The 144,179-nt window shown below is 44.1% G+C and overlaps 2 protein-coding genes and 1 long non-coding RNA gene across 3 annotated transcripts in view; 1 reads left to right on the top strand and 2 right to left on the bottom strand.

The window, feature by feature from the left end:
- Window positions 1-47,639, top strand: part of ZNRF3 (zinc and ring finger 3) — a 73,978-nt gene extending 26,339 nt beyond the window's left edge. Inside the window, exons 3-9 of the mRNA XM_044989499.1 lie at window positions 29,842-29,916; window positions 34,849-34,980; window positions 36,351-36,461; window positions 40,792-40,959; window positions 43,790-43,892; window positions 44,663-46,405; window positions 47,110-47,639. Coding sequence (XP_044845434.1) covers window positions 29,842-29,916; window positions 34,849-34,980; window positions 36,351-36,461; window positions 40,792-40,959; window positions 43,790-43,892; window positions 44,663-46,405; window positions 47,110-47,153 — 2,376 coding nt within the window. The 3' untranslated portion in view covers window positions 47,154-47,639. The remainder of the gene's footprint in view (window positions 1-29,841; window positions 29,917-34,848; window positions 34,981-36,350; window positions 36,462-40,791; window positions 40,960-43,789; window positions 43,893-44,662; window positions 46,406-47,109) is intronic.
- A 27,859-nt stretch (window positions 47,640-75,498) lies between these two features.
- Window positions 75,499-122,487, bottom strand: KREMEN1 (kringle containing transmembrane protein 1). The gene is made up of 9 exons (XM_044990186.1): window positions 122,333-122,487; window positions 104,160-104,322; window positions 100,270-100,361; window positions 97,202-97,323; window positions 96,563-96,716; window positions 86,010-86,342; window positions 83,473-83,631; window positions 82,330-82,414; window positions 75,499-75,983 (listed from the first exon to the last, which is right to left on the bottom strand). Exons 1-9 carry the CDS (start codon window positions 122,409-122,411, stop codon window positions 75,821-75,823), a joined length of 1,350 nt encoding a protein of 449 aa, XP_044846121.1. The 5' UTR covers window positions 122,412-122,487; the 3' UTR covers window positions 75,499-75,820.
- Window positions 122,488-131,661: 9,174 nt separating this feature from the next.
- Window positions 131,662-141,865, bottom strand: LOC123350804. Its single transcript, XR_006573836.1, has 3 exons — window positions 141,814-141,865; window positions 132,381-133,839; window positions 131,662-131,740 (listed from the first exon to the last, which is right to left on the bottom strand). It is a non-coding gene; the product is annotated as an uncharacterized LOC123350804 (long non-coding RNA).
- Window positions 141,866-144,179: the final 2,314 nt, after the last annotated feature.

Here is a 144,179-nt window from a genome sequence, read left to right as displayed (position 1 = left end):
AGCATATGTGATTTATATTTTAAAATTTATATATATATGGGGACAAATGCTTCATTTAACTAAGGCTATACACAGATAACTCAGGAAGAACAGAGGCTCTGCAATGCCTTAATGGGAGCCAAGGGAACAGATAGCTTTATTCTGTTAAATCATTTGTAAAACATACAGTTGAAAGGGGCTGCCACTTCAAGACTAGTTGCTGAAAATGTAGGGTACCCAAAAAAAAAAAAGCGAGAACCAGTTCAACAGTAAAGAGCATGAAGATGCAAGGAAAAGAGTCTTAAGTGTTCGGAGGAGAGAAGAACTCTAATGTGTAGAATAAACTAGCAGGAGAGCATTAGATACAAATCTGTCCACTGTGGGTCCTATGGCAGGAGGAGCTTCCTTAAGACTCATGTCTTAGAAGGGATCTTGGTAATTGTGCTGGTATTTTCACATTGTATTTTTACGTCCATCTATCTCAGGCACCCATATTCGTATTTACTTAGTGCCAATAGTATACAGCTTGGTGTGGTACAAAGCCCCAAAATAAGACAATCACTATCCTGAGATGTCAAGTATCAGAGGGGTAGCCGTGTTAGTCTGGATCTGTAAAAGCAGCAAAGAATCCTGTGGCACCTTATAGACTAACAGACGTTTTGCAGCATGAGCTTTCGTGGGTGAATACGACGAAGTGGGTATTCACCCACGAAAGCTCATGCTGCAAAACGTCTGTTAGTCTATAAGGTGCCACAGGATTCTTTGCTGCTTTTACAGATGTAAGAGGTGAGAGGAGAACAGCAGGGACTACAGAATAACAGCCAGTGTCAAAAGTCAGAGATATTAGGCTTTCACTATTACATTGACAGCCTCAGACTTTTACTGTGTATTTTTATAACATGGAAAGAGTGGCAGCAGCATGCAAATAAAGACACATCTTATGCTTTTCCCTTTGGCCTCTCCACAGATTTGCTAACAGTGGTCCAGCCCTGCATAAATGTTCCTTTTAGGACTGAGTCCTCCACAATCCCCACCAAACAAACGTGGAGCTAAAGAAACCACTGTTATTTTCTGACACTAGTTACTGGTGTCTTTACTCAGGCAGAACTCCCACTGAAGTCACTGGAAGTTCTGGCTGAGTTAGGACTGAAGATGACTTCAGGACTTGGCCTGTTTCTCAGTTGGGTAAGATTTTAGAACTCCATAATTGTACATGGTTTGTGTCTCATTTACAAGTCCATGATAGGGATTTCATGCCACAAGGAGCTTATAGACCAAATCAATACATGTGATAACTGAAACAGCTACAGTTGGAAGGCTACATGAAAGGATGAATTTGGAGGCAACAAGAAGTGGTTGGCTAAGAAATGAGGTTGCATGAAGCACAGGGATTGTAACAAAAGAAAGTTGGCAAGCAGAGTGAGATAAAGGAGCAGTAAGATGAAGAGAGCAGGGAGCAGACCTGGAGGCAGGGAATGGGATTGTTCAGGGCTTTGCAGAGGAGAGTGAAGAGCCTGAATTCAGTGCACTAAAAATGAGAATGGGGTGATATAATCAGAAGTGCAGTGGAGTTTTGGATAGATTGGCAGGGAGATTAGAGGGGGAGGGGTTCCAGTATTCACAGTAAGAGACAGACAAGTTTTAGCAGATTATGATTTTTAGAGATATTGCAAAGAAAGAAGTTAGGAGCATTTTGCAAGAAACTTCAGGGACATAGGGCTTGGTGGAAGAGGAGTTTAATACAACTCAAAACTTATGAGGTTGAACCTCCCTTTCCACTCCCAGAAAGATGACTTTCTAGAAGCTATTGCTCCCCTCTGAACTTGATCTCTGAATGTCTTCACAATGGCTACACGGATATACTTAAGGGTATCTGCATCTGTAGCATGTGACACTTTTGTGTTTTGTGTAGTTCAAAGGTCTAATTCCAAGTGGGATTGGTATCCATTTCACAAATGAAGAAAAATTAGCACTAAGATATCCCCTTTGTCAGCAGAGAGCATGGACTAAACTTCCCTTATTATCCTATAGGATGGTCCCGTTAGCTCAGGGCTGAGGCGCATTTGTGAGCGGTGAGCTGTGCTAAGTTACCAGCATGAGATTCACCCTGAGACATTTAATGAAAGTAAAAAGAATGTGTGTGCATGTTCTGGTGCATCAGCCAGCATCTGGACATGGGCACGCAGGTTTTCTGATGAATAGGTCTGTATCAGGAAGTTTGATTCCCAACAAATCTTTAAAAGTACCCCAGAGATTTTCTAGCTGCCCGGCCCTGGATGCTTGAGGAGAGAACTGACCTTAGTCTCCAGGCATCTGAACAGGGACACATGGGCTTGGCTGGTGGGACAGAGTTTTATATTTATATTTATTTATATATATATATATAAATTTTTTTTGGTTACTGTTTTTGGGGAAGACAAGTTGGTTCCTCAGAGCTCCAAAGACAGACTTTTAAGCCCATGAACAGTGTTGAAACAACCAAAAGCTCCTTTGGGCTGACTTGAAGGGACTAATGAGCCAGCCTGGCTGTTTATGGGCTGTGGTTAACCTCTTGCAAGTTAGGATTTCCTGTCACCAGCAACGGACGATGACCGCCAGCACCACAGTGTTAATGATGAGGTAGGGGCTGATTGAATGGCTGGGCTCCAGACAGCAGTCTTCACTGGCAGAGAGTCAAGTGGCTAAGGGGGAAAACACTGATGTCTACAAGAGAAATAACACAAACTCCAAACCTATAATTCAAGTTTAAAAAAAGAAAGGGAGAAAGAAAGTGGGGAGAATTTCAACCCAAACCAAGCTTTTATCTCTGCATTCTGAACAGAAAACTGTTCCTCAGCAAAACCGGCTGCAAAAGCCAGGCCAGTTAAAACAGTATATAGGCAGCTTGCCTCCAAGTAACCAGAAATTGTTGGCTCAAAGCAGCCTGCTCTGAGGAGCCAACCTGCTGGGAGACGTTATCCAAGCAACGGCCTGAATGTAATTCCTCCCGCTGTGGAATGGCTCTTTGGCAAATGAAGACCCTAATTAGAGAAGGACGGGTTTCTATTTTGTTTTTCTTTAATCCTTACCCTGAGGCCTTTGCAATACAGCCATGTCTCTGCTTGTGTGGAAAGAAGCTTCCAGTTTCCCTTTGTAAGAAGAACCTTTTTTCTGGGGAAAAAAGCAACAAACTAACAACATGGGCCCACCATAGTTTGGGTCCCTGAAACTAACCTAATCCAAAACCAAGCACCATTTTGTTTTGAAAAGGTGATCATGTCATCTTTCATTAGCCACTAATGCAAAGTTGCTGGCCAAATCAGAGTACTTCCTGGACCCAGTTTGGCAGTGCATCTTTATCCTTAGTACACCCACAGAACTTATCACCTGAACAGGTGCTGCCTGGTAGATAGTTTGCCAAATTCAAAAGAAAAATGGTAGAGAACAAAGCATACGTTATGAGCAAACTGAGTCTGAATTCTGGCATTGCTAGTGTAGTCCATGGAAATTATCCGTCTCTTTTTTTTCCTATGAAGAAGCGTTCTCAGAAAAGAGGAAGCCAGTTTTCGGAAAGGACTTGGAAGCACAGATGAAATCTTCACTCTACGAAACATAATAGAACAATGCTTAGAATGGCAACGGCACATCTCCATAAACTTAATAGATTTTGAGAAGGTTTTTGATAGCATTCACAGGACCAGCCTACAGCACATTCTGCGGGCACATGGAATCTCTCTCCATGTAATCAACATAATCAAAAGCTTCTATTCCAACTTTACATGGCTTGTTGATCTTAGTGAGCTCAGTTTTGAAGTCAAAACAGGAATACGTCAGGGATGTGTCATGTCTGTAGTCCTCTTCAATATTGCCATCGACTGGGTAATGCAGCATACAACAGAAGATATGCCAGGAGGCATTAAATGGACACTCTCTTCTTATCCCTTGAAGACCTGGACTTCACAGATGATCTCGCTCTCCTATCATATACCCAACACCATATACAAGAAAAAAACAACTCGACTCAACACATTCAGCCAGCAAATTGGACTGAAAATCAACCACAATAAGATCGATATGACATTTAATATTGCCTCACCAGTACGGATAGAGGATTATGTTGGGGGAGGGATAGCTTGGTGGTTTGAGCAATGGCCTGCTAAACCCAGGGTTGTGAGTTCAATCATTGAGGGGGCCATTTAGGGAACTGGGGTAAAAATCTGGGGATTGGTCCTGCTTTGAGCAGGGGGTTGGACTAGGTGACCTCCTGAGGTCCCTTCCAACCCTGATATTCTATGACATGTATGCTCATCCTTCTGGCTCGCTCTGCTGCATTTAGTACTGTCGACCATGAGATACTGCTGTCCCACCTGAGAAAGGTGGCAGAGTGCCCAGAGAATGCACTAAAATAGATAAGGCCAAAGATTAATCTTGGAGAAATTACACTTCTACATTCAGCCATTAGAACTGGTGAAATGACATGGGCTCAAGTGCCAGCAATATTCAGACAACGCACAGTTATGTCTATCCTTCACCTGATATGACCATACCAATACCACAAAGATGACCCAGTGTTTGAACAAGATCAGCTCATGAATGAAAATCAGCTGATTGAACCTAAACCCAAGTAAGATGGAAGCTGTGGTGGTAGTCATAAAAAAGCACTCTGAGGAGTTTGCAGTGATGGATGAGCCTCCTTGTGTTGAAGGTACACGTCTAAAATTGGTTAAGCTCCTCGCTGATGCTAAGCTCTGCCATACTCATGGCTGCTGCTTGTGCTTCCTCCCCACAGACCCCTTAGACTAAGATTCCATCCCATCCTGTGAGGTGTTGACCTGGCCTCAGTTGAACATGATTGGTTAACTTCCAGCTTGACTACAGTAATGCTGGTCATGAACCCATCAGCCCTTGGGAAACTTCAGCTAGTACAGAATGCAGCAGCATGCCTTGTCAGCAACCTGGTTTGCCATGAACATATCAGACCTGTCCTCTGCTGTCTGCACTGGTTTCCCATAGAATATTGAGTCCAGTTTAAGCTCTCTCTCTCTCTCTTATATTTAAGTCCTCTGGGCCCATTATATCTAAAGGATCACCTAAAACTCTGGGATGGGGACCCATGGTTCACAACTGTGCTTCTTGGGTACTATGGAACTCTCTGTCACGAGGGTAAAGCTCACCTATGCAGGAGACAGTTTTTTCTAAGGGGGCTGGTCTCAGTCTGTGGAATGAACATTGTGTCTCAGGAATTAAGGACCGTAATGAACCTCACCAGCTTCCAGTCCCAGTGGAAAGCATACTTCCTTTTTGTCTAATATAAACACAGATCAGCTTGTATATATGAAACAAAAAACCCTACAAAACACTGCACTGCACATACCATTTTCCCCCGTGTGCAAGAATGAGCCACATATGACAGATGTTAATCACATAGCTGAAGGTACTTGTACTTCAAAACTGGACCGCAATACTGCTGCTAACTCTGTCTCTATATAGAGTGGTAACACGCATTCACCATAGAATCATAGAAATGTAGAGCTGGAAGGGACCTCAAGAGGTCATCTAATATAGCTGCCTCTGCTGAGGCAGAACCAAGAATACCTAGATCATCTCTGATAGGTGTTTATCTAATTTGTTCTTAAAAACCGTCAATGCCAGGAATTCTACAACCTTCCCATCCCAGATAAAGGTGATGCAATTGATATAGTGTACTTGAACTTTCAGAAAGCCTTTGACAAGGTCCATCACCAAAAGCTCTTAAGGAAGCTATGTGATAAGAGGGAAGCGCCACTCTTGGATCAGTAAAGGAAACAACGGGTAGGAATAAAGGGTCCGTTTTCATAATGGAGAGAGGTAAACAAGAGTCTGGAGCACATATGCACTAGTATCTTGTTTTGGTAGGGTTTTTTGAAATATGCATATTTCTATGTATTTGTTAGAGAACGCTAGCTCAAAGAAATGCATCTTTCGCTTGCTCAGAAGGTGGTGAGGTTTATGATGATCCTTAGTTCCTTGGGGAATTCATACCATTGTCTCCAACTGACCCCCTCAGAAATTTTTCCTACACAGGTGAACTTTACCCTTACTGTAGAGAGGAGTTCTGTGCCAGATGAGTAGTTTTTATCCCGGACTTTATCCTGACTCTTTAGGGGGTCTTTTAGGTATCCCAGGACTGGGCCATGGAGACCATGAAGATATCAGGCTAGACCGTACACTTAACTTCAAATACAGTGCAGGGAAAAGAGGATTTGTTTGCTCGCAATAGCCTGTGTTGTTGAGGAGGTGCACTGCAGCAATCTGTACTAGTTGAAGTTCCTAAGGGCTGACTGCTTTAGGCCAACTGAGAAGTGATGATGGCATGAATAACTGAGGTTAGGTCATTCTCTGCCAGGATAGGACAAGGTCTTCTAGCTGGCCAGAGATGACAGGAAGCATTATGCCTGGATTCTTCTACATGGGAGACTGCCATCATCAAGGAATCCATGAGTACTCCTAAACTACAGGCTGAATTGACTAATTGTGGTTGTGACCCTTCCACCAAAGGAGATGTCACTGTCACAGCAACCTCTTCAAAATGCTTTCTTGTGCCCAACTGTATCACCTCTGTGTTGCTCAGGTTCAGCTTCAACCACCTATTCTTCATCCATGAGCCGATCTCATCCAAGCACTGGGCTGTCCTGTTGGTAGTGGTGTGGTTGTGTGTGGTAAAGGGTAGGTAGAGCTGTGCTTCCCTGCATATTGCTGATACTTAAGTTCATGTTGTTTGACCAGTTTATACCATAGTAAACATGCTTATGTATCTAGACAGAACGACTACGTATGTCTTAAATGACTGTTTCAAGATTGGTTTTGGAGATTGTGAATCTGATAAATGGTCCATAACTTCATATTTTTATGGAAAACTGTTGTACACTGTGCATTTACCCAGTACTGGCTATCACCACCACATATGCAATATCTATAGCGTATGTCTAGAAGATGAATGTTTAGTGCTCAGAGTAGCAGAGCTGAGTGTTCAGGTCAGCAGGTTAGCCATTAGCGGTTTAGATATCATCCCTTTCCATTCCCCACTTTCAGATGAAAAACTGACCTGTGGTCTGGCCTTCAAATCCTGCCAGAGAATTGTGGGACAGAGAGATCTCAGTGATACTGAAACTGATTTCAACACAGGATTAGTACGTGTGACTATATTTGTCCAAATATCCCACACATCTCACTCTTGGTAGCTTTGAGGGACCAAGAAAAGCTTCGGGGCTTATCCCTTAATGATGTATATGTGACATAACATTGTGGGTTTCATGCATGATTCACAGTGAAACGGTATGCAGCAGGTTACTATACTGGAATGTCTTAGCCTGTGGCTGACACACCACCCTTTTTGCAGATTTAACTGTAAATCTGTTGGAATTGGGAATGGGATTTCTTCTGTTTATTAAACAAATCTTTGTGCAGTTTTTTCCCTAATAGTAGCAGCTCCTAACTGTATTTATTATGGATAGTGAAAGGGATATAGAGACAATAAATTCTTGCCTACTTAAACAGTTAGCTCGTAGGGTGTATTTTAAAGATTTTTGCCTTGCTTTAAACCAAAAGCAGTATCAAACAATCAAGTGATGCCTTTTTAAACAAATAAACAGATTTTGCTGGGCTACTTCTGTTTTTTCCCAAATAGAAGGTGCCTAATACATGTACCAACCATCAAGTTAATGGAAAGGTGCTGGTAACTGTCTCAGAGAAGAGCATCTTTTTCTTTTTTTCCCCAGGTGTAGATACAGCACATTAGAGATTGCTGGTGCAAAGCTGTAGAATAAAAACAAAAGACTAACTTTTGGAAAACGGTTTAAAGTCATCATGTGCACACTGGGTCCTAAAAGGAACATATTGCTTGGAAATAAGAGTTACTCCTATTCCAAGCCAGAAGCATGAATCTGTCTTTTTCTTCTTCTGTTCTGGTGCATTCTCACTTGTGGGATATGGTAACTCTTGGTGTTAGTCATGGAATCTCTGCCAAACCAAATCTCTATCGTTGGGGATGCACAGGTGCCCCATACGATGTTTATGGCCAACATACCAAAGTAATGGGTTTGCTTCCCCTGCTCACCTCCGTTTCTCTTCTTTCACAGTGAAAAGTTTAAGGACTCTCACTACCACTCTACTTAGCTGATCTTAGTCCTGTACTTAGTTTAATGTAGTGTTGTTTTCCTTTAGGGAACTCCCTTCTTCTGAAGACCGAAGAGAACTCTTTCCCATTCACAGTCTCAGGGTGCTGAGGCTACACAGCCAATCTAAGAAGGGCTGTAAGTGATGTGGGATCTGCTCTTCCATCTTTGCAGAACTGGAGACTTGTGTGGTGGTTCGTGTTTGGACAAGGCCCAAATCTATCTGTCTGGACTTTCATGCCAAATCCTGCCAGCATTTGCCACTTAAACTGCACTTTGCCAGGGAGGCAGTAAAATCTCCAGCCTCAGCATCAGTCAACCAAGCTGATAACATAGGCTCTTGCAATAATGTGCATTAGACCTTGCCTGTCATTTAGATGCCAGTTTTGGGTAAGCAGGTCTTCGGTTCTTAATTAAAGAACTTCTTTACTCACCATTCTATGTTGGTGGTACTTGCTACTCTCTCACCAGAGGGAAGGCACGAAGAAGAAAGAGTCTGCATGGATCCCACTCTAGGCATACATGAATATGAGATTGAATTATTTTGGTCAGTGTCCTTTGGAGCAGAACATGTACTCCCTGCATATTCTCACACCCTTCACTCAATTGTGTAGAGGGTGGAGCAGCCACATTGATCACTCATTTCCTTCTTACCACCTGTGACACCAAGACAGAATTTCCTCGGCTACCTTATAGCTATAGCTTTTTTAATTCTCTCTGTTAGTGTTAGTTCCTATAGTAGTTTAGTACCCTGGCTTTAAAAGAAAAGAAACATTTTTGTTCCCTTAGTAGGTTTACCTCAGTAACATGGCACTGTCCCTATGGTGCAAGCTAAGCACCTCTATGATTTAAAACCTGTCCAGCCTGTGAGATAGCTATGTCCTTAAATGGTGGGTACATTAAATTTTTCTTTGCCTTGGAGAGCAGTATGTGCTTGAAAAATGCTTAATTTGTAGATATTTTTCAAAGAGTGCCCAGAAGGCTAGAGGTGCTCATTTGAAATTATTTTTACGAGAAGAAAGGAGGATGGCATCCTATACTGGACTTCAGATGGCTAAACGGGTTCATTCATGAGTTTTGGTTTGGAAGAGTCACCCTTGCTTCTGTAATTCCCTCCCTAGATCCTGTAAATTAGTTTGTGACTCTCGACTTGCAAGATGTGAACTTTCCTGTGAGATGCGAGGGTGGAAATGTGAAATACCTGCATTTCATAGTGAAGGACATTCATTACAAATTCAGAGAGCTGTTTTTTAGCCTTTTGATAGGCATTTAGTGAACACCTTTCTTGCTATCAGTTGTTGTGGCTCATCTGTGGAGACAAAGCTTGCACAATGTATCCTTACCTGTGGTGACTTCCCTCATTCTAGCAAACCAGGTCATGGAGGTAGTTCAGTAGAGTCTCCAAATTTCTCAGTAGGATTCAAGATAAAGTGAGACAAATCAGTCCTCAATCAATAGTCTATTGGGACATTTCTCATTTTGAACCTAGCAAGGGCTTATCTCCCTCAAGACAGGTTCAGCACCACAAGTTATCTTATATCAGATTTTCAGACTCAACCAAGGGCAGAGAGAGCCTCTGTCTTCTGGATCATATGGCCTCTTGCACTTCTGTGATGCCACGTCAGCTTGCATCTCATCCACTTCAGGGATGGCTGTAGTCAGTCTCTATCAGCCAAACAGACCCAACAAAATTGGGAAATAGTTCCCAAGAAATGCCCTGTCAATCCTACTCTGGTTGGCCAAGTGTCTGCCAGGATGTGATGTCCATGTTTCCAATTCCAACAAACATTCTTGTGACAGACTCCTCCAAACAGGATTGGGGGCACATCTGACTCATCTGCTGATAGTCTGAAGTCCTTCCAGCGGGATTTCTGCTAGAATGCAGAGCCATTCTTCTAGCTTGCAGGTCCTCTCGACCACTAATTCATGGCACAGCCATCCATATTTTAACAGAAAATACTATAGTGATGCTCCTCTTGGTCTCTTTACATAGCACAAGATCATCCCATCTGGGTCAAGAGGCCATTCTCCTATGGGAATGGTATGTACAGCATTGCATCATTCTGGTAGCTCTGCAGTTGACTGAGATTGAAAATAACTTAGCAGATCCACTCATCAAAAAAATGCTCTTCTCTACATGAAAGGTCTCTCACTGGTTCAGTTCTTTAGAAATTTTTCAGAAGTGGGATGCTCCCACCATGGACCTATTCACAACCATTCTCAACGACAAAAGTCATACTTTGTTCCAGGAGAGGAATGAGCTCAGGCTCCCTCTGAGGCATTTCTCATTCAGTGGAACACTAATGTGCTCTGTGCATTTCTGCTGATCCCTCTAATCACCAGAGTTCCATGAAAGATAAAACTGAACATGTCCCAGGTCAGCTTAATAGCTCTGGCATGAGTATGCCAATTTTGGTACATGGAACTGAAGTGCCTATCAATTCAGCCCCCATTCCAGACATATCACAGAACCAAGATCTGATTCTATATCCAGACCTATTGTCTCTGTACCTGATGGCGTTGATGTTAGCTGGCTGAGTTTGTGCTGTGGGCAGTGTCCTCAAGGGAATAGAGCATCACACTCCTCTTAATTGTCTTCTGAACCAGAAATGCTGCAATAGCATCAAAGACAAATGCCTTAAACTGCTATTCCATCTATCTCCATGTTGGCAGACCCTCTGGCTCACCAGAGCTTTTAGTAATTGATTGTCAGAGTTGTCTGGGACCCAACAAATGCAAAGAGAACAGTATGTTGAGGTAGACTGAAGAATGGCGGATGAGTTGTTTTTTTCTTCAGTTAATCTGTGTCAGGTTCCAGGAGACACAGTCCATTTTTTTTAAAATGCAGTCATATTGCATCATGTACAAACTCCCATACTTCAGTCCTCTTTCCCTGGCTACATCGCTCTGTAACCAAATAGCCACTTCTAATAACGAAGTCTTCCTATTGCCCTCTTATTAATTTGAAATTTGTTGCTATTTCTATAGGAATGTAAAACTCGACATACAGAGCTATTAACTATCTGCCTTGCTTGCCCCACCTCCTGTTCCCAGGGCTCAATCCCTCTCTCAATTTGTAACATGCTTATTTCCCTACAGCTCTCCAGATCGGGGTGTCCTGGGCTCTGATATAAATATGACTGCATAATGTGAGGGAGCTTTGACTCTCAAAGTTTGTCTGACTGGGGACTTAAATCAAATGAATGAAGGTTAGTGAGGTTGGTATAATTTCTAATGGAGACTCCATTAGGCAACTTTTCTTCTTAACTTGGTTTCACCAGTGTTTCATAATTAAAGACATACTTGGCAGGGTGAAGCTGTGCCGGAAGGTGGAGGATATTGCCTCTAATTTAACTATTTATGTCCTGCAAGCTTTTGGGGCCCTCGTATGGAGTGCTGTGCTGATGTTGGTCAATCCCAGGCTTTTTGTTGCTTTCTTATGGCCTATTGCACCGTGCCCCCTAACCCCCCCTCCTTCCCCAAGTCTAGCAACTTAGGACTGGTCTACACTACCGGTTAAGCTGGAGTAACTTGCATCACTCAGGGGTGTGAAAAAGACACACACCCTCCTGAGCGAGATAAGTTACATTGATTTAAGTGCTGTCCACACTGGTCTTATGTCGGTGGGAGACGCTCACCCACTGACATAGTTTCTGCCTCTCGCGGAGGCAGAAACTATTATGCTTACAGGAGAGCAGTCTCCCAATGGCATAACTCGTCTTCATCAGACACGCTACAGCGGCACAGCTGCATCACTGTGTGGAGCACTTTCCCTGTTTTCCTTTACATCCCAAAAATATTCCTGGAAGTTTCCCAAGCATTGGAGATTTGGGGAGGAGATTCAGTAACGTTGAAGATCTAATTTCTGGGACCCGCCCCATGCTTCTGTCTTGTGGTGTGGGTTTTTTTGTTGTTTTTTGGTTTTGGGTTTTTTTCCTCCCCCTCAACTTCTTCTTTTCCTCTAGATTAAGCTGTCTGGTAAATGCTTCTCTGCCTTAACCTGACATGATTTCCTTTGTATCCTTCTGAAGTCTGGTCTACACTAGGCGTTTAAACCGGTTTTAGGAGCGTAAAACCGATTTAACGCCACACCCGTCCACACTGAGAGGCCCTTTATATCGATATAAAGGGCTCTTTAAACCGGTTTCTGTACTCCTCCCTAACGAGAGTAGCGCTAGTATCGGTATTACCATATCGGATTAGGTTTAGTGTGGCCGCAAATCGACAGTATTGGCCTCCGGGCGGTATCCCACAGTGCACCACTGACCGCTCTGGACAGCAATCTGAACTCAGATGCAGTGGCCAGGTAGACAGGAAAAGCCCCGCGAACTTTTGAATATTTCCTGTTTGCCCAGCGTGGAGCTCCGATCAGCACGGGTGGCGATGCAGTCCGAAATCAAAATAAAAAAAGAGCTCCAGCATGGACCATGCGGATGTGATCGCAGTAAGGACAGGCAAATCTGTTCTATCAGCGCTCTGTTACAGAAGATGAAATTCAAAATCATTTTTAAAAAATTTCCAGACAGACGCCATAGCAGGGACTCAGCGCACTTCTGCATGACAAGCGTAACGGAAAGCCAAAGAATCAAATGGACGCTCATGGACTGGAGGACTCAAGCTATCCCACAGTTCCTGCAGTATCCGAAAAGCATTTGCATTCTTGGCTGAGCTCCAAATGCTTCTAGGGTCAAAAACAGTGTCCGCGGTGGGTCAGGGCATAGCTCGGCAATTTACGCATCCCCCCACCCACCCCCAGAAGTGAAAGGAAAAACAATCCTCTCTTGACTCTTTTACATGTCACCCTATCTTTACTGAATGCTGCAGATAGACGCGATGCTGCAGCACTCAACACCAACATCCTTGCTCCCCCCCCCCCGCCATGGGTGGCTGATGGTGCAGTAAGACTGATATCCATCGTCATCATCAGCCTATTGGCACATGGGGCAGTGCAAAAGGACTGGTAACCATGCTGACTAGCATCCGTTAGGTCTATCAAGGGCGCCTGGCCCTAATTTTTCCTAGTAGATGGTGCAGTATGGCTGGTAACTGTCCTCATCATAGCAAAAGGGGGCTGAGCTCCATCAGCCCCCACCCTTCATGTGTAAAGAAAAGATTCAATTGCCTCTGGACTAGCAGCGCGATGCTGGGCTCCTCTCCTCCACACTTCTTAATGTCCTGTCTGGACTATCATAGCAGCTGGAGGCTGCCTTCCACTCATTTCTCACTAACAAGTCACTGTGTCTTATTCCTGCATTCTTTATTACTTCATCACACAAGTGGGGGGACAATGCTACGGTAGCCCAGGAAGGCTGGGGGAAGAATGGAATCAACAGGTGGGGTTGTTGCAGGAGCACCCCCTGTGAATAGCATACAGCTCATAATTTCTGCTGGATCTGACACAGAGCAGCTGTGCTCTCTGGTTCTATGATACAGTGGTTCTCTAGTACACTTGCCCATATTCTAGACAGGACTGATTCTATTTTTAGATACCAAAAAGGAGGGATTGACTCAGGGAGTCATTCCCAATTTTGGCTTTTGCGCCCCTGGCTAAGAGCAGCCAGGGGCACTTATGACAGCAACAGATGGTGCAGTGCAAAAGGACTGGTAACCATGATCATCTTTTTACCAATTTATGGATTGGTAGATGGTACAGTATGGCTGGTAACCATCTCTGCTGTCATGCAAAAGCAAAAGCATGCTGCTGTGTAGCGCTGCTGAATCGCCTCTGTGAGCGGCATCTAGTACACATACGGTGACAGTCACAAAAGGCAAAACATGATTGCCATGCTATGGCATCTGCCAAGGCAATCCAGGGAAAAAAGCCGTGAAATGCTTGTCTGCCGTTGCTTTCCCAGAGGAAGGAGTGACTGACGACATTTACCCAGAAACACCCGCGACAATGATTTTTGCCCCATCAGGCACTGGGATCTCAACCCGGAAATTCCAAGGGGCGGGTGAGGCTGCGGGAACTATGGGATAGGTACGGAATAGCTACCCACAGTGCAACGCTCCAGAAGTCGATGCTAGCCTCGGACCGTGGACACACACCACCAATTTAATGTGTTTAGTGTGGCCACGCACACTCGATTTTATACAATCTGTTTTACAAAACCGGTTTATGCAAATTCGGAATAGTCCCGTAGTGTAGACATACCCTGAGTGATGATCACCAATGGAGTAAATAGGCCTCTCTGACCCAGAACTCTAAATTGCCTTCATTATTTCAGTCCCCTCCGGGTACTATGGTGTGAGATCCTCCATGGGAATGAAAATGTTCTAAAACCTTAACTGGGCCAGGATGATTTTCATTTGCAGCTAAGGTTTAAGACCACTGTAAAGGTTTATGCAACACATGCACTGCACGTTCTGCATACATTCGTGTCTGAATCTGGGACTGCCAATTAAATGTTTATCTTAAAAGATTCTAATTCCTCTTTTTGTTTTATTGGCCCTTGGCATCTTTCTCTTATTTCTGTTCCCTCTAAAAATAGTTACTGATATTTAGCTCTAACAAAACTAATGTCATACTGCCTTGGGCAGCTGTTACATTTACCAACTTCTTTAAGGATCAGCTTAAAATCTTTCTAGCACATTGTGCTGAACTGATTATCAGGTCTTTTTAGTCTGGTCTTTACACTACCAGCAATTCTGTTCACCAGGACCTGGACTGAGACCCATTAACTCTCTTTACATGGCACACTGAACCACCATCAGATGGTAATAACTTTCACTCGTTACCAAACTGGGCTGGATTTAAACCAGACATCTAGAGGTGAACCATTCTGTATCAATATCTTGAAACAACGTGTGGCTTGTTCCCCCTGTCGTCCTTCTGGGATCAACAAAATCACCAGTCCAAACAAAACAGTCTCCCTTTGTGCTCTCTGGTCCCTCAGTACTGGTTGGACTCAGACTGTTGGCCATCACTAGGTGCTCAGACACAATATCCCTTTCTCCATCTACTGGGGGCATCTGCTTGTCCCTCTTGATGGTGCTGCTCCAACTTAGGGGATTCTGGCCTGTCACTCATCTCTGGGTTCTAGGTGTGAATGGTGGAGCAACACGTCCCCTTCACTCCAAACCACTTTTATTTCTTTTCTGGTCTGCTTCCTGTGGGGTCAGTCTGTCCTAGACCAGGGCTGTATGACTGGAGAGCTTTCCAGCCCCTCCCAGTCCTTGCAGATTTCTCTCAGCTATTCCTCCGGTTCTTCTCAGCTGGTTCGCCTGCCAGTTCCTCCTTATTATTGAGTATGCCTGGAAACTGAATTACCTACAATTCCCTTTCCTTAAAGGACAGAGTGACTCAGCAGCAGTAAGTCTCCTTAAAGGAGCTGACATGTTCAGTTACGATGGAAAACAGGAATAGAAAATTATACATCTATGTAAAGTGGCTTAGTTAATGTTGTTAGTAATTTGTTTACATGCTGACAATGTGTTCTTCCCAACACAAAGGAATAAAGAGGTTTGTCCCAGGGATCTTACAGTTTTAAGGGATGGAGTCCGTTCAGATACACTCGTGTAAATCCACAGTAGTTCCATTGAAATCAAAGGAGTTACTCTGGATTTACACCAATGTAGTTGAAAACAGAATTTTTCCCTAAATATACAGCAATAATCAGGAAGAATGTACTAAATGACCTAGAGCAGTGATACTCAGACTGCAGCTTGCGAGCCGCAAGTGGCTTTTTAATGTGTTTCCTGTGTCTCTTTGCAGCACGTAATATTAAAACATGGTGTGATTTAATTATTAACCAATCGGGATGCTGTTAATTAAGTTATCTTGCACTAAGTTATTAACTTATTTGACGGGGAATTAAAATATATAAAAGTACTATAATAAATGAAATAATTAATTCACACTACTGTGGCTCTTCTGGGTAATGGAGATGGCTAATTTGACTCCTGAACCACTGGGGTCTGAGGATCATTGATCTAGAGGATGGTTTTATTTTGGAGAATATTTTGGCTTTGTTAAGTTAATTGATACGTGGCCACACTTTTACTGGTCTGGGTTTCATATGAGATGAGTTCTAATGGGTTGCAGTAGAACTTTTAGCTTTTATGACTTGACATTTGAGTGCTTGATTTCTCACCCTTAACTTTCCAGCATTGCCAGCTATTATTGTGTTTTATATAGTACCATTAATGAACAAGACAGTGGATTTTTACATTTAATTTTCTTTTGTGCTTTTTCAGGAGAAAAGTACCGCTAAATTGCAGCGTACAGTTGCCAGGCTCATGGTAAATTGGAGTGGCATTCATTATCTGAGGCATCTTTAACCATTGACCTGTTGATGGCCTTCAAGAAAGGCAAAAAAACAAGTAGAAGAATCTACTGTACAGATGTGGAAATGCCACTTTAAATTATCCTAATATTGAAAGTACTAAACTAGTTAATTTTACTTTTTTTTATTCTTGAGGAATACAAATATTTTCTCAGAAAAGCAGGAAGTATGCGGGTAGGGGAAGAGGGGCTTACACACTGTCAGTGCAGAATAGCTGCATTGATTTTGCTCATACTTTCAGAAAAACTCGTGGTGGTTGGAACCAAGAATAGAGAAAATTTCAGTCCAAATGGAATTTGTTGAATCTGTTTATAAGCAGCTGAAAAAAGAAGGGTTAAGAAGGATGTTGGAATGCAACCTATATCACTAGCTGCTGGCAGAAGCTTCATGGCATTGCTACAAAATCATCATTAAACTTTTGTGAACAATGTCATCTGCATTTCCCTTGCCATTATTGCTAATTAACAAGATGATGGTGGTTTTTGTTTTTTTTTGTTTTTCTTCCTTAGCAGGCTGTTCACCCTGCCTGAATCACTCTATAATATTACAGTGCTGTGAATGGCCACAAACCTGCACTCTATCTTCTCAAAAGGCTCCCAAAGACCATGTTTTTCCCAGTCAGATTGTGAAAAGTGTAGGCCACAGGTAGTCAATTATTTTTTGTCAAGGTCCAAATTTCTTGCTCAAGAAAATAATAATAAACAACAATAATAACTAAATAAAAAGATTTAGGGGTCCATTCAACAGCATCTGGCAATATGAATTTGGGCCATGGTCTGCCTATTGACTACCCCTGGTATAAGCTATTTCTGTATGGCAGATTGATGTCACCTGTGACTATCAGAGATGCTCTCTGCTACCTCCACCCTATTCATTGTGTGAACTTGTGATCAATAAACAGTTATAAATGGGATTCTGCTGAAACAAACTGGCCAGAGAGTGGCCATAAATACTTGGCATCTCTGAAAATCAGACCTAATGGCTTTTCCTCTGTACCTGGGTTCTGACTTCCTCTTCCTCACTGGGGCTGCGTTCGTACAATTAATTAAGGTGTCAATGTGGGGTGGGTGGGAATTAGAGACCAGTGAATTCAGTATGGTCAACTTAATTTATACAGGTATAGGACAAGCACCGGAACAGCTGTGTAAATGGTCCCTAAGCTTCTGGACCCCGTCCTGAGGCATGACTGTGCCCTACTCAACTAAGATGGTGCATAGAAATGCACCTGCTGTATATGAATGTAGCAAGAAAACTATCACATGCCATATTACACCCCTCTTAATCCATGTGCAGGACTTCAGCTCCTTTTGCAGTGGCATTCCAGCCCAGACCTTACAGAGGGCTCCCTCCTCAATGTGGACTGGGCTCAGTGCTGGGAAGAGGTAGAGATAAGGTTGACAGGGTTGGAGAACAGGCACGTTACCCCATTCAAGCTCTGTGGAAGTTCATAGGGAAAAGTCATACCAGCTTGCAGGCTGTATCAACTGATCTGCAGACCCTCCCCCTTTTTGGGGACCCAAGTCAGCCACCATCAGGGAGTTGAGTCTGACTAGTGGCCAGAGCCAGTGGCAGGAGTACAGGGCCTCTGTACGGATGGCCCTGCCCTTCCACAGATCCCAGGGTTTGCCAACTTCGATCCAAGGGCCTACAGAGATTGTCTGGAGATACATTCTTTGGCAGAGAGTTAAGGTAGAAACTGTGGTAAAGAGGAGACTTCTGCCCCACTTTCTCACCCTCCCTATCCCAGATCTTTGCTCGGTTAGGCCTCCCCTCTTGTCAACTTCCTTGGGTTTGCTGGAAATGGCTCCTGTCCAATGGGCCTTTGGTGGGTTTTTTTAATGATGCTAAGACAATTTCCACATCCAGAACAAAGTTTTATGGTGGAGTTAGGGTTGCAAGCCCAAACCAGTTGTGTGAATGTGTATTATCTTATGAGAATATTGGAGTTTAAAAAAAAAAAAAAAAAAAAAAAACCCCAGACCTAAATAACGTCCCCTTCCCCTCCTCTCCCCCTCCAAAAAAAAAAAAAAAAAAAGTTTGAATCTCAGGAAATGGTGTCTTGCTTGACAAACTGAACCTTAAATTCACCAAGTGACCTGACTTTTCCAGGTAGATCATGCCTAAACCTTATTCATATGATGACTGTGATGTTTATGGTTTTTTATTTATTATAGTGAGAAGTAGAAGAACTTTAGATTCCTGATTAGACACACAGCATGCTGAAGGCAATTATTCCCCAGTCTTCATTAAAGGCCCATTCCTACCAGGAGCAGAGAGTAGTCAGCATATCAGGTGCTTTGGGCTTAAGCCTGAAAGGAGCTATGATTCCATGTGGCAGCCAAGTACCCAAATGTTGTTATACATATACACAGAGCTAGCATAATGCATAAATTAGAGCACTTTTTTTAAAATGGCAAAAGATAGAATGGTGCCAGATATCACACTTCCGTTGGCAGACATGTATAATAACCAGATCTTAGTCCAGTTTCTGTGGTGTATACATTTTTCATACACCACATGCAGATAGAGGAACATGGGAGGATTGCCCACTGTACAAAGTACAGTTAAGGTTTGGTACCTTGTTTGACAACTACAACAGTAATTCTGTTTCTGAGGGTTCTAACTTTTGGGAGAAGGAAAGGGGGGCTATTTCTTGTTTTTAACTCTAATGCTCTTGATAAGTAGCATAGGTTCAAACATGGATATGCATCTGCAATGTAGCTTCACTTTGCCAAAGTCATTTGTGTGGGAATTGAGACTTAAGGAAATGTGTTGCTGTTTGACTCTGCATATTATAATCCAGGGTAGGCAACCTATGGCACGTGTGCCGAAGGCGGCACACAAGCTGATTTTCAGTGGCACACTCACAACCTGGGTCCTGGCCACCGATCTGGGGGCTCTGCATTTTAATTTAATTTTAATTGAAGCTTCTTAAACACTTTAAAAACCTTATTTACTTTACATACAATAGTTTAGTTATATATTATAGACTTATAGAAAGAGACCTAAAAATGTTAAAATGTATGACTGGCACGCGAAACCTTAAATTAGAGCGAATAAATGAAGACTCGGGACACCACTTCTGAAAAGTTGCTAACCCCTGTTATAACCTCTGTGCAGTAGCCTCCCAACCTCCTACCTTTTGAGCTTGTACCTTTCTTCGTGGTTTACATTTTGGCTGCTACATTTTTTTTTTAAGAGTAGCAAGTAGTCTTTAAACATTAACTGATACTTTTATTTATTTTTAATGCAGAAAGGCACTTTATGAAGAAGTATCTTCTTAAGTTAGGCTTAAATTGCATCTTCAGTAAGCAGGAGGGCTTTGAGTAAGCAGCAGATTGGAAACTTTCAAAGGTTTAATGACTTTTAATTATCCAAAAAGATGTTTTTGAGGAGGGGGGAGAGAGGCCTTTGTGGAAGCAAGGAGGCTTTGCACCACAACTTTAAAGAGTTCTCTTTATTATTGTTGGGTGGAAGACATGCAGCTGCCTGTTCCTCCCTCTCCTACAGTGCAGGTGCGAAGGTTTCTCTTGCTGAGTTACTTTCAGAGAGCTAAGGGAAAGAGCTGAAAATCAGATGAAGAAAATGCCTGTGTTCAGGCCCCAGCCTGCTCACACTCGCTTGCTTCTCAACAAAGTGCTGTGATTTTAAAATCTGGGGGGAAGGGACCAGAAGGGGAGAGGCTGTGGGGGAGGGAGGGAGAGAGAGAGAGAGACTGCTTTCTGTGGTGTGTTTGTGGCTTCTGCTCTTTGATCTCTTGCCAGGGAAACCTGGAAGGTCAGGCCAAGCTGCAACTAAATTATGGAAAGTGGAGCTGAGCGAAATGCTGGAATGGGATCCATAGCGTATGCATGTGTATTGTATGTGTAAAGCACTCTGCCCCCACCCAAGTCCGCTCTAACACCCGCTTATATTTCCACATCTGAAGCTTTCATATCTCATTGTCGAACTGAATTACACTTCCTTTATATTTAGAAAGGGGGTTCTCCTCACAGTAATCTGCTTCATTAAGTTGGTAACTTGGTCAGAGACTTGATTTTAGTGTCTGTGGAGATGTAATGAGTCAGACTCTGTAATAGCTTAGTTCACACATTTGGTCTGTTTTCACCCTTCTGATCAGAATCTTAAACCAAGGCAAAGAAAACAATGCCCAGTCTTTGAAGTGACTGCTGTGCTGCCCCTCACCTTTTCAGCCTTTTGTGTGTGGGGGGTGTGGGTGGGTGTTAGAGGTAATTTCCTTTGGAATGAAAAGTTTCAGTTTGAAAACAGGGCACTTTTTGAGACAGGGCTTCAAATCCTTAGTCTGTAGACTGATGAAGGGTTACTTGTGTCATACTTTTGACTCATGCTTCAGGGAACAGTAGCTGACCAGCATGCTTGTTAGCCTTGTGCTTGGGTGGCCACCTTTATGGAAATAGGAATAACAAGGGCGGAGAAAGGGAAAAAGTGACAAGTGAGAATTAAAAGTAAAGTTGAGTTTTCTGCCTTTACTTGGGGCCTAGCAAAATCCTGCCTTGCCTGGTTATAATTGGCTAAAGTGAAACTAGCCAAGCAGGTTTGCTGCAGAAATGGGTAGTGGCATTTATTTAATCCCAGTTTCCATGATTGGCTTGTCTACAACCAGATCTCTCTCGTATAATAGCCTACATTTTGTATTTTACTGGGACCAGTGGGCCTGCTCTCTCCTGCTGTAGTTGCAACATAATGTTGTATAAGAAGCAAAGAATCCGGTGGCACCTTATAGACTAACAGACGTTTTGGAGCATGAGCTTTCGTGGGTGAATACCCACTTCGTCGGATGCAAGTGGGTATTCACCCACGAAAGCTCATGCTCCAAAACGTCTGTTAGGGCTTGGCTACACTTACAAGTTGCAGCGCTGGGAGTTACAGCGCTGGTCATGCAGCTGTGTAGGGCCAGCGCTGGAGTGTGGCCACACTGACAGCTACCAGCGCTGCAGTGTGGCCACACTTGCAGCACTTTCCAGCGCTGTATTGAGAGGTGCATTGTGGGCAGCTATCCCACAGAGCACCTCGTCCCATTTTGGTGCTGAGTATTGTGGGAAGGGGAAGGAAGTGTGCGGGTCATTCCGCTTCCTGTTTGCCAGCGCCCCGTGGTGCATCGCTTCACATCCCAGCATTCAGTCTTTCCGGCAGCGTTTGGCGCCATTGTGAGTGTCTTTCTGTTTTACTCTCTGTGTGTGAATCGCGATTTCTGTGGCAAATGGAGCCCCAGCTGCTGAGGACTGTGCTGATGAGTGTCGCCAGCACAACACGTTTGGCAGTCGAGCTATTCCTTCAGCTCCAAAGTGACAGTGAGGAGTCTGACGATGATATCGATATCGATTCTCCTGCTGCGTGTGACACTAAAGTGCTTGTGGCATTCACGGAAATGCTCAGCACCGTTGAACGCCGCTTTTGGGCTCGGGAAACAAGCACTGACTGGTGGGATCACATCGTCATGGAAGTCTGGGATGACGAGCAGTGGCTGCAGAACTTTCGTATGAGAAAAGCCACTTTCATGGGACTGTGTGCTGAGCTCGCCCCCACTCTGCGGCGCAAGGACACAAGATTGAGAGCTGCCCTGACGGTGGAAAAGCGGGTGGCTATTGCAATCTGGAAGCTGGCAACTCCAGACAGCTACCGGTCGGTCGGGAACCAGTTTGGTGTGGGAAAGTCGACCGTGGGAATCGTTTTGATACAAGTTTGCAAGGCAATTAATCGCATCCTGCTAAGAAAGACCGTGACTCTGGGGAGCGTGCAGGACATTGTGGATGGCTTTGCACAAATGGGTTTCCCTAACTGTGGAGGGGCGATAGATGGGACGCATATTCCTATTCTGGCCCCCCCCACCTGGCATCAGAGTACGTTAATCGTAAGGGGTATTTCTCTATGGTTCTCCAGGCGCTTGTGGATCACCGCGGGCGTTTCATTGACATTTACACAGGCTGGCCTGGAAAGGTGCATGATGCACGCATCTTTCGGAACAGTGGCCTGTTCAGGAAGATGCAGGCAGGGACTTTTTTCCCAGACAGGAAGATCACAGTAGGGGATGTCGAAATGCCCACTGTGATCCTTGGAGACCCCGCGTACCCGTTACTGCCTTGGCTCATGAAACCCTATACAGGGAAGCTTGACAGGAGCAAGGACCGGTTCAACTACAGGCTGAGCCGGTGCAGAATGACTGTGGAGTGTGCTTTTGGGCGTTTAAAAGCCTGCTGGAGATGTCTGTATGGGAAGCTAGACTTGGGGGAAAGCAGCATCCCCGCGGTTATATGCGCTTGCTGTACCCTCCATAATATTTGTGAAGGGAAGGGTGAAACATTCAGTCAGGCATGGACCGCCGAGGTTCAAGTCCTGGAGGCTGAATATGCACAGCCAGAGAGCAGGGCTAATAGAGAGGCCCAGCACAGGGCTACAAGGATTAGGGATGCCTTGAGGGAAGAATTTGAGGCTGAAAGCCAACAGTAATGTTTGCTGCCTTGCATGGGAGTGAATTGCACTGCTTACACTGTTATTCTATTAACCCTAATAATAATATGATTTGCAGTGCCTCTTTCTTTACTGGGCTAAGTTATCTTTAACTATCTGCTATAATAAAGACTGTTTTCAAAGCCAAGAATTGTTTTATTGAAAAGAAAAAAACTTCCTTGACAGACAGACAGACACACAACATTTCATGAACACAAGAGGGCAGGGGTGTGGGTTGGTGAACTGTACAGTCACAAGTTTGCATATGTCCTGTCTGGAGTGATGTTTAATGAATCCTGCACTTCAGGGTGCATATACTGCATGGTGATGGGGGTTGAGTGCAGAGGGTAAGGGTGGTGGTAAGTATCAGGGCTGGTTGGTGAATGTACAGGTGTTGGAGGCAGCTGGTGGTGGTAAGAACCTGAATGCTGGGGAAAGGCGGTTTGAGCTGACATTGGGGCACAAGGCAAAAAGCTTTGGGACGGGGGTGGGGGTGGGGGAGTAGCACGGTAGTGCTCTGCTTGCATGGCAACGAGTGACTCTATAGAGTCCGCTTGGCGCGACAGGATGCTTAGCAGCCGCTCCGTGCTTTTCCTCTTGGCCACTGCATTTCTCTTGCGGATCCTGCTCTCCTTCTCTCTCCACTCCTTCAATTCTTTACTCTCTCGAGCAGAGTGATGAAGAACAGTTTTCAGCATGTCCTCTTTGCTCTTTCGGGGATTTTTTCTCAAATTTTGAAGCCTCTGTGATGTTGAACATCTGGGCAGTCCAGTAGTCAAGGTCACTGTAGAAACACAGAAATGACAACATTTAACACGGGCAGCATTGTATTCACTATCTCCAGACATGAATTGTTACACTGAGGGAGTTCTCACTTTAGCGTTCTTTTCCCAAACGCATAACACAACAGAAGCCACGAAATGGTGAGTGAGGGGTGCTTATAGAGGGAGAAGTGGGGCTTGAGTGATAGAGGGGAGCTGGTTGCTTCGGGTAATCTGGAGTGCTAGAGGGGTTGAGTGAAGATGCAGCTGCAGGGGTGATCTTATCTCCCTATCTCTTCACTAAAGAGTCTCCCAACATTTTTCACAGGAGTTAATCCTGGAAGATGTCTCCTTGCTGCGAGTCACTAGGGAACAGCGGGGGGCTCTTTTAGAGCAATGTGGATTCCGCCCGGGACCCTACGCGGCTTGCCTGTGTTCAGAAATGGTCCCCCCACCACTGGCAGCACAGTGGCACGGACGCGTCACCGTCACTGGGACAAGGGACACAGTGGCTCTGCCTATAAACCTGCGCAGGCATATTGCCCACGCTCTGGATGAAACTTTTGCTGAGATAACTGAAGCAGATTACCGTGACGTGATAGACCACATCAACGGGCTATTCCACATCTAGAGGCTGGCATGCATGCAGCCATAACCCCCCTTCCTCTCCAGAAACATTTCCACCCAGAAAATAAAAGCCGCTTACCGTTAACCCGCTCCTCTGCTTGTCCTTCTGCAACTGCTGGCTGCTGCGATTGGGTACTTTCCTCCTGGCTTGAGAAGAGCTCCTGGCTGCATGCCCACTCTGGGGTGTCTTCCCCCATCCCAGTAGCTTCACTCGCGGTTTCCTCCCCCCCCCACCGCCGCCGCCGCCGCCTCCGCCTCTGCCTCTGCCTCCGCCTCCTCCTCCTGTCCCCCAGCCTGCTCAGAAGTGTCCATCGTTATCCTGGGATTGGCAGTGGGGTCACCCCCAAGTATCTCGTCCATCTCCCTGTAAAAACGGCAGGTCGTGGGGGCAGCTCCGGATCGGCGATTCCCCTCGCGGGCTTTGTAATAGGCACTCCGCAGCTCTTTAACTTTCACCCTGCATTGTAGTGCATCCCGATCATGGCCCCTATCCAGCATGGCCCTTGATATCTGCTCAAAGATATCGTAATTCCTACGGCCGGAGCGCAACTGTGCCTGCACAGGTTCCTCCCCCCAAACACTGATGAGGTCCATCAGCTCGCCATTGCTCCATGCTGGGGCTCGTTTGCCACGTGGAGGCATGGTCACCTGGAAAGATTAACTGATTGCACTCCACACACACCTGGCTGCAGCAAACAGGAAGGAGATTTTTAAAATTCCCGGGGCATTTAAAGGGCGGGTCACCTGAGGCAAGAGCAGTAGAGTGCAAACTGATGAGCAGAGTGGCTGAACAGGAATTCTGGGATAACTCCTTATTCCCTGGAGGACACTTAAAGCGCTGGTGAGTGTCCACACCTGCTGAGCAGCGCTGGATCACCAGCGCTGCACTCCTTATACCCCTGCCGGGATGGGTTTTCAGCCAGCGCTGCAGCCAGGGAGTTGCAGCGCTGGTTGTGCCCTGCAAGTGTGGACGGGGTGTAATTGCAGCGCTGGAAAGCCTCCACCAGCGCTGCAACTTGTAAGTGTAGCCAAGCTCACAGTCTATAAGGTGCCACAGGATTCTTAGTCTGGATCTGTAAAAGCAGCAAACACGGCTACTCCTCTGATACTTGACATAATGTTGTATGTTATCTATCAAGTCGGTGTAATGCTTAGGGCATGTAAAATGCATTAATATCTCCTGAACAGGGGCTGCTGTCTTATGCTACTTATGCTTCTGATACCACTATTAAGGTTAGGAATTAAAGCTGCTATTGTAATATGTTTCTGGGACCCGCCTTCTTTAATGAGCTGAGTGCATTCAAGTTTATGCAGAGAAGTTGGAGCTGGGGTGGGGGCACTCAAGTCAGGATGTCAGCTGTTCTGTTCTTCTTGGCAAAGTGGTAGGACTTATGGTACCATTGCTCAGCAGCTCTGTCAGTAGGTGCTGCTTTGTGGACTAATGCAGCAGAATTTCTCAGCTTCCTCTGCTATATGACAGTTACTGTTCATGTAGCTGTAACATCCCTTGATTCACCCAAGCCTCATGCCAGCCAGCCTAGAAAATACGAGTTGGGTGCTGTGCTGAGCCTCTAATTTGTCTATGGAAGAGGAGCTTGCAATTGCTGTGGTGCGCTAATGCTGCAACACGCAGTGGATATTGTAACATGCTCTCTGGAAATATGCTGCAAGGTTGTGTGGTGCCCCACAGGTACCCAGATGCTAGTAGCTGGAGGCATTGTGGTTCTTCGTCATCTTCAGCTTACAGAAAATACAGGTGTAAGAGTTTGACATTCAAGAGCTGCTGGGCCTTTTTGTTCTTTAATGTGTATTGGGGGAGAACAAGTCAAGATGAGGCAACCCAAAATTATACCTAATGAGTCTCAGGATCAAATAATTATAAATTTCTCAAGTCTGCGGAGTACTCCTATTAACTAAATTGCTATAGAGAAAAACCTATGAATAAGAGCTTGTCTACACAGGGACCTCAGGAAATGTAATTCAGATTAGCTAAAGCAGTGAATTTAAAATGGATTAATTAAACTGCATTGAACCTCTGTGTGGATGCTCTTTCAGAGTCAAAGTGGCCTCTAACTTCTATGAATCTGTGCTACAAGATAGTAATGAGTGACCAGACTTGGTTTTGGTAATTTTGGGGTTATCTACTGTAAACCTGCTTGTTCACCATTCTGTGCAAAATGAACCAAACCCAGACATGCTTCAAAAGTATAAATCTCCAGAGATCAAAAGCTCTTCACATCTGCCCACTGAGAAAGAACTGCTCTCTAACAGGCTCTAAAATCTACATGCCTGCAACACTTGAGCTAGTGCAGGGCATCTGTGAGAGAACCCTTCTGAGCAATACCGGGTGAGTTGCCACTTCACTGGCACATCTCCATGGTAGAGAAGAAGAGCTTTACTAGATCAGATTCTTTTTAGCTCTTCATTCCCAACAGCTATTAGCGATTAGCCAGGTGTTCTGACTTCAAAGGAGATAAATATTTACAGGGCTGAGGCAGAGACCCTGTCTGGGAGCTGCTTTCCCTCAGGTGCTGTCTGATGTGCTTTATTAGGTTTTAAATGAAAACAATAGAGAGAATGGAGCAGAGAAAATGACCAGTTAGTCCTTCACACTTGCAGCCAATTTTGTTTCTTGTAGTAAAACATCAGTATTACTCCATAACAGGCATGTTTGTACCACTATTTATTTCCTATTGGATTTAAACACATGCTCCATTGTTCTCTCTACAAAGGGTCAGGGCCCTGTGATTTCTCTTTGTTACAGTGATTGTTTTCTGGAGGAAGCATGGGGAAAACCTAGTCCTTCATGGATGCGTCCCGTAATGCCCCTACTCTACTTGCGCTACACTGACGACATCTTCATCATCTGGACCCAGGGAAAAGAAGCCTTTGAGGAAGTCCACCATGATTTCAACGATTTCCATCCCACCATCAACCTCAGCCTGAACCAGTCCACACAAGAAATCTACTTCCTGGACACTACAGTGCTAATAAGCGATGGTCACATAAACACCCCCCTATACTGGAAACCTACTGACCGCTATACTTACCTACATGCCTCCAGCTTTCATCCAGACCACATCACACGATCCATTGTCTACGGCCAAGCTCTAAGGTACGACTGCATTTGCTCCAATCCCTCAGACAGAGAGAAACACCTACAATATCTCTATCAAGCATTCTTAAAACTACAATACCCACCTGCTGAAGTGAAGAAACAGATTGACAGAGCCAGAAGCCTACCCAGAAGTCACCCAACAAAGAAAGTAACAGAATGCCACTAGCCGTTCCCTTCAGCCCCCAACAAAAACCTCTCCAGCACATCATCAGAGATCTACAACCTATCCTGAAGGACGATCCCTCACTCTCAGACCCTGGGAGACAGGCCAGTCCTTGCTTACAGACAGCCCCCCCAACCTGAAGCAAATACTCACCAGCAACTACACACCACACAACAAAAACACTAACCCAGGAACCTATCCTTGCAACAAAGCCAGTTGCCAGCTCTGTCCACATCTATTCAAGGGACACCATCCTAGGACCTAATCACATCAGCCACACCATCAGGGGCTCGTTCACCTGCACATCTACCAATGTGATATATGCCATCATGTGCCAGCAATGCCCCTCTGCCATGTACATTGGCCAAACCGGACAGTCTCTACGCAAAAGAATAAATGGACACAAATCAGACGTCAAGAATTATAACATTCAAAAAACAGTTGAACACTTCAACCTTCCTGGTCACTCGATTACAGACCTAAAAGTCGCGGTTCTCCAATAAAAACACTTCAGAAACAGACTCCAACAAGAAACTGTAGAACTGGAATTAATTTGCAAACTGTCCACCATTAAATTAGGCTTGAATAAAGACGGGGAGTGAATGGGTCATTACACAAAGTAAATACTATTTCCCCATGCTAATTTTTCCCCTGCTGTTACTCACACCTTCTTGTCAACTGTTTGAAATGGGCCGTCCTGATTATCACTACAAAAGTTTTTTTTTTTCTCCTGCTGATAATAGCCCTCCTTAATTGATTAGTCTAGTTAGAGTTGGTATGGCAACACCCATTTTTTTCTGTGTGTGTGTGTGTGTGTGTGTGTGTAATCTTCCTACTGTATTTTCCATTGCATGCATCCGATGAAGTGGGTTTTAGCCCACAAAAGCGTGTGTCCAAATACATTTTTAGTCTCTAAGGTGCTTCAAGGACTCCTGTGGTGTTTTTTTTGTTGTTTTGTTTTTTGTTTTTTAATTGGAGGTGTAACGCTAGTTGTGATGATTCAGTGACAATTGTTTGTGGTAGGAAGTTACAGGACAGCATTTCAGTAGAGGTTGCAGAGACACTTACAGACGCAGCAGTGAAAGGTGCCTGCAGCCCCCATTTCACTATCCCAGAGGATTTTAATACATACCAGTGTCCTCGGCTGGCTTTTGGTCACTCCAGTTCTGAATTATGGTCCCTTGGTATAAACCTGGGGTAGGCAACCTATGGCACGGGTGCCGAAGGCAGCATGCAAGCTGGTTTTCAGTGGCACTCGCATTGCCCAGGTCCTGGACCCCAGTCCGGGGGGCTCTATATTTTAATGAATTTTAAATGAAGCTTCTTAAACATTTTAAAAACCTTATTTACTTTACATACAACAATTGTTTAGTTACATATTATAGACTTATAGAAGGAGACCTTCTAAAAACATTAAAGAGTATTACTGGCACGCGAAACCTTAATTTAGAGTGAATAAGTGAAGACTCGGCACAGCACTTCTGAAAGGTTGCCGACCCCTTTAAACCCTTCACAAATCAAATAGAATTGATCTTCTCTGAGTGGAGATGCTGCATGCAGTAAGACTGACCTCTAGTGGACAGACATAGCAATGTCTTTTCAAAACATCTGGGGAACACACAGTCTGAGTCTCACTGGACAGAATTGGTCATGACTGCAGAGAGAATGGATTTAGGAGACTTTAAAGATGGCATGTGTAATGGCCCTGAGTCTCCTTATACACCTGCCAAAGGTGAACCCTTTTCCCTCTTCCTCACTGCAGAAAAGGTTTTCTAATGGAGCCCCACAGCACTTCCTCCCTCCTATGTGGTCTGTGGAGGGGACTTTTCTCTCTAGGTTACTTAATTCTTTCAGTTCTAAGAAATGTTTAAAAAAGTGGTAAAAGTTTAACTCTCATCTGAGACTGAGCGGGGCTGGGAAGGGCACCATGGATGCCCTGGAGCGGTTGGCTACTCCCTGCACTAGAGATTCCGTTATCCCTGCATTTGCAGTTGCCTTCTGAATTGATTATATGGAAATAAAAACCATTTTAATCATGTTTACTTCCTGCCCGGCATGTGAAAGTGGAAGAGAGCAGGCTGCTGCTGGCAGAGGCAGTGCAAGCCCCTTCAGGGCCCAAAGCAGGAACACACAGACACGTGCGCATGTGCAAATAGAGGGCCTCCTGAGCTGCTCAGGGCCCTAAGCGTGCTTAGTCTGCTTATGCCTAGAAGTGTCACTGGTTGCTGGGATGGGAAGAGGTAGGGAGCAGGGGGGACATTTCCCTTTTGGGAGGTGTTAAAGGGGCATTATCTTTTTCTCATTGCAGGCAAAGCGGGCAGTGCAGCGAGGAGCCACAGCTGTCATCTTTGATGTTTCTGAAAACCCAGATGCCATTGACCAGGTACAAAGCAGGGAGCCCAGGCTTATCCCAGTCTCTGTGAGCTTTACCCTCACTGTTAGGGCTGCTGTACACCAAACTCTGTGAATCGTGAGCTGTGTTCTTTGCTCTCATAATAGAGCTGTCCTAGAATAGACACACCTGCTCTTCTCTGGGGATGTGGTGTTTGGGTTTTTCCCTCCCCCTCTTCAAGCAAGTACCCTGACAGAGGGTGATGGAGAATGGGAAAGCCAGAGAAGTCTGTCTTGTTTCCTACTTTTTAATCTGCTGCATTTTAGTCTTTTTCCGGTGGAAGAGGTAATGTCCTAGGAAAGGGGAGATGTGAGTACTCCCCTTTGCACAGCACACACAGGCACTGATTACCACCTCAGCCTTTTCACTACTTTTTTTTTTTTTAAGACACTGTTGTAATCTATCTCTGTGTTTGTCCAGGATGCTCCCTTCACCCCCCTCATCTCAAAGGGAGAGTATTTGGTGTACAGGGTGGAGGGGATGCTTCAGTGTCGTGCCCACTAGCAGCAGCCACTGCAGTTCAGGTTGCAAAATGTTTTCTGTTTTACACCCCTGTTTTCTCACTTTTTGGACTGACATTTTCCAGGCTTTGCCTCTTGCTAGTGGAGTTGGTTGTGTGTGTCACTTCTATTCACTTTGGGAGGGCAAGGTTGTGTTTTTTGTGGGAAGTTTGAGCAAAATCCATTCAGCCAGTTCTGAGTTATGGGAGCAGGAAAATACTTGTACAAGTGTGGAAAAGAATTCTAACTATGCTTTTTTGAACAGGGCTACGACAAAAATAGCTCCAGTATGAAAGTTTTAAATTGGGCCTGTGTATAGTCCTCATGGATGAAAGCCTGTGTGATTAGGTTTGAAAGAACTGGTTTCAATTCTGGAAGAAACATGTTTGAAAATTGAGTACAGAGCATGTATATTAGAGACTATCTGCAAGTGGAGGTGTAAAATCTTACATGCAAGAGATCTGTTTTAACTTAGGCCCTGATTCTGCAACATTTACTTGCATGAGTAATTCTTGATTTTTCACACATGGAAGGAATCCTCTAGTGTGGAAACTGACTGGCTACAGGAGCAAGTGAAACTCTCAGAATGTTAGTGCCTAAACCGCTCTTCCTAAATAAACCTTCCAACTGCCTCCTCATAGGCCCAGTCTGCTGCTTTTGTGCAACAGCACACAGCTTCTAACTAGCTCCACTCTGATCTTGAGGATTTAGCCCCCCACCCTTGGGTTCTGTTGACAGCCCTCCTTTCTCTACTCTCCCGATCTTCTCATTTTTCCCCATCGTTAGTCTGTTCCTGGGCCAGCAGGGGTAGTGGTGTGACCTGGATGCAGACATGGTAGCACAAAAGAGTGAGCAACGGCCCTGTGGGAGGTCACTGATGACCAGGAAGAGTCCTGCAGCGGTGGATGACTGACTGAAGTCAGTGCTTCACTTCAGGCAAGGGAGCAGTCAGGTTCCAGGAGAAAGTGGCACAATATCCAGTACAGACGTGGACAGAACTAGGGCCTGTGGGACGTGTGCTCAGAATCTGCTCAAAGGGAATCTGCCCTATACTTGCAAGATGGCTGGGCCGTCAAATCCACTGCCCCAAATGCCCATCACCAAATTCAGCACTACTACCCTTGACAACTGTGACCCCCAGTGCCTTGGAATCGTTCCTTTCAGGGTTATTACTCCACCTGAAGACACTGGTTTCCTTAATGTGGTGCTTCATGTGTGGTCACGTTACAGCCCCTGGTCAGTGCTTTAAAGATATAAGGTGAGTCTGCACTGCCTCTTCTTTGTTGAGCCATCCACTTTCCCATCAAACCACTCTGGTGATCCCTGGGGATAGCTCCTGAGCATGGATCTAAGTGACCCCCTCAAATTCTTCCCTGTCCTCCTTGACCTACTCTCCTAGGGAAAAGGTGACTTCCAATACATCCTGATAAATTTTCTAGGAAAGCTTCTGAGAGCCTCCAGATAAGTAGTCGTCTTTGTAGAAAAATGAATCCCCTTCTTCCTCTGACTTCTCTCCTGCAGACTTGGGCTCATACTCTGGAGCGCTTGGTATAAGGGATATTAATTAACTTGTCCTGAAAGTATATAAGGTGTTGGCAGTATATAAGCGAGAACTCAGTGCCCTGACTTCTCTGCTAGTATTTCTCTCTCAAGAAAAAGGAAAGCAAGGACGAGGTAGTGAGTGCAGAATGCCTGGTAGAAACATACCAGCATATATGCTACACTATTTGGTTTGGTTTTTTTAATCAATGAAAAGTGGGATAAATTTGACTCTCCCCATACAGTGTTCTCAGAGATCCTTAGTGAAAGAATGTATTTACAGCAGTTACTTAAAAGGAACTTTGACTTCCTGTGCATCCTGTGCCTTCACATCTAAAGCCTCATTGTCCTGACTAAAAGCCATGACCCAGGTTTGCAGCAGTAATCTAAGGAAGAGAACTCCCTCTTCCATCCCCCCCATCCTGAGAGAAAAGAAAAAGGAGAGCTTGCTGCAGAGGTCTTTTTTACTATCCTAAGGCTTCCTTTGATCATATCCTGCAAGGCTAGATTTAATGGATAAGCTCTCAATGTCAGAGCCTGCAAACTCTAAACAAAGAATCCTTCTGTGCAGACAAACACCTGCTAAGTTGATCAGTCATTTTATTCTGTCTCAGCCTGCACATTATGTATAGAAGAGAACGGCCACATTTTTTTTCTGTCCCGTTATTTGTTGCAAGCTTACCTCCTGCTCCCAGCCGTCACTTAAAGGGAACTACGATTTGGCCTGTGTAGCTCCGCATGTAGCCATTCCTGTGTCACCTCCTGACACAGGTTAATGAGCAAAAGTCACAAGTTCTGAGACCAAATTGCTTGTCATCCCTCAAGGCTAAGCAAGTGTTCTCCTTGACCTGTGATTTGTCACATGAGTGCTTCTTCCTGGCACTAGGCTGCGTGACCGTGGAATAGGCTGGGAACACCTGACCTATCTGGACTGTGAACCCTTGTTACAACAGAAAAAAGTTTTGGGACCCTCTCCCATCCAGTCATTTAAAAAAAATGGAGGATGGCTATAACCTCTTGACCTGTTTGAGGCTCTCTGAGGGTCGTGACCCTCAGGCTGAGAATCAATGTTAGATTTTTGTTCCCTCATCTTTAAATTTCAACAGAATACTTGAATTCCTAGGGGATAATTTCCAGGGTGAGTCAGGCCCAGAACATTTCCTTTGAAGGGAAAATAAGTGTGTAAGGGTGTAGCAGTTACAAGGATAGCTGCATCTCTGTCCCCTTCTGGTCATGCCTTGTGGCTTTATCTATCCCATGGTTCTTCTGTGTCAGATTAGACCTTTTGAATTTACTGCATATATGTCATCTTGTAACAGAGGAATCCTCTAGTCTAGACTTTTCCCCACTCTGATACATAATATATGCTTAGAGGTTGCTAAGGTTTAATACTTTGAAAGGATCTCAAGTAGGTCTGTGCAGTGGTCCCAGGACACTTATAGGGGAAGCAGTTTGTGTGCCAAAATTCTGAGTTTCAGCGATGCTTGTGGCTGTGGTTGACGCTTCAAGTTAGTCTCTAGATTAGAGAGGATTCCTCCATTACATGAAGACATTTTTGGTAAATTCAAACTGTCAAATTGACTACACACGTGAATAATTTTTTGCAGATTAAGACCCAAGTGTGTACCTGTTGGTTCAAGTAAGCATTAGAAGCCAAATAACTATCAGTGAGTTTACAAGCTCTGCTGTTGAAGACAGAAGAACTTATTAGCTCATAAGTCAAAGGGCTCACAAGCTAGGAGCTTGAATTTTGCTGATGAAATGTGTGTTGCGTAGATATTCTACAACAGGGGTGGGCAAACTGTTTGGCCTGAGGGCCACATCTGGGTGGGGGAAATTGCATGCAGGGCCATGACTGTAGGGCAGAAGGTTGGGGTGCAGGAGGTGGTGCAGGATGCAGGAAGGTGCTCAGGGCAAGGGGTTGGGGTGCAGGAGGGATGTGAGGTGCAGGCAGGGGCTCAGGGCAGGGGGTTAGGGTGCAGGCTCCAGCCCCACGCCGCTTAGCTGGAGCGGCAGCAGCACCCCACGCTAAGGCAGGGTCCTTGCCTGCCCTGGCCCTGCACTGCTCCCGGAAACGGCCAACACCATGTCCTTGCAGCCCCGGGGGGCAGGGGGGGGTGTCAGAGGGCTGTGTGCACTGCCCTTGCCTGCTGCTACCTCCCCCAAAGCTCCCATTGGCCCATGCAAACACCTGTTCTCACTTTCAGGTGACATTGTAAACAAGAAGCGGACAGCATTATCTCCTGTAAATGTAAACCAACTTGTTTGTCTGAGCGATTGGCTGAACAAGTAGTAGGACTGAATGGACTTGTAGGCTCTAAAGTTTTATGTTTTGTTTTTGAGTGCAGTTATGTAACCAAAAAAAAATCTACATTTGTAAGTTACACTTTCACAATAAAGAGATTGCACTACAGTACTTGTATGAGGTGAATTAAAAAATATTATTTCTTTCGTTTATCATTTTTACAGTGCAAATATTTGTAATAAATAATATAAAGTGAGCACTGTGGACTTTGTATTCTGTGTTGTAATTGAAATCAGTATATTTGAAAATGTAGAAAAACATCCACAAATACTTAATACATTTCAATTGTTATTCTATTGTTGAACAACACAATTAAAACTGCAATTAATCACGATTAATTTTTTAAATTGTGATTAATTTTTTAGTTAATCACATGAGTTAACTGCGATTAATGGACAGGCCTAATTTTAACTCAAGTTTTTAACTTAATTTTATGTTAGTAAAGTGTTTGATGCACTACAAAATGACAAGTGGTGTATCTAGTGCTATCTTCATTCACTCATGGTCTCCTCTCCTTCTCTTGAAAAGAGAGATCTGAAATAAATCTATTTAATGGAATTGTACTGTGTTCTCATCTAGCTGAACCAGGGCTCAGAAGACCCTTTGAAGAGGCCAGTGGTGTATGTGAAGGGGGCTGATGCTGTCAAACTGATGAACATAGTTAACAAGCAGAAAGTGGCACGAGCAAGGATTCAGCACCGGCCCCCACGGGTGAGACTTAGTGGGCAGTGGGGATTGTGTTGCTGTTGCTTCATGCAGCACCTGTTAATAGCATTGATTTGATAACATGTAGTGTGATGCTTTCCATGAGTGCTGACTGGAGAACAGTTAGTTACTCACTCAGAAAGTATCTTTGACTTCCATGGGATTTCCTAAGTGAGTAACATCTCACCAGTGTTAAGGAGGAGGTTCACAGTCTGGGCCCTATATTTATTACACAGGGATTTTTATGTGTGTTTGTTTTTTAATAAAGAAAACAAAACATTTAAATTTTAAAAAAGTGGCTAATAATTGTATTCTACCCCCAGGAAAGCAGTCTGTCTGATGTTAGTGAACATTTCTTGACTGCATTTTTCACACATGGATTAACAAAGAAATCTGAGACTTTATTCTCTTTCCAATCTAGAATGGATGTTCCCAAGGCATCTTGAACACTTCCTACATGTAGTTTATATGAGAAAAGGGAACATAAAAATCAGTGCCAAGTATCAGAGGGATAGCATGTTAGTCTGTATCCACAAAAACTAGGAGTCCAGTGGCACCTTAAAAACTAACAGATTTATTTGGGCATAAGCTTTTATGGGTAAAAAACAAAATGCATCTGACAGCCTGATGCATCTGAAGAAGAGGGTTTTTAACTCATGAAAGCTTATGCCCAAATACATCTGTTTAGTCTTTAAGGTACCACCGGACTCCTTGTTTTTATAAAAATCTGTGTAGACCAGGTTTCTAGTTCATTTTTACTATATTCCTAAAGTACCAGCTGTATTAGAAAGCATGACTCATTTGAGCAATTGGTACTTTGCTGAGGACTCAGATATGTTGATTTTACTTGCTTCAAAAATAGAATTATACCAAAAACCCACTGGAGCTGTTGGTAACTGTGATTCACTCTGGTGAAACCTGTTGTTTGTAGAACCAGCATTGAGTTCAGAGCTGCTGTAAACCTTATACTCTAAGGCTGGTCATAACTGTTTCCCATCGCATACTTACGTTCCTGCGATAAATGTGACTTCCTCCCGTTTTTTTTATTTCAGATTGTTTGCCATATCCCTGCATGTAAAGGACACCCTTGACTATTCACTATTAAGTACATGGAATTTTATAAAATAATATTAATTGACCTCACTCAGTGATATTGACTTAAGATCCTGGCTCATGCATCAGGGCTCTCAGGTCAAGAGAGAGGCTAACATATGCAGTGGATTTTTCCACCAATGTGGTTCTTGCCCACAGGGCATTCATGGAAATCATAATTATCAAGAAATTAGAGAAGGGGGAAATGGATATGAAGGGCATAGCAATGGATTTGAATGTGATCTGCCTGGGGAGGTAAGTTAAATTTCTTCTGTCATCTTCAGCAACCCACAGAGTACTTTGACATGGGGATTTTCCTCGCCTTTTTTGTGGTGGTCTCTCTCGTTTGCCTCATTCTTCTCGTCAAGATCAAACTGAAGCAGCGACGTAGTCAGGTAAGAGCTGCCTGAGCTGGGGATCAATAATGATACTTTTTTTGCACTCTGACTGCTGCCTCTACCTTCTTCTAGAGAGTTGGGTCAGTGCTGTTGAAGAGAGAGAAGGGTTCGCTGTCTGGAAAAACAATCTTTGGGAAAAGAGTATTATCCAAAGATGCATGGCACTTTGAAAAGGTGTGGAACTTTACTAAGAGACCTGCTATACTCTGCTGTGCTCGATCAGTTGATCCTTGGGTTGGGAGTGCTACAGAAACTGTTATTCCCAAGTGGAGAAGGGAAAGAAGCTGATTGGAGTGGTGTTGATGGATTCTAACAAAAGATAGTGGCTTCAAAGCAGGTTCCAAGCTTGTTGGGTGTATAGTATGTGGACCCTCAAGATTTCCATCTGGAATTAAAGGAGGAGAGGCAGCTTTCTTTTAATGAAAATTTCCCTTGATTCCTAGAGGAAAAAGATTTCAAGGAAAGAAGCCTGGTTAGGAATCATCCTGGGAACAGAGATTCAGAGAATCTAAGCTATCTGACGGGAAGGCTGAGTAGGAGAACAGTGTAACAATCAGATGCTAAAGTTCCCTGCAGTTTGTATTTGTCATCTGTCCTGTAATTCCCCTGCATGTATATCGGGGCTTTCATCTGGAAGGAGGCCAAACAATTGTGTAATCATAGAACTCCTTTAACCCTCACCTCTGTGATGGAACTCACCAGGCATTCTGGACTTACAACACTGAAAAGCAGGGATACTAGAAAGGAAAATGATAAATTCAAATAAACCTACAATTTGAATTGTAGGGAAGCAGTATGTAATTATCCGAGTTGGCGTTGTCCAGCATTGCAAACCTCATAAAGAGTGCCAAAGGATATTTAATCATCACATTCATTTTACATCTTATGCTAGAGGCAGTCTTTCAGATCACAGGGCCTAGAGCAGTGGCTCGCCTCTCAACCTTTCCAGATTACGGTACCCTTTTCAGGAGTCTGACTTGTCTTGCGTACCCCCAAGTTTCACCTCACTTAAAAACTACTTGCTAACAAAGTCAGACATAAACATACAGAAGTGTCACAGCACACTATTATTGAAAAATTGCTTACTTGCTGCTTTTTACCATATAATTATAACATATATTGATTGGAGTATAAATATTGTACTTACATTTCACTGCATAGTATATAGAGTGGTATAAATAAGTCCTTGTATGAAATTTTAGTTTGTACTGACTTTGCTAGTGCTTTTCATGTAGCCTGGGTAAAACTGGGCAAATATCTAGATGAGTTGATGTACTCCCTGGAAGACCTCTGCATACCCCCAGGGGTATGCATACCCCTGGTTGAGAACCATTGACCTATAGCACCCTGATGGAGCATTAAAGTCAGTACTGACACACATTGGAAAGTTCTCTCTGCTGAGTCATCTTGTTAGCACTATGTTGGGGCATTGGGGTCTGCACTAATGTTTCCTGTAATTATTTTACATTAATGTGCGGAATGAATTTTGTTATGTGCACCAATATGAAGGTGATGTGTGGTGGGGATGGGGCCAAGGGCTGGGGCAGAGGGTTGGAGTGCGGGGGGGGGGCAGGGCTCTGGCAGGGGTTCAGGCTCTGGAGTGGGGCTGGGAATGAGGGGTTTGGGGTGCTGGAGGGGGCTCAGGGCTGGGGCAGAGGGGTGGGGTGGGGGCAGGGCTCTGGCAGGGGTTCAGGCTCTGTAGTGGGGCCAGGGATGAGCAGTTTGGGATGCAGGCTGCCCCATGGCTGCAACATGGAGAGATGGCTTCCCCCAGCCTTCTCTCGCCACAGCAGCTCTGGGGCTGGGGGAAGGGTGCCACTCCCGCCTGCCTGCGTGGCCCTTGATAGCCTGCTGTGCAGCTTAGAGGGAACTTAGGTCTGCATTGACCTATAAAAGAGTATATCCCATATTGGGTCACAGATTCAGAGATTTAAAAGCCATAAGGAACCATGTGATCATCTAGTACAACTTTCTGCACAACACAGGCCATAGAATTTTACCCATTAATTCCTGTATCATGGCCATATCATCTGGCTGAGCTAAAGCAGGTCTTTTAGAAAGACATTCAATCTTGATTTAAATATTTCACATGATGGAGAATCCACCAAATCCCTTAACATGTTGTTGTAATGGTAATTACCCTCGCAGTTAAATTCAGACTGGAAATAAGGTACACATTTGTTTTCTAGCTTCAACTTCCAGCCATTGGATCCTGTTATGCCTTTGTTTGTGAGATTGAAAAGCCCTGTACTATCTAAAATTTTCTCCCCACATAAGTGCTTATAAACTTCAATCATGTCAGCTCTTATCTTCCCTTGGGTCAACCAGACAGACTGATCTTCTTACCTTCTCACTGTCTAAGGCAGATTTTCCAGACCTCAGATCATTCTTGAAACTCTTGTCTGACCGCTTTCCAGTTTTTCAACATCCTTTTTGAAAGGTGGATCTGGATCCAGACACCATTTTCAGTAATGGTTTCACCAGTTCCATATACTCAGGTGGTACCATCTTTCTGCTCCTAGTCATAATTGCTCTGCTTTTATACATACATCTTGGCTCTCTTAGCCACTACATCACAGAGGGACACAGTTCAGTTGGTTGTCCATTTTGACCCCTAAATTCTTCTGAGTCCGTGCTTTCCAGAATACATTCTTCCAGCCTGTGTGTGTAACCTACATTATTTCTTCCTAGATGTATGAAGTTGTATTTGCTGAATTACAGCACATGTACTTTGGAATAAGGCTACGTTTTAGTCACAGGTATTTTTAGTAAAAGTCATGGACAGGTCATGGGCAGTAAGCAAAAATTCATGGCCCATGACCTGTCCATGACTTGTACTATATACCCCTAACTAAAACTTGGGCTGGGGGGTAGGGAGTGTGGCCTGGAACCCCCGCTGGTGTTGGGATGGGAGGGTTGGCACGGCTAGCAGGCTCCCTACCTGGCTCCACATGGCTCCCCAGATGTGGCATGTCCCTGCAGCTCCTAAAGGGAGAGAAGGCTAAGGGGGCTCTGCGTGCTGCCCCTGTCATGAGCGACGGCTCCACAGCACTCATTTACCCGGGAACTGCAACCAGTGGGAGCTGCGGAGAAGAGGTGCCTGCAGGCAGGGGCAGCACACAGAGCCCCTCCGCCTAGGAACTGCAGACACATGCCAGTTGCTTCTGGGGAGCCCTCCCGAGGTAAGTGCTGCCATGCACCCCAGCCCCAGTCCTGTGCCCCCTCCCACACCCAAACTACTGCTGCTGCAGGGGGTGGGTGTGTTGGTAGCCTGAGACTGCCCCAGCCCCGGAGCCAGCCGCACTGGCTGGTGCAGAGGTCACAGAAACTCACGGAATTCATGACCTCTGTGACAGACAGACATGCAGCCTTAACTTTGAATTGAGCCCAGCTTACCAAGGAATTGAGACCACTGGGTCTAAATGACCTCTGTCTGTCTGTCTTTTAATAGATGCTGTATAACATCTTACCTAGTTACTCTAGAAATAGAAAGTATTTTGTCGTTGGTCTTTTTCTCCAAATAGAGAACAAAAGTTCGTCTTGAATACATGCCTTTTCTGATTGATTGATTGTTGACAATTTTACCACTTCTCGTAACAGACTTATTACTGGGTGGTTGTTTTTTTTTTCTGTTTCATTATTCCTTTTTATTGTCCTTTTCCCTACTATCCAAAGACTTTTCCTTGGCACTTTTGACTTCCTTTATCCATTTCTATTTTATAGTTATTGCTATCAATTTCCTCATTTGCTAAATATATATATTTTTATTTTGTAGTGTGCTTTCATTCCTCTTTTTAGTCAGAGTGGCTTTTTATTTGAAGAAAGTCGTCTTTTGTGATTGTAGAGCTGTAAGTGTTTTGGGGATCTAGCAAAATAAAATATTCTTAAACAATTCCCAATTATCACTCACATTTTTCTGTTTAAATTTTCCCTCTCAATCAGTTCTGCTCATTTTTTTTTTCAGGTTTGGAAAACTACTTCTCTCCAAGTGCCATGTGTGTGCGTGCTCACACACGCATAGGTTTTGGTTGGTTGGTTTTATGTTTTTGTTTTTTAATTGGTTAGGACTGTGTTCTGTTTGCACAGAGAATGTTTAACTCAGTGATAAGTTGATCGATCACACTCCTCCCTGTAGCATGTGTCATTTCCAGAGTGTCTCCCACAGAGAGAGAAGCCTAATCAGGATCTGCTTAGCTTATGAGACTTGACACCCATCTCAGCCTGAGAAGATATGGTTACAGATGTTAATTGTTAGGAACAGCATTATTTTTCTGCTATTCCAATTGCCTCAATCCCTCAAGCAGCAACGTTGTGTTTTATATTGTAGAATTCCATGAACAGGCTTGCAGTGCAGGCACTGGAAAAGATGGAAACCAGGAAGTTCAAGTCCAAAAATAAGGGTCACCGTGAAGGAAGCTGTGGAGCTCTGGACACACTAAGCAGCAGTTCAACCTCTGACTGTGCCATCTGCCTGGAGAAATACATCGATGGGGAGGTAAAAGAAAGCAGTTTCTCTAACCTGGTTGGCTGATGCTGCTGGGCCAGTTTTGACACGGTTGTCACCTAATGGGTATTTGGTGGCACATGAACCAAGAGTGGGGATCAGTGGGTAGGAGGTGTGGCAGTGTTGATTGCATCCAGCTGAAAATGTAGGGAAGTCTCCTTCTCCAAAACCGGATCTCATAGACCCGGTGTAGTTAATAGATGCACCATGGGCCAAATGTGGACTTCCAGATGCTTTTGAGTGGACCCCGAAATCTCTTTATTTACTTATCATTGTTGTTTTTTATTATTATTTTCTCTGGAGTCTGGACCTTGGTCACCCTGATTTCAAGGACTATGTCAGCAATTACATTTTGTATGAATGGGTCATCTCATAGCTCCATAGACTCATTCAGGAAGAACAACAACGACTGCACTCACCACAGAGCCATTTGTCTAGTTGTGTTGATTGAGCTGCATGTTTTCATACATGACACTGTGCTCCAGGCTGTGCAAAGCAGTTCTTATCAAAGTCATAGACATCCACCCTGACAGCCTGGCACCATGTAATGCTCAAAGATCGAGTCACAAATATTTCTTGGGTGCAGATTTTGTTTGAGCATCTTTAGAAGTGTTTCATCTGCACTCCATGCCTGTCGTTGCTAGATCTTAATTCATATGCAGAATTTGTTTTGATAAATGGGTCTCGGGTATACAAATTACATAATCAGTCCATCTCAGTTGATGATAAATCAAAATCTAATGACCCTCAATACCAGCCAAACCAGCTTGCACTAAGACTTCTGTGTGGGACACCTGGTCCTGCCGTTTGGTGCCCAGTAGTCATTGTAGGTGTCACAAGTGGAAACTTCCAAGCTTTTTAATGTGCCGTTGATAACAGGTCCATGTTTCACACCTGTAGAGAATATCATGAGGACAACAGCATTATAGATTTAGATTTGCATCTGTAAACAGATTCCATGTTGCTTCCAGATTTAGTGATAAAGGCAACCATATGATGCACTGACTTTCTTAATTCACATATCCACTCTGTGATTGATTTGCACTTCATTGTTTAACATGCTGCCAAGATAAGTAAACTGTTTGGCAGCTTGGAGTGTGGTATCTTCCAAGCTTATTGATGGTTCTCGAGAAATTTGCTGAGGAGCTGGCTGGTACATAGCTTCAGTTTTTGTTCGGCTGAAGGTAAGACCAAAGTATAAGCAGCCTTAGCAAAGCAGTTTGTAAGATCTTGTTGTGCTGCTTCAGAGTGTGCCATCAAAGGCGAAGTCATTCCCAGAGAGCAGTAAAGTGTTGCTTTAGGAACTGCACTCTTGATGCGTGGGCTGCTTTTAAAGAGTGAGATATGAAATAAGATCAGGATGTAAGGATGTTTTCAGATCCATAGGTTACTTTACAAATCTAGCAAAGCAGAAAACCACTGCTTGCTGTTGCAGGCAAAAACACTGCTAATTCCAGAGTTCCCATCCAAGGGACAGGGTTATTTCAGAATATGTACAAAGTGCCACACCCCAGTAATCAGTTGAAGATGGCCAGCCAATGAACTGACTGAGTATATACAGACAAGGCTGTACACAAACAAAAGCAAAGACTTAAGTCTGAGTACATTCTTTTAGACCCAAGACCTTGTATCAAACACCCCTCTCCTCTGATCTGATGTTTTATGACCAAATACAAGATTCTGCCTTACATCGTAAATTGTATAACATACCTATTTATTAACAGTAACAAAACTATCAATCTTAATGTTTGACAGAGACATTGGGGACTTCCTGTGTTTACCCTGATTATATTTGGCTGGGTCATCGTAATATTGCATTCTTTCTTCATCCTTGGAACCTCATACCCAAATCAGAGGCATTCTAAGGAGTGAAATAACAAGATACTTAATAAGCCAAAAACCTTGTTTTGCACTTCTTCCCAAAAAAGGATAATTCAAAGATCTGATGAACCAAACTAAACTAGGCCTACATTTATATTGAGTATGCATTTGCTTCTATATATTACTAGCTCGTATATGATACATGTGTATGTATGATCCATTAAATACACTTAGGCCCTAACCATTTTATATGAGAGGTTCACCCAATCATTGTCTCACATCCTTACAGAGGAAATACCTTGGAAGAAGCTCAAAGGTACAGAAAATGACTTCTAACCTCTCGGCCTCCATCCGTGTTAGTGCCATAGTGAAAGGTGCCCGGCTGCCGTCTCCCCTATGACAACACTCAGAGGAACTAAGGAGGAGAATGAATCAAAGAGCATGGCCCAAAGGGAAGGGACAATTTAAAATCTCAGCATGAAGTTAGACACTGGATTAAAAAAAAAGAGACACTGCCTTTTTAAAAATGTTGTTCTCCTCAAATAAAAAATACACCCTTTGTTAGACGTGAAAAAATAAAATAACTGCTGCAGTAACTCAATGCAGCACGTGCACAGCAGTCAAGGATGCACTGAATGTGGCCCTTGGGAACACTGTCAGACAAAGCTCAAAATTAGCTAGAACTGTTCGGTGCTGCTGGAGGTAGGCTAGAGGCTTCAGAGGGAAGAGTAGCTTGAGAGGAGGACAGGCTGCAACAGGAAAATGAGCTCAACAGGGTTGCTGAGCATGGAGATGCTCACCATATGAATCAACAAAAAATCTCTCCAGCCACTATGCTCTTAGTTATTGTTAACAGAGGTTGGTGGCTTTTCCTCCCCTCTTCCAGCCAGGGGCTGGAAATTGACCTGATATGTAGCTAAGCCAGAAGAACTATGTGTGGGTTGCGAGTATTCATGCTTTTTTAGGAAGAGTCCTCTAATTTTCTTCTTTCCCCCAACAGGAGTTGCGGGTGATTCCCTGCACTCACAGATTCCACAAAAAATGTGTGGATCCCTGGCTGCTGCAGCATCATACTTGCCCCCACTGCCGACATAACATTATAGGTAAGTGTTGCCCCTCAAATGCACACGGAAATAGGGCCATTTCTGGACTTCTCAGCTCTCTGGATGGAGGGGAAATTGTGTATTTCTGTACACTCTTAGGAAAATCTCTTCTGTGATTGGTCTGTATTGTAATACAATCCTGGTACTTCCTTCAATTATGCCAGCTGGAAATAGAAGTCAATTAAGTATGTTTCTTTGAGAGTGACCCCATGTCCTAAAACAGCCAGAACACTTTCCTACCATATTCCTGGGCACATGCCCACCAGAGGGCAGCATCTGTCAGCCTGTAGAAAAGAAGCACAAATAAAATTCACCCAAGTTCACTGTATTTATACGGGGAAATACAAAGAAAAGCAAATTAATTAAAAGCAGCTGGTATATGGGAGGGAGTTGTAAAATTCCTGGATTCCTCTGTGCAGTGACATAGAATGTGGTTCTTTCATTGACTTGAAAACATTTTCCATTTAAATAATTTGTAAGAAGAATGAAAAAAGTTGGGCAGAGGTGAGTGTTACTAACTCAGAGGGCTGGGAATGCTGAGTAGGCAGCATCTGCTTATGCAGAGGAAGAAGCTGAAGTCACTTCTCTTTCTCCTGTGGCCAATAGACCCAGGTGTTTCAAAGAACTTCTGGGCACGTGTGCTTGTGTTGATTGTGTTACTTCTCCAGAGCAGGCTGGCACTTTTACTCACTGTTGCAGTCTGCCAGGTAACAAACCCTTAGCAGAGTGGCTGCATTTCCAGGACACAGTTTGTTTTTCTCCCCATCCAGAACAAAAGAAGGGAAACCCAGGCCCGGTATGTTTGGAATCCACCAACCCAGTGCGCAGCCGGCAGCAGAGGGTGATTCTTCCAGTTCATTATCCTGGCCGAGTGCACAGGACCAGCCAGATAACTGCATATCCCACCCGGACTAGCATGGACCCCCATGGAAATCCCATTACGGTACTTACAGTGGACCGGCATGGTGAGCAGAGCCTGTATCCAGCACAGTCCCCTGCTTACATCCAAAGTTACCAGCCTGTTCACTTGGATCATGCCTTGAACACACATCGCTGTGGCCTGGAGCACAGAGCTTATTCTCCAGCTCATACTTTCCGAAGGGCCAAGTTCAATGGACGTAACTTCTCCAAAGCAGCTTGTTTTTCCCAGTATGAGACCATGTACCAGCACTACTATTTCCAAGGCCTTAGCTACCCTGAGCAAGATGGACAGTCTCCAGCTGGCATTGCCTCAAAGGGTCCCTCCCGTGCCTTCCAGCCTGGTGGCAGCATGCTGTTCCCTCCTGTGGTACATGTAATGCCCTCCTCCCACTTGGAGAGTGGCAGCACCTCCAGTTTCAGCTGCTATCATGGTCACCGCTCAGTGTGCAGTGGTTACCTGGCTGACTGCCCAGGCAGTGACAGCAGCAGCAGTAGTTCTGGTCAGTGCCACTGCTCCTCCAGTGATTCCATGGTTGACTGTACAGAGGTCAGCAACCAGGGGGTCTATGGAAGCTGTTCCACCTTCCGTAGTTCTCTGAGCAGTGACTACGACCCTTATATTTACCGCAGCAAGAGCCCCTGCCGAGTGGGGGATGCTGGTGGTACAAACCGTGGGACAATAGTTCTCCTGGAGAGCCCCCATCAGGACGAGCTTCTGGCACATGGGCACGCTCTGATGGGTGCTGACTGTCGGCCTGTGCCAGCTTCTTCCTCAGGGGACCAACTTTCTAACTGCAGCATGGAGATGAACTACAGCAGTAATTCCTCACTAGAGCACAGGGATTCAAATGGCACTACCTCAGAGGGAGGCCTCGAGGCTACTCCCAGTGCTGCCTTGGATGTTAAAAGGAACTGGAAAGGTCCAGAAGTAGCAGGACCTCTGATGGAGCAAGCATGTGCTTGCTGCTTTGAGCTCCAGCACTCTGCCCTGGAGCCCAGCAGTGGGACAACAGACTGCGGTGCACTCTTCTTGGGCTCCCCACTTTGGGGAGGGTGTGGCCCGGGGCTGGAGCAGCAGCCAGGTAGTTCCCCAGGCTTGTACAGTATTAACTCAGACCACTTGCATAGGACAGATGGGGTGAAATATGAGGGCTTGCCCTGCTGCTTCTATGAAGAGAAGCAGGTTGCCTGTGGTGGCACCAGTAGCAGTGGAGGTGGTGGCTGTTACACAGAAGACTATGCAGTGAGTGTACAGTACACACTTCCTGATGAGGCCTTGCCAAGCTGCTATAGGGGGGTGCGTGACATAGGTCAACGCATTCCTATCATTCCTGAGGACAGAGACAGTGAGCTAATCCTGCCAATAGAGTGCCGAGGGACCCACGGAGGCTGTACTTCCTGGGATGGGACGCCTGAAATGGACGTTCATCTACACCGCCAAGGTCTAGGAGAGCTACAGGAGGAGAGGGAGGTGTGCTACCGGGCAATGTCCTTCCTGCAGCAGAACTGCTCTCGGGACGAAGAAACGACGATGCTCTTTCACAACCCCACTCTGAGCTCCCAGGAGGCAGCAGCAACCACAAAAACTGCAGGTAAGAGTCAGACATGGTTTTTCTCCAGCACCTTCCAGTCTCAGAGTGTGGTGAAGAGAGTGTCATGTCGGCTGCACTGGTGTTCACAGAGATGGTCCACACATAATGAAAGTTACAGCTCATGGTCTGGAGAAGTGGAACTGCAGATGGTTCCAGTCTATAATCTACATTTTTACAAAAACTGCCTATATTAGCCTCTTCTCCTCAGAAAACATCCTCCATTGCTCCCCTGCTGCAGTTTCATTGGTGGGAGTGCTAATATGCCATCTAGCCATGCTCGTAGCAGCTCTAGACACCAATGGTGAAAACACAAGTGGCTGCTGGCACCTAATCTAAACTAGGGCTCTCACCATTGCCACAGCCAGTGGCGCTGAACCAGTGTTAGAAGCAGGGAAACTCAGGGAAAATGGCCAGTGCAGAAAAGGCCAAAGTGCCATGCATGGGATAGGTGAGGAGACTGGTGACCCTGAGGAGGATGAAAAGGGGTGGTGGAAAGTCTGGGATGGCCTCAGAGGAGAGTGCATGGAAAGGGAGGGAGGTGCAGGCCCCCTGATGCTTCAGAAGCATGTGTGGGAGCGAGTCTGGACTGGTGACAAAGTAATTAGTGGCAGAGGAAGAATCACCACTTAGGCTGCTCCTTCTCCTTCCCCGACCTCTTTCTTGGATGTGCCTGCGTTGTTTAATAATTTCTTTTATCCCTTCAGGCTCTGGATCTCACCCCCTGGAAAGAAGCCAAATGGGTGACTAGGCCTGGCCAGACTGCTACAGATAGACAAGGAGAACTTTTTATGGAGACTCCAAATTATGCTGGACTTTCTTTCAAACTTTTTTAGCTTTGACAAACACACAAAAGTGGTAATGTAGAGAAGCCCCCCCTCTCCCAAGCTGGACTGAGCCTTCCCTCCATTCCTTGCCAGCTTTGTGCCTCCTTCAGTCCTGGGTTTATGTAAGTGAACAAAACCCATGCAGAGCAGCTCTGAGCTCTAGTGCTATTTTTATACTAGTGACAAAAAGTGTTCTTTAACTATATATTTTTTTAAAAACCATTGTGCCAGCTCTTGCTGGCAAGTGACACTGCTGCATTAAACAAAGCACAGTATGTATAGATACTAGGGCTGTCAGTTAATCACAGTTAACTCCCATGATTAACTCAAATATTAATCGCGATTTAAAAAAAAATCGTGATTAATTGCAGCTTTAATCACACTGTTAAACAATAGAATACCAGTTGAAATGTATTAAATATTTTGGATGTTTTTCTACATTTTCAAATATATTGATTTCAGTTACAACACAGAATATGAAGCGTACAGTCCTCACTTTATATTTATTTTCATTACAAATATTTTCACTATAAAAACGCAAGAAATAGTATTTTTCAATTCACCTCATACAAATAGTGTAGTGCAATCTCTTTATTGTGAAAGTGCAACTTACAAATGTAGATTGATTTTTTTGTTTATATAACTGCACTCAAAAACAAAACAATGCAAAATTTTAGAGCCTACAAGTCCACTCAGTCCTACTTCTTGTTCAGCCAGTCGTTAAGACAAACAAGTATGTTTACATTTACAGGAGATAATACTGCCCACTTCTTATTTACAATGTCACCAGAAAGTGAGAAAAGGCATTCGCATGGGACTTTTGTAGCTGGCACTGCAAGCTATTTATGTGCCAGATATGCTAAACGTTTGTATGCCCCTTCATGCCTCGGCCACCATTCCAGAGGACGTGCTTCCATGCTGATGATGCTCATTTAAAAAAAAAAAAGGTTAATTAAATTTGTGACTGAACTCTTTGGGGGAGAATTGTACTTCTCCAGCTTTGTTTTACTCACATTTTGCCATATATTTCATGTTATAGTAGTCTCAGATGATGACTCAGCACATGTTTATTTTAAGAACACTTTCACTGCAGATTTGACAGAACACAAAGAAGGTACCAGTGTGCGATTTCTAAAGATAGCTACAGCACTCAACCCAAGGTTTAAGAATCTGAAGTTCCTTCCAAAAGCTCAGAGGAATGAGATGTGGAGCATGCTTTCAGAAAGCTTAAAAGAGCAACACTCCAATGCGGAAACTACAGAAACGGAACCACCAAAAGAGAAAATCAACCTTTTGCTGGTGGTATCTGACTCAGATGATGAAAATGAACGTGCATTAGTCCACACTGCTTTGTGTCGTTATCAAGCAGAACCCATCATCAGCATGGACGCATGTCCTCTAGAATGGTGGTTGAAGCATGAAGAGACGTATGAATCTTTACCGCATCTGGCATGTAAATACCTTGTGACACCAGCTACAACAGTGCCATGTGAACGCTTGTTCTCACTTTCTGGTGACACTGTAAACAAGAAGTGTTAGACCCGCAATAGAGGTCTCCCTATGGGATGGCGAGCAGACAGATACTAGACACAGTGTTGATATATAATACTCTAAATGCTCACAAACCTTACTCACTCGACATTCACATCCCAAACATACTATACCAGAGTCCAAAGGTCAGAATGGTCCCGCTAGCCAATCGAGATTCCTTCCATCCACATGATCATAAACTGCGGGGAGCTGGTGAAAACCACATCTATATCCACACGGGGCAACTTTTTTTGCAGAAATCATAGGCAACCATTTCTAGTCCATTCCATTGCGTCACCGGTTCTTTGCCTTTGTTTAGTAGGCCTTCCACCCACACAGTTCCAAAGAGACAATTCTGGGTGGGCTGCCATGATCTCAGGCATGCCATTTTCTCCAATTCTTACACAATTTTATATCAGTCCAGCTGGTGGTATTTCCTTTTCTGCTGATTCTCCGTATTTTTCTTGGAACATAACAAGATTGTTTTTGCACAAATAGTTGTAATAGTTCTTGACCTTAAGTTCTTGCTTTGGTTGCCAGCTTGCAATGCACGTATTCATGTCAAGCACATGCCATTCGTACCAAGCCTCGATAACATATTACATGGATATATGAATAATAATGTATATAGATAACAGAATAGAAGCGGGCAGTATTATCTCCTGAAAGTGTAAATAAACTTGTTTATCTGAGTGATTGGCTGAGTAATAAATAGGACTGTGTGGACTTGTAGGCTCTAAAGTTTTACATTGTTTTATTTTTCAGTGCAGGTTTTTTGTACATAATTCTACATTTGTAAGTTCAACTTTCATGATAGATTGCACTACAGTACTTGTATTAGGTGAATTGAAAAATACTATTTCCTGTTTATTACAAATATTTTCACTGTAAATAAATAAAGTGAGGACTCTACACTTTGTATTCTGTGTTGTAATTGAAACCAATATATTTGAAAATGGAGCAAACATCCAAAAATATTTAAATTATATTGTATTCTATTGTTTAACAGTGCAATTAATTGTGATTAATTTTTTCAATCGTTTGACAGCCCTAATAGATACTAATCTCTCCCTAAACAAGTGCAGGCCTTTGATGAGCTCAGGGCTATACCTACCTTAGAAAACAAGTCAGCACCTTGAGTCAAAACTAGTCCAGGTGGATACAAATGATTAAACAATTCTTGGATGCTGCCCTGTCCTCCTTGTGGCAAATCTCAGTGGCAAGCAAGTTTTAGAATCTTTAAGGGGTGGATGGAAGATTGGCATATTGAAGTATTTTTGGCCCCATCTCTTACTCAAACAGCTTGGCTGCTAGGGGTCTGCATACAAGGTCAGCTTTCCTGAAGGAGTGCAGATGTGAGCTCATGTGGAATGCTTCCACTGTCACCTGCTGATAAAGAAGTTAGGACCTTTTATGCCTTCAGGCCTGTGGAGCAATAGGGAGCAAGTGACTTGCTACCACATCGAATGGCTGCGGGGATAACAGCTTCCCACAGAGAACCCCAGCATTCCTACTGCAGTTCTTCAGGAGAAACTGTCGCAAGAGAAACTAGCACATGTAATGATGTATTGCTTGTATGATATTTGTGGCTTGTTTTGGGTCAGTTGAGGAAACACTTGGATGGGGGTTACTGTCTTGTTTCCTTGGAGACTGCAAATGGATAATAATAGAATTAGTGCTTTCTGTCAACTAGCACATCTTGCATGTATGCACATTCATGGGGTTTTAGTTCCCAGAGTAAAGACTGGGTAAACTTGCTTTAGCCATTGTCTTTCTTTGCTGGAAGAGATGCAGTTGATGTGGCTTCCATAGATCAGTCTATCTTACAGGATTCGTTGGCCCATCCAGCCTTGCCTGTGTTCATGCCTTTGCTTACAGAGAGCACTGCATACCCCTTAAGTTTGGGCACATAGATCTGTTCATGTTTTTCTTATAGTGGGGAAGTTTTGTTACCATGAAATAATGCACATCATCCCTTCCAATAGCAATCGTTTCCTGTGGAAACTGTGGCTTCTGGATAAGAGGCCATGGCTGTCGTGCTGTGTGACTGAGAACACAGTTTGCACTTTTCTGTCTGTCTGGTGTACTCACACAGCAGGGATTTTCTTAAAGGGACCCTAACTAGTTTGTGCCCACAATGTAGGTCTTGTAAAATATGATTGGAAATGTTTTCATTACATTAAAAAAAATAAAAAATTTGTGAAGTTTATTTTAACTAAAACATTACCCTTTGTGGGACAGCATTGGGCTAGTCATGGGAACCAGGAAAAGGATTCTAATCAGTCTTGATGGATGTCCTGGATGAATTGGAAAAAAAGAAACAGAGCTTAAATAATACAAAATATTTTGGATTTTTACATTTCTTTTCACTTCTAATACTCTACAGTGTTCCCAAAAAAACCACTAGGAAGGATAAATATATTTAAAGGAACCCCTGTCTCTCTCTAAATGAGTAACCATGAGTGTAGCTTTTCAGAGACTTGGTATGTCTTGCAACAAGATACAGGAGCTGTGCTATAAAATTAAAACCCATTACAGTAAACATATTTCCTATGTATAAAGAGGCAGAAACCAAGCAATATCTTCTCTGAGTACCAGTGACATGGTGTGTTTGTGGGAATGAAGCTGTGGGATTTTATCACATTTTCCACTTTGAATACACTCACCTTCCTCCCCCCCACCCCCAAATAAATGCACTATAGAGGAGGTATGTATTTACACATCTTGTATTTACACATCTTGGGTGTGCTGAGAACCACCAAGTCTTTGGCCACTCAAGATACTTGGCATACTGTAACTAGCATAGATTGAGGTACGGTAAAACATGGTGTAAAATGTCTATCTGAATGTTTTGGTTCATGTGTTCCCATCCACATGGGTATGGTCTTACTCAGAAGACCTGGAAATGCCAACCAATCATGCCACTCCCTCCCTGCAAACCATTTTGTAGAAATACATTCTCTTTAGTTCCCATTTCTGATCTTGTTACCTTCTGCATTTGCTCATTTTCACTGCGGAAAGCCCATTGGGACTAATGTGTCTGCAATGTCACATAGGCTGATTAGCCACAATTGATACTATTTTAAAACAAAAATGCCTTTCTGTTACTTAAATAAACTGTTGCCGTTGTGTTGGGCTCAGGAGGCACTATTTAAAATGTTTAATTAAAATTTATTCTGTAGCACTTAAAAATGGTTTTGTATAAACTTTGGTGTAAAGATTTGTAATAATATAGTCAAAGGGCTCTTTCTCCATTACCATTTTTTTTACTGTTTTAAAGGCTAGGAAACAACTTGTGTATATTCTGTATATGTATAGCAGCACATTTCATTTATGGAAATATGTTCTCAGAATATTTATTTACTAATATATTTATCTTAAGCCATGTCTTATGTTGAGAGTGTGTGACATTATTGGAATAATCATTGAAAATCACTAACATGAGGCCCTGTAAATACATGATAATTGCACACAAAGATTTTACAATATTTGCTGACCAAAAAATGATTTAAAGCAAGTCGTAGTTCTCTACAGTTTTGTAACAAAGTGTACAAATGTCTGTTTAAAAAAAAACAAAACAAAATACAGTTTTATCAAGTATATTTTGAAAATTGTCGTGTTTTGTGGGGAAAAGCTGATTCAGTGTTGTGCCTCTAAAGAAAATCCTGGGGGGCTGCATGTGAAATACTTTAAAATAAACTAAGCTTTCACAGGAGGCCTGTGAAAGTTCTACTGTGAAGACTGGTTTAGTAGTACAACACTTAGAAGCATGTATCTCAGTAGAAGTGTGTGTAAATGCCTCTTTCCAAGCTGTCCATCCACCATTAAACTCTCCTAACCGAATTCCTTTCTTAGACTCACTTTTCATGATGTCCATAAGAAGTGACCTGATCATAACTACTATGAACTATTGTAAGTGAATAAAAACTATTTTCATTTGCCCACCAGGATGTAGATATGACTAGAGTAAAAGTGATCTTTTCAACCTTCCTCCCTCTAACCCTTCGTCTTACTGTTTGGTGCCCCTATTCATGGGCCTTATCTGGTGTTAGATTTATAAGCCCTTTGAGGCGAGAACTGTCAGTCTACCTTACTGTAAAGTGCCTAGCATATTTCTGCATACTCTAAAATAGTAGTTAATGTTTAACCCTGGCACACGCTTACCTACAGTATAAAGCCAACTTACAATATGACAATACACTGCAGTACACTGAAAATAGAGCAGTTATTTGAAGATTAAACTAAAAACAATAACTAAAATGTTTTCAGTGTATCTGTCCTGGAAACATTCACTGACTGCTGATCTTTTCTAGCTCTTTTTTGTTGATTTTTCCTCCTTGTCTCACTGTAGTCTAACTACATAAAAATTAGGTTAAAACAGTCTTAAATTAGCTATACTGGACCATGATCAAAGGGCAATGATAATCTTGGGTGGAGATGAAGGGAGAGAGACATGTTAGGCCTGATCTTTGCCAAACTTGAACTGTTTAGGCTGAAGTTTTCAATGCAAAGTATTTGCCTCAACCTGAATTTATTTTGGAAAACTTCAGTCAGAACAGTTCCAATATTTTCAAGAATAAGGCCAGTGAAACATACCTTTTGCCTAGGTTAAAAAAATTATTAAGATTCCCCAAACAACTGAAGGAAAGGGTGAGGTGTATGCCTTTGTAGGTAACCTCCTCATGCCATCCTCTCCAAAAACAAGCTCAGTCTTGAAACAAGTTAAGATATTTTGCCTTCAAAACTCCCTTTGGAAGGCTGTTCCAGAATCTTCATCTAATTTCAAGACTCAGCTTGCTGATGGCCAATTTATATCCATTTGTTCTGGTGCCAAGGAGACTTTGGAGAAATGGGCCCATGCTCATAGTCAATACTCTCCCCCCAGAGTCTGGGTTTCTGCCTTAACCAACAAGCAGCCCAGTCTGTTAATTTCTGTACAAATGCAGAGGGCTATTATCCCCCAGTCCATCTTCCTGCTCTAAATGTCTATGTACAGGCCCATCCCATCCAAAATGGCTGCCTTAATCACATCATAGTCTCTTGCTGGTACATTATTGAGAGCCATATATGCTCCCTGTGCTTCCCCAGTTAAGCAGGGTGCCAGCCCAAGGGCCCACATTGTTCTGTCCTAACCAGCTCCTGCTGTCACCCTTTTGAAAGTACTAAAAACATATCAGGGTTGTCCACAGGCTCCATTCTGCAGAGACCTGCCCCTTGTGCCCAGTTTCTGTTTCCAATTGCAGGACTCTCAAAGCTTTGCTGGAGGAGTTGCTGAACCTGGGCTTGCTCCTTTATAAATTCCTGCAGGCTGTTTTGCTGCTTTGCCTGCCAGGCAAGCAAAGACTGTTTCTCTACGTGGTGGGATTGTTGGAAGGCTACAGGGTCTTCTACAGCTCTTTGCTGCTCCACCAGCCATTGCAGCATTCCCTCCAGCATCCAGACTGCCAAACCTCTCTGACAGGTTCTCCATTCGCAAAGATATAGGCAACTTCCAGACAAGCCCCTGAGTTGTGACAGAGTGGCATGCTCCATGCATGGCTCTTCCACAAACACAGACCTTGCTGACACCTTGCTTGTCAAATACCCCTCTGTAATTTATGTACAGTGTTTTAATCCTCCTCCACCAATGCATAGCAATGTCTCTACACCTTTACGCTGTATCTCAGGTTTCCAACCCATTCCCCAAAAGGGAGGTGGGGGGGGGAGAGACAAGTTGGTTCTACTCAGAGGACTCTTCTAGCCTTTCCCCCCCCAAACACTTCTTCCTGTGCCCTTTTATACAGATTCACTGTTAATGGGCTTAATTGATGCACCAGCCCCAATCTGGCTTGTAATCAGGTACACATCTGTCCAGTTAGACCTTCTCTAGGGAGAACCTAATTAATACTAAAAGTGACTAGAGTGCTGGCCCTTTAGTCACAAATGGTAATAAATCTCTCTCTACTGGAAATACCTTGCCTAATACATCCTAGGATTGCATTAGCCTTTTTCCTGGTTGTATCACATTGGTCACTCATAGTCATCCTGTGTTTTGACCAGTACCCCCAGGTTTTTCTCCTACTCTGCTTCCAATTGGTAAGCTCCCAGTTTATAACAAAAATTCTTGGTCGTAGTCCCTAAGTGCATGAACTTGCATTTTGCACTATTAAATTTCATCCTATTTCTATTACCCCAGTTTTCAAGGTTGGCCAAATGTAGGATATTCCAGTCCTCCTCTGATTGGCAATACCTCCCACATTGTGTCATCACAAATTTTATTAGCACACTCCCACTTTTTGTGCTAAGGTCGGTAATTAAAATGTTAAGTAAGACTGGTCCCAAAACCAGTCCCTGAGGAACTCTACTTGTAACTTCCCACAAGCCTGACAGTTTGCCTTTCAGTATGACTGGCAGTAGTCTCTCTGTTAATCAGTATGTTAACAACCTTTTGATTCCCATCTACTTTAATTTCCCATGTGGAACTGTATCAAATGCTTTACTGAAATCCAGACAGATTAGGTCTACTGCATTTTCTTTGTCTAGAAAATTAGTAATCTCAAAGAAAGAGATCAAGTTGGGCAGGCACAATCTACCTTTTGTAAAAGCATTTTGTATTTTATCTCAGTTACCGTTTATCTCTCTTTCAAAATTTGTTCTAAGACCTGGCATACAGCTGAGGTTAAACTAACGGGTCTGTAGTTTCCCAGATCTCCCCCTGCCCCCCCTCCCCCTTTTTTCAATTCTGCAATCATAAGGCATGATCTCAAGTTAATGGATTCATTAAAAATCCAGCCTATTGGGCTAGCAATTTAATGTGCCAGTTCCTTTAATATGCTTGGCTGGTGATTAAGTTGCCTGAGTTTGCCACATCTGAGTGTAACCCAATTTCTGTTGCTATAGCTTTGTTTCCATTAGCCATGCAGCCACTGCCCCCCAGCTCCTCATTAAAAATGGAGGCAAAGTGTGTGTTTAAGTGTTGACCATTCCCAGATTATCTTTAATCTCCGCCATGTCCTCCGCAATGTTCCTGCTAATTTTTCCATCCATGTGCAGAATACATTTTATTTTGCACTGAGGTATGTGTGGATATGCACTACCAGTAGAAACAAAAAAACCTAGATATATATATCTTTTAAAAGTTACCATAGGCATAATTATTCCAGCTGGGACAAGTTGGTCATTTTTAGAACTCACTACTCAAATAATTATATTTGTGTAAGAGAAATAAAAATTATGAAATGCATAGACCAGTCAAAATACTAAAATAACACACTTTGAAATAATAATTACAGAAAATATATGTATCAGAGGGGTAGCCGTGTTAGTCTGGATCTGTAAAAGCAGCAAAGTATCCTGTGGCACCTTATAGACTAACAGACATATTGGAGCATGAGCTTTCATGGATGAATACCCACTTCGCATTGCAGGAAGTATCAAGTAGTAACAACACAAATATGTGTTGGAAGGTGGGTGGGTGGGTGTGAGAGAGAGAGAGAGAGACTGTGTGCTCTGACTGCTGGGGAAGTTTCTTTAAGGCACTCACTAAAAGCTCTCCTGTGTCCTGACCCCTGTCTCCCCTCCCCTGCTCTGTGTAGATGGGGTACATGGGCAGGAGGGAGGGGAGAGAGAGAGAGATGGTGTGAGCAAGGCACTCACTTCACTGCCCGGAGGCTCCTTCAGACCGCAGCAGCTCTCCTGCTTGAGTCCTGAGCCAGTCTGTCCCCTCTCCCCTGCTCTGCAGACATGGGTACAGGGGTGGGGGAGGGGGACACCCTGACATCAGCGCACACACACACCCACTCTGCGCAGCCAGCAGGAGGGTACTGGGAGCAGCTGCAGGAGCAATGTGGCTGCAAAGCAGTGGGAGGGGCACCTGAACACACGCGGCCAGATGTGCGTGGCTCTGCTAAGCAAGTGGGCGGCATTTGAATCTATCCTGGGCAACCATCCAACTGCGCAGCTTACAGGGAAGATAGGTCCTCAGTGGGCTCACTTCTTGTTTCCTTGTTTTCTTTTTATTATAGGGCTAGAGAACCTTATACTGTTGGTTTTACTTTCCTTTGCAATGTCCAGCTCTGTCTGGCTTTTGGAAGTTCTCACTTTATCCCTGTACTTTCTGACCTGCAAGAGGTAGGTAGCTTTCCTTGCAGAGCCATTCCTTCCATGCCTTGTGGGCTGTCTGATTTTTCTTTACAACCTGTTTGAGATGCTTGTTTAGCTGGTTTGGGCGGTAACGCTTCTGAGTCCCGTTCTCGTCTCCTCTCCTCCCCCCCCCCCCCCCCAGTATGGAACTTTGACTTAAAGTAATTCCAAGCCTCTTCCACATTCAGAGCCTTGTTCTTCATACCAGTCAACTTCCCTAACTAATGCCTGTAATTTTTTTTAAGTTTGCCCTTTTGAAATCAAGGATCCTAGTTGCAGACCTATTTTTGTTTAGCCTTCCATTTAGTTTAACTGAATTAGCTCCATTTAAATTAATTCAGGTTAATCGATCATTACATGAACCCAGGTTGTCCTTTACAACAAGGTCATCTATTAGGGCAGGGGTCTGTAACCTTGCACAAGTGCTGTGCTGAGTCTTCATTTATTCACTCGGATTTAAGATTTCACGTGCCAGTCATACATTTTAATGTTTTTAAAAGTTCTCTTTCTATAATATATATATATAAAATGATAATATAACTAAACTATTGTTGTATGTAAAGTAAATAAGGTTTTTAAAATTTTTAAGAAGCTTCATTTAAAATTAAATAAAAATGCAGAGCCCCCCAGACCGGTGACCAGGACCTGGGCAGTGTGAGTGCCACTGAAAATCAGCTTCAGTGCCACAGGTTGCCTACCCCTTATTATGTCCTAGGGGCAGCCGGTGTAGGAAGCAATCACTTGAGGCCAGAGAGCAGACAGCTAATCAAAACCTCCATTTTATTTACAGATCCAGAGAGCTCACTCAGCCAGTTGAAACCGGCTGAGCTAACCCTTAATAGTCTAACTCAGTTGCCATAGTAACAAAACCCATGACAACCAAATACACAACATATTCCTCCCCCCCTAATAAGAACATCCCCTAAATAAAACACACACTAAACTAGAGAAGGAGGGTAGACTGCCTCCATTCCCAGCTAAACCCTGGGGATTATTTTGCCCCATAACCGTGGGTTCGCCCTAACTAAAGATCCAGCCGATGAGGAGGCCTTCTGTCTCTAGGTGGATTACGGCGAACTTCTGGTGTTGTTGTACCCGAAAGTACTAGGGGCTCAGGGTCCGCAGCACGAATAGGTGAGGAGGTGGTATCAGCTCGTGCTGGGCAAAGGGGTATCTCAGCTGCCGGCGGTAATGGAGGAGAACAGTCAGGAACAGGTGACTCATGATTCGGTGTCTCACCAGGAGGGGTGAAGTCAGACCCCTCAACTGCAGATGGGTCCTGAAGACTGGCATGACCTGGCAACAGCTGATCTACATGTCGCCGCCAGGTAAGATTCTCTGCAGTCCGGACTGTATAGGAAACCGGTCCTGTTTGAGTGATGACTGTGGCTGGGACCCATTTAGCTCTGGAAGTATAATTCCGAGCCAAAACTGGCTGCCCCGGGCTAAAGGTTCGGTCTTTTGCTCTGGGTGCCCGTCTGATTACTTGATATTGCTGCTGATGTTGCACAGTTTGTCTGGGTTCAGAAGGTTTCAGCAGATCAAAGCAAGTGTGCAGCTGTCGTCCCATCATTAGAAAGGCTGGGGAAGCCTGGGTCGTAGCATGAGGTGTGTTTCTATAGGAAAGTAAGAAGGTATCCAGACGCTTTTGAATGGAGTGTTGTCCCTTTGCTGATTTCAAAGCGTTTTTCATTGTCTGCACAAATCTTTCAGCTAATCCGTTGGTGGACGGATGATATGGTGCTGACGTGATGTGGTGTATCCCATTTGCCTTCATAAAATTTTGAAACTCCTGAGAGACGAACTGCGGTCCGTTGTCGCTCACAAGTTGTTCTGGCAGACCAAAACGACTAAAGAGTCCTCGTAGTTTTTGGATAGTACTCTCTGCAGTAGTGGACTGCATTATAGAGACTTCTGGCCATTTAGAATGGGCATCTACTGCCACCAAGAACATGCTTCCTTCAAGGGGGCCAGCAAAGTCAACGTGAATACGTTGCCACGGGTTTTCAGGCCAGTCCCATGGGTGTAGGGGTGCCCACTGAGGTGCATTTCTTACACTCTGACATGACATACAAGCTTTTGCCTTCTCTTCAATAGCACTGTCCAATCTAGGCCACCAAAAATAGCTTCGTGCAATTTCCTTCATGCACACTATTCCACAGTGACCGGAATGTAGCTGTTCTAACATCTGTGATCTCAGGGGTGGTGGAATAATGACACGCTCCCCCCACAACAAACAACCAGATTGGACCGATAACTCCGTCCGCCTGGACATGTAGGGAACAAGGTCGGGTGAGACCGGAGAGGTTTGTCGAGATTTTCCATGCATCACCAGGTCCATAACTTGGGATAATACTGGGTCAACGTGGGTTGCCTTCTTTATCTGAGTAGCAGTGATGGGTGTATTCTCTACCTGTTCAAAGTAGAAGATTTCCTTTTGGGCACTATCTTGATGTTTGACCGGTAAAGGCAACCTTGAGAGGCCATCTGCATTGCCGTGCAGAGTGGATTTCCGATATTTGATTTCATGTGTGTGTGCAGAAAGTATCAATGCCCAACGTTGCATATGACTAGCAGCTAATGGGGGAATGCCTGTGTAGGGTCCAAAAATTGATGTCAGAGGTCGATGGTCTGTAAGAAGAGTAAACTTTCGCCCAAACAGGTACTGATGAAACTTCCTAATTCCAAAAACAATTCCTAATGCCTCACGTTCGATTTGGGCATAGTTAGTTTCTGCTTTGCTTAGAGTGCGTGAAGCAAAAGCAATAGGTCTTTCTTCTCCCGAAGGCATAATGTGTGACACGACCGCTCCCACTCCATAAGGGGAAGCATCGCAGGCCAATTGCAGGGGTAAGGATGGATCAAAGTGCGTTAGAACTTCAGAATTTAACAATGCATCCTTAACTTTGTTAAATGCAACATCACAGGCTTCAGTCCACTTCCAGGCCTTGTTCTGCCCAAGGAGCTCATGAAGTGGTTTTAGCAGTGTGGCTAACTGTGAGATGAACTTTCCATAATAGTTCAGTAGTCCTAGAAATGAGCGTAGCTGGCTTACATTTCGAGGTGGGGGAGCCTCCACAATAGCTTTAACTTTTGCAGGGGCCTTATGAAGACCTGCAGAATCGATGATGTGTCCCAAATATTCAACAGAGGGCTTGAAGAATTCACACTTGTCTTTGCGAACTCGTAGGCCATACTCTTCCAGTCTTTGTAGGGTAGCCTCTAAATTCTTTAAGTGATCCTCTTCATTTCTTCCAGTGACCAGGATATCATCCAGATAGCACTGAACTCCTGACAAGCCACACAAGATCTGGTCCATAGCCCTCTGGAACAGGGCGGGAGCCGATGTGATTCCGAAGGGTAGGCGACAGTATCGATAAAGCCCCTTATGAGTCACAATAGTCAACAGCTCTTGGGACTTTTCATCGACATGCATCTGTAAATATGCTTGACTCAGATCAATCTTACTGAACTTTTGTCCCCCAGCCAGGCCTGCGAAGAGGTCATCGATGCGGGGAAGCGGGTATTGCTCTGCACACAACACTGGGTTGACAGTGACTTTAAAATCACCGCAAATCCGGAGAGAGCCATCTTTCTTCACTATTGGAACGATAGGAGTGGCCCATGAGCTATGGGTAACTGGTATTAGGACTCCATTGGTGACCAGGCGCTCCAGGTCTGCTTCAACTTTTGGCCTGATGGCATATGGCACAGTTCGGGCTTTCAGATATTTTGGTGGACTGCCAGGTTTAATGTTCAATGTCACAGTGATTCCCTTCATACTTCCCAAATCATCTCCAAAACCAGCAGCATGTTTCCTTAGTATAGGGGTTAGACTGGTTTCTTCTTTAGTCATCCGGTGCACTTCTGCCCAGTTCAGCTGAATCTTCCCAAGCCAAGACCTACCCATTAAGGCTGGGTAGTCACCTCTCACCACAAACAGTGGCAATTTAGCCGCCCGTCCATTGAGCTCCACCTTAACATCAATAGTGCCCAACATGGGCACAGCTTCACCTGTATACGTCTTCAGAACAGTTTTTGTTGCCTTAAGCGGAAGATGCTGTAGCTTTTCCTTATACACAGTCTCAGGAACCAGCGAGACAGCTGCACTGGTGTCTAGTTCCATGCGTATAGGTTTGCCCTCCAATAAGGGGGTTACCTAGTATTCATGTGAGCCCGCTGCCAAAGACAAAACATGCAGTGGCACTTCCTCTTGTGAGGAGGTGTCACCTTGATCATCCTGGGTCTGCTCTAGGGTATGCAAGGTTCCTCTTTTTGTCGGCCAGACCACAGGCCTCTTTTTCTTTTGTTTACAGGCATACTCAATGTGTCCCTTTTTGCCACAGTGTCGACACACCAGGTCCTTACACCAGCATTCTGATGCCTGGTGACCCAGCTTACCACAGCGGTAACATTCTTGACTCTGCACCGTTTTGTGGGTCAGTTCTTGTGACACTTTTTGCACCCTAGGGGATGCACCGATGTATTGTGCCTCCCTTGTAGCCAGTTCCATGGAGACAGCAATATCAACAGCCTTCTGTAATGTAAGCTGAGCCTCTGTCAGTAGGCGCTTCCGTATAGCTTCACTGCAGAGGCCACACACTAACCTGTCACGCAGGGCATCATTTAACATCTCTTTAAATTCACAGTGTTCTGCTAGCTTTTTTAAAATGGCTACAAATTGTACAACTGTTTCATCTTCCTTTTGGTCTCTTTTGTGGAACCTATATCTTTCAACAATTACCAGTGGTTTTGGGGAGAAATGAGACCCCAGGATTTCCACAATGTCACTGTAAGATTTAGTCTCAGGCTTAACAGGGTGTAGTAAGCTGCGTAGCAGAGAGTAGGTTTTAGCCCCTACAACACTTAAGAATATTGGCACCTTCTTCACTTCTGTAATGTCATTTGCAATACCAAAAAGCTCAAAACGCTCAGTATACACATGCCACTGCTCTGTATTCTCATCAAAAGGCTCCAGGGGCCTGGTCAGAGTAGCCATGATTTTTAGTTTCACTTTCACAGTCAGTGCAAACAAGAAGCTTTTTTTCTTTGTTTGGTCTTTACCTTGACTTCTACTTCCTTCTGTTACTGGAGCAGCACCAGGATCCCACCCTCGTCACCAGTATTATGTCCTAGGGGCAGCCGGTGTAGGAAGCAATCACTTGAGGCCAGAGAGCAGACAGCTAATCAAAACCTCCATTTTATTTACAGATCCAGAGAGCTCACTCAACCGGTTGAAACCGGCTGAGCTATCCCTTAATAGTCTAACTCAGTTGCCATAGTAACAAAACCCATGACAACCAAATACACAACACCCCTGTATTACGTTCTTACTACTTACTAATAACAAATCTAAAATGGCATCAGTACTTGTTGGTTCATTGACTATTTGGTGAGGATATCTGTCAGCTATCACATCCAGGATGTTGGTCCACCATTATTATTAGCACTTGTGCTCCAATCTATAGATGGGAAATTAGTCTCCCATAATCACACAATTCCCAGTGGCATTAATTTTATTATAAATATTACTGAGACTTTGTGCCATATCCAAATTGGATCCTGGAGATCTATTGTAAACCCCAGGCACTTTTCCAGGGAAGTCTCTGGGTCAAAATCACTTTGGGGAAGAAAGCTAACAAACATTACATTTAATCCTTTCCATCGCTTCTAATTTCTTTACAGGCTTACCTCATAATTTATATGCAATGCTTACTCCTGGGAGAATTCTGTGCCACGGTGCATGTGCAGAATTCATGCCCCCCGCAGATTTCTTTGCTTCCCTACAAAAAAAATGACTTCCTGATGGGGAAGCAAAAGGAAGCCTCAAGAGCAGTCACATGCCCCACCCCTGTAGTGTGGGCGTGGCATTTCAGGTGCCCAGAGCATCTGGTGGAGCAGTGTAGTGAGGCAGCCTGGCTCCCGGCTGCACCTGAGAGGGCCGAGCCAAAACAGCCACCGCCGCAGTCGGCAGAGCCACCGCCGCAGTCGGCAGAGCCACTGCCGCCTGTCCCCGCCCCCTGGAAGTCAAGGGGCGGGACAGGAAGTATAAAGGCCCGGCCCCAGCGCTCAGTTGCTGCCCAGCCGCTGCTGCCCGAGCTCCTGCTGGACCGAGCCTTCCCCGAGCCCGGTACCCTGAGGCGGACTGGCCGAGCCTTCCCCGAGCCCGGTACCCTGAGGAGCCGCCCGAGCGTCCCCCTGACCCGAGTCCTGAGGAGCAGCCCAACCTAGCCAGCCCTCCGCACGCCGAGGAGCCCATGGTGTGGGACCCCGTTGAGGACACCAGAGATGAGCAGGTACCCATGGAGGGGGAGATGGGAAGTAGCCCGGGGGTAGCTGACCCCAGTCTGGCTACCGCAGATTTTGAGCTGATGTCGGTGTGTTGCGGTCAGGACCCCACCGACACAGCTGCAGACTAACTGCCGCTGTTAGGGGCCCGGGCTGGGACACAGTGGAGTGGGTGGGCCTGTGTCCCCCCTGCCACCCCGCCCACGGGTGGCAGTCTCCCCCTCACATTAGCGCTCAGGCATAGAAGTCTGGACTTACCTGTTGGGTGTCTGCTCAGCCCCTGCCTGAGGGTCTGAGCCCTTGAACTACTCCTTGTTGCCCCGCCCTGACCTAGGGCTTGGGCTTAAATTATTGTTTGTTTTGCTCAGCCCTGCCTGAGGGTCTGAGCCCAGAACTGTTATCTGTTGCCCCGCCCTGACTGAGGGCTTGGCTTAAGGTACTGTTTATATTACTCAGCCCTGCCTGAGGGTCTGAGCCTTGAGCTACTGCTTATTGCCCCGCCCTGACCCAGGGCCTGGGCTGCATTGTTTGTTTACTCAGCCCTGCCTGAGGGCCTGAGCCAGTGAACCGCTGTTTGCTGCCCGCCCTGACCTAGGGCTTGGACTTTAGAGACTGAGCTGTGTACTTAGCCCCGCATAGTGAGGCGGCCTGGCTCCCGGCCGCACCTGAGAGGGCCGAGCCCCACACCGGACCGTCTACAAGCAGTAAATCAGTGGGGAGTGGGGGGAGCTGGGAGGGTTGGGGATGTGCCTATCCTGTGCTGGAATCAGCTGCCAGTCCCTGGGCTGGGAGTGAGGGAGGATGGGACTTTCTCTTCCTGGGGTCAGGGCTGGGTGTCACCCATCTCCAGAAACTTTCCCTGGCTTCAGGAAGCTCCACACTCCTTTCCCCCATCACTCCTCAGCCACAGGGGAAGGGGGTCACTGTATGGGTGACTGCTCCCCTATCTGCCCAACCCTCATGCATCTGGACACTCCATACCCTGACCCCCCGCTCACTAAGCCCCATCCCCCTGCACACAGAACTCCCTCCACTGAGCCCCTTGCACCCAAACCCTACCCTGCTGAGCCTCACTGCCTGCATCCCTACCCCCACCAAACCCCTCCCCCTACAACCAGACGAAACCCCCTCCCAGTTTCATCCCCTGCAGGTGGATCCTCACCCTGCCGAGCCCCCCTCCACTCAAACCCCCATCCCAATGAATCCCAACTAGCTGCACCCAGACCCCCCAACTGAGTCCCATTCTCCCATACCCAGACCCCCCGCTGAGCCCCAACCACCTTCACCTGGACTCCCCTGCAGCCTCCTATTGCCCCTGCACCTAGAACCCCCCCCAACAAACCCCTATGTATCCAGATTCCCCCCCGCATATGGCCACCCCCACTGAGCCTCCCACCCCTGGCTTGCCATACACAGAACCCTGTCACCCCACACTGAGCTCCTCCACACTTGGAGTCTGCCAGGCTGAGCTTGCCCACCCACACCTGGTGTGCCTGGCAGGGCAAGGCCTGGGGGTTTGTCTCCCCCTTGTGCTGTGTCAGGGGCGGGTGCAGCCTCATTGCAGGAAGGGGCAAGTTGCAGGGTGCTCTCCCATCTCTGTGTAGTCAGTGACATCTGCTCCCCACTGCCATGCTGGAGCCGCCACATTTATTTATTGACAAATAATTTGCAGAAATTTAAAATGTGTGCAGAATGTTTATTTTTTGGTGCCTCCACCAGCACTGCAACTTGCAAGTGTAGCCAAGCCCAGAGAGTAGAATGCCCAGGGGATGGGAGGGAGGAGGAATATCTGTTATTTGGGACACAAAAGTTTTATAGGTCTCAGAATTGCAAAAATGTTGCAGTCAATTGAAAAGGGGGCCACAAATGATTTACATTTTCCCAATAATTTATATGGGTAAAGCCTCAAGTTGATTGTGACAGAATACACTGGTACAGTCTGCTGTGCCAGATACAATAATTTGACTGCTGTCCAAGCTGACAGGACCCTCAGCCAATAAGCTAAATAGTTCACAAACTAAGAATTATCTCTCTGCCCCATCACCACAATGCCCTCTTCAGAAATGTTCCCCTACCCCAGCCATAGTCGTCCTCCATCTGATCTCCCAAAATGCCCCGTTCCCTCTGAAGCGCCTCTGGTGATCCAGCTGGCAATAAGCAGGTTAAACTGCAAAAGCCTCTGCCTCCCCTGCTTCAGTAACACCCCTGTTCTAGTAGTTGAGCGTCTCCTGCAATTATTTATTTTACTTTTATTTAATTCATTTGCTAGCTGCAGAGGACTACATTTAGACACAATTAACTTCTCAGTGACCAATTCTGTTTTAAAGTATAGTTTGGGTTTTGTTTTACTTTCACTGTTATCCTGCTCTTATATTTTAAGAGGCTAAAGGGATGCACTTTAAATTTACTCCAGCAATTAATCTTTGGTCTGAAATAAAGATGAGTCAATTTTGTCCCAAACAGTAATTGTTTAGAAAAGTCATCAGTAAACATGAGTTATAATGAGAATACCTCTTCTACCAAAAAATATGGTTGTCGTCCCTAACCATTTTATTATTTTTTAACCCTCTGGGGAGAAGTTGTATGAAGAGTAGTAATCAAGATACCACAGTGATAGGCTTATTTAAAAATACCTAATTAAAGATTTAGGTGCGTATCCTTAGCACAAGGTCTGGTGTATCATATCAATGCCTGCTCAACTAACTAATCTGTATAGAACCCATTATGGTGTCTGAGACCCCAATTCAGCAAAGCTCTTAAGCATGTGCTTAAGTTTCATTGACTTCAGTAGGACTTGAGCATGTTCAGGAGCTTTGCTGAAATAGGACCTGAGTGCCTTAGCAAGGATAAAAGGCTGAGGACCCCTCTGGTGCCAGAGGATGGGACTTATAAAGGCCTGTACGAAAAGGTTTTAATGCTGAGCTGTTTAGCAATAGTGTAACAATGGTGGGAAGGCTCGTGTACCCAAAGCTTCCATGGCCACCAGTGTTCTTAAGACTGGCTCTGAGAAGGTCATTGTCTATACTAGGGCTCTCACTGTTGATACCACTGATGGAGCTTGAACAGGGGCAGTGCAGTGCCTATTTTTCTCAGATTCTGTCTGACTATTATGCAGGCTGTGTGTGGGTGGGAATGAAGGTTTCTTATACCCTCCCCAAACACTGTCCCATCATTGTAAGGGTGAGGCAGAACCTGGCCCTGAGAAAGTGGTGGGATGCAGCTGTTAATGTCTGATGAAAAAGAGATGCAGAGCTGGATGTCATAAGGGTCCTGAGGGAGAAATACACAGCAAAATAGGATGGTCTGGATGCAACTCAGAGTCATGCTGGAAATGAGAGGAAGGTGTAATAATTGTAGCAGTTGTTTCACCAGCATCGGTTCAGGCCAGTGTCTGCATGTTAGTCTGTGTTACCTTTCATCAGTGACCTTTTACAATATGTGCCAATTTAAATTAACATCGTTCTTTTGTTACACTGTAAAGAACATTTATTTTTCCCAGAATAAAAACTAACATCTTTTCATGCGTTGAAATGTTCATGATGTACAGGCATATTACATTATTTTTAAAAAACACACATCCTAAAAAATATATTACTGTAGATAGCATATTATACTTTCTTATATTTTAATATACAGTAGAACCTCAGAGTTACACACACCAGAGTTACAAACTGACCGATCAACCATACACCTCATTTGGAACAGGAAATATGCAATCAGGCAGCAGCAGAGACCAACCCCCCCCTCAAAAAAATAAATACAATACAGGTTTCAGAGTAGCAGCTGTTAGTCTGTATCTGCAAAAAGCAGTACTGTGTCAAATGTAAACTATTACAAAAATAAAGGGACAGTTTAAAAAAAGATTTGACGAACTAAGGAAACGCTTTTTGTGCTCGGTTAATTTAAATTGAGATGGTTAAAAGCAGCATTTTTCTTCTGCATAGTAAAGTTTCAACGCTATATTAAGTCAATGTTCAGCTGTAAACTTTTGAAAGAACAACCATAATATTTTATTGAGAGTTACAAACATTTCAGTTACGACCAACGTTCATTCCCAAGATGTTTGTAACTCTGAGGTTCTACTGTGTTTTTAAATAATAGTCTCTATTTTTCCTCAAAGTTGGAACATGTACTTAAAACAATTTAATTAACAAATTAAGCTAGTTTTTCAAGCAAGAGGTACCTGTACTTTTGCCCCCTAGAATATGAGACCCTTTGATTATAATAAATGAGCTACAGCGTAATGTAAACTTACACATATCTTTACAAACACAGTAAGTCACACTTAGAGCCCTAAAGAGCTGCTGATCCCTTTGAAGGAGTTATTAGGGAAAGAGGACAAAAAGGCACTGTGGGGGGAATTCCAAAGAGATTCCGACACTGCAATTAGTTCTTATATGGCTAAGCAACTAGCAATGTCACATTTGGAAGGTTGCCCTTAAGCAGAATGCTATCAGATGCTAAAGTGCCAGCATTGCAGTAGGAGCTCCTATTATGCTGCATTATGTGGAAATCTGTCACAGAAAATGTGTCAGATATCATTTTACTACTGAATCCATACATCAGAGGACATTCCCATCATGTGCCATACCCATTCATCATTTGTATGTTGGATCAAACACCCTCCACGTCACTGGATGCCTGCATTTTGGGAGACAATGACTGAAAGTACTGGCATAATCCTGGGAACCATATCTCAGGCAGCTAATGCAATATAAATGGTCTCACAGTTATAAATGAGAGGAGAGGTTAAGAGGGACACTGTCCATTTCACTTCAAGGAGAGGGGAGGGATAGCTCAGTGTTTGAGCATTGGCCTGCTAAACCCAGGGTTGTGAGTTCAATCCTTGAGGGGGCCACTTACGAATCTGGGGCAAAAATCAGTACTTGGTCCTGCTAGTGAAGGCAGGGGGCTGGACTCCATGACCTTCCAAGGGCCCTTCCAGTTCTAGGAGATAGGTATATCTTCTTACCTACTGTGGTTACAAGCAATAACCCTAGGATCTCTAAAAGACATTAGAGAAAATAAGCAACATCCTCTCATCAGTGTGTTTACAGTGTGTAATCATGTTCATTGTTACCCTGTAAAAGCAGCATCCGACAAAATGAGTATTCACCCACAAAAGCTCATGCTCCAAAACGTCTGTTAGTCTATAAGGTGCCACAGGACTCTTTGCTGCTTTTACAGATCCAGACTAAACACAGCTACCCCTCTGATAATTGTTACCCTGGACAGTCAGTCAGTCAGTTTTGCCTGTTGCTTGTCTGGGTCTCTTGTACAGCAAAAGGGGATAACATTTAAAAAAACAGTGAAGCATGATTTCAAAATGTTAAAATTGGTAAGTATGCTTAGGAACAGGTATCACGCTACAAACTATTTAAACACAGTTGTGGAAACTGTCCAGAGCTAATATTGATAGTCAGTTTCTTTAAAAAAACAAGGTTTCTATAAATTAGAAAAGAGGCTAAATAGGAATGCAATTTTCGCCCTCCACAGGCAAGGTGGTAGCTGCTTCCTTCATGAACTAGCCAGTCTATAGTCTTGTAAGCTTGGATGGGCAGAGAAATAGCACTTTACAGCTACCTTGAAAGAGAGCGCTAAAGAGAATAATGAATGGATGAAGCACAGTGTGGGGAACCCATGCTGGAGAGAGAAAGGGGTGGCTAAAACCAAATAAATTAAGAACTCATGTCCTTAAACTGCTCACACATCCAACTAGCCTCAGTGATGGAATTAATGCCCAACTGGACATGAGTGGCAGCTCAGCTTATAGCTTTGGTATTGGTTTTCTTTTGATGTTTTTTTTCTTTTAATTGCATAGTCCTCTGAAAAGCTAACCCTCCAAAGCTGACTTTCTAAGGGCTGGTTAGAAGCAATACATCAGCATGGTTAACAGGACACAAGGGGACATCCACCAAGGAAGTGGTGGGTCTGGCACCTCATTAGGTCCTAAGCATGAATACAGGTAATGTAGCTAAATCCATTCCTGCTGAGTACAAAAATCCTTCCAGGGCCTACACTAATAGTCCCTTAATAATGAATAAATCCTACCCATTTCTATTGCAATAAAAGATCTGAGCATGTTCTAGATATGAACATGCATGCTCTACAATAGCTTAAACCAGCAAGTGAAGTTGAATGTCATTTTCAGCTGAGTGCAGGGGGAATTTAGATAGGTAGAATGCAATTAGCTAAATTAGAGTTAGACCAGGACATTTACAGCCGATACTAACAATCTTATGAAAGTTTCAGGTCCACAAGTAGTCAGAAGTTTAGTTTTACATTTCCTCTGAAAGACACCACCTCAAACAGGATTGCACCATACTGCGGGAGCACTTCACTCTGATTCAAAAGAGAGCATGTAACATACAGAGTCACCACCACTACTTACTGCAGCCTGCTAGGTTTTCTTTTAATGTTTTCCAGCTAAGTACTGACCAGGCCAAAATCTAATTTTTTTTTGTCACAGCCTAATGAGGAATACCTGCATTTCTGGTGGCTGCAGTCCAAGCAGGTACAGAAATATAGGTTGGGTTCTTCTCCTTACTTCAAGGGAATTAAAAGTTTGAGGGTGTTCTCTCCATGTCTGAGACTAGTGAGGTCGTGTTATTTATCATTAGATAATCCAGAACTAGGCTCTAGTGGCAAGAGACCACATATTCTTGAAGTTACCATGACAGGCATCTACATGGTAGCCAATACATTCTACCAGACCAGCTGCATAAGAGCAGGGATTTAGTCTTTCCTCAGACTCAGTGCTATACCATTTTAGTTGTTCTTTGGCTGCACCATTTTGTGTAATCTGCTAGCCAAGAGTAAATCTTAAAATGGATTTTATGCTCACTTTGGAGATTGATTGGTAGCTTCTTGATAAGCTAAAGATTCTAGGAAACCCTTTGATTTCTCTGCTGAATCAGTGCATCCACTGCTCTGGCTTGGGAACTACGGGCAAGGAAAGATTTAGCTAGTCTATACTTAACCTGAGAAGAGGCAAATTAAATCCCTGCTCTGGCATGCTTTTTTTTTCATATTTTCCTCAGGTTTTATGGCCAGGACAAGAGAACATCCTCACTGAGTCTTTGGTCATGAGACTATAAGAGCTTCCCATCCATCATCCCAGTTTCTTATGGTGCTTTTGCCTTGTTGTGCCTGACCTAGTGCTAGCTATTTGTCTGTTTCTGTTTATCCTTATATGTGACACACAAACACACACACCCCCATCACCATAGAATCTGAGTGCCGACAGTGCTTTTATACCCTTGCAGGCACATAGCAGGCTCAGGGTGGGTTGGCTGGTTGGTTTTTAACATGTCAGTATGAAAGTGAGTGTTCTTCAGGAAATCCAGGGTGAAGAAGTGGGGCTTGCAGTTAGCTCTGAAAACAGGGATGCTGGACCATTCTTATTTCTTCTGGGTCTGCCCCTAAGAAAGTTCTTTCTCCTGTAGTCACTGGCCTCCCTTCCGGGTCAAGATTTTCATTGTTCTAGTGCAAAGTAACTATCGTGGGAAGTCATGGTTATGGAGAAAAAGCGAGAGATGGTCTCAAATTGCTGAGAACACTTTTATGTAGTGCTTTGAAAATCAGGACAGCAACCTTAGGGAAGCAGCATGGGTGGGGAGTGGGGTACATGAAGCATCTTAATAACGAGAAAGTAGCCTGATGGAGGGGAGGAAAATATGTAGACCAAGGTTTAAAAAACCCACTTGAAATTGGTACACTTGTTCAGAATAAAATAGAAGAAAAAACTTGCCTCTGAAGCACTTTCCACGTGGAAGGAAATATTCATTATCATAGATCAATATGTTTAACTGCTCAAGAGTATTTGCTAGTACAAGAAAAATGGAGCTTCTGCATGACCTACTTACAGCTGTAACATCTGGGTCACTAGCTTTACCTTCTACTGCCAGTCTCTGACTTCCTACTTCTTTACTCTCCAGGATTGTTCTATACTAAAATGTGATAATTTGTTTCCTATCTTGGCTGGGATTAGGGATGAGGAGAAACTCCATTGTTTTGCTATGAATCTGTTCAAGAGGAACCTCCCTACTCATGGCACAAGCACTGACTATTCAAATTGTTTTATTTGGAAAACAGATGCTTGCTTTTATCCAAGCTGTTGATGTTTAAGAGTTAACAGGTGCAATTAACCAACCTTCTTCCTCTCGTTAATTTTTCAGCTACTTAAACTATCTTTTCCAGAGACCTTCTAGCAGGCTCACTCAAGAAGGTACCAACTGTGCTCATTACATTTCCCTTTTACAAGAAACAATCTGTTAATTACTGTCTTAGGAAAGTCTTTTGGCACGGTGTATTTATTATAGAATTATTATGACACCTCTGAGATCCATCTATGGCAAATAAACATCGCTCTTACGGCATCATCTGCTGGTTACATCTTTTGTCCACTCTGCAGAACAGTGAAATGTAAATATGAAAACCTCCCTCAGATTCAGGAACAGACTACAACTAGGACTGAGTAAAGAGGAATTTCCTCTCCGCTGCCAACTGAGTCATAGAGACTTTGTATTGCACTACCTCTCTTGTTTTCTAGCTCCTGCTATGCTCTGAAAAGCGGCTATTCTAGTTGATTTTTCCATCTTAAATTCTTTATGTATTTACCAAGATACAAAGTGACTGTGCATGCCCAATAGCTTCAGATCAGAGACAGAAACCATTTTAGCTTTGCCAGTTGGGTGAAGTAGCTGAAATTGGCAAAACCACATTTCTGAAATCCCCTTAGCTTCCAGTTTAAGTTTTCCTTTTTGGCTGATATTGCAGGGCTCTCAAGCATATTGTCTCCATTCCTCGGATGATTACATCAAGGGCATAAAGTATGCCAAGATAGCAGTCCCGATAAGCAGTGACCTAAACTAACAGCCAGGATAGAAGAGCTAGGGCTGGGACTTCAGATTTAAGTGCACCCCATTTTTCTGGCTTTCTGAAGTTCTATAGCCCTATTCTCCTACACTCCTAGTCCCTGGGGATCTGAAGAAATGCTGCTCTTCAGTAGCTTCATTAATTTAAAAAAAGAAAAGAAAAAAAAAGAAAAACCCAAACATTCACTAGGAAGCCCTGAGTGACATAACTGATCCTTTTCTTTCCCCCATCCCTCAAAATATAAGCCTGAGAGCATCAGCCTGTCTGGGACTTCAGCTTTTTTTCTGATTAAGGTACCTTCTGGTTTGATTAGGTGATCTCTTGCCATCCCCGTTCACCATATCTCTCTGCAGGCTGCCTCTTCCCCTCCTTTTTGCAGCAGTCGGTTGATGCAGATAGAAATAATTTTTAAGGGACCATCTGTGAACATGTCAATTTTTATATGTTCTTTTTGTGAAGCCTGGAGCAATTATTCTTTTCTTCTAACTGGCGATTAATTTAGAAGGGTCTCACTGAATTCTGTTTCAGTTTGAGCAGCTGTTTGTTCACTAGACTTCACCATTGTGAGTCGTAGTTTCTTTTGTGGGTATTTTGAGTTGTTTTTTTCCCTCCTTGTAAGTGGATTGGTACCTGAATTTAGTAGGAAACGTGTCATATTATTTGGCTTGCAGTATGATACTCACAGGGAAAAACTCTATTTTCTTGGCTTTGCATTTGTTGCTGCATGAGCCTACTCACACATTCTGGCCAATACAATGCTGCAGCACTGTGAACATATTTTGGGGAATGCACAGGAAAGGCCTGTTTCCACCATATACTAGAGTCCTTAGGTCCACATTGCTCTATTTGGAAGTAAAAGATCAAAATTAATTACCCAAGGCAAGGCTGGTCAGCACAGAATTCTTAGTGAAATGAGCCCTCTCTCTCAGCTACTGTAAATTGTCATAGAGCCACTAAAGTCAATAGAGCTATGGTAACAACACACTTGTTGAGGCTCTGCCCCGCCATGTTCAGACTTTTCATAGTGTAGGAAACCATGTAACAAATGATTCCACAAAAGAGCCTCATTATCAAGAGGACACAGGCTGGTCTTCTTGTGGCTGGTGTTAAGCCCTTGTTTGTATGAAAGCATCATTCCAGCTGTCAGGGCCAGCTCCAGGCACCAGCTCAGCAAGCAGGTGCTTGGGGCGGCCAAAGGGAAGGGGCAGCATGTCCCTCAATCCCTCTTAGAGGGAAGGACCTGCCGCCGAATTGCCGCCGAAGAAGAAAGCGGCGCGATGGAGCTGCCGCCGATCATGATCGCGGATTTTTTTTTTCCCCTGCTGCTTGGGGCAGCAAAAACCCTGGAGCCAGCCCTGTGGCTGTTCTAGTGAAAAACCCAATGTCCCTTTTGTAACTCTCCTGAAGACTATTCTTGGCCATGTCTTTGTCATTCACCTGGCTCTGAGGTTAGAGCATGCATTCTATGGCAGCATTGAACTGCCCGTGGTGAGGATGAGCATATGTTGATACAGGTCCAAAGGCTTCTGGAACAAGATACTTTCTCCAACACTGCAGGGTATGAAGACAGCTGCACTGGTATAATCCCCTCTCCTAGATCAAAAAAATTAGAGTGAGAACATTCTTGGCCTTGATATTGTTGGCAAGAACATTCAAACCCACCTTTAACCGAAAGCAGCAGCTGTCACTTGTCTTGGCCTCAATTTTGCTTTGTTTGGGTAGATTTCCTGAGGGGTTGATGTTTGTCTCCAAGGTTTCTCCTCCTCATTCTGTTGTCTAACTGGAGCTCTTCTTTGCTTTGATTACTCACATTTATACACTGTCACCTCTTAATGGAGACAAAATCCAGCTGTCCCATCACTTCCTTGTGTAGTTCTGCAGTCTGGAATGCACCGCAAAGCAGCTTGATTTAGCCTTGGGGTAAAGATTGGCTGCCACTATCCTAATCCTGGCCGCATGATTGCTGGGAAGTATGTGGTGCACTTGAAATATGATGTTGACAAGGTCGCAATAGAAACAGGTGCAAAGGCTGGAAGCATCAAGGAGTCCCCTGTACAGGGAAGTGGAGCCTGCTGTCCAGACACCAGCACAGGAATGTGGGGGAGTCTCAAACCCTGAGCTATGGAAACTATTGATGCTTTTTTCAGCTGCTCTCATTGCAGCAACTCCATTTTCAAATGGCAGATGAGTTGCTGAAGCATTTATAATGCTTAAACCCACAAACCTCAAACACTCCAGGTTAAACACACCCTCCCAACCCTCAGGTTGCAGTGCAAGTGTCCCAGAGGTTACAGATGCACACATATATTCAGGCATCTTGAGGATGGCAGGTTTGTCTCTCTGTCATATACATTTCTATTTGGTCACCTCTCTCTCAATCACACATACACATGCCCCCACACCCTTGCCCCCCCCCAAACCTCTGCCTGGGAGCATCTCATGGTTACACATCTCTCACCCACAATCATGTACCTTGGGATTCAGGTTCTAGACACGTGTATGAACATCCCAGGGATAACAGGGCTCTCCCACACTCTCAGCTTTCTAAGCGTGTGTGTGTGTGTGTGTGTGCAGTACGTATCAAAGATGTGCTAATACTAGCACTCACTATTTCTGTGTGTCTACCACATTAGATTTTTGGCAACTGTCTCCCCTACAGGAAAGGCCGAGATAGTTCATGTTCAGGACTTCGGAAACACACTTACACACTCTGCTGCCCCTTACTGGTGGATTTTGGTAGTGTGATTGACTATACTTATATCCATGGATGTTGCTGTTCCTTCCAACCTTCTAGTCAATTGATACTGATAATGCCATGCAGTCATTTACCAACTATTACAGATCCATTGTTTCATCTCTACCTTTTGTTGCTGTCAGTGATATCTTTAACTTTTGTTGTAGGAAATCTTGATTGTCAGCCTTATCATCTGAAGCTCACTGACTTAACCGTTTGACTGAAAGCTCATAGCTTTGTTGGGCAGCCCTATGTTCACATCCAGACTCAATGCAGGGCATAAGAATAGTATAGGTTTGTCATGACATGTCTCTTGTTACTATAAGTGACCTCTTAGAAAACAATTAGTAGGCACTGGTGGCTCAGACACACAAACTTTAAACTCTAAACAGCCCATGTCGACTCTGAACCAAAGAGCACCACCTATTTAATTTGTTTGTAGTGCAGGCTTTGTTGAGCATTTTTCTCCTAATTTTAACTTTGAGACTTGATTCGTTCTCTATATTTGTACTTCTGAAAAGAGGCCATGCAAAAATAACAGAACACTGGCTATTAGGCAGATACCTTTTCAAAGTCTGTGACTCCCTCACCTTTGTACATTGCCAGCTAGAAACATCTACAGCACAGGCAACTCAGCAGCTGCTGCTGCAGCCTCTGAAAAGATGGTGTCATTTATATTTGTGCTTAAAATGACCTAAACTATTACAGCAGTCAAAGCAGACCCAAAGCCCTGATCTCCACAAGGTTCCTACATTCATCTTGTTCTGTGGTGTGAGGGACACCTACTGTTTTAGAGATTCTGTTTCTATTTTAAGCGAAGTGGTTTAAGATCATATTTAGAAGGATGAGAGAGCTGACAAGCTCCAGATACTTCAAAATGGTTATAGCAGCTGGTTTTCCCATGTCTGGTGTGCACTATGGAACTCCAGAAAAGGTCTGTCCAGATCCTTTGGAAAACAAGGAGATGATTGAGGAAAAGGATTATCCCCAATACACTTTGAATTGCAGGAGAATATTGTGTCTCATGGAGTAACTGGCACTTTAGTTTCCCACAAGGAGGTTGCAATCATCTTGTTGGCTCTTAAATTTTTTCTTGAAGATGGAGATGGAGGTGGATGGCTTGTAAAAAATACTCCAGATCTCTCCTGCAGTAGTTGCTTGGTGAGAATCCCCTATGTCAGCTGAAGAAGGTGCCTGATGAAATCTAAGAAACAGTTATTTTACAATTATAGTCTTAACATGCTAAATTGTTTGGTGAGCTGCTATTTATTATCACTATTATATTATTTGTATTACAGTATGTCTGCAGGCCGCAAATGAGACTGGGGCAGCATTATGCAAGGCACTATACACCAGCTAGTAAGAAACCATCCCCTGTCCCATATGGTTTACAATGTAAATGAACTAGACAGACTAGGATGAGAGGAGAAACAGAGGCACAAAGAAGTGACATGATAAGGTCACAGCAAGAACTGGGAAAAAGAACTGAGGTCTTCTGAATCCCAAGCCAATGCCTTGTCCACTCGACCATGCTGCATTATTACTAAACAACAAGCTGAAATATAGTTAAAGCACCATTAAAACGCTACAAAATTGCTAAAAGGCTAGCTAGTTTGGGACTATTTAAAAATGGGGAGAGGGTTCTGTTTAGGATCTAATCAATGTTGATAACGAAAATGCCTCTTTAAAAAAGTGTGGTTTACAGATCCTTTCTGGAATGTAGAATAAATTCTACATGCCATGAGCTGCCACAACCAAAGTGCAGTCATCCAGTGATCCATGTGCAAAAGTGGAACTCCTATCCATAAGATGTCAGAGTGCTAATACCTGTCAGGATGAGGCTCAGATAGAAAATCACATATTCAGGGCATTAAAAGCTAACAATGCAAACTTAAAAATCAATCTGCTACTTTACAGGCAGATAATGTAAAAAGGGTAGTACATTGTGATCCTTGGTGCTCCAACCTGTTTTTTGTACTAGTTGCAAATGGTAGTGAACCCTAACAGAAGGTAAATTACAACAATTGTGCCTCATCGGCAAAGGACAGGTGTTGCTTTTGCAAATTGATGATGCGAGCACATAAAGCAAACTGCAACTGAAAAATTTTCATGTTGCTTCTCAGACACACAGGACTTTCCTATTTTAATATAGCTAAATACAAGGTCATACATCTAGGAACAAAAGATGTAGGACATAGTTACAGGATGGTGGATCCATAAAGAACATTGGGGTTATGGTAAATGATCAGTTAAAAATGCACTCTGTGTGATACTTGTGGCTAAAAAAGTTACCATGAGCTTTGACTCTATAAACAGAGGAATATCAAATGGGAGTAGGGAAGGGATAACATCACGTCATGGTTTGGTAAGACTGCAACTGGAATTCTGTGTTCAGTTCTGGGTGCCACACATTGAAAAAGGATGTTGGAAAATTGGAGAAGATTCAAAGAAGTGCTACAAGATTGATTTGACTCTGGAAAAAAAAACACATTATGATGAGAAACTTAAGATCAATCAGTTAAGCTCATTGAAGAGAAGTTTAAGAGGTGTCTTGATTGCAATCTAGTTCTACCTACATATGTAGAATGTATCAGACAGTGGAAGCCTCTTTAATCTAGCCGACATAAGCATAAAAAGGTCCAATGGCTGAAATTTGAGTCTAGAAAAATTAAAACTAGAAATAAGGTGCACATTTTTAACCAAGAGGGTAATTAACAATCACAGCAGATTAACCAGGTGTGTGGTAAACCCTTGCTCACTTGAAGTCTTCAGCTCAAGACCAGATGTCTTTCTAAAAGGTATATTCTAGTTAAGCCATAAATTAAAAGCTTGATGCAGGAATTAATGGACAAAATTCTATGGCCTATGTTCTTCAGGAGGACAGACTAGATGATTGTAATAGTTTCTTTTAGGCATAAAAAAAATCTTTGCATCAATAGTGAGTTGTGGTCAAAAATAATAACCATGTTCTCAGCCTGGTGCACTAATTCTTTTCATGACCCTATTGCTAGTGAGAACACAAACAAAGAGCGCTCTTTCTTGTACTAATGACCACTACCCAGTAGAAAGACTTTAGTGACTCTGAAAAAGACATGAGGATTGTAGTGGATAATCAGCTGAACATGATGGTAATACTGCAGGGCACAGATTATCCAACAAATTCTTGAAATGCATTGGAGACCTCTTTTATTATAGAGGGTAGAGAAAGACTAGAGGAGAGAGTATTCTGCATTTAATTTTGACAAACAGGGAAGAGCTAGTTAAGAATCTGAAAGTGGAAGGCAGCTTGGATGAAGGTGACCATGAAATGATAGAGTTCTTGATTCTAAGGATAGGAGGAGGGAAATCAGCAGAATAAAGGCAATGGACTTGAAGATGGCAGACTTTAGCAAACTCAGACAATTAGTAGGTAAGATCCTGTGGGAAGCAAGTCTAAGGGCATGTCTATACTTACCTCCGGAGTAATCGATCCAGCAGGGGTTGATTTATCGTGTCTAATGCTCTCCCATTGACTTCGGTACTCCACTGGCGCGAGAAGCGCAGGCGGAGTCGACCGGGGAGTCTCAGCAGTTGACTTACCACAGCGAAGACACCGCGGTAAGTAGATCTAAGTACGTCGACTTCACCTACATTATTCACGTAGCTGAAGTTGTGTAACTTAGATTGATCCCCCCCCTAGTGTAGACCAGGCCTAAGGGAAAAAAGAGTTCAGGAGAGCTACCAGTTTTTTAGAGAGACATTATTAAGGGCAAAAGAGCAAATTATTCCAATGTGTAGGAAAGATTAAAAAGTATGATAAGAGGCCACCCTGGCTTCGCCAAGAGATCTTCAATGACCTGAGACCCCAAAAATAGTGATAGGTCAAATTACAAAGGATGAATATATTTTAAGAATGAACACAAGCATGTAAGGACAAAATTAGAAAGGCTAAAGCACAAAATGAGATTAAATAAGCTAGCGATAAAAAAATGGTAACAGAGCATTTTACAAATATGTGGGAAGCAAGAGGCAGACCAAGGATCAGGTAGGTCCATTACCAAATGAGGAGGGAAAGACAATAACAGAAAATATAGCAATGGCCAAAGTATTAAATGTCTTTTTTGTTTCAAGTTTTCACCAAAAAGTTTGCAGGGATCTGACAACTAACACAGAGAACAGTGTAAATGGGGTAGAATCTGAGGCTAAAATAAGAAAAGAACAAGTTAAGAATGACACAGACAAGTTAGATGTCTTCACATCGGTAGGGCCTGATGAAATATGTCCTAGAATACTTAAGGAACTAACTGAAGACATCTCTGAGCCATTAGTGATTATCTTTGCGAATGCATGGCGGATGGGATACATACCAGAGGGCTGGAAAAGGGACAAATATAGTTCCTTTCTACAAAAAAGGGAATAAGGACAAACCAGGGAATTGTAGACCAGTCAGCATAACTTTGGTACCGGAAAGATAATGGAGAAAATAATCAAACAATTAATGTATAAGCACTTTGCTGCTTATTACCTTATTATCTTCTGTCAACATGGATTTGTCAAGAACAAATCATATCAAACCAACCTAATGTCCTTCTTTGACAGGGTGACAAGCCTTGTCAATAGGGGGGAAGCAGTGGATGTGATATAGCTTGACTTTAATAATGTTTTTGCTACTGTCTCACATGACCCTCTCGTAAACATACAAGAAAAATACAGCCTAGATGGAGCTACAATAAGGTGAGTACACAACTGCCTGGAAAACTGCTCAGAGAGTAGTTATCATTGGTTCACAATTAAGCTAGAAGGCACATCAAGTGGGGTTCCGCAGGGATCGGTGAGTCCAGTTCTATTGAATATCTTCATAAATTATTTTGATAATGGCATATAGAATACACGTATAAAGCTTGTGAATGATACCAATCTGGGAGGGTTTGCAAGCTCTTTGGAGGACAGGATTAAAATTCAAAATTATCTTGACAAACTGGAGAAATAGGATGAAATTCAATAAGGACAAATACCAAGTACTATACTTGGTCGGGAATAATCAACTGCACAAATACAAAATAGAAAATGTCTGCCTATGATGGAGTACTGCAGAAAAGGATATGGGGTCAACACCATAAAACGCTTGCAAAAAAAAATGAGTGAGCCACAAGAAGTAATTATTTCACTCTACTAAGGCCTCATCTGGAATACTGTGTCTAATTCTGGGCACCACACTTCAGGAAAACGTGGGCAAATTACAGACAATCCAGAAGAACGCAACAAAAATAATTAAAGGTCTAGAAAACATGTCCTACAAGGAAAGATTGAAAAAATTGGGCTTGTGACATGCTGGAGAAGAGAGCACGGAGGGGAGATGTTACAGTCTTCTAGAACATGAAAGGTTGTTGTAAAGAGGAGGGTGGCAATTGTTCTCCTTCGCCACTGAGGACAGAACAAGTAGTAATTGGTTTAAATTGCAGCAAGGGAGATTTAGTTTAGATGTTAGGAAAAACGTCCTACCTGTCCGGGTAGTTAAGCAATGGAACAAATTACCGAGTGAAGTTGTGGAATCTCCATCATTGGAGGTTTTTAAGAGCAGGTTAGACAAACACCTGTCAGGGATGGTCTAGATAATATTTAGTCCTGCCTCAGTGCAGGAGATTGGACTAGATTACCAGTCCTACATTTCTATGGCTCTATGAGCTCCAAAATAATGCTGTGGCCAAAAGAGCTAATGCAATCCTGGGATGCATAAATAGGGGAACCTCAAATAGGAGTAGGAAGGTGATTTCACCTCTGTATTTGATACTGGTGGGACCTCTGCTAGAATGTTGTGTCCAGATCTGGTGCCCACCATTCAGGAAGGATGTTGGAAATATTTGACAAGGGCTCAGAGAAGAGCCCTAAGTATGCTTAAAAGATTGGAAAACATGCCTTATAGTGAAAGACTCAAGGACCTCAATATATTGAGTTTATCAAAGAGAAGATTAAGGGGTGATTTGATTACAGTCTATAAGTACCTACTTGGGGAACAAATATTTAACAATGGACTCTTCAGTCTAGCAGAGAAAGGTGTAACACGATCCAATGTCTGGAAGTTGAAGTTTGACAAGTTCAGAATGGAAATAAGCTGTATATTTTTAACAGTGAGAGTAATAAATCATTAATTGACACAATTTACCAAGGGTCATGGTTGAGTCTGCCTTACTGACAATTTTAAAATCCAGATTGGATGTTCTCTAAAAGATCTGCTCTAGGAATTATTCTGGGGCGGTTCTCTGGCCTGTGTTATACTAGGGTCAGATGAGATGATCATAATGGTCCCTTCTGGCCTTAAAATCTATGAATGGCTGAAAGTTGAAGCCAGACAAATTAAGACTGAAATAAGGCTCACATTTTTAACAGTGAGGGTAATGAATTGGAACAATTTATCAGCTGTGGTGGTGTCTCCCTCACTGGGACTTTTAAAAGCACGATATGCTCTAAGTCATATACAAATTAATTCAGAGACGTTCTATGGCAGAGGTGGGCAAACTACAGCCCGCGGGCCACAACCGGGCAGGGGGCAGTCAGGCCACGACTCCCTCCCCTAACTGACCCGCCATACAATTTACGGAACCCGATGCAGCCCTCAGGCCAAAAAGTTTGCCTGCCCCTGTTCTATGGCCTGTGTTATACAGGGGGTCAGATTAGATTATCTCACAATGGTCTTGCTAGCCTTAAAATTGATGGCTGCGAGTAGGCATTTAGTAATATCTTTCAGACAGACATAAAATCTTTATTTAAAGTCTTCAAATGATGGAGAATCCACAATGTCCCTAGATAGGTTGTTTCAATGGTTAATTACCCTCACTATTATGGAATTACACCTTATTTCTAGTCTGAATGTGTCTAGTTTCAGCTTCCAACTATTGGATTTTGTTTGCCTTTTTCTGTTAGATTTAAAGAGCTGTCTACTATCAGAAATCTCTTCCATGTGTAGGTACTTGTAGACTAAAATCAAGTCACCACTTAACCTTCTCTGTCAATTAGGTAAATAGATTGAGCATCTTAAATCTCTTGCTATAACACAGATTTTCAAGACTTTGAATCACTTTTGTGGCTCGCTGCTGCTGCTGAAAAATTAGAATGGGTACAGAAGAGAAAAAGAATATAGACTAGATAATTCATCGCTGACAGAATGGGCTGCTCTTTAACATTTCATTAATACTTTTTGCATTAAATATTAAAATAATCAGCCTTCCTCCCAACAATGCTGAAAATCTTTGTTTAATTTCTTCTCCTCTGTAATTTTAGTCTGTATGAGAATCCTCTCATCCCTGGTAACATGAATGTGCATAAAATAAAAACAAAAGGGATCCTTCAATTGCAAATTTCATTCTACAAAGAGTGGAAAGGTAGAGATGTGCTTTATCTGGCAAGTGATTGAGGAGACACTGAAAACAATATATAACCCATGTTATTGAACATAACTAGTCACACAGTATAAAAAGGTGAAAGTGGTTCCCTCCAGGACACAAAGAATTCCATGCGTGGGCCTGAATCAATATGTCCCAGGTACACCCAGGAAAACTTAATCGTATACTTACTTCATTATGAAATGCAGAAGTATCTTTGCCAATATGGCTGAGACTGTTAGGATGAGGAGAGCTGTGAGGCCATATACTGTCCACTCTATGGAAAAGAAAAAGGCATATCTTCTAGCACATTAATTTGCTTATAGTTTTAAAATAGTGTATGTGCTTTCTGTTTTAACACACTTACTCTTGGACACTCAATTGAAAGTTTCCATTTCAAGCAATATTTAAATTAGAGCAATTCAATCTGAAAGAGAGCTTTTACATTCCAGCCAGCCCGTCCCCACTTGGCTAGTGCAAGATAGTTCGTTATAAAATTTCAAACTTCAGAAATTTTAGAGTAAATATCAGGAACAATTTCCTTACTGAGATTGTCCATCTTTGAAAAGGATGGAAGCACATTCCTAGGGAATTTTAAAAATAAACTGAACAATGCTTATGGGAATGTACCATAAGAAACAATTCTCCATTTGCAAGGAGATTGGATGATCTCGCATCAGCATTTGCCCTGTTCTTTTCCCATTGCAGATTCTGCTTAGTGTTTGATCTGTGTTGTACTGTTCTGCTCGGTCTCATCGCATTCCTTTAGACTGTAGGCTATTGGACATTGCACCAGATCCTTGACCCCTCTTTAGTTCCCTTCGTCATTCCAGTAGCACAAAGGGGATTCAAAAATGCCTTGAAGCAGCAGCTGAAGATGCTCCTAATACAAAAGAGTTCTAAACTAGTACAGCACAAGTGCCTCCTGGCCTTTCCTCCACACTCAGGCTTGAGCATGTTATGGGTGGGACAGTATGGTGCAACATGCTCTGGCAATCCTGGCTGATAGAACAGCCCCAAGGGGGGTCTTGTATTTGAAAATACAAGTTAGAGAAGCTCTGAGGCCCTTAGGAGTCTCAAGTATCAGGGTAGCACAGAGGTAGAGTAAAACCACCTAATGACCCTCTGCTTCTCCCCACATGCATTTGGCACCACTTCGTGTCACTCTTAGTGGTCTAGCCTATTCTTATTTGTTCAATGCACTGTACTATACAGTAAATGTACATCACTAATGCAGCACACCGAGAATGACAAGACCAAGTAAGCCATTTCATAATCTGTATATCAGTGCATTTTCCTTGTTGTTTCTGCCCATCAGTTCCCTTTGGATATTACCAGGCATGATGCTAGGGGGATGACTCGGGCTGGTTGTGATGACATAAAGTAGCTTTGAAGACTGGGCTGCATTGATACGGAGATTTGCTTGTTCAGTTATCACCTCAGTAAATTTCTGATTGACTGTAGTAATGTCCTGATGTAGCTTTTCTTTGGTAGCTGAAAATACAAGAAGTTATACAAACAAGACCTTAATTTATTTATTTGGGCATAGTTTTTGACTTTGTATTTTGTTACACAAGAACTGTGACTCTATCTGTCTTATACTGGGAACATAGACAATTATTTAATGGCTGATGCTAGGAAAGTCTTATCAGTCACTAAGCTGCAAACAGCATGGATTTTCTGAATGTTAATTGTTCATAAGAACTCTATTGGACCTATTCAAGGACCAAAATGGTTTCCTTCTAAAACCTAGGCTTAGATGATAAATAAAGACATAGAGAATGGGCCAGATTCTGGACCCAATCCATATACTCTGCTTTGGAGGCATATAAGGGCCATAGATGATGCTAAGGATTGCAATTAAATATTCAGCGTCTTTTGTTTAGCATGTTGTCATAAACAGATAGTTAAGGGTTAAGGTCTCTTTTACCTGTAAAGGGTTAACAAGCTCAGTAACCTGACGGACACCTGACCAGAGGACCAATCAAGGGACAAGATAATTTCAAATCTCTGTGGAGGGAAGTCTTTGTGTTCTTTGTTTTGGGGGTTGTTCTCTCTTTGGATCTGAGAGGGGCCAGACGTATATCCAGGCTCTCCAAGTTTCCTGAAGTATTTTCTTCTATTCAGTATAGTGAGTATTAGAAAGGCGGATTAGTCTTATAATTAATTTCTGTATTTGCAAATGTGTGTTTGCTGGAGAAATCTCTATTTCTGTTTGCTGTTACTTTGATTATTCTGAGGGGGGGGGGGAGTCCCTCTTGGTTTATAAGTTAGACCCTGTAATATTTTTCATCCTGGTGTTACAGAGATAGTATTACTTTCTTTCTTTTAATAAAATCTTTTCTTTTTAGAACCTGATTGATTTCTTCCCTTGTTTGGAATCTCAGGGGAAGAGGAGGAGGGGGAAAAAGGGAATCCCTCTTGGTTTGATTCAAGAAGTTTGAATCAAGGTGATCTCTCCCGACGGCTAAGGGGGCGGGAGGTGGGGGAATGGGCTATTTCCCTTTGTGTTAAGATCCAAGGAGTTTGAATCTGTGTTCCCCAGGGAAAGTTTGGGGGAACAGGGAGTGTGCTAGACACTGGAATTTCTAGCTGGTGGCAGCATAATCAGATCTAAACTAGGGTTTAAGTTTAGAGGAGTCCATGCAGGTCCTCATCTTGTCGACTCTAAAGTTCAAAGTGGGGAATAAACCTATGACACGTGTTTTCTTTTTTTACAATCTACTTGCTATTAAAAATCTAGTTTGCTTAAGCAGCCAAGAGTCTTGTGGCACCTTATAGATTAGCAGATGTTTGGGAGCATGAGCTTTCGTGGGTGAATACCCAGTTCATCGGATGCATGGGTATTTGACATGCATCCGATGAAGTGGGTATTCACCCACGAAAGCTCATGCTCCCAAACGTCTGTTAGTCTATAAGGTGCCACAAGACTCTTAGTCTGGATCTGTAAAACCAGCAAACACGGCTACCCCTCTGATAGTTTGCTTAGTGAAACTTAAAGGCGTGGCTCTAGTTAATCTGTTTTGGGGACAACACATTGCTTGAAGAGTTGAAGCATTCTATGATAGTTTCATTGCGGACTGGTAAAATTAGTATGAGTGGCCATCTGGTTAGTGGAGATGGGACAGGTCGCTATCTACAAGAAGTACAGTTAGAAACTCTGAAGATACAAGAGATACACAGAACAACAGAGGCTGTGTCTACACTATAATTTTCCATAGGTGCTGGAACAATTTGTATAGCAGGGGTGCAAAGAGCCCTTGAATCAAACTGTAAACCCTGTACATGAGGGAAGCCACTTTGAGCCAGCGGGTACTGCAACGCCACCAGCACCTATGCCTTTTTCCCTAAAATTTTCTTACACCAATACAGCTTTGCTGGCATGAACAATGGTGAGTGTTCTAGCATAGACGATGAAAATGATCTGAGCAAAATGACTTGAATGTATTTGGTACAGTCACAGAATCCCAGGACACTTTCTGTCTGAGTGTAACATACAGGGAGTTGGAAAGAGCTAAGAAAAAAGAGAAGGTGCAGCTAGATGACTGGCACCATTTTATTTCAACTTCAGTCTTTCTTTCAGCTCCACCATGTCAGGTGTGGGGGAGGGGGGCGAGGGGAATGGGCTTTTGGGTTAACCCATAGTTATTTGAGAAACAGCTGAAGGGCAGACTACTAAAGCAAGACAGAAGTTTGGGTGGAAGGCCTTACCTCCTGGAACTCCGACTACACTAAATGGAGGACCCTTAGATGTACAACATCAGTTCAAAATATGTGTTTTCTCTGTGTCTGTAGGGCAAGTCTTTATGTGGTTTAAACACCTCAGAAAAATGGCCCAGTGGGAGCTAGGTATGGAGCAGTTAGCCTCTTACCTCTGTACATGACAGCAAATCCCTGGGCCTGATTGATTTGATCTGAGAAAAAATACAAAATGACAAAATCCAAAGAGACATTAAAAGAGATAGGAGGCCGGTTCCTGCCATCAAAACGAGCCAGCACATGATAAGTGTAGCCATCCAGCACCTCCACCATGTCTGTGGAGTCCTTGATGTCAAAGAGAGTGAAGTCGAACTGGATCTGAGATGCTCCTGGAATTTGTATGGTCCAGTAGCAGACCCTGCCTGTGGCATAGGTGTCAGGGAAATCTGGGGAATAGATCACAGATGTTGGGGAGGTGTAGTTCCCTCCACAGGCACCAATGAGGGCTGTGGAGAAAAAGAGAAGAAAAAGGAGTGAAAATCAAATTTGTATAGGCTGTACTTCCACAGCATGTTTCATCTAAGAATAAATCTCTCACGCTACAAACATAAAGGGCTCAATTGTGGCTTTAAGCTACAGATTTGTACTGGGGCAGGAGAAGCTGGGAAACCCCAGGAGGTACTATGTCTCAGACCAAAGCAAGATGCCTATGTGGGTACCTGGGAGCATGGCTGTTGTGCTACCCTCTTCCAGGGTGCTATGTGCGCTTCTTTCACAGGAGGCCAACTCCACTGATATGGTGCAGAAGTGGGAAGGGCCATCAACCTCTCTCATTTCTTTCAGAAAGCCTAAGCTGCAACTGTGCCTAGATCTTGTGCACAATTGTAGCCAGAAATTTGTGCCCTCTTCTCCCTTGAGCATCCCTCCAGTGCTGGGGATAATCTGGTCATAATGAGCTAATCACTAAGACTCATCAACTTCCCTCCTACCCCTGTGAGGTCGGTACATGTAATAATGACTCTTGCTTATGGGATATTTCTCAATTAAAGCATTCTTAGCAGAGTTTTATCTTTTTATGTAATTGTTTTAAAATTTCAAGTATTGTGTTTTTGTACAATTAATAAGTAAGTCTGACACATGGATAAGTGGAATTACTTGGCTAAGAATAGCGCCCTATCACAGGATCCTTTGCAAACACCTTATCCATCAAGCTGAAAAGTTTCCAACATACCAACAAATGTTTTATATGCAGTAATGCTTGAGGCTTCTTTGTCTTTTGTACAATGCTGCTCTGGTGCTCACTGCTATCATTTATGTAAACTAATACATCCTGCTGGTACGTGATTTTTGTACAGAAAGAGTCCATGGACAGTATATTGGCTGATTTTCAAAGACATTAATGCAGCACCTCTGATGTATACTGCTAGCATCAATGCTTAATCATTATCTTTCTGGCTCTGATTTACATTATTTCAAATGCCCTTTCTTGGGCTGTTGACAGACTATCATCAGCTCACCCACTGTGTCCTGATGCCAACTTGAAGATCAGGTACTAATGTCAAATTTTACATCACGGTTTAACCCTTTAGAACATGGAGTGGAGACAAAACTAAAATACATTTATGCAGAATGTGGTGATGATGAGTGCGCATAGGTCTGAGCATACTCTAGCATAGTCTAGGGTTGCCAACTTTGGTTGAACCAATTCCTGGAGATTTAATCACATGACAATCTTTAAGGAAGAATTAAGCTTCAATTCCTGGAGACTCCAGGACAATCCTGGAGGTCTGGCAACTCTAGCACAAGTTCTTTTAGTTTGTAGAAATCAGACCTGTCAGACTAACACCAACTTAAACCACTTTGGAGAAAAAAAATCCAGAAGATAAAATTTGCAAAATAGCTCAGCTATACTGTTCCAGCATTATTGTTGGTAACATTACAATCAGTTGCACTAATTCTTTTAGAATCATAGAATATCAGGGTTAGAAGGTACCTCAGGAGATCATCTAGTCCAACACCCTGCTCAAAGCAGGACCAATCCCCAGTCATATTTTTTGCCCCCTATCCCTAAATGGCCCCCTTAAGGATTGAACTCACAACCCTGGGTTTAGCAAGCCATTGCTCAAACCACTGAGCTATCAAACATAGGTTAATGCACATCTTTAAAGCCATATATAAACAATTAATCTGCACAAATGCCCTCAGAGGCAGATATGTAAATAGTGTTATACTGCACCCTATTAATAAAATAGAACCTTACTGTCACCTTGGTCCCCTCTAACTCAGCTCTTGTTTGTGGCCATTAGGCATTTCCCATGTTAAAGGACAATTGGCTAGCACAGCCCAACAGAGAATTACTCAACACTAAACTACAGAGCAGTGTTGCCAATTCAGCTTTATTGAGAGTAATGTGACTTTGACTCTGGCTGCAAAGAGTCTCATGATGATACTAAAAAGTGACAGAGTCCTGTGGCACCGTATAGACTATTCATGCATCTGACGAAGTGAGTATTCACCCACGAAAGCTCATGCTCCAAAACTGTCTATAAGGTGCCACAGGACTCTTTGTTGCTTTTTACAGATCCAGACTAACACGGCTACCCCTCTGATGATGATACTAAAAGCTCTATTGGTGTGTGTTGGGAGGGGGAGGGCTCTGTTTCCATATAATGCCCTGTAGCCTAGTGGAAAGTCCAATGAATTACATAGCCAAGATACCATGAATTCTAGTCCTAGCTCTTCGACGGACAATACTTCTGTGTCCTTCACAACCCATATTATGAACAAGATCTCACACACGTAACCAAAAACTTACTCATGGTCACTAGTAGAACTGGGAATAGAACAGAATCTCTAATATAACAGAATCAAGTTTTATCCACTTTGCCAAACTCTTTCCAAGGGACATATCAATTTAAGTGATTCTGTAACCCACCATGACTCTGTTACTTCTTAGTTGCTAGACCACATTTTTACATCCAGAGAGCCCAGGTTCAGAGTCTCATATGACCCAAATGGGGGGGTTGTTACTTTTGGCTATGCTGGCTGTAACCACAATGTGCTCCCATGCCATGCAGTATAAACCCAAGTGTCCTGATTCCCGGTGTTCCATGACTGTTTCAGAAAGTATGCTGTCTCCCTGTATAGGCTGGTCCCTTTAGAGCAGTGGTTCTCAACACAGAGGTCTCCCATGGGGTAAATCAACTCATCTAGATATTTGCCTAGTTTTACAACAGGATACATAAAAAACACTAGCGAAGTCAGTACAAACTAAAATTTTATACAATGACTTGTTTATATTGCTGTATAGCCTATACACTGAAATGTAAGCACAATATTTGTATTACAATGGATTTATTTTATAATTATATGGAAAAAATGAGAATGTAAGCAATTTTTCAGTAATAATGTGCAGTGACACTTTTATATTTTTATGTCTGATTTTTGTAAGCAAGTAGTTAAGTGCAGTGAAACATTGGGTATGCAAGACAAATCAGACTCCTGAAAGGGGTACAGTAGTCTGGAAAGGTTGAGAGCCACTGACTTAGAGGACAAAAGCATGCTTTTCACCTATCAGTTGTTCCTAGAGCTGTCTGTGTTGTGGAGCTGAAGATTGTAGGCTGATGACCCATGTGGGAGAGGGAAAATTTACATATTATAAAAGTTGATGTACAGATCCTGATGCAATAGTTGGAATGATCTGAAATTGCAAAACATTGTATTTAGAAGTGAATTCAGATGATGTGCTAATATTTGTTTTACCATTGCATTATTATTTGTATTTGTAAGAACAGGTGTAGCAGACTGAGTAGTTTTGAGCCTGAACAATGTGGGAGAAGTTGCCTGTGTTCCAAAGGGTGGGAGACGGTGCCTGTACAAGCTCCAAAAGGTCAGACCTGATTTAATAAATTTATCTTCCCAGAAAGCAGTCTCATTTTCAAAAATGTAACCTCAGCACCTGTGCAGGGTTAGCTGTCTCAGAGAATTGCAAAGGAGCTACAGAGCCTCTCTCCTGTTGGGCAGCAGTATGAATCTTGCCCAGCTCAACAGGGATTAAGATTTGTTCCCATCTCATGGAAGTTTGATGGCCCCTGTATGAGATGAGTATGAATCCCAGTTCCAGTTCCCACATCACAAACTCACTACCTTGCTTTGCACTAATTGTAATCTACACAGAGCAGACACTGTCCCTCACTAAGGGCTTCTCTATATGAACAGTTAGTGTGTGGCAAGACAGGGTCTAAATCTATCTCACATTAGCCAGCCGTGCATTAACTGTCCATCCAGACCCTGCTCCCACACGCTAAAAGCTCCGTAGTGCACTTCGATCTATCCCACTTTGAAACAGGAGTAGATCAAAGCGCATACTTCCCAACATTTCAAGTGGTTAAAGCAGGACACAGCGCCACTCAGGTTTGGCCTGTCTGCCACGCTATAGCTGGAGACAGAAGGGCAGACAGGCCAAACCCTGGGCAGTCCTGAATGCAGAAAATGGTTCTGCTCAATCGTGACAAGAGGTTTTGAGGTTCAAAGTGGGACAGTCCTGCAAACCCTAGGACTGTTGTTAGGTCTAAGCGTGCCTTAATGAACTTTTAATGCACAGCCGCAAGGTCCACATGGACAGTTAATATGCAGCTGGCAAGCATCCCTGGACTAACTGTTCATATAGACGTAAACACTTAAGACTTGTCTATCATAAAGAGGTCCCAATATGCATTGGACCCTCTAGTGAAGGCTCCTGCAGCAGGTGCCAAAATTGTCTCACCCACTATAAATATAAGAGAGTTGGTAACACTAATTGTATGAGCACATTGAAGGGAGGGGGGAGTTCAAAAATCAGAAGACAAACCAAAAACACATTCAATTTTAAAACCAAGATCTCATTATATTTGAGCCAATCTTATGATTTTGGAGGGGTTACATCTGACTCATGATATTTGACTCATGGCTGAGCACCTTTGCTTCCTGGAGCTAGATCTCCCATAGCATCCATTTTGAATCACTTGGAGGAGAGGAAGATGATCAGGAACAGTCAACATGGATTCACCAAGGCCAAGTCATGCCTGACCAACTTGATTGCATTCTATGATGAAATAGCTGGCTCTGTGGATATGGGGAAAGTGGTGGATGTTATATACCATGACGTTAGCAGTATTCTTGCCAATAAGTTAAAGAAGTATGGATTGGATGATGGACTATAAGGTGGATAGAAATCTGGCTACATTGTTGGGCTCCATGGGTAGTGATCAACAGCTCAATGTCTAGTTGGCAGCCGGTATTGTTCAACCTCTTCATTATCTGAATGATGGGATGGACTGCGCCCTCAGCAAGTTTGCAGATGACAGTAAGCTGGGTGAGAGGGAGAGGTAGATATGTTGGAGGGTAGGGATAGGGTCCAGAGTGACCTAGACAACTTGAGAGATTATGCCATACTCTATCAAAGAAACTGAGGAACCACCTGATCAGCATCCTATACAGCAAACAGGAAAACATCAAAAAAGAGCTCTCCAACCTGGAGACTCTCATCAATAACCAAACTTCCATACAAACGGACTTCACTAAAATAAGACAGGAGATCTACATTACTCACTTCACCTCTCTACAAAGGAAAAAGGACTGTAAGCTGTCTAAACTCCTACCTGCCACATGGGGCCACAACCGTGGTACCCCTAACCCACCCAGCAATATCGTCAATCTATCCAACCACACACTCAGCCCAGAAGAAACGTCTGTCCTATCTCAGGGACTCTCTTTCTGCCCTGCCACCCCCACCAACATGATACAGTTCTGCGGCGATCTGGACGCCTACTTTCGCCGTCTCCAACTCAAAGAATACTTTCAGGACAACACTGAACAGCGCACTGATACACAGTTACCCTCCCACCAACAGCACAAAAAGAAGAACTCCACATGGACTCCTCCTGAGGGTCGAAATGACAGTCTGGACCTATACATTGAATGCTTCCGCCGACGTGCACAGGCAGAAATTGTGGAAAAACAACATCGCTTGCCTCATAACCTAAGTCGTGCAGAACGCAATGCCATCCACAGCCTCAGAAACCATCCTGACATTATAATCAAAGAGGCTGATAAAGGAGGTGCTGTTGTCATCATGAACAGGTCTGACTACCACAAGGAGGCCGCCAGACAACTCTCCAACACCAAATTCTACAGGCCACTTCCCTCAGATCCCACTGAGGAATACACTAAGAAACTGCACCATCTACTCAGGACACTCCCTACACCAACACCGGAACAAATCAACATACCCTTAGAGCCCCGACCAGGGCTATTCTATCTACTGCCCAAAATCCACAATCCTGGAAATCCTGGACGCCCCATCATCTCGGGCATTGGAACTCTCACTGAAGGACGGTCTGGATATGTGGACTCTCTACTCAGACCCTATGCCACCAGCACTCCCAGCTATCTCCGTGACACCACTGATTTCCTGAGGAAACTACAATGCATTGGTGACCTTCCAGAAAACACCATCCTAGCCACCATGGATGTAGACACAAACATCCCACACGCTGATGGAATACAAGCTGTCAGGAACAGTATCCCTGATGATGCCACTGCACAACTGGTTGCTGAGCTCTGTGCCTTTATCCTCACACACAACTATTTCAAATTTGATGACAATATATATCTCCAGATCAGTGGCACCGCTATGGGCACCCGCATGGCCCCACAATATGCCAATATTTTTATGGCTGACCTGGAACAACGCTTCTTCAGCTCCCGTCCACTCACGCCCCTTCTCTACCTACGCTACATTGATGACATCTTCATCATCTGGACCCATGGGAAGGAGACTCTGGAAAAATTCCACCATGATTTCAACAGCTTCCACCCCATCCATCAACCTCAGCCTGGACCTATCTACACGGGAGGTCCACTTCCTAGACACCACGGTGCAAATAATTTATGGTCACATTAACACCACCCTATACCGAAAACCTACCGACCGCTATGCCTACCTTCATGCCTCCAGCTTCCATCCCGGGCACACCACAAGATCCATTGTCTACAGCCAAGCACTGAGGTACAACCACATCTGCTCTAATGCCACAGACAGAGACCAACACCTACAAAATCTCCACCAAGCATTCTCAAAACTACAGTACCCGCACGAGGAAATAAGGAAACAGATCAACAGAGCCAGACGTGTACCCAGAAGCCTCCTACTGCAAGACAAACCCAAGAAAGAAACCAACAGGACTCCACTGGCCATCACATACAGTCCCCAGCTAAAACCCCTCCAGGGCATCATCAGGGATCTACAACCCATCCTGGACAATGATCCCACACTTTCACAGACCTTGGGTGGCAGGCCAGTCCTCGCTCACAGACAACCTGCCAACCTGAAGCATATTCTCACCAGTAACTGCACACCGCACCATAGTAACTCTAGCTCAGGAACCAATCCATGCAACAAACCTCGATGCCAACTCTGCCCACATATCTACACCAGCGACACCGTCACAGGACCTAACCAGATCAGCCACACCATCACCGGTTCATTCACCTGCACGTCCACCAATGTAATATATGCCATCATATGCCAATAATGCCCCTCTGCTATGTACATCGGCCAAACTGGACAGTCTCTAAGGAAAAGGATAAATGGACACAAATCAGATATTAGGAATGGCAATATTCAAAAACCTGTAGGAGAACACTTCAACCTCCCTGGCCACACAATAGCAGATCTTAAGGTGGCCATCCTGCAGCAAAAAAACTTCAGGACCAGACTTCAAAGAGAAACTGCTGAGCTCCAGTTCATCTGCAAATTTGACACCATCAGCTCAGGATTAAACAAAGACTGTGAATGGCTTGCCAACTACAGAACCAGTTTCTCCTCCCTTGGTTTTCACTCAACTGCTAGAACAGGGCCTCATCCTCCCTGATTGAACTAACCTCGTTATCTCTAGCTTGCTTCTTGCTTGCATATATAAACCTGCCCCTGGAAATTTCCACTACTTGCATCCGAAGAAGTGGGTATTCACCCACGAAAGCTCATGCTGCAAAACGTCTGTTAGTCTATAAGGTGCCACAGGATTCTTTGCTGCTTCTAGACAACTTGGAGGATTGGGACAAAAGAAATCTGACAAGGTTCAACAAGGACAAGTGCAGAACCCTGCATTTAGGATGGAAGAATCCCATGCACTGCTGCAGGCTGGGGACTGACTGACAAAATGGCAGAAAAAGACCTGGGGATTACAGTGGATGAGAAGCTGAATATGAGTCAACAATATACCCTTGTTGCCAAGAAGGCTAACGGCATATTGGGCTACATTAGTAGAAGCACTGCCACCAGATCAAGGGAAGTGATTATTCCCCTCTATTCGGCACTGGTGCGGCCACATCTGGAGTATTGCATCCAGTTTTGGGGGCCCCCACTACAGAAAAGATGTGGACAAACAAGACAGTCCAGCAGAGAGCAATGAAAATGATTAGGGTCTGGGGCACATGACTTATGAGGAGAGGCTGAGGGAACTGGACTTATTTAGTCTGCAGAAGAGAAAAGTGAGGAGGGATTTGATAGCAGCCTTCAACTACCTGAAGAGGAGTTCCAAAGAGGATGACGCTCAGCTGTTCTCAGTGGTGACAGATGACAGAACAAGGAGCAGTGGTCTCAAGTTGCAGTGGGGGAGGTCAAGGTTGGATATTAGGAAAAACTATTTCACTAGGAGGGTGATGAAGCACTGGAATGGGTTACCTATGGAGTTGGTAGGATCTCCATACTTAGAGGTTTTTAAGGCCTGGCTTGACAAAGCCCTGGCAGGTTTGATTTAGTTGGGGTTGGTCCTGATTTGAGCAGGGGGTTGGACTATATGACCGCCTGAGGTCTCTTCCAACCCTAATCTTCTATGATAGCTAACACCACCCCCTACATTTCAGTGTTAGAGCAAACTGTGGACTTAGTAACTCTTCAATCCCATACTCTAAAGAGAAGCAACTATGTGGAAGTTTGGTGTCATTGTGTAGATGAAGAAAAAGGTTGTACCTTATACTGCACTTATACACAAATTGAAGGGTCATGTATTCAGGACAGAATTCAGACCTTATTTAACTGGTGCAACTCCATTGAAGGCAATGATACTACACTGCATACTACAGGTCTAAATTTCACTCTTAGTCTGTAAGGTTTCGCAAGTGGAACTGGTATTTATAGAGAGAGAGTGCAAGTGAGGAGTCCTCTGGGTGTGTAGAGTGTTAAGGAAATACAACCAGGGGTGAAAGTGAGCTGGTACGGGCCAGTACTCTGTACCCGTAAGAACCCACACTGGCCCATATCCAACCCACATTAAAGTGCAGCACTTTAATGTCCCTGCCCCTTTTGCCTCCCCTGTCCGGGGCCCTGCCAGTAGGGTCCGTACCGTCATGGCCACCGACGGTGGGGGCAGCAACGTTAAAGTGCTGCTGCGGCAAAGGACCCTGAAGAGCTTTAACCCCTACCCCTTTTGCCCCCCCCCCCGGATGCTGACAGGTGGGAGGGGCAAAGGAAGCAGCTGCCCTGGGGCCGGAGATTTAAAAGGGCTCCTACCGCAGCAGTGGTGTCTGGAGCTCCGGGCCCTTTAAATCAACATGGGAGCTCCAGGCAGCATGGTTCCAGGGCTGGCTGGGGGATGCTGACCCCCAGCTCCGCCGCTACCGCCTGAGGCCCCGCCCCTTCCAGGGGCAAGAGCCACCCCCCCCCAACCGGTAAGTGGCCTCAGTTACTTTCACCCCGAATATAACTCATTCCTTTGATGTAACATGCTGCTCCACTGACATGTCTACTATATTTTGTTGTCTTGTATATCCGACATCCTCTTTTACTATGTAGATAAGAAAATAAGGTATATGGTCAACTATTCTGTTTTTCCTTTACTCAAAAATTAGTAACTAGATTTATAATTACATCTAATTATTTTTAGTGTAAAAGGTGGAACTCCCTCCTCTCCCCACAGCTCCAGGTAAATCTCTGCTGGGTTCCCCTTTCTCCTTTCCCAGACTGAATATAACACTATTTATTAAAAGTTGAGCTGATGTGTACCAATTATGATGTCTGACGGGATGACTGAAGATGATAACTTACCTTAGTTGCACATGCATTAATTAATTAAGGGCAGATCTGAAAGTGCCCTTCAGTCAGGGGCGGCTCTAGGTATTTTGCTGCCCCAAGCACTGCAGGCAGGCTGCCCTCGGCGGCTTCCCTGTGGGTGGTCCCTGGTCCCACCGATTTGGCGGCATGCCTGCGGGTGGTCCGCCGAAGCTGCGGGACCCGCAGACCCTCCGCAGGCATGCCGCTGAAGGCAACCTGCATGCCACCCTCGCAGCGACCAGCAGAGCGCCCCCCCGCGGCTTGCCGCCCCAAGCACGCGCTTGGCGTGTTGGTGCCTGGAGCCGCCTCTGCCTTCAGTGCTGTGTCGTGGATGACAACCACTTCAGAGCCCTTTGTGGAAAAGGGCACCATAGTATCTGGAGCATGAAGCAAGTATCATTTATTGGAAGAGATATCCAGTTCTGTGAATGGACTGGCAATGAAGGTTAATTAATTTTACTCTGAATTCAGGTTCTCATTTTTCTGAGCCAGGCAGGGCCTCAGCTGCCCTACAGCGGGTCTTACATTGTTTTGTGTTGAGTAGTGCCTCAATTCCTTGACGACTCTTTCCCCTGATTTGCTAAGTATTTGAAGCCTCCCTTTCAGAGAAGCTCAGCCCATTTGAATACTTACTGTCAAAGAGGATGACCCTGCCATCGCCACCACAGGGTTGGGTATGGTCGCCAAAACAGACACTGTTGCATTCTGTGCTGACTGCCTCCCCATACCGCCAATAGTCAGGGTTATTCCCACAGAAACAGGCATAGCCTGACTCCATGCCTGCCAACTGTGATAACAAAGAGACTTTAGACAGGAAGGGCTGACATTTGAGGAATACAGATAGCAGGCTGCAGGGCATAAAGAGGACAGCAAGGAGTATACCATTTGGAGGAAAATGATTAGGAGCAGGGCTAGGAGAAAGCTGGCAGGGTGTTCTGCAGATGACTGAGCTGTACGGGTGCCATTTAAGGCTGGTGAGAGCCTGTGCGGAGGGAGAGAAGGGTTGTTACATTAATGAAGTGTAAGCATACAAAAGCATTCACATGTCTGCAGGCACCTCCTCCTGACAGTTAAAATATAACTTTTTTGGCTTATACCCAAGCTATTGTGGATAGCAGGAGAAAGGCTGGACTCCCTAGAGTGGGAGGAAGTGAGAGGCTGGGTTTCCTGGGGCAAGAAAAGAAGGCACCAGAAATACACCAGAGATCTGTGTGTGTCATCCTGTCCCATTAAAAAAAAAAACTCTCTGTAAATGGAGAGCAAAGAAATTACCTTGAACTGTTGATTTCGGCAGAAGCTGATGCAGGTTTGGATAGTGAGTTTGTTTGAGGTCTCACTGATGCCAGTAAGAGGTGGATCTCCATAGTCCTTGTAACAGCCAAGATTCCCAGGCACTGGAAAGAATTATGGAGAACAAATATTCTAGACCTGTGCCCATGAGTGTACACTATGATACAAAGAATTTCAAGTGTAACCTTGAGGCCTCTGCACAGCTTTTAGCATAGATCTCATTTTAGCAAGCTCCAGCTGTATGACACTGGTCTTTGGAAAATATGAAAAAGACCCAGCAAACACAGCAGAGGACAAGGAGACAAAGTGAGGTGGGCTTCATTCCTGAATACATACACATCATATTTTATAATAAGGTACTGATACTATAGTAATAGGGGCCACATACATACCTAAGATAGATAATTTTATTATTCAGCATTCCTTATGTCAGCAATAATAAACAGGAAGATTACACTAGGTTTGAGTGAGATCAAGGTAAATTTGGAATCAAATATGTATGTTGTAATGAGGCCATTTTGACTATAAGCATTTATTCCCATTTAATAGTGCTGCTTCTATATGGCATACTTATGAATGTACCATATCAATACATACTTCTCCATGACACATGCTACTAACCATAAATATTGTTGGGCTTGAAATATGGTGTAATTATCTCCATGAAAAAACTGTAACAATAGATTTGGACTTAGTTATAGTGATCTGTAAATGGGAGTAATACTACACAAGTCCCTCCAAGCAATTACCAAGGCTTGATGTTGCCTATATTCCACCTGTCCTAAGCTATGTTAGGTTACACTACCAAAAATTATTTGTCTCATCAGGCATTGAATACAGCTACACAGCTGGCTGCTTAAAACACAGGCTCATTAATTTTCTAAAAATTGAACAATCAATAAGAATTTCCACATCCAATTTCTCTATCCCTCCACCAAGGTACCCAAATCCTGACAGTGTATTTTTCAAATCTAGTTGCAGTGTGCCTGAGACTTATCTTCAGGCCTGCTCAAAACAGAAAAAGGAGGGAAGAAACAAGCTCTTCTGCCTTAAACAACTGCACAAATCATCGGGTTTGCATTAAGACTTGGAGGGGCTTGCAATGTATGGTTTGTTCTAAATTGCTGCAATTCCTTTTTCTAGTATCTGGTTTCAATGCAATGCTTGAAGCAGCTACTACTGGTCAAAAGGACATTTTGTAAATGTAAATCTGGGATTATCTGTGCAAATAAAATGTTCCCCACCACAAAGAAAATGACTGGGTCTAGTACTGAAAAGCTTTCTTTGTGTGGAACAAATGGGCAGAAAATTTGCTTTTCAGCTTATTTTTTATTAGAGCCAAATCCAGATAATTTGCTAGGATCTGTGGGCTTTAAAGAAAACACAGATGCCCCACTTTAAATCAAGAAAGTACCCTCAAATTCAGAGAGTCATTTTGAGCTGGAAGAGCTTCTGGTATCTTGGATAGGTGATGCGTTAAAATCCACTATGGATCATGCATCGTGACTCTAAGGGTATGTCTACACTACCCGCCGGATCGGCGGGTAGGGATCGATCTATCGGAGATCGATTTATTGTGTGTAGTGTAGACGCGATAAATCGATCTCCAATTGCTCTCCCGTCAACTGCTGAACTCTAGCTCGGCAAGAGGTGGAAGCAAAGTTGACAGGGGAGCCATGGCATGCCGTGAGGATGCGAAGTAAGTCATTTTAATTCTATCTAAGATACGTCGACTTCAGCTTGCTATTCTCATAGCTGAAGGTGTGAATCTTAGGCCTGGTCTACACTACGGGGGGGGTCGATCTAAGGTACGCAACTTCAGTTACGCGAATAGCGTAGCTGAAGTCGAAGTACCTTAGTTCGAATTACTTACCCGTCCTCACGGCGCAGGATCGACGTCCGCGGCTCCCCCGTCGACTCCGCCACCGCCGTTCACGGTGGTGGAGTTCCGGAGTCGACGGGAGCACGTTCGGAGTTCAATATATCGTGTCTAGATGAGACGCGATATATCGAACTCCGAGAAATCGATTGCTACCCGCCGATATGGCGGGTAGTGAAGACATACCCTTAGATTGATCCCCCCCAGTGTAGACCAGGCCTAAATTAGAAACTAAGAACAAAACTTTCATTCCTGCTTTTCTGAAGTTAGGCTCCTAAATCCACACTTAGTCATCTAAATAAAAATGGCCTTTTCCTTAAGGATAATTTTTTTAATTTAGTTGTCTAACCTGCATATATAATCCTCTTGTACCGATAAGAGGTAGTGGTGAGTAAGATCCAAATCATATTGTACTCACATAGTTTTTACTCAGTCTGAAACTGGAAGTGTGTCTGAGTAAGGACAAAGGCTCTGAGCCTGCAAATACATAATGCACATGCTTAACATACACACATAAGTAGTCCCCTTGAAATCAGTGAGATTGCTCACATGTAAAGTTAAGACATATATGCAGGATTGGTGCCTAAGGATTTGGCTGTAAGTACTTGCTAGCAAATGCATCTAGGGGATTTCAATTCATAATTTAGCCAGAGAGTTTTGAAAATTTGGCTCTTAGGCACATAACTTTAGGCACTCTATGAAAATTTTGGCGTGTGTTGACAGGCACTATGAAAAAACTTTCTCTAAGATAAGTACACTACATTAAGGAATGTGATAATGAACAGCTGTTTTTTAAATTGTTTTTTTGAACTTTTATACTTTCCTATTTGTTATTTAGTCACTTTTTATTTTTAATAAACAAACATTTCTACATTTATAGGAAACTAGCAGCACTTCATAAATTTGGAGCTAATCCCTATACTGTATTTTACTGTAAATAACATAATGCAGTAGTTATGCCCGTGGATGGGGTATGGAGGGTGTAGTGAGTTTGCCTTTAGCTCTGCAGCACAGCATTGAAAATTTTGCTTAGGTCACAAGTGGATAAAAAATGCTGTTTGATTTTATTCTAGTTCCCATTAGTGAATGTCATTAAACCATCACCTACTGTCACGTGACTGTCAATCTCTACGGAAGAGTAAATCAGACCTGGAATAATGTTTTCTCTTACTTCGGCAAGACGGAATCTCACAGTATTTCCAATACACTCCATCTTCACACTCTGCAATGTAACACCAGGGGCTGACATCTCCATCAGGGTTCCTATCAAGGGAAGGAGACACCAAAAATTTGTCAAACATTTTTGTGAACCACATACAGATCCTTCATTTTTATTTTAAATCTAAGGCTTCATCGCTATCCTTATTTTAATTTGTACTGCAGTGTTTCAGCTAGTCTGTCTTTCCAAGAAGAAAATAGTGGAGAACAGAGTGGTAAGAACAACAAAAATGGCCTTTTTACACACAATGCAGGGAAGTAGAGAATCAGTCCCAAAGGTACTTGTCCAGCTAAATTCCTAAAAATGATCGACTGCTTCTTGAACTCTTAAAGATGCAGTACTATTACTGGATGCCACTGAAAGAGAGGGTGCTACCAGCAGGGTATCCTCTATGAGAGTTCTGGGACTCTGGAACTTGGTTCCTGCATTAATACAAAACAGCCCAAACATGACGACTCTCAGCATGCTGCAAAAGAAATTTATTTTACAGCATTTGGGGGAATGTTTGAGTGGGTTAGGGAAGGGGTCTGTTCTGCAGCTTTGATTTATTGCCTGTTTGGGCTAATTAATTATTTGTATATGATATTTTTGCTGCTGTATGATATCACTTACAATTGCAAATCTAATTAATTGTTAGCTTTCTGTTTGGGCATTTAAAAATTTATTTTAATCTAAATGAAATAAGAGAAGACTAACAGAATAACTTAATCAGGCATTAGCCTTTCACTTCTGGAGGGTTAGGTTCAGACTTGCCCTCTGTCCAAAACCAAAGCCAGCTACTTATCTCTTCTTAGTGACCATTTGTCACTGTCATAAAATTATCCTACAGTTTGCCATGACCCACCTTTTGTGTCTGAGACACGCTGGACTGAAGGAGCACATAGGTTGCATGTAAGGTTAGGGTGCACAAGCAAAGCTTTGTGGGAGATCCAGCATTAGAACTGCAAAGGGTATTGCAGCTAAAGAATGAGGAGCTAGAAACAATTGCCAGAATTAGGGGAGGATGATTGTAATAGCAGGGTTGCTGCCAGTCAGGATCTGAGATGCATTGGTAGAGGTACTGGGGAAGGAAGGTCCAAGAATAGGATAGCAGAGGTTATTTTTCGTCAAGACTGAGGTATGGTGGCAGAGCTTGCTGGAGGCTGGTGGATGCAGAAATATATCAGCAAGGAGTGTTCTAGTTGATAAAGGAGGTCCATTGGTGGAGCTACATGAGAGAAGCTTGTATTGTGATGATACAGTCTTCTTCTCATCTTAGCAGTTTTGGGAAGTATTACTGTTGTACCTGCTATCCGGACATCAAATATTTTTAATTACAGCTGCATAAATCATGCTAACAGTATTTAATGCAGAAACATCTTAAAATGCAAGGAAAGTGTAGACAGATGGTCGCTAACAGCTTTGGAAATCTTTGCCTTGGTTCCCAGTGGTTGCATGAAGACAAAGAAGAAATGAGTGTCCCTCAGGTCTTCAACTCCACAGTCTGCCTAATTCTGTTATAGCAGAAATGAGGTTTTACAGAGCATTATGAGATATTTCAATTTCCTAACACAAAAAGTGTTGCAACCAACACAGGGCAATTCTATATTAGACCTTGTCTTGACAGATAAAGAGGAATTGATCACAGAACTAAAAATTAATGGTAGATTAGGTACAAATGATCATGACTTCATCACATTTGTAATGTGCAAAGAGAATACAGTCCAAACCAGTAATACATAGCTTAGGTGCTTTAAAAGTCTCAATTTCACAAAGTTCAAAACAATTATGAGCCAAATCAGTGTGGAGAAAGAATTCAATCAAAAAAATCTGAATGATAATGGGGAATTGTGTGTGGGAGATGGAGAAATTTAAAGTGATGAATATAAATCAGAAACTAGGAATTGTAGAAAATTGATAAGGAAAGCAAAGGGACATTCACTGAGCATCCAGCTGTCTCAGACAGTCTAAAAAGATTTTTTTTCTCTTTCAGTCAACTGACCCTGCTCCAGTAGTAAGTCCCTGAAACCAGGTGTCAAAAGGTGTTTCAGGATTGTGTTGATGGGGAAGCTTTTGTATAGCTGTATGCTGTTCTATATAGTACATTGGGTGTAGTGCAGCCGAAATGCCGTTTCAGCACTTTTGCAAGATCACACTGTGTAGAGGATGCCATTTTGCCAGAGGTGAAAGTAAGCCAGTCCGGTATGGCGTACTGGCAAGAGCTGGTACACCATGCTGGACCAGACCGGCTTCCCCAGGCTGGCGCTTTAAAGGGCCTGGGGCTCCCTGCAGTGGCTGGAGTCCCAGGCCCTTTAAATCACCTCCCGAGCCCCAGGGCTCTGGCAGCCGGGCTTGGACAGTGATTTAAAGGGCCCAGGGCTCCTGCTGCTGCAGTGAGCCCTGGCCCTTTAAAGTGACCCCCGAGCCCTGCCGCTGCTACACCAGGACTCAGGCAGCCGGGCTTGAGCAGCGCTTTAAAGGGCCTGGGGCTCCTGCTGCTGCGGGGAGCCCTTTAAAGCGCTGCCAGAGCCCTGCCTCCTACCCTGGGGCTCAGGCAGCAGGGCTCGGGGGGCACTTTAAAGGGCCCAGGGCTCCCCCTGGCCCTTTAAAGCGCCCTCCTAGCCCTGTCGCCACTACCCCGGGGCTCAGGCAGCCGGGCTTGGGCAGTGATTTAAAGGGCCCGGAGCTCCGCTGTGGTAGCGTCGGCCAGAGCCCTGGGGCTCCCAGCTGCCTTTGCAGCTGGTAGCTCCAGTGGTGATTTAAAGGCCCCGGGACTCCCAGCTGCAGCCGGAGTGGGCTGTTTAAATCTGATTTAAAGGCCCCGCCTCTTCCTGTTAATGCCATGCCTCTTCTGGTTGAGGCCACACCCCCACTCAGGACTCCGGCATACCAGTAAGTCCTTTAAGTTACTTTCACCCCTGCATTTTGCACTACAAACTGATCCTCTGTGACCTCACACCCACTATGCATGTGTGGTCACACCATTCCAGGAGTACTGGTACTTACACATTTCAGACTACACCATACTTATCTTATCTATAGATATCAAAGGCACTTAATATGGCCCCTATTACCATAGTATCAGAGTGTCTGGTAGTCTTTACTGTATTTATCCTCCACCCTCACCCCTGTGAGGGAGGGCAGTGCTACTAACCCCCTTTTAGAGATAGGGAACTGAGGCATACATGCACAAAGTAACTTGCACAAGGGCACTCAGGAAATCTGTGGAAGAGCAGGAAATGGAATGTGGGTCTCCTGAGCCCCAGACCAGTACTCTAAATACTGGACTTTAGATTTTAAAATGAAATTTAATCACAATGCTAATTCGTTGAGAATTATTTAGTTTTCATAAACACAAGGGACTGAGGTATCATGTCCAAGGGATCCAGGCATAAATAGAACCAGGAGTGATGTTCAAACCATCCATCCCATGCTTTTTACGCCAGACATGAAGCAAGCTCTATTATTTTAGACACCTTTCTGAAGAGATGGCCAATCATTCTCTCTTATGCCAGACTGTAGTTGGTTTGTGATGTGGACTGAAGAGCAACGCTGACACGCATCTTTATGCTAAAGCTGCTTGCACTTTCATGCTGAGGCCAGGGTAAAGGGAACTGATCATAGAACCATAGAAGGTTAGGTCTGGAAGAGACCTCAGGAGGTCATCTAGTCCAATCCCCCCCGCTCAAAGCAGCACCAACCCCAACAATTCTGATGGCCGGATGTAAACATGTCTGTTTAATTGCCATTACTTTGACAGTCAGGGCACCCGCCATTGTATTCCATCAGCGTTTAAGTTTTATGTCAAAGGGCTAAAGAAACATTGGGCGTACAACATTAGTAGCACTGAGACCACTCCTTACCTGCAGTAGTTGTGCTCTCCAAGCCCTCCCTCTCCGTTGGGATATTTCAGGGTATTGTAAGGATGCTGGAAAGTCTCATTCCAAAAGAGACAAGGTCTCCCCGCATGCAAGGAGGTTTGGTTCTGAGTGCCCCGATAGTCCGCCCCATTTGCCGTGTAACATTCTAGAAAATGGAGAGAGAGCATGTATGTCATTTTCTGCAAAGGTTTGCTCCATTTTTCTTTTAATTAAATCTTTCTTGCATCAGTTCAGGCTGTTAAAGACACTGTCCAAGAGGTAAGTGTTCCTTTGAGTTAAATGTAGCTTGACTGGCTTTCATATTAAATGACAAGTACTTTTACTAAATATTCTATACACCATGCATTAGTGTTCTCTGATGTCTCCTGAAACCAAATTACACTTGTTAATTAAATGACCAGGCTACATTTTGTGATGTACTCTTGCTTTGTAAAGGAATTTAAAACATTTACTTGATAATTTTTGCCAAATGTGTGAAATTCAGTGATGCTATGGGGCTCCCACTTACCTGTTCACATTCACTCATACTGAGTTTTGATGGCATTTTGACTAAATTGATTAGTTGTTTTTTTTTAAAATCCTTAATCACTGTGTGAGTGGAAAAGATTCTGTGGGGCCAGGAGAAGTGCCACAGAGGATGCTGGAGACTGGGCTGGGTATTCGCAGGGAGTTGGGATGGGCAGCAGGAGGGAACAAGAGGCAGGCTGCCAGCAAATGTTAGTATCATTTCAAGGATTCCTTTGTACAATTTTGTTGGTTAAAAATTAGTTCAAAGATGAATCTGGCAAATTTTTACGAACTGTTAGGGAAATTTTTGTATCTCCAGCTTGTGTTTGCTTAGGGAGAGGCATATGCACACATTAACCCAGATCTTGTGATTTGCTATCCCAGAAGCTACAGTGTTCAATTTTCAAAGCTCCCAGCTGATTTTCTGCCTCATTCATATAACTTTTCTCCCATTTTTGCCTCTGTTTTTCTTAATTTACCAGCATTCAGAAAGGTGGCAGTTAATGTGAAACATGAATCAGAAATAGCCCCAAGACCATGTAAGATGGTTACTCCTAAGACATCCCATTTTCCTGCTGAACCAGAATTTTGATCTTATCTGAATTTATATCTTCCCACTAATTATACAAATTGATCAAATGCAATCCCACATGCATATATAATTTTACCATATACTGGCAATGCAATGCACTTTTTCTATTAAATTACATATACATTATTCTCAAGGAACAGCCATTATAAGTAATGAACCAAAAAAAAATCCATTTACCAATTGATAAATATAGTAACTAGCAACATTTCATAGAATCCTAGAAGATTAGGTTTGGAAGAGATCTCAGGAGGTCATGTAGTCCAACCCCCTGCTCAAAGCAGGAGCAATCCCCAACTAAATCATCCCAGCCAGGGCTTTGTCAAGCCAGGCCTTAAAAACCTCTAAGGTTGGAGATTCCACCACCTCCCTAGGTAACCCATTCCAGTGCTGCACCACCCTCCTAGTGAAATAGCGTTTCCTAATATCCAACCTAGACCTCCCCCACTGCAACTTGCGACCATTGCTCCTTGTTTTGTCATCTGCCACCACTGAGAACAGCCTCGCTTCATCCTCTTTGGAACCCAACCCCTGTTCAGGTAGTTGAAGGCTGCTTTCAAATCCCCCCTCACTCTTGTCTTCTGCAGACTAATTTTTCATCTAATTGTTTACTTTAAAATGATTAGATATGGATATCAATATGACACAAATCCTTGGCTCAGAATTAAAGTTTCTGTGTTTTATTGACATATATATTTATTTGTATGGCATCAGAATAGTGGGTGAAAGTCACAAAGTCCTGTACACCAACTCATCCTCACAAAGGGTGGAAGTGGCTGTGCAACCTCTATTTGATGCGGAAAAATTCTCTCTGCCAATACCATGCAACCAATGCAGAGGCACTGCTGCCATTATTCTAGCCCTGGTGGAAAGGGAAACTGTGTAGCAGCTGTGTGTGCTGGCCCTGAGTTGGGTTGAGTTTGTTAGCATTATAGTTTCTCAAACTCTCCATATTCCATCTGCATACAGTTTGTATGTCATAGAATATCAGGGTTGGAAGGGACCTCAGGAGGTCATCTAGTCTAACCCCCTGCTCAATCCTCTATGTTGCTATTTCTCATGTAGGCAATATAAGATTTATTACATCCTTAACTTTTAATTGCTGTGATGAAGTGCTTGGGTTTTATAAATAATATGATATGTAGCCACATTATCAGCCTTGACCTTAGCAACGTTACATAGTTTTTTAAACAGAGTTTTATGGTTCTGGAGTGAAAAAAAGATCTCCAAGGAATTCAATGTGGGGAATAATGTTAAAATGAAATTGGCTTGTACCAAATTAAATGTATTTCTATATGTCAGTGAGTAGGACACCTCAAATTAAACTGATGTTTAAAGAAATCTCCTTTATGTACAGTCAGAGTTAATGTTATAGTTAAAAGAAATATAAACATATTAAGTACAAAAATGAATAGTGAAGGCACCTAAACACCCTTACCTCTGCCCTGTAGTGATACCATGCAATAACCATACTGTAGCAGGGTGGACCCCTGCTCCTGGTCTGAAGGGGTTTAAAAGTGGCCTGGCAGGGCTTGAGAGCTGCTGCTCTCAAAGCTGGGCTGATTGGGGAAATGGCCGCAGCTGGGCCACACCCCAATCAGGCCACAGCTGGCCCCTATAAAAGGCTGTGAGCCAGGGGCCCAGTCACTCTCTCTCTGTTTCTAGAGGGAGATGGGCCTGGCTGCATGGAGCTAGACAAGGTACCTAGGGTGAAGCAGGGCTGGGAAAAGGCAGAAGAGCTGGGGAAGCTCCAGCCTAGAAAACCCCAGGCTGTGGCCTAGCACAGGGCAAAAGGTACTGGGGGTTGCAGGGGGCAACCTAGGGGTAGGCAAAGGCAGCAGGTCCAAACCCCCTTGGCTGATGATGAGTGCTGGATACTGCAGTCTGACCCAGCGAACGGGGGCTAGATAGAGACTGGGCAGTAGCCAATACTGAGGCGAAGTGGGGATAGTGGGGTGGGGGTTCCCCTGGGAGGGGGAAACCCAATTAAAGGGGCACTGGGGTCCTGGAAGGGACACGGGGGCCAGTGGCTGTAAGGCGGATCACCGGCCTGCAGAGGGCGCTCCCGAGCTGGACAGAACTAATTCCCCAGAGTCACCAGCAGGAGGCGCCGCAGGGGTGAGTCCGACCCTCTACACATACAATTATGATTAAAGCAGTTTAGTGATTTTTGGTCCCAGATTATATTAAACTGACTTTTAAAGACATCAGTTTTTTCATATTTTTCTCCTTAGGGTGTCTCTACAGGGCAGTCTCCTTTCTAAACAAAAACAAAAAAAAAAGGCATTGTGATGTTGGTCTCCCTATGAATGTGAATATAATGTAACTGGAATATGCTTCATGCAGAAGGTCTCTTGTAAGGTATCATTACAAAGCTTATCTACTGAGTGTGGTCATCCAATTTGTATAAATGTATCATTCTTGTGTCTGAAACTAGAAATATGAAATAGAACTCTGAGGTCCTATTGTAATTGTGCAAAGTATGGGCCATTAATGGTGGTTTGGAGTCTTGATGGCTCCCATCAACTAGGACAATTGGTTGTAAATGGCTCCATTTACTTGCAAGCCTTCCTGTGAGTCAGGCCAGGAAGAATGAAAATTTGGGGTCTCGCAGGACATGTGACCATGTCACCTAGGATTGGAATCCATCTTAAACCTGGTGCTTTTCCGTTTAGAAGGAGGGGTGGGGATCCAGAGAGACAAAAGATTCCTGCCTTTTGCCAAAGCTATATAAGGGAGTGGAACAGAACAAAGGGGCTGCAGTCATGGGAAATCCTCTAGCTACCACCTGAGCTGGAACAAGGACTGTACCAGGGGAAAGGATTGGGCCAAGACTAGAAAGGAGTCTAGTCTGTGAAAGAAGCTTATTGGAACACCTCTGAGGGTGAGATTTATCTGTAATCAGTTTCTTAATGTATTAGGTTTAGACTTGTGTGTTTTTGTTTTATTTTGCTTGGTAACTTACGTTGTTCTGTCTGTTATTACTTGGAACCACTTAAATCCTACTTTTTATATTTAATAAAATCACTTTTGCTTATATATTAACTCAGAGTAAGTAATTAATACATGGGGGGAGCAAACAGCTGTGAATATCTCTCTATCAGTGTTATAGAGGGCAGACAATTTATGAGTTTAACCTGTATAAGCTTTATACAGAGTAAAATGGATTTATTTGGGGTTTGGATTCCATTGGAAGCTGGATGTCTGGGTGCTAGAGACAGGAGCTCTTCTTAAGCTGTTTTCAGTTAAGTCTGCAGCTTTTGGGTGTGTGGTTCAGACCATGGGTCTGTGCTGGAGCAGACTGGTGTGTCTGGCTCAAAAAGGCAGGGTTCTGGAGGCCCAAACTGGCAGAGAAAATGGGCTCAGAGGTAGTCTCAGCACATCAGGTGACAGTCCCAAGGGGGTTTCTGTGACCGAACCCATCACAAGCATTTTGGATTACTTAGTCTCCAATCATATATTTTCCAGGCCTCTAGTCATTTTCACTGCCCATCTCTGGCTTCCTCCTTTTGAGAGATGGAGCAACCAGAACTGTACATTGAATTCAATGTGATGTATTACAGCATTTGATATTCCCAGAGAAAAACTATGTTAAGAGTAACAGAGTCCTGTGGCACCTTATAGACTAACAGATGTATTGGAGCATAAGCTTTCGTGGGTGAATACCCACTTCCTCAGATACATGTAATAGAAATTTCCAGAGGCAGGTATAAGTATGCAGGCGAGAATCAGTCTGGAGATAACGAGGTTAGTTCAATCAGGGAGGATGAGGCCCTCTTCTAGCAGTTGAGGTGTGAACACCAAGGGAGGAGAAACTGCTTTTGTAGTTGGCTAGCCATTCACAGTCTTTGTTTAATCCTGAGCTGATGGTGTCAAATTTGCAAATGAACTGAAGCTCAGGAGTTTCTCTTTGAAGTCTGGTCCTGAAGTTTTTTTGCTTTAGGATGACTACCTTAAAATCTGAAGTTTGAAGAGTCTGTAATACTGTGTTCTGTTACTGAGATCATTAAGGGTGGAAAATACCCTCTGACACTGCATGTTAAATTTCTTAAATGGACCCCACCCATGTTCAATTATTCTTAATTCCTAAACTAATTAACAGCTTTACTTGTTAGTGCTCAGAAAAGTCATTTTATACTTAGAGTACATACTGTAATTTCAGGGAATGATAAACTATATATTTCATACATAACAAAGAAGTGAATCCCCAGATTAGGTGCAAATCTTAATTGAGCCTTAAATATGGAACCACAACTAGTGCCTTCATTATAATGGCCTTTTAATATTTTCAGCATTATTTTGTCTCTGATTCCTTATGCAGACTGACACTTTATTTCCTTTTCTCATTGTCACTAAACACTGAAGAGGGGTTTTCATTGTCTTATGGCAGCTCCCTGCTCAGCTTGCTGGCTTCTGTGACTCCCTTGTTTAAGTACTCTGCTCTCTCTATATATTGTATCGAGCCTGTGGATGCCTAACTCAGGGTTGTGAATTCCACCAGGTGGCAGGGCACCTACAAGTTTGGCATTGCAATGTGCAAGTGTTTATGGAACTCCACAGACAATCAACAGCCAGACTTCAGGTCTAAGTAACTTATTTTATTTAGACAATCTTTTCAAGCTTTTACTGGTACAAATTAAAAGTAATGGAAAAAGTTCAGGCATTTCATAGCCTTCAACAAAATTTGATTTGGGTTCAGTTCAAGAAATGGGCAAAAACTGTCATTTCCGCAAACTAGTTTACATGTCCCTACCTACAACCACTGCCACAGAAAACAATGATTTCTCGTTGCTTTGTGGACAGCAGGAGATAAACACCTCCTTTAAGATCAGAGTGGTTATCAGTCCAAAATATCACCTGCTCAGCACATTTTAGGTTACCTGAATATTTCAGTGTTGCAGGTGAACCTTTTGGATACATCTAAAAATGCAAATCAGGTTTTTCCATCATTCAAACAAGCCACAAAGATTTGTATAATCATACGAAATAGATGTAAGGTCACCAGAATGTTGCCTTCTCCTTCAATTCCCCCTCCCATCTTACTGATAACTTTTCCATATAATCTTAGAGAAGGATAATGAGATAAATTTGCCAGAAAAGAGGAAAAATGCAGAGCCAAAAACGACAGACAAAATAATATAGAAGCAAGTTGAATAAAGGCAGCTACCAGGAATAATGTGCACCCCCAGGAAAGGTCTTTCCCGCAATTTAGTGCTTTAACTTTTTTAAATCAGAAGGTACATTAGCTGAAGACTGCTCAGAAATTAAAGGAATGCTGCACTATTAGCACCATCTGACTATAAACTGACACAAAGATTAAACTAAAGATAAATACCAGCCTGTCACAGATTTGCTAAAACTGCCTCACATTTTAACTCACATTAGCTACCTTTCATTTTAACATTTTCATCTCAATCTGTATTAGTTCTCCCCTGGCTTTAAATTCCATTGCATCAGAATTTGCAGAACATCCTCTTACAGCAGAGGGAGAGTCAGAACTGTCACCATCCCTCCAAGCTATTACAGCTGCAGCAAGATATTATCCAAATAATGTGAGTCTATGCCCTTGAGAGCTGTGACAGATTCTCTGCTTTTGTTTCACACTAAAAAGAGATTTGGGGAAACTTCATAGAAAATCTGCAGTTTGGTACAACTCAAGGTCTTCATTAGCATCTAGATGATGAATGCTACAGGCAGGAAAACTGCATGCAGTAAACATACAGATTATTCCAGCAAAATTTAAGTTACTAACTTAATAAAATTTAGCAATTTTTTACCAAGTTAAAATAATTGTACACACATTTTGTTGCACAGCAGAGACTTTCTAAAATAAGACAGTTTAATTTTTGCTAGTGAAAATCTCTATTTTTGCCATAGCAATATCGTACAGATTTTTCAAACAAATCTTATTTTAACTTTTTTAATCAAAGCCCCAATCCTGCAAAAAACCCAAACCAAATTTAAAACGAAAAAACTTAGTTACATTCTTAACTTTATTAAATGTAACTAGAGCGACAAGATGGGTGAGGTAATATCTTTTATTGGACTTCACCCACTTTGTGTCTCTAATATCCCAGCCTGACATGGCTATAATTTAACTGTAAGTAGCCATATTAAAGATCAGTAGGACTATTCACAATGTATTAATTTAGCCATAGGTGTAAATGTTTATAGGATTGGGGCTTTAATGGAAACAGGGCTTTTCATTGCATTTCCCAGTATTTTGGATTGTTTTGTGCAGCTCTGACCACTAATGAATCAGTAGGACATAGTCAGTAATAGCGCCTGAGTCATTATGTCTGTAAATTATTTAAAATTTGATGGACAATACGCTGTTTATTTAGAACCATTGTGCAGATATGACTTACGTTAATCATTTTCCAATATTTTACTGAATTTTCTAACAGTCTTGGGAGGTGTCACTTTATAATTCTGAAAAATATAATTTATCAAATTGATTCAAAACCAAAAACTTCTCAATAATACTCTTACATTTTTTAAACTATTTATGATCAAAAGGTATTTTTCCATAAATATATTAATTTTACCCATTAAAAACTCCAAAGCAGAAAACTCCACGCTTAAAGATGCAGAATGCACCTATGAATTATCATTCACAAAAATATTTTTTGATAAATAAAATATCAAATTTGAAGTGATTCAACAAATGTTTAACTAAACTCTGTATTAATAAAACACAGTTTAATACAGGTTGCTAAAAAATTGGAAAACTGATATATAAAGTGGGACAACACTCTTGTTCAGGGGTAGGCAAACAGGGCCGATGAAGCCAGGGAAGCCGGGCCCTGTCCCCCTTCCAGACCGCTGGGTCCCGGTAATGTGTACCAGCTTCCTCCCCATTCTCGTCGGCCCTGGGAAACCTATGGCACACATGCCAAAGGTGGCACAGGAGCTGATTTTCAGTGGCACTCTCACTGCCTGGGTCCTGGCCACCAGTCTGGGGGGGGGGGCTCTGCATTTTAATTTAATTTTTAAATGAAGTTTCTTAAACATTTAAAAAACCTTATTTACTTTACATACAACAATAGTTTAGTTATATATTATCAGGGCCAGCTCTAACATTTTTGCTGCCCCAAGCAAAAACAAAGAGCGCTCCCCCCGTCCCCTCCGAGTGTCGCGTTGCGCCGCCCAAGTCCCCCGCCCCCTCCGAGCATCCTGTTGCGCCGCCCAAGCCCCGCCTCCTCCCAGCACCGCCCAGCTGAGCCAAAAAAACCAAAAACAAACCTGGAGTGCTGCCCCCTCCCAAGGTGCCGCCCCAAGCACATACTTGGTAGGCTGGTGTCTGGAGCCAGCCCTGTATATTATAGACTTATAGAAAGAGACTGTCTAAAAACATTAAAAATGTATTACTGGCACACACAACCTTAAATCAGAGTGAATAAATGAAGACTCGGCACACCACTTCTCAAAGGTTGCCGACCCCTGCTCTTGTTCAACCTCAGTATGTAGATATACACCCCCCAGCACCATGGCACCTTCCAAGGCATGGCAGAGCAAAGCTGACTTTCACATAAGATAGCTATTGACGTCACCCCCATCTCAGCTGCCATGATGAGCATGACATTAGCCCTAATGGCTTCACTCTGTATCTAGTATTCAGAATACAGATAGAGACGTGAAAGTTCCCCTATGTCATGCATGGACCATTGTCTTCCACAGTTTGTTTGATGCACACCGTCCCCATGACAGGAAGTGACTGTTTTGATGGTCTGCTCTCTAAAGCCAAAAGAGCCTGAGAAATTCCAGAGAGCATCACTCTACTGATGGACTGGTAGAAATATACTACAGCCCTTTTAGTTCTCCACCATTGTGACAGCAGTGCCTAAAAAGGTGGTTTTGTCAAGTCAGTATGGTTTACAGATGGCCTGCAAAAAGTGAAGGAGAATGGAGGTGAATCAATGCCGTTGGCAGACGTCCTCAGATAAAACTAATCATTTCCACCATAAAGAATTCTCACTAGTGCATCATGGCTGTGTAGGCAGCAAAGAAATTATTTTCCTTCTATTCTGCACAGCACACCTGTTCCAGGCAGTTGATGTCTTGGTGGATCTGGTCTGCTTCTTCTCAGTTAGAGAGCTGTGTTTTTCTCATTGTAAAGAGCTTTTGTTACTTTCAGGACAAAAATGACAGACTGAGAACTAATTAGCAACAGAGAAATGCTTGAAGGGACTAATGTTCATTCTGTTTGAATTTCAGCCAGTCTTGCTCCCTGAGGTTTTGGAAAACTTAAGTTTGTTTTGTGTCAAAACCTGTGAATTGGAGCCATGTCCTTTGTGGCTGTTGAAGGCCAGCAGAGAAGTAATGAACTTTTTGTTGTGGACAATTGTCAGTGCCTCTCTTAAAGAAGAAAAAAAGAGAGGGCAGAATGCCCACCATCCTTAAGGAAGACATTGTCAGCTCCTGCTTAAGAAACCATTGCTTGATTTCTATCAAAGTGTCACTTTTTGGAGAAAGTTCATTGAGAAGGCTGTGGCAAATCAACTCTGGAAATTTCTGTAGTCCTCGTATTTCCTGGATCCTTTTCTGCTAGGTCTCAGGCCTAGGTTTGAAGTTGAAACTGCACTGGTTGCAGAGCATCAGCTATGGGTGGAGGAGAATAACGTGTCCATGCTGATAATATCAGATCCATCAGCTGTCTTTTGATACCTTTGCCCATGATATTTTATTGGGGTGTATAGTCACCATTAGGTATGGATGGAATTACTTGAGTGGTTCTGATCATTCACAGCTGGAAGATCTGTTCAGTGTGTACATGAAACTCCTAGGCAAGTCAGTGGAAAAAACACTGGTGAAGTGTGCAGAATACTGATAACACTCAGCTCTGTTTTCATCATATCCAACCATCCTGGTACAGTGGAACAAGCAACCCACTTTATATTTTCCAAGTCTGAGAGTGGATAAGGGTGAGCTGGTTAAGGCTTAATCCAGATAAGCCAAAAAGGTATTGGTGGGTCAGGAGGGGAAAAAATCAAGAGAGCTGTACCTCATAGGAGGTTTTGGAATTAATTGATAAACTCAACATTAACAAGTCACCGGGACCAGATGGCATTCACCTAAGAGTTCTGAAAGAACTCAAATGTGAAGTTGCGGAACTATTAACTAAGGTTTGTAACCTGTCCTTTAAATCGGCTTCGGTACCCAATGACTGGAAGTTAGCTAATGTAACGCCAATATTTAAAAAGGGCTCTAGAGGTGATCCTGGCAAATACAGACCGTTAAGTCTAACCTCGGTACCGGGCAAATTAGTCGAAACAATAGTTAAAAATAAAATTGTCAGACACATAGTAAAACATAAACTGTTGAGCAATAGTCAACATGGTTTCTGTACAGGGAAATCGTGTCTTACTAATCTATTAGAGTTCTTTGAAGGGGTCAACAAACATGTGGACAAGGGGGATCCGGTGGACATAGTGTATTTAGATTTCCAGAAAGCCTTTGACAAGGTCCCTCACCAAAGGCTCTTGGGTAAATTAAGCTGTCATGGGATAAAAAGGGAAGGTCCTTTCATGGATTGAGAACTGGTTAAAAGACAGGGAACAAAGGGTAGGAATTAATGGTAAATTCTCAGAATGGAGAGGGGTAACTAGTGGTGTTCCCCAAGGGTCAGTCCTAGGACCAATCCTATTCAATTTATTCATAAATGATCTGGAGAAAGGGGTAAACAGTGAGGTGGCAAAGTTTGCAGATGATACTAAACTATTCAAGATAGTTAAGACCAAAGCAGATTGTGAAGAACTTCAAAAAGATCTCACAAAACTAAGTGATTGGGCAACAAAATGGCAAATGAAATTTAATGTGGATAAATGTAAAGTAATGCACATTGGAAAAAATAACCCCAACTATACATACAATATGATGGGGGCTAATTTAGCTACGAGTCAGGAAAAAGATCTTGGAATCATCGTGGATAGTTCTCTGAAGATGTCCACGCAGTGTGCAGAGGCGGTCAAAAAAGCAAACAGGATGTTAGGAATGATTAAAAAGGGGATAGAGAATAAGACTGAGAATATATTATTGCCCTTATATAAATCCATGGTACGCCCACATCTCAAATACTGTGTACAGATGTGGTCTCCTCACCTCAAAAAAGATATTCTAGCACTAGAAAAGGTTCAGAAAAGGGCAACTAAAATGATTAGGGGTTTGGAGAGGGTCCCATGCGAGGAAAGATTAAAGAGGCTAGCACTCTTCAGCTTGGAAAAGAGGAGACTAAGGGGGGATATGATAGAGGTCTATAAAATCATGAGTGATGTTGAGAAAGTGGATAAGGAAAAGTTATTTACTTATTCCCATAATACAAGAACTAGGGGTCACCAAATGAAAATAATAGGCAGCAGGTTTAAAACAAATAAAAGGAAGTTCTTCTTCACGCAGCACACAGTTAACTTGTGGAACTCCTTACCTGAGGAGGTTGTGAAGGCTAGGACTATAACAATGTTTAAAAGGGAACTGGATAAATTCATGGTGGCTAAGTCCATAAATGGCTATTAGCCAGGATGGGTAAGAATGGTGTCCCTAGCCTCTGTTTGTCAGAGGATGGAGATGGATGGCAGGAGAGAGATCACTTGATCATTGCCTGTTAGGTTCACTCCCTCTGGGGCACCTGGCATTGGCCACTGCCGGTAGACAGATACTGGGCTAGATGGACCTTTGGTCTGACCCGGTACAGCCGTTCTTATGTTCTTATATAGGGAGAGAATGCCTACTTTATGTGATTCAGGTTCAAAATTAAGAGTTTTATTAGAGCCAGAGCTGCTTTTGGAAGATCAAATAGCAGCTGAAGCCAGTAAGAGTTTTTTTCCATATGTCTTCGATTAGACATGTGACCTTTCTTCTCCGATGTGGGGACCTTACTACCATTATCCAGGCCTCTGTCACCCTGGGTCTAGATGGCTGCCCTGTGCTCCACATGGAATTACTCATTAGGACCACTTGGAAACTTAAGGTAGCACAGAATGTAGCTGCCCACCCATTGCAAAGTGTGTGACACAGAGAGCATATAGCAGTGATATTCCAAGAGCAGCATTGGTTCTCAATACGTTTCTGGGTGGAGTTCAAGGTATTGGTTTTAATTTAAAACCACTTGGTGCAAGACCCCATTACCTAGGATAGTGTTTCTCTCCCCGTCCCACACTACCACTTCTTAAGTCAGTGGAGGCACTCGAGCTAGAGCCCCCTCTATCGAAGGGAGAGGGAGCAGTCAACAGGGTGCTTGATTGGAAGACATTCCCTAACTGTCCAACTTGTGTCCCTCCCTTATCAACAAATGTGAGATTTTGTAAACCTTATGAGCATGCTGCAATGTTTATCGTTAAATAAATACCTGCAAGAATGGATGTCAAGGCTCATGGATGGAAGGGCTGAAGGTTGAAGTATGAACTAAGTCAAGTCTTAGGGTAGGTCTATACTTACCTGCCGGGTCGACGCGTAGCGTTCAACTTCTCGGCATTCGAACTATCGCGTCTCATCTAGACGTGATAGTTCGAACTCCGAACGCGCTCCCGTCGACTCTGGAACTCCACCACCGCGAACGGCGGTGGCGGAGTCGACGGGGGAGCCGCAGACTTCGATCCCGCGGCATCTGGACAGGTAAGAAGTTCGAACTAAGGTAGTTCGACTTCAGCTACGCTATTCGCGTAGCTGAAGTCGCATACCTTAGTTCGACCCCCCACCCTAGTGTAGACCAGGCCTTAGAGTGAAATAGGGAAGAGTGTGTCTAGTTTTTGTGCGACACTTAATTAGAAAATTTAGAATTGGAAACTTGCTGATTCAAAGTATTTTATTGAAAAGTATTCAAATTTCTAGTGTTTTGTTTTAATTTGAGGAAGGTACCAAGAATTCTGGATTGATGCCAGATAATTTATTCTAAAAAACAGGGCGTGTAGAGAATATCTCCAGCCAAGTTTATTGGTTTTTAACATCAGCCAGTCAGCAATGGCTATGGTATAGAGGACAGTAAGAGAAAGAGAGAGAGAGTAAGGAAGCTGATATCTCCATCTTAGATTTCAGTACGATAGTAATGCAATGGCTATAACATTAGCCTGTAAGAACCCCCTATGGGGCAAGGACAGAGCATGTAGGATCCTACATTTCCCATAGCTGAATTGACAGTTTTGGTGGTGGTTTGTTCTTATTAAAATTGTTCAGTAAAGTTTGTGACAGGAATAACACAGCGACAGCAGCTCTCTAAAAGCAGGAAGTGAGATCCTGGAGCCAATTTACATTCTAGAGGGGCTGGTCTGGCAACTGGTGGCCAGATACTTAGTGCAGATTTAGTGCTTGGATTCCTTCTGCATGTGCATGTGGGTATATGTCCCTGGCAGCTAAAGCCTCCTGCTGAACAGGATGAGAAGGTACTGTATATCACATCACAGCAAGCAGGGCATCTCCCAGAAACTTTGAAGAGGTTCCTTTTAAGTTACCCGCCACTCAAACGAAACTGTTTCTAAACTGCAATTTGGAACTTGAGCAATCCTCCTTAAATGAAAAGAGCTTTATCTAGGTGCAGATGGCAACAGTTACAGGCATTAACCAGATGTTGCAGTCTCTAATTTGATTGAAAGGATATAATTAAACAACAAACATTTAATGAAACAGTAAAATAATGGAGAGAAGGACTGAAACCATTTAACTGATGACAAGACATCCCAATAGTAATAGAGGTTGGGGCCCAGGAATTGAAGGGCCAGAACACCAACTTTCCTTCCTGAGAGGAGAGCCTGGATGTTGCCTTATGAATAGGGAACAGGAGTTTTGTTGTTGTAGATTTCCACTGTATTTTATGTGGGAACACTGATTAAAACCAGAAGACACTTCAGGAGATCAAACAGACAAATATGGTTTCTGTGGTCATTATTAAAAATATTTTTACCAGACCAATAATTTTCTTTGAAGATGCAGTTTTATAGATTGATTACCAGCAGGTCATTTGCATATTATGAGTGGATTGATTAAAAGTTTTGCACTGCATATTGTGTTATGATACAGGCAAACTAGCCTATGAGCACAGGAGGCATTTTAGATGTTAAAATTAAAAATTGAAGTATTTTACGAACATTGTTTTTTTTATCTGTAATGCATAAAAAGTGCTGTAGCAGCTCTGGTTTTGCACCTCTTGGCTGATGTTCAACCTCCAGGTGATAGTCTCATTCAGACTTGCTTTGTGATTCTTTGGACTAGAAGTAGGGGAGATATCACTTTGACACAGAACACATCTTTAGGTAGAGTTGAGTAATCTCTTTGCTGCTTCTTAACATAGCATTGTCTTCAGCTATAGTTCCACTGTCCAAGTGTGGTGGAAAACCAGGAAACTCGACTCCTTAGAAATTGTGTCAGTAACATGTAGATTTTTATTTACCTGTGCCTTGCACTGATGTACAAGTATGCTGTGCTGAAGTATCTTTGTTGAATACTTCACCATCTCTCAAGGTGGTTAGAAATGCTGTATTGAGTCTAAACAGAGTATTTCCCCATTCACTGCAGGGGTGATAGGCTGTGAGAGAAGGAGTAAGAAAATAAGGCAAAAAAGATCAGGAGATTGAAGTGGGAGGAAAACAGGAAGCTGCTGATTCCAGCAATGTTAAGTGGAGTGGGACTAGAGAAAGGAAAAATAGGCCAAATCTGGCAAGAGGAAGGGCAGAAATGATAGCATCCTTATAAATCATATAGACCTAAGATGGAGAAATTGAAAATGAATATTAAAAATACAGATCCAAGAGGCCACATTCCATTTGGCATTAGCAGGCTTTCATACTGAATATAAGGGGGAAGGGAATAAGTTCTGAGTCCTCTGGCCTTAGGATATTAAACTGCCAACAAATGCTGCTCTTCCCTTGACATTAAGTAGCATGAGTTCACACATCCCAATTTCAAATTCAATTGAACATTGTGGCTGAATTCAAATTTTAACATTATTGGATTAAATGTTTGTCTTAGAAGAGACTGTGTAGAGGAGAGAAGGGAAGAAGAAAAATAATAAATTAAAATAAACAGCACTAAATTAAAAAAGCAATTGTTATTGCACTGACAGTTGTCACATGAAGTATTTCATATAATGAAATTCCCAAAGTGAAGGTTTCTCCCACATCATCAGCTCAGCCATGATGCATATGCTCTGTATTCTATAGAGCACTGTGCATTTATTGCAGTGATGTATGAAAATTTATATTTAACAAAGAAATATAAATTAGCAAAAATGTGCCATACGCCAACTTACAAACATAAATGTTTCTCCTGCAGTGTAATTTCATGACTTTGAAGTACTATACTCCTAACCCTAATTGTTTTTACAGGCCCTAGTTTGTCACATTTAATTTCTCTGGGATTTAATGTTAAAAATAAAAACCAAGAGGTGCAGTTTAAAAAGTCTGCAGACTTTGCTGGTGCAGCAGGTTCTGAAGTCCTTGCTGGAGAGTTAGTATACTTGCAGTGCTGCCAAAGTGTTGTAATCTCCTTTGTCAGAACCTAAGCAGCTTGCTGCGCTTAAAAGATCCATCACCCTTTGCTATGAATCCTCTCAAGTTTACAGTAGCCTCCTGCTTCAGCAGGGAGAGTGTACATTTCTATAACTAAATAGCTGCCCACTTAACTACCTACTCTTTCATGTGCGCCTATCCAGCTTTAAAGTCTCCAGTGAATGAAGCCAGATGTTGGGCAGATGTGTCAAGGTGTGTGTGGGAATAGAATCCTTCCCCCTGGCCATGAAGTAACTCTCTACTGGCTCACATGCAGTCCTCCTGCAGGAAGAAGTTCTGACGTAATATGGATCTTCTGATCCCAATTCCCCTCAGGGAGTTTGAATGCAGGGCTGCCGGGCGGGGGGCAAGTGGGACAATTTGCCCCGGGCCCTGCAGGGGCCCCCATAAGAGTTGTTCGGGGGCCCTGGAGCGGGGTCCTTCACTCGCTCTGGGGGCCTCGGAAAACTCTCGCAGGGCCCGGGCTCCCGGAACTACTTCTGCTGCTGAATTACCACTGAAGCGGGACCCACCGCCTAAGTGCTGGGTCCTGCTTCAGCAGTAATTCGGCGGCGGGGGGCCTCCTCTTCGGGGCACTTCGGCGGCGGGTCCTGGAGCGGAAGGACCCCCCGCAGCCGAATTACTGCTGAAGCAGGGGCCCCCCACCGCTGGACACCCCAGGCCCCCGGAATCCTCTGGGCGGCCCTGTTTGAATGCAGTAGCACTCCAAGCCACTCAGGGATGAAACACCTGCTTTGTGCAGCAATGATTCCACAGCCAAAAGGAACTCAGAAGGGCTAGATTTTTCCCCATCTGTGCACCCGTCAGCCCATCTCATATTTTCAATGATCTATGATTGTTATTTGGAAACATACTCATTCTCATTCTGCTCCTTGCAAGTCAAAAATATCAGCTGCAGGTAGAGGCTGAGTCTGCACAAATTTCAGCCTAAAAACTAATTTAGGGGGAAAAAAAGTTGCATGCAAATAAAAACAGGGGACAGTCATGGAAACTATTTTGCAGCCTTAACTCTGCTTTGATGCAAAGATGACTGCTAAAATCGTTGCTGGTTAGATGACTTCACAGCTAAAGTAAATAAGCCAATTTCTCCACTCAGTTTAAGGCCAGCAAGTGTGAGCGTTGAATTCATCCCATTATCTGCTGTGTGTGACATCAGTTAATTCCTGTAGAGATGGTTTTATGCCAGCACAAACAGTATAATGATATCAGGTGGGGAATAAGAACCAGGAATGAATATAAAAAGAAAATGAAACACTGCAGCAAAATGACCTTTAAGCAGAAAATTCATCATGTACCCAGTAGCTCTGACGGTTGTCAGTAACAGGAAGCTAATAGCCTACATACCCTGTTGCCTTGGAAGGACAGGTCTCTCTCCTGTTAACAAGACACTGGCAAAATGGGGTTTGGGGGGGACACCTCACTCTGTCTGTGCAGTAGGACCCAGACTGTAAGAAAAAAGTGTGGCACTAATTATTTCTCTAAACATAAACATCTCTCTCTGCCCAGGCAGGCTTTCCCAATCAACCCAAATAAGAGGTGAGTCTGGTAAAAGCATCATAACTCCCCAGCCTCATATATTCGGCTATAACACCTTCCTCAATTCAAGCATAGATGTAAAGACGTTATATAGTGACATGAGTGTAGGCGTGTAACCTGAAGGGAAACCCAGGGCATACATAGCCTTCTCTATGGAGAATCCCACAAAACATCCACAGGCTGAGGTGTTGGAATCTTGTAGTTGGAGACCTTTGGGAGCTGGAAAAATGCTTGCTTACCACTTAACCGTCATAAGCAAGGAGATTTTAAGGTATTTAAAACATTTACACTTCACTTATTGATGTCAATGAAATTACAAATGTTTTGACTAATTCTTAGAATAACAAAGAACTAATCAGTAAATGCTGAAGCTATAGCGATGCGATAAGAACCTGAACACAACAAAGCATTTACAGAAACAGCAGATTCAACCATCACGCTTCAGGAAAAGGAAGGCCTGGTACCTCCCAAAGGCTGGCTCTGCTGGTCTGACACAGCCTTAGATTAATATCATTTGTCTCATTTCCTATGGATTAGCTGCTCCTAACACTCAGCATGTTCCTCGTTCCCTACAGATACCCCAGAGTTGGGAGCAGACTCATGTTGCTTTCGTTTGCTTACTTAACATTTCTTCAGCCTCAGAGCCAAATGCAGAACGTCCAGTATCTCATTTCTGTTTCTCTCTCTGTATATACACCACACAGACTCTCCTGTCTTGGACCTATTCTTTACATAATCCCCACACTCAATGCAAGAGGGTTTGCAATCAGCCAAGTGCAGCGAACAGCCATGAAAAAATACCTCCCAGCTGCAAACAGATTAGTCCGAGCTTTGTATCAAGGCTGCTTCGGGATCCTGGAGCTGAGCGCATCCTGCGTGCAGGTACAGAGGGACCCGGCCCCTCCGGAGCCGCTGGGTGAGCTAGTACAGCCAGCCAGGTCCAGCTTTACAACAGCGACCTTTCCCGAGCCGCCTCGGCTACTCCCAGTCCATGCGGGACATTCCGGGCGCAGCCAAGTGTCACTCACCCGAATAGAGCCGCTCAAAGCAGAAAGTCAGCGCCAGCCCCGAGAGGGCGAGTGCCACGGTGGCTGCGGGACACTCCATGGTCCCGGCTCAGCGCCTTCATCAGCGCAGCAGGGACCGGAGCCTCCTGCCTCGGGAGCTTCTGTGCAGGGGGCTGGGGTGCAGGGAAGGGAAATACAGCGATAGCGGGGACACCCTGCAGCATCTGCTCTGCAACTGCAGCCCCCAGCAGAGCGAGGGATCCAATTACGGGCCATGTGACAGGAAAGAACAGAAAACCAATACCCCAACCTGCTGCAGCTCCTTGGCCCGGCCTGATCCGCCTTACTTCTTCCCGTTCGGAAACCAGCTGGAAGCTGGGACTCAGATTCCCTAAGGGCATAAGGAAGGTTTCACAGAGATGGGCATAATTTCTAGCTCAGAAAAGCCTCCCCTCCTTTCCCATTAGCGCAACAGGGAACTTCTGGAGCCCCTTTTCAGTGTTAAAAATTCTAAATTAATCGTTTACTGTATTCCACAAATCTTCCTCCTCTTAATCCTCTCTTCTCCGATTCGGTTTTTATTGGGCAATTCACTAAAATTAGAAATGCACAGCCACCAAATCCATCAGATTAGGTGAACGGCCTCGTTGTTTCTTTGAAATCCAATACTTCTCTGAGTGCCAGCTGTCAGCAATACCTGAGCTCCTGTGTTTGCTCCCTCGAGCCAAGTGAAATTTCAGTTGAGTTCAGAGAGAGTTTGACACAAAGCACATGGTATTTTCCCACAAGATGATGGGAATGAGTACAGACAAAGCCTCTTTTTACTGACAAAAATTCATCTGCTTAACTCCATACTAATTAAAACATACATTCCCCCTGCTACGCTTCCATACTCTCTCTGTTGATCTACTGCTCCCCATACACACGCACATCTTTTGTTTACATAGAGTGCATACACACTGTAGCATAGCAATATGTGCACAGTGTTTGGAATGCCCCCTAGCAGTAATTCTAATTATAATAATTCCTGGGACAGGAAAATGCTTGTTGAACTAGACCATTCAGAATCAGGGTGTGTCTGGAGAATGAAATCATAGTAGCTCAAGGTATCTGCCTTTCCACTTGCCTTTTTAAAAAACAAAACAAAAAAAGCCAGGGTTTTAACATCTATTTTTGGAGCATTATACTGTCAATTAAAGAGTAAGGCCGTTCTAAATTTGATCTTCTGGACCCTACTGCACCATGGAACCATTTCCCCCTTTTGATTCCCCGACCACATTTATTTTCAATATGTGAAATACTTATTGCACTTACTTATGGAAATTTAACTTGAGTAAGGACTATGTAAATACTTTAGTCCTGAAATATTGTGTTCAGATTGGGGCACCACATTATTATCTTGAGGTTCCTTCCAGCTCTACATTATCAGAGAGATCCAGACAAATTGCAGGGAATTCAGAAATGATCAGGGTGCTGGGAGAATTGACTCATGCAGAAAAATTTGAAGGATTTTATCTGTATTGGGTGGCTAAGAGATGACTCTGGGGGATATCCACTAATCTATTTTAGGTATTTTTCAGGTGTCCATCACAGTAGTATTGAAGGATTGATTATAACATTCTACAACTATTGGTAATAAACACCAATAATAAAGAATATGCCTCATGGTTTGGCCTGAGCTGCAGCAGCACCCAAACAATATGAGGAGAGATTACCTTCAAATTGTGGAGGTGAATGCGTGGTTACGCAGGTGGTGTCGGAGAGAGGGCTTTGGATTCTTTGACCATGGGATGTTGTTTCGGGAAGAAGGATTGCTAAGAAGAGATTCACCTAACAAAGAGAGGCAAGAGCATCTTTGCAGGCAGGCTTGCTAACCTAGTGAGGAGGGCTTTTAAACTAGGTTCGCCTAGTTGACCTAAGCCCAGAGGTAAATGGGGAAGTGGGATACCGGCAGGAAACACAAGGAGGAGGGTACAAGATGGGAAGCCTCCTGATTCATACTGAGAAAGTAGGGCACTTGGCTAATTATCTTAGGTGCATGTACACAAATGCAAGAAGCCTGGGAAACAAGCAAGAAGAATTGGAAGTCCTGGCACAATCAAGGAATTATGCTGTGATTGGAATAGGGTGACCAGATGTCCCGATTTTATAGGGACAGTTCCGATTTTTGGGTCTTTTTCTTATATAGGCTCCTATTACCCCCCACCCATCCCAATTTTTCACTTTTGCTGTCTGGTCACCCTAGATTGGAATAACAGCAACTTGTTGGGGCAGTTCACATGACTGGAGCACTGTCATGGATGGGTACAAACTGTTCAGGAAGGACAGGTACGGGAGGAAAGGTGGAGAAGTTGCACTGTATATAAGAGAGCAGTATGATTGCTCAGAGCTCCAGTATGAAACTGGGAAAAAGCCTGTTGCGAGTCTTTGGGTTAAATTTAGAGGCAAGAGCAACAAGGGTGATGTCGTGGTGGGCGTCTGCTATAGACCACCAGATCATATGGATGAGGTACACAAGGCTCTCTTCAGACAACTAACTGAAATTTCCAGATCACAGTTTTTGGAGAGTGTTGGGGACAACTTCCTGGTACAAGTGCTGTGGAATCAATTAGGGGCCATACAAACAGGGAAGAATTGGTAGGGGAAGCAGAAGTGGGTGGCAACCTAGGCAGCAGTGACCATGAGATGGTTGAGTTCAGGATCCTGACACAGGAAAGAAAGGTGAGTAGCAAAATATGGACACTGGACTTCAGAAAAGCAGACAGACTCCCTTAGGGAACTGATGGGCAGGATCCCCTGGGAGGCTAATATGGGGGAGAAAGGCGTCCAGGAGAGCTGGCTGTATTTTAAAGCAGCCTTATTGAGGGTGCAGGAACAAACCATCCCAGTGTGCAGAAAGAATAGCAAATATGGCAGACGACCAGTTTGGCTTAACAGTGAAATCTTCAGTGAGCTTAAACTAAAAAAGGAAGCTTACAAGAAGTGGAAATTTGGACAGATGACTAGGAAGGAGTATAAAAATATTGCTAGAGCATGCCGGGGTGTAATCAGGAAGGCAAAAGCACAATTGGAGTTGCAGCTAGCAAGGGATGTGAAGGGTAACAAGAAGGGTTTCTACAGGTATGTTAGCAACAAGAACAAGGTCAGGGAAAGCGTGGGACCCTTACTGAATGGGGGAGGCAACCTAGTGACAGATCATGTGGAAAAAGCTGAAGTACTCAATGCTTTTTTTGCCTCGGTCTTCACAGACAAGTTCAGCTCCCAGACTGCCGCACTGGGCAACACAGTATGGGGAGGAGGTGAGCAGCCCTCAGTGGTGAAAGAACAGGTTAAGGACTATTTAGAAAAGCTGAACATGCACACATCCATGGGTCCAGATCTGATGCATCCAAGGGTGCTGAGGGAGTTGGCTGATGTGATCGCAGAGCCATTGGCCACTATCTTTGAAAATTCATGGTGATCGGGGGAGGTCCTGGACGATTGGAAAAAGGCAAAGAAGAGGATTGGCCAAAAGAAATCTGATGAGGTTCAACAAGGACAAGTGCAGAGTCCTGCATTTAGGATGGAAGAATCCCATGCACTGCTACAGGCTGGGGACTGACTGGCTAAGCAGCAGTTCTGCAGAAAAGGGCTTGGGGAATACAGTGGATGAGAAGCTGGATATGAGTTAGCAGTGTGCCCTTGTTGCCAAGAAGGCTAATGGCATATTGGGCTGTATTAGTAGGAGCATTGCCAGCAGATCGAGGGAACTGATTATTCCCCTCTATTCGGCACTGGTGAAGCCACACCTGGAGTATTGTGTCCAGTTTTGGTCCTCCCCACTACAGAAGGGATGTGAGAGAGTCAAGTGGAGGGCAACGAAAATGATTAGAGGGATGGGGCACGTAATATACAAGGAGAGGCTGAGGGAACTGGAGTTATTTAGTCTGCAGAAGAGAAGAGTGAGGGGGGATTTGATAGCAGCCCTCAACTGTCTAAAGGGGGGTTCCAAAGAGGATGGAGCTCGGCTGTTCTCAATGGTGGCAGGTGACAGAACAAGAAGCAATGGTCTGATGTTGCAGTGGGGGAGGTCTAGGTTGGATATTAGGAAATACTATTTCACTGGGAATGTGGTGAGGTACTGGACTGGGTTACCTAGGGAGGTGGTGGAATCTCCATCCTTAGAGGTTTTTTATGACTCGGCTTGACAAAGTCCTGGCTGGGATGATTTAGTTGGTGTTGGTCCTGTTTTGAGCAGGGGATTGAACTAGATGACCTCCTGAGGTCTAATATTCTATGATTCTAAGGTAGAGGAATAATGCAAAGGGGTGAGAAACATGGGCAGAAAATAACCAGGAGATTGAAATTATAATAATACAGCTATGAGATCTAGGTAAAAATAATCCATTTCTGAATGACAGAAATGCAAGACAATAATTCAGAAAGAGACTTAGGGGTGACAGCCATCAGCTAATTATCTATGAGTTTGCAATGTGACATAGCTTTCTTTGACAGGGTAAAAAGCCTTGTGGATGGGGAGAAGCAGTAGATGTGGTATATCGTGACTTTAAGAAGACTTTTGATACTGTCTCACATGACTGTCTCAAACAAACTAGGGAAATAAAACCTAGCTGGAGCTACTATAAGGTGGGTGCATAACTGGTTGGAAAACCATTCCCAGAGAGTAGTTATCAGTGGTTTACAGTCAAGCAGGAAGGGCATATCAAGTGGAATCCCACAAGGATCAGTTCTAGGTCTGGTTCTGTTCAGTATCTTCATCAATGATTTGATAAAGGCATAGACAGTGCACTTATCAAGTTTGTGGATGATACTGAGCTGGGAGGGGTTGCAAGTGCTTTGGAGGATAGGATTAAAATTCAAAATGATCTGGACAAACTGGAGAAAGGGGCTAAAATAAAAAGGATGAAATTCAATAAGGACAAATGCAAAGTACTCCACTTCTGAAAGAACTATCAGTTGCATACATACCAAATGGGAAATGACTGCCAAAGAAGGAGCACTGCAGAAAGGAATCCAGGGATCATAGTGGATCACAAGCTAAATAGGAATCAACAGTGTAACATTGTTGGGGGGGGGGAAGCAAACAGCATTCTGGGATGTATTAGCAGGATGTATTAGCAAGACACAAGAAAAACTGATTACCTACCTCTTGTAACTGTTGTTCTTTGAGATGTGTTGCACATGTCCATTCCTACTTAGGTGTGTGAGCACCCTGAGCACCAGGGCCGGTGCAAGGAAATTTCGTGCCCTAGGCAAAACTTCCACCTTGCGCCAACCCCCCACCCAGCTAAGCCTGCCCCCCCCGCGGCAGCTAACCCCACCCAGGGAGATTCCCCTCCCGCCGCAGCAGCTAACCCTGCCTGGGGACCCCCCCCCTCTGCGGCAGCTAACCCGGCCTGGGGAGCCCCCCGCAGCTCACCTTGGCTCCGCCTCCTCCGCTGAGCATGCTGGCACCGCTCTAATTCTCCTCCCCTCCCAGGCTTGCGGCACCGATTGGAGGAGACTTAGAGGGCTGTGTGCTCAGCGGACAAGCTGGTGCCTGGAGCCGGCCCTATCAAGCAGGTGCTTGGGGCGGCCACTCCGGAGCGGGGTGGCACTTTCAAGGATTCAGCGGCAATTTGGCGGAGGGTCCCTCACTCCTGCTCGGAGCGAAGGAACTCCCGCTGAATTGCCGCAGATCGCGATCCCGGCTTTTTTTTTTTTGGCTGCTTGGGGCGGCAAAACCCCTAAAGCCGGCCCCGTCAGCGGAGGAGGCAGAGTGGAGGTGAGCTGGGGTGGAGAGCAGTTCCCCTGTGCGCGCCCCCCCCGCGCCAGCTCACCTCCACTCCACCTCCTCACCTGAGTGGGGTTTTAGGCACCCCCAACCATTAGGCGTCCTAGGCGGCCCTACTGAGCACAGCTATCAGAGATATTTCCCCTAGTGGTATGAGTCAGCTTGGCTCTGGCACCCTCTGGTGTCATGCACTCATACAGCTGGTATGAGTTCCTACTCCTCAGTCCTTTCTTACCCATCACTTTGAGAGTGGGGCTGGTGGATGGGTTTTGGAATGGACATGCATAACACATCTTGAAGAACAACAGTTATTAGAGGTACGCAATTGTTTTTATTCTTCGAGTGCTTGCACATGTCCATTCCAATTTAGGTGACACACAAGCAGTACTATCAGAAGTGGGCTCAGAGTTCAAAGACAAGCCGCCTGTACAACCACTTGGCCAAAGTGGGCGTCATCTCTGGCCTGTTGTGTGCTAGCACAGTGCTAAGCAAACATGTGCACTGATGACCAGGTCACTGCTCTACATATGTCCTGGATTGGAACTTAAGCTAAGAAGATTGCTGAAGAGGTTTGGGCCCTGGTATACTGGACAGTCACTCTTGGCGGAGGGGGAACGCCCTCAAGGTTGTAGCATGCTTGTATGCAAGAAGTAATCCAGGATGAAATCCTCTGTGCAGAGATGGGAAGCCCTTTCATTCTGTCTGCTATTGCTACGAAGAGCTGTGGCGACCTAAGGAACAGTCTGGTCCTTTCAATATAAAAAGCCAGAGACCGCCTGACGTCCATGGAACGTAGGCGTTGCTCCTCCCTAGTTGCGTGAGGCTTAGGGTGAAAGACTGGCAGAAAGATCGGTTGGTTGTAGTGGAATTGAGACACAACCTTTGGAAGGAATTTAGGGTGTGGCCACTGCTGTACCTTGTCCTCAAAGAAAACTGTGTAGGGTGGCTCTGCCATAAGGGCTCGGAGTTCTGAGATCCTTCTGGCTGAAGTAATTGCCACCAGAAAGGCTGTTTTCCATGTAAGATATAGGAATGAGAACGTTGCCATCAGTTCAAAGGGCAGTCCTGTCAGTTTTGAGAGAACAAGGTTCAAATCCCATGGGGGGAGGAGTTCCCTCACTTGAGGGAATGCCCTCTCAAGACCTTTGAGGAAGCAAACTACCATTTCATGTGAGAACACTGATCTATTATCGATCCTCGGGTGGAACGCTGAAATGGCCACCTGATGGACCTTAATGGAGGAAAGGGCTAAGCCCTGCTCCTTCAAAGACAAGAGGTAGTCCAAAATGAGTTGAATCGAAGACATCAGAGATGGGTGTGGGGAGTGGCGACAGTGCCAGTGCCTTATGTTGGACCCCGAATCTGATCCTGAAGACGAGGGAGAGCTGGATGATTGAGGTGACCATGGCTGTGCCGATCCTCCCAGTGCCAGGGGGACCAGTGCCACGGAGACATCTCCAGTGAGGTAATAAACGGAGGCTTTCCCCTAAAGGCCGATCTTGAGATGGTCCTGAAAGTAGTGGTTTCAGTGCCGCTAGGCGGCACAGGTGGTGCCGCTTCAGGTGCCTTAGAGGGGCTCGGTACCGGCAGAGTCATCAAGTCTTTAGCAGAAGCATGTGCCTCTGGGGTTGATGGTACTGCAAAGTCATCCATTCAGTACTGGGCAAGGGGTAGCACCTCACCTCTGGGCATTTGTGGCACCGGTGGTAATGCCGGAGGCTGCCATGGTGCCAGTGAGGGAGAGCAGCCCTGCACAGGTCTCTCTCTATCCCTATCTGCCCATTTGTCCATTCTTGGTGCCAGGGAACTGGTCTTCTCCCGATGTCCTATGTACCTCTTCTTTGGCACTGGTGAGGAAGAATGGTGCTGTGAGCTCTTAGAGGCGGGCGGTGTGCTCTGCACAGATACAGACGTACTTGGTGCCAAGTCAGATCTCAACTCTGAGGCGGGCCTCAGTGCTGCCTCCATCAGGAGGACTTTTAGTCTTGCTGTCTGATCCGTTGGCATCTGTGATTTAAAATCACGGCAGGTCTGGAAGCAATCTTTCCTGTGCCTGACACCCAAACAGTTAAGACAACTCAAGTGCAGGTCACTGGTTGGCAAAGGCTTTGCACAGGAAGAGCACTGCTTAAACCACGGTGACTGAGGCATGTCACAGTACCTGGAGAGATGGACTCATTCTCCAGACACAGAGAAGTCCTAGCTACTACTCTAAACTATCTATACTTAACACACTACACTAACTAATAAAACTATTCACAGAATTTTCAATTAGGAAACCACTAACACACTTTGCCCAGGCAAAGGGGTCGGGGGGGGGGGGACTCCAACAGCCACAATGGGTGGTAAGAAGGAACTGAGGAGTAGAGGCTTGGTGGTGCCCCTTATACCGGTGCTATAAGCATGTGACATCAAGGGATGCCAGAGCCAAGCCTATGGATATCACTAGGAGAAAAATCTCCGATAGCTGTGCTCAGGTTGCTCACATATCCAAGTTGGAATAGATGTGTGCAACACATCTCGAAGAAGCCATTCTTCTGCTCTACTCTGTGCTGATTAGGCCTCAACTGGAGTATTGTGTCCACTTCTGGGAGCCACATTTCAGGAAAGATTTGGACAAATTCGAGAGAGTCCAGAGAAGAACAACAGAAATGATTTAAAGGTCTAGAAAACATGACCTATGAAAGAGACTGAAAAAACTGGGTTTGTTTAGTCTGGAGAAGAAAAGACTGAGGGGAGACATAACAGTTTTCAATTAAATAAAAAGGTTGTTACAAGCAGAAGGGAGAAAAAATGTTCTCATTAACTTCTGAGGATACAACAAGAAGCAATAGGCTTAAATTGCAGCCAGGGCGATTTAGGTTGCCCATTAGGAAAAACTTCCTAACTGTCAGGGTAGTTAAGCACTAGAATTTAAATTGCCTAGGGAGGCTGTGGAATCTGTCATTTGAGATTTTTAAGAGCAGATTAGACAAACACCTGTCAGGGATGGTTGAGATAATGCTTAGTCCTGCCTTGAGTGCAGGAGACTGGATTAGAAGACCTCTTGAGGTCCCTTCCAGTTCTACAATTCCAATACAGCCCAAACTTGTGTGTGTATTTGTAAAGGCATGGGTATATTCTCCATTCTCAATTTAAAGACTTAAAGTGATGGAGAATCAGCCCATCTCTAGGTAAACTGCTCATTCCCTCATATTTCTAGTCTGAATTTGTCAAGCTTCATTTTCCAGCCACTGGATCGTCTTACCCTTTGTTGGCTAGTTATTAAATAAGACCAGACTGCACACCTAGCCATAGCAGATTTTTCCAGCTAGAATTTGTACCACTTTTCTTGTTGTGATTGATTTCATAATGTATATGAAAAATGAATTAATAGATTAAACTATAACTTAGTCTACAGTAAACTATAAACAGTCTGTCTTATTTCATTGGGGTTCAGTTCCCATTATGGTATAAACTGTGTTCCATTTCAGCTAGAACCACCTCTAGACAGTCTCCTTTTTGTCTGTAGCAACCCTGGCTTTCTATCCAATATGTGAGGAAACAATTTTTCTGATTGGAAACTGCAAAGGTTAATGATTATGTCTGATTTATTGAAAGGAATTGCATTTGACAGAATGGACTCTACAGGCTGAGGGGGACTTGTGCAGAGGTACCTGATATGGGCACAGTCCTTGGACTGAACAAGCCCTTGCAAATATCTGCACCATTTTGGACCTAGAGGATAGATGGCCCAATATATCCTCATATGCAAACCCCTAAATGCAGTAAAAAGAAATGCTGCAGGGATCTGGCTGCTGTGGGAGGCTTGTAATGACAGCTACCTCCAGTAAAGAAATTTTTTTTTCACACGCAGAGACTAAGCAGGGTCTGCCAGGTGGAAGCACTGTGCTAATTTATTTCTAAGCTTTTATCTTTCAGGCTCTAAAACCAAAACATCAGAAGAGCTGGTACCAGCTGAAGAGTTATAAAATACCATGGTTATAGTGTCGCGACAAAGTCTGTGTTCAGTGTTCTGTGTTGCATGTTCTCTGTTGCATGTTCTGTGTCTGTCTCTAGTGGTGTCCTGTGCTAGCATTGGGTCCAGAAAAAATATACTACACTAGACAGAGCAAATGTCTCTCTACTTCCCCCATGTCCATCCAACTTATCAATCACCACTTGTGTCCAAAAGACTTTGGTCCCCAGTGCATCAGGTTTATTTTTAAGACCTTAACCCATAATTGCAGGGCCCCATCTTTCAGGTCCCCAAAAACCTCTTAAGTACAACTGTTAAAAATAGTATTGGTACAACACCTGGAGGCTTTTCTTTGAGAAAAATCTGTACAGGATAGTAATTCAGAAATCACTTTCTAATGAAGATAACATACTGGGACACAATTAAATGTCAATGCAAAGTGGAGTCCTTAACTAATCACAAACATTATCCATTGCAATTATACAAGATGTAAATTACAATTAAGGGAATTGATTAAGAATTCAGGGAGAAAATGTTCTTGTCATTATCCAATTTGAGGGGTGAGAGTAGGGTGTCACATTTCAGTTACAAACACACTGGTGGCGTGGTTCATATGTAAGTGTGCCACAGGAAGAGAATTCTAAGACAAAGACTTACCATCCTTTTTAAGGAGATCAGTGCTTCATTTCATGTACCATTTATACAAATTTGGACCAGCAAAAGAATCCTGGGTAGCCATTTTAAGAACTGTAATCCCTTCTATCTGTATGTTCTTATATAGGCAAATCTTCCTTTGCCTTCAGTGGAAGTTTGCAGATATAAAAGAGCTGTACAAGCACAGCAGGGGCAAACAGTATTTGAATCCATCCATATGTCTCTCATCACCATACTATCTGATCATCTAATTGCTGGAAGAAGCACTGGCATTAGGGGACAGTGAAGAGCCAGGGATTTATTCCTTTAAAACAAAACAGCAGTGACATTATTTTTAAGAACTGAATCTTAAGTGAAGGGAAAGCAACATATCCCTTCACCTAGATGAGAAAGGGAAGCCCAAGACATGAAAGGTTTTCAGGTTGGGCTACTTTTTCATGTTACTATCTTACTGTAAAAAGAGCTTGTGGTTGAAGTTAAAATGATCAAGGAGACAGGGAGGGATGTCCGTACAGTATGGTGGCTTGGCTATGGGTCAGTCTGTAAAGGGAGAGGTCTGCCTGAGGGGCCTGCTTCTCTGGTACAATGTGTGAAAACAGGCAGCAAGGACTGCTCTCATTTTTCTCCAGTAACAGCCTAAAAGAAGAAGAAGAAAAAAAGGAAGAATGAATGTGAAGTCCCAAAATACTAGAAGTTAAACAAGTTTGAGAAAGCAAAGTGACTTTCAGAGAAGGTCCAAGAACAGAATGGGCTGTAGCTTTCTCAACCTCATGTTTCTACTTGGAGAGAGATGACTGAAATAGGAAGCCAAACCACAAACTGAGGCTGATGCCTAGAACCATTATTTCTTTCACCTGACATACAAAAGTCAAATTTGCACCACTTATTCCTCTCTCTGGCATCTCAGCTGAACAGATGTAAATGAAGGCAGAAATTGACCATAAGAATACAGCAGAAATCTTCCATGGCAAAAGTTATATTCTAGGTTGGTGTAGAGAAAGCTATGCTTGCTGCAGTCATCTTGCTGTGCTTCTGTTGTATTCTGATTACAAACTTCCTATCCTTTGAAGTTGCACTAATTCTTGTTCTGATGTAGTTGAAACCGCAGGATTTTGGTTGAGTTTTTGATTCCAATTATTTTGTCTGGAAAAAAGACAAAATAGCAGATGAAACTAATGTTGGAGATGGGTGTTAAAGAGCCATAAAAAAACCCACACCAAATGGTTAAGCACATTGGCAACTGGACTGAATTAGATGGAAATGTAACATTCTGTAGCAATTTTAGAAGAACTCCTGGTGGTGGTGAATTTCAATGCATAGCCCATTGAAGGATAATCATTCATCCCCCTATTATGCATTCCCAATTACTAGAGCTGCGCAAATAATTCACAATAAATAACCTATTCAGGAAATGTAGCCTCTCTACAAGGCAGAATAAATGGAGGGAGGGGAGACAGCATGGCAGAGAGAGACAGAGACACACTGTGTGTGTGTGTGTGTGTGTGTGTGTGTGTGTGTGTGTGTACTGTGGAAAAAATGGGATAGGAGGTGAGGGGGTAACAGGTGCCTATATAAGAAAAAGTCCTCAAAAATGGGACTGTCCCTTTAAAAACGGGACATCTGGTCACCCTTCCTTTAAGTACGCTGACCCCACTCTAAGTACTCTGCTTTTTTAAGTAGATCAGCAAGTTGAGACAGCAGCTGCTGCCAGCAAGCTCCCTCTATCCTGAGCCCTGTCATGCCCCCCTCCCCCGGTCAATGGAGATGGGTATAGAAGTGGAGGGGAGGGGGACTCCCTGACATTAGCACCCCTCTTCCCCCCTCCCCCTGCACAGCAAGCAGGAGGCTCCCCAGAGCAGCTCCAAGGCAGACGGCAGGAGCAGCACATTGCAGTGGGGGGAGGGACAGCTGAACCACCCTTCAACTGATAGCCTGCTGGGCAGCTACCGCACAGGGAACTTAGGGGAGCGGATGGTGGGGGGCTGCCGGTCCACCCTGATTCCAAGCCCCCACCAGCTAGCTCCAACGGATGCTCTTTCTGCAATCAGTGGACAAAGCAGGAGGCTGCCAAATGACGTTAGAAGGGAGCATTGCACAACTTTAAACGAGCATGTTCCCTAATTGATCAGCAACGTAACAACAAAACAACGTTAACCGGGACGACTTTAAATGATGAGTTACTGTAATTCCTGTTTGAACTAAAACAGATCTTTTAGAAAAACATCCAATCTTGATTTTAAAATTTCCAGTGATGGAGAATTCCCCACAGCTCTTGGTAAATAGTTTCAATGGTAAATTGCTCTCCCTTAAAAAATTGCTTCTTATTTCCAGTCTGAAATTGACATCCAGTGAGTGGAATTTGTTAAACCTTTGTCTGTTAGATTGAAGAGCTCATTATCAAATGTTTGTTCCCATGTAGGTACTTATAAACTGTGAACAAGTAAGCCGTAACCTTTTCTTTAAACTGAATAGATTGACTTCCTTGAGTATATGATTATAAGGCATTTTTCCAATCCTGTAATCATTCTCATGGCTCTTCGCTAAATTCTCTCCAGTTTATCAACATCCTTCTCATTCTCTCTTTCTCATGCTCAATGACTGTTCCATTGTGGATAAATACTTATATAGTCAGAGAGAGAGACTGACTCTGTAGTCCAGTGGTTAAAGCGCCTAAGGGGAATTGCTCTGGGGCTTAAGTAAGAGACAGACATCCAAATTTCTAGAGGGAGACTACAGCACACATGCTGAGAGACAGAAAAACAGATGCCTAGGGAACCTTTACCTTGAAAAATTAGGCACTACGTGAATTTAGACTCCTACTGGGTTCGGCAGAAGTCTGGTGGATCACAGTGGAGCCAAAACTGGGATTTAGGTGTCTAAACTCAAAATTTAGTGACCTAAATCTGGGATTTAAGCAGTTAAATATCTTTGTGAATCTGCGCCTAAGTTTCAAGCCTTTATGGTAATGTAGAAAAGCTTGAAAATGTGAACCCTAACCGCTTCAAAACTAGAAGAAAAATCAAAGAACCAAAAGGCTTCACATCCAATTTTCTCTTGTCACATTCACAACAAGCAATGGTGTGTACATGTAAGTGCCTGGTCCTAGCTGAAAACACCAAGGTCAGATCCTTGTCTGTCTTTTATTTAACTATCTCAGTGCCAGAGTTCTGCAGACACTGTGTATTCTATCTCGTCTCATGTACAATAGTATAAAACATAACTTGGCATATTCAAAACTCTACTGGAGAATACACTGTAGATAGCAATCTTTCATGACTCACCAGGGATAAACTAGATAATCTAAAATGGCTTTTCTAGTGCAAATAGCTTTACAGCTACACACACAGGCCCTCACCCTGCCTCAAGCTCGACTAGTGCAGATCTCTAGGACCATGCAGGATCCCATGGGCTTCAAAGAGTCCTAATACTATATATTTTTTTCTAAATTCCCTAAAACATTTGTAAAATACAAATGCAGCAACATGTAGCATATACAGATCAACAGAATATATGATGGTGGATGGGCTATGAAGGCTTTATTGGAAGTTTTTGGAAGTTTGAAGTTATGAACTGTGTAACTTTATCTCATTTTACAAATATGTTTTGAACAAAAGCTAACAGAACATCATGTGCTATGTATATGCCTCATATTATATGGAAAAAAAATCACAAATTAGTTTAAATGCAGGGCTAAGAAACAGCCAGCATGGGCTCTCATGCCCTATCTACACTTTGTGATCCCACCATCAGTTTGTCCCACCTCATCAATTCTACTGGCAGACCATGTGCTGATGGTTAGCTGGTGGTTTTCCATCCTCAGCTCCCTAACCAGTCTTGGGGGGAGGGTGGGGATGTGTGAACATCTCCCAGTGCTGCTGTGCCTCCCAGGCCTGGGAGGGGAGAATATATTAATTGTGATGGTTTCTCCCTGTGGGAATCTGTAACGTATATGGACTCTGAGAAATGTGGGGGTGATGAAGAGGGCTCTCCATGAATTCTCTACATGATTCTATGTGTGAGGACATTGTAATAATTGTGGTAAGTATCTGGATTCTATGGGAGTCTGCATCAATTGTGCATGAGGGCTGTGTATGGGGATTCTGTGTTAATTGTAGGAGGCAACATTAAATAAGTATGTTTTGTAGGAGGAAAATTTAAATGGGTTTGTGTTCTGGGGAGAGCCAGAATTAGTTGATTTTTGGGTGACAGAATCAATTTGGTTTGTATTTTCAGTGAGGGGTAGAGCATTGGTGGTCTCTGGGGCTTCATTGAGTACTACTGCCATTTATGTTTTCCCATCTCACTTCTTATAAATTCAGTAATGGCAACTGTCTTTTCAGAAAAGGAGCCATAGAGAATTTTAAGTTTCATTATATTATTTTTTAGATCTCTCTGCCTGTAAAGCCAGATGCCATAGTCAAAATGAATCCACATGTACAGGGACAAGAAGAAGTCACAAAGACCTTTAATTGTAGGCTAAAATAGCTTTTCAATACATTAAGTATTCCAACTTTGAACTTTGCTAATGTAACTTTTTTTGGGAAAATTCCATACTTGGTGGAAAAGAGAACCTTTTGCAGGCTCGTGTGTATATATAAGATATTTTAATCTTCTCTGCAGATATATATTACATCTCTCTCTTAAAAAACTATGGAATTTAAAAGCAAATGATTACCTTTCTGTAGGACTTTTAAATTATCCTATAGGTTTCTATAGCAGGTATACAATTCTCTGTTAAATTCCAGAGGATGGTTCAAAGACTATTGTGAGGCTGGCTGCCCAGGTGCCAGCTCAAGCCAAGGCCCCTAGGCTTCACTGAATACTAACAAAGGCACAGCTGGAAAACAGCTGTGTGCTAGCATTGCTAAAATAGATGTAAGTTTGTAAGAATGTGTTTAGATTTGATTAAATGCTTGTAGGATGCTGCATGTATTGATCTCATCTATAACATCTGTATCCCATTGTATAAAGTTATATTGACTGCATTGCAAACCTCTGTAACTGTGCAACTCACCAAATAGGAAAGAAGCATTAATTAATATAAAGTGATGGTCCTGCACAGAAGGCCCACTGAAACCAAATGAGCCATTGTGAAACATCAAAGGACAAAGACTTGGTTGATTACATCCACCCCTCATGAAGAGGAGACAGGCACAAACACTTGTCCCATCAGTTTGCATTCTGGGAGAGGGCAATATTTCTAAGAATAAGCAAGGGATCCCAAAGCTGAGTTAGCGCTAGAGGACATAGAAAGCTTGTATATCTCAGCAGCTTCTATCACCTTTTGGAACTTAAGACTGTAATTCATTTGTGTGTGTGTTTACCTGGCTTAACTTTGTAAATAACTCTCTTTTCTTCTTTTTAGTTACTAAATCTTTAGTTATAGGATTGGCTACAAGCATTATCTTTGGTGTGAGGTCTAAGGCGCGATTAACTTGGGGTAAGTGACTGGTCCTTTGGGGCTGGGAGTAACCTGAATATTGTTGTGATTTTTGGTGTAAAGGACCATCTATCAGAAAGGTGAATTTGCCTGGGTGGCAAGACAGATGGAGTACCTGAGGGGACTGTCTGTGACTCCACGATTAGGATGCTATAGTGCTTGAGGAGTTCACCCTTGTGTTGCCGGCCCAAGGGGGCAACAGCGGGGTTTGTTGCCCGGTGTGTGTTGCACTAATTAACACACCAGGGTGGAGAAGGAAACCAAGTTTATTTGAGCTCAAAAAAGTGCAAGGGAGAAATAGCAATCTCAAATCCTGCACACCCGCACGCAGGCGGGGTCCCAGCATTTATACCCCCCTTGTTTTTCTTTATCTGTACTTTCCCATCGTGGGGGCTACTTTCTCATGCATATAACCTTGATTACAGCATCTGCTTTCCGCCTATCTTATCTAGTATTGGCTGCATCTAGTGCCAACCGGCCTTGCAGCGGCTAGTAGTCAGCACATAGCACGGAAGGTTACAAAAGTTTAGTAAGGCTAACAGAAGCGCTTCACATAGAGGTACTTTGGTTCACATAGGCCCAGAGCCATCCTCCCGAGTTACCTAGATTTATGCCTAGTGACAACAACACATGTCAATCTGTCTCTCCGCCATCGGTGGTTTTTACAGAGTTCTGCACACGGCCCCAGTCTCCAGCTGTTCAATCCTTCACCGGGGGGTTTAATAGTGGGGGTCCCAGCCAGAGCCCCCAGACCCCGCTGGGGGGAGGGGCGCAGGGCGGGATGACGCAGGGGCTTGTGGGAGTTGTAGTGCGCCCTGGCCTACAACTCCCATCAGCCCCCGCAGACTCAGCTAGGGTGACCAGACGTCCCGATTTTATTGGGACTGTCCCGATATTTGCTTGTTTGTCCCGCGTCCCGACCAATGTTAGGTCGGGACACTGGACAAACAAGCAAAGGCTCCGGAGCCCGAAGGGCTCGCGCCCTCCCCTGCCCCAACTCCGCCCCCTCCTTCCCCCATTGGATCCTTCCCCAAATCCTCGCCCCCATCCCCGCCCCCTCACTGCCCCATTGTCTCCCTCCCCAAATCCCCGCCTCTTGCCAAGCATGCCATGCCCAGGAGACTCAGGGGAGTGCGGGGCCGGGGTGAGTGTGAGTCTGGCCTGGCCCCGAGCAGGCAGGACTCGGGCGCGGTACCTGGAGGGAGAGTAGGGGGGCGGCCCGTGGGGCTAGGTGGCGGCTGTTCTCCCCACCTGGGCAGGGGACTCGGGAGCAGCCGCTGCTGCAGCTCCCACTGCTGCTGGGGGAGGAAGTGGCCAAGCACGTGGCGCTCGGCGGCTGCGGCTTTGGTGCCCGGGCCCGAACCCCCCGAGCCCGGGCCTGCTGCGGGGCAGCGCGCACACTGCGCTCAGCCCCTGGCCAGTCGCGTTTGGGCTGGCTGCCCAGCTGGTGCAATCCCGTGGCGGAGGCATCGGAAGCCCAGTCCCGATCGTTCCCCTGCAGGACCCGAGCGGGATGCGGGGGACTGGGGCCTGCTGCCCCCACTCCGAGGCCGCCCGCAGGATTGCACCAGCTGGGCAGCCAGCCCAGACGCGAGTGGCCAGGGGCTGGGTATGCGCAGCGTGCGCGCTGGGTCCCCGCAGCAGGCCCGGGGGGTTCGTGGGCACCAGAGCCGCAGCTGCCAAGCTTGGCCAGCGGCCGCTTCCTCCCCCCGCGGCAGTGGGAGCTGCAGCAGCGGCTGCTCCCGAGTCCTGCTGCCCAGGTGGGGAGAACAGCCGCTGCCTGGCCCCGCAGGCCACCCCGTACTCTCCCTCCAGATACCGCACCTGAGTCCTGCCTGCTCGGGGCCAGGCTGGACTCTCACTCACCCCGGCCCCGTGCTCCCCTGAGTCTCCCGGGCCTCCCTCCAGCGCTTGCGGAGGGAGGAGGAATCGGGGGTGGGGAATTTTTTTTTTTTTTTGCTCTGCCGCCATTTTTTCCCCCTCTGCCCCCCCCCGCCCCCCCGTGTCCCGATATTTGACCTGGGTGATCTGGTCACCCTAGACCCAGCGGGCGGCGCTTTGGGCGCGACAGGCTCCGCTTGCAGGGCCAGGCCTGGAGCGGAAGTGACATCAGCGGTCTGGAGGCCGCCTGTGATAAGCGGGGGACTTGGGTCCATTGGGCCCCCACAGCGACCCCCCCTGCGAGGTGTTTGGGTCCGGCCCGCCTCCCCTCTAAGTGCTCCCACAGCCCCCACCCCCGCTTCCCCCCCCGGCACCCCCAGCACGCCTTTCCTCCCCCCCGCCCATCCACAGCCCCCCATCTCTACCGCTTCCCTCACCCAGCCACAGCCCCCCTGGCGCGTCTTTTCTCCCTCCTAAGCGCTCCCACAGCCCCCCCGCCTCCCCCTAGCGCCTTTCCTCCCCGCCCAGCGCCCCCAGCACCCCTCACCCAGCCACAGCCCCCCCGGCATGTATTTCCTCCCCCCCATGGGCTCCCACAGCCCCCCCGGCACCCCCATCACCCCCCAGCACCTCCAGTGCGCCTTTCCTCCCCCCCTGTCCAGCCACAGCCCCCCGCATCTCCACCGCTACCCTCACCCAGCCACAGCCCTCCTGCCTCCCCCCAGCACCCAGCCACAGCCCCCTCGGAGCGTCTTTCCTCCCCCCCACGGGCTCCCACAGCCCCCTCCCCACCCCCAGCGGGCCTTTCCTCCCCCCCCCGCCCAGCCACAGCCCCCTCAACCCCTCCGCCTTCCCCCTCCCGCCCAGCCACAGCCCCCCCGGCATCCCCAGTGCGTCTTTCCTCCCCCCCACGGGCTCCCACAGCCTCCCCCCGGCCAGCCACAGCCACCTCCCCTCCCGGCACCCCCAGCACGCCTTTCCTCCCCCCCCGCCCAGCCACAGCCCCCCCATCCCCACAGCTTCCCTCACCCAGCCACAGCCCCCCACCCTCCCAGCGTGCCTTTCCTCCCCCCCAGCTCCCCCAGCCCCCTGCCCAGCCACAGCCCCTGTGACCTTCCCAACCCCCTATGGCCCCCCCCCATGCCCCCGCACTGCTGTGAGCTTCCCCAGTTCCTCATGGGCCACCCCCTTCCCCACACACCTGCAGTGTGCCGCAAGCTTCCCGGCCCCCACGGTGCCCCCAGCACACTGTGAATTTCCCAAGCCCCCTTGGTGCCCCCAGCCCCCCTGCATCCCTAGTGCGCCTCGACCTTCCCCACCTCCAACCCCCCCAGCTCCCCGTGACATTCTCTAACCCCCCCTCAGCCCCCCACAACCTTCCTCTTCCCTCCCGCACCCCCCAGCTCGCCCTGACTTTCCTCGTCCACTCCAATCTGAACGCCCGTTCCTCTAGCCGAAACCAACCCACCCCCGTCTATCCCCCCATCCGTTGGGCTCCTCAGTCCTTTCTTCTCCCTCCAACACCTCCTAGGCCACCCCAACCTGCACCCCATCCCTACTTTCCCCCGTACATGCCTTCTCCCATAGCCCCCTTCCGCCCCCTCTCTCCCTCCGCAACACGCCCCAGCCTGCAACAACTTTCCCCAACCTACACGGTAAGGGCAGCCTGCCTTGCCATTTGTGGTTGGCAGGCGCTAGGACCCTGGGGCAGGAGACAGAGACCCACCTCCAAATACATCTTGAGCAGGGCACCTGCCGCCTATGAACAGAACATTAAAAACACCTCACAGACTGACCAGGGTGCCTAGTGACTTCATGTCCTCACCGCGCTGCCGGAGCCTTCTCGCCCGATTTCTCAGCATCTGATTGTGGAAGAGGTGGACGATAAGGTGCGAGGAGTTGACAACGGCCATAAGTGCAGCGATGATCGCAGCGGGCTCCATGGTCGCACTGCAGTGCTGTGGCGTCCGCGCTGTCACTGACCAGAAAACGTGCACGAACTGATTTCCCGCTGGCGGGAGGGACTGTTGAATTCTGACAGTTACCCAAGACCACCCTCGACACAGTTTTCCCCCCAGCATGCATTGGGGGGAAATCCCAGAATTCAAATGGGCAGCGGGGAGTGCGGGGACTGTGGGATAGCTTCCCACAGTGCACCGCTTCCAAAGTCGACGCTGGCCCCGTTAGTGTGGACTCACAAAGTTGAATTAGTGTCCTTAGTTTGGATACACAAATTCGACTTCGTGAGGTCGATTCCACAAATTTGAATTAAGTTGAATCGAACTACTCTTGTAGTGTAGACATACCCTAAGTAAGTATAAGCATGAGGATTTCAAATACTCAGAAGGATATTTGGAATGGTGATTTGAATTGGTAAGTGGCTGTTGAAAGGCAAGCAAGTGATTTTTAAGGGAAGGTGAAGAGTTAACTCTGTAGTTGCTGGAGGGAACAGCAGTTGAACTTTGTAAAAATGCTAAAGAGAAAAGTTCTTGGTGTCTTTAAAATGTATGTAAATAAATTCAGTCAAAGAAATTATTAGATTGTAATCATTTGGCTATGAACAATTTTGTTGAATTAGCTGAAGAATGTATACAGTGCTATGTAATTAAAATTGCATTAGGCTCTAAGGGCACTGTAAGTGGTGATGTTTTCTTTCAGTGTTTAAAAGCAGGAGTTAAAAGTAAAAAGCAAGCCAGAAAGCATCTGTGTTAATGCAAATTATCTAACTGATAAGGTAGAAGCCACTGAAACTTGGGCTGCCTATGAAACACATACAAGAAAATATGGGGTAATTCCCCTGTTTTACCTAAAATCAACAAGGGTATTTGTATATTTTAAGTAATGATTGACTGCCCAGAAGGAGTAGACCTCTGTTTTTGTCTTTCAGATAATCAAAGAAAACTAATGCCAGCTGAACAGCATTCAACATACCATGCATTTACTGACAGAGTAAAACTTATGTTTTGTGTTCTATGTTCTGTCTTGTGGTGTTTGTCTCGTGGCCAGAATTATTGTGTTTAATATTTTCATTGGATGGTCTGGTTTCAAATCAAGCAGAAGGGTTGGGTTGAAATGCAGATACTTGTTTTGTTCAACTTAGAATACAAAGTGTTTGAATACATCAGGAACAATGTGATATACTAAAGTCTAATACATTTCCTTAAGTAAGAGAAAGAAACTTCATTGGCCAAATCTTTTAATTGAAAATTGTTATTAAAATTTGCATACTAACAGTCTTTAAAAGCAAGGACATGGAAAGTTAACCCACTCCCCATATTGTACATGGGATCCTTCTGGCTACCTCAGATTTCTAGCCAGAGGGCTAGGGATGGTGGAAAGCTATTGGACTAGAGGTTGTATTGAATGAACTCATCAAAGTGGGTGTGCTTGTCCTGGCTTGTTGTTTCAAAGTTCTGTAATAAGGTTATTTTAGTGAAAGGGTATATGTGGCATACATTAAATAATAAGACTAATGTACTGTATAACAGCAATGTGTATGTGTTCATTGTTAACAAAAGGTGTATAAGTAAAAGTTTCCTTTATAGGTTAAAGAAGCCAAAATGGAAAAAGAAAAAAAAAACGAGTTAACTGAGAAAAAAATAGTTAACATGCTAAGTCTAAGGATAAGGCGCCAGCCCCATTCAAGGACACTGCTCACAGTTAAAACTTGGCTAACAACCAAGAAAAGGGGGGCTTGAATGTGTCTAAACAGCTGTAAAGTTTGCAAATCATTGACAGGCACTAATAAAATGTGTTAGGTTTCTTTTCTCACAGGTAAAGAAGAAACAACCCAAAGACCCTAGCAGCCCTGCCACTCCTTGGAACCAGGAGACTGGATCAATGTAAAGGTCCACCAGCGAAAGACTGCTTTGGCTCCATGCTGGAAAGGTCCTTAAGTCCTGCTGACTACCAACACCGCTGTGAAGTGCCAAAGACTGACTGCCTGGACCCATGATTCTCACTGCAAAAAGATCCCTCCACCTCAGGAGAATTCTCCTACTGATGATTAGCCTATTTCTCCTTCTAGCTCCACTGTGCCTTCTGGACAGCAGGAAAAAGGACAAGGTGACGTGCTCGTAACTTCTCCCTTGTCCACTGACAAATCTACTGTGCCTTTAAACTTTTCTAGAAAAAGCAAAACCCTTACAGGGTGATGTCCTGG

The sequence above is a fragment of the Mauremys mutica genome, chromosome 16, assembly GCF_020497125.1.
Source record: "Mauremys mutica isolate MM-2020 ecotype Southern chromosome 16, ASM2049712v1, whole genome shotgun sequence".
Lineage (NCBI taxonomy): Eukaryota > Metazoa > Chordata > Testudines > Geoemydidae > Mauremys > Mauremys mutica.
This window is presented reverse-complemented; position numbering and strand designations above follow the sequence as displayed.

Coding starts and splice junctions, on each gene's coding strand:
- KREMEN1 (XM_044990186.1), bottom strand. CDS start 122,411: ATGGAGTGTCCCGCAGCCACCGTGGCACTCGCCCTCTCGGGGCTGGCG. Junction 96,717..97,201: donor GCCGAAATCAACAGTTCAAG/GTAATTTCTTTG, acceptor TTGTTATCACAG/TTGGCAGGCATGGAGTCAGG. Junction 86,343..96,562: donor CAGGGTCATCCTCTTTGACA/GTAAGTATTCAA, acceptor TTTTCTCCACAG/CCCTCATTGGTGCCTGTGGA.